At 44.7% G+C, this 144,179-nt stretch overlaps 1 protein-coding gene across 1 annotated transcript; it reads right to left on the bottom strand.

Annotated features, from left to right (window-relative positions):
* Nucleotides 1-27,053: 27,053 nt before the first annotated feature.
* On the bottom strand, nucleotides 27,054-141,261 carry LOC119169533 (uncharacterized). Its single transcript, XM_037420605.2, has 3 exons — nucleotides 140,476-141,261; nucleotides 37,028-37,339; nucleotides 27,054-34,681 (listed from the first exon to the last, which is right to left on the bottom strand). The coding sequence occupies exons 1-3, from the start codon at nucleotides 141,259-141,261 to the stop codon at nucleotides 34,079-34,081; spliced, it is 1,701 nt and encodes a 566-aa protein (XP_037276502.2). The 3' UTR covers nucleotides 27,054-34,078.
* Between the last annotated feature and the right edge of the window lie 2,918 nt (nucleotides 141,262-144,179).

Genomic DNA, 144,179 nt, shown 5'->3' with positions numbered 1-144,179 from the left:
GCCGTACGTTCATTACATTCATGAGCTACGAGTTTTGTGTCCTCTCAAGTGTGCGAATGACATGAGAAATGTTTTAAATGCGAAACGTCTTGCGGTCGAGATCAATCCGGTGTGAGGAGTGAAAACCTTTACAGCGCATGCGCGCCATTCCATCTCTCTGCTCTCCTACGCCCACCTCTCAGCTCTAGGCACCCCCATCAGCACCGTTAACACCCACATTGCGCACCCTCGTCCACCGTCTCTCTCTTCTGAGCTCCCCAGCCTTTTTCGCCTTGCAACACCCACACAGGCAGCGTAGCCTGCGCTCGCTTCCCCTCTTTCTCCTCTAGGCATTCCTCCCAGCTGCATTTAGACCCCCATTGCCCATGCGCACCCCCCCTTGCTTTCCTCTCCCACCCTCCCCACCCTCTCTCGCCTCGAAACGTCGACGCAGGGAGCATAAACTTGTCTCGACCCCCCCCCCCTCTCATGCACTGTGTGGTGCTCCCTACCGGGCTGCAGAAATTAGGTGCCTTCTTCCTCTTCTAACCACTACCACCGATTACCAACCCTCTCGCCTGTCTAAATATCCGTCCCAGCAGCGGTTACACCCCGTTGCGCAAGCACGTCCCCTCCGCTTCTTGTCCTCTCCTATTCTTCCTCGCCTCGCAACGCCGATGCAGGTAGCGTCTGCTAGCGAGTTTCTTGATTGAAAAATCCGACTGCTAGATCTACACAATCCTTCACTGGCCACCCCGTAACACAGGCACGGGATATTGACCTCAATTTTGTGCCGCTCAGAGATTGCTTCTGTGCGTTATTGAAAAATAAAATTCGCAGTGTGCGCGTTAACTAAAAGCAGGCTTCGGGACTCTGTGTCCAATCAAAGTCTTTTGTCTCTAACTGCTCATTAACAGCAATTGAAAAGTTCCACTAGGAAACGCTCGTCCATGACTGCGTGTTTTGCGCCTTTCCAGTTTTTTTTCTGCGCAACGCCACGATTGTCAACGCCAGCGCCAGTGTGAACGTTAGCGCCTGCTGCTTCGCATCTGCACACGATTCCCTTTAGCGGGAGAATTTTATTTCTTAGTGCAAAGCATTTCTTAGCGAGCATCGGTGACTTTGAACATATCTATCTATCTATCTATCTATCTATCTATCTATCTATCTATCTATCTATCTATCTATCTATCTATCTATCTATCTATCTATCTCTATCTATCTATCTATCTATACACCTACGACCTTTCGCTCTCCTGGTCGTTTCGACAATAGGATCTTTACCTAAATTGGCATGGCATAACATGACTGTATGGTGAGCATAAGTGACTGGTCATAACATGAAAATCATGACATGTACGGCATAAATGTCATAATTTACAAGTCATGGTCTTGCTGCCCATCCTGTGGTTTCGTTCACATGACATACTATAAAACTGGTATGACATGACTGCATGGTGAAAATAAGTAACATGCTCTCACGTAGAAATTATGGCATGCATGCCATGTAAGTAATGGCTACACGCCATGCTCATGGTGCTCTCGCGGTCTTTTCGTCAGCTTCACATATACCAAATTTGGTAATAGATAAGGCGTGAATGTACGACGAAGGTTTAAGACTGGTGCAAACATGATAATCATGATATGCGTGTATTATAAGAACATGACAACATGCCACGCTCATGGCGTGCTCGCAGCCGTTTCGCTAGCTTTATATATACAAAATTCGGTATGACATGACGTGAATAGACGACGAAGGTAAATGACACGTCCAAACATCATATCATTGATATGCGTGCCATGTAAAACATGACTACATGCTACGCTCATAGTGCACTCGCGGTGGTTTCGCTAGCTTCACATATACCAACTTGGGTGTTGCGTGGCGTGAATGGATGACAAAGGTATATAACCTGTGTGAACATGATATTCATAGTGTGCGTGTCTGTAAGAACATGATAACATGCCAAGCTATGATGCATTCGCAGCCATTTCACTAGCTTCACATAAACAAAGTTTGGCGTTATGTGACGTGAATGGACGAGCAAGCTAAATCACTCGTCCAAACGTGATAATATTGATATGCGTGTCATGTATGAGCGTACTGATATACGCTCATAGCGCGCTCACAGCCATTTCGCTAGCTCCACATATACGAAATTTGCTATTAGGTGACGTGAGTAGACGATTAAGATAAATGACACGTCCAATTACGATAATGATAACACGCGTGCCATGTCAAACGTATCTACATCCTACGCTGATAGCGCACATATATGGTATTACCTGACGTGAATAAACGAGCAACCCAAATGCCAGGCGCAAACATTATATTCATAACATGGAACTCATGTACAACAAACTTTACGTCTGGCTTGTAGCGTCACGTTAATTTTAAAGTGTCATATCAATCTTCCAAATTCGTGCTTCGTATATGATCGATTCCTGTTTGGTAAATCTGAAGTAGCTCAAGCAGGCTCTGCAGTTCCGTTTCTATTGCACGCAATGCTGAAGCAGTTGGCCCCTTGATTTGCATTTTGCTTGTAAATCACACAAATCTCCGGCTTAATACATTGCTTAGCATTTTATAAGCCACAGAAGGCGCTGCCTCAAAAACAACAATACATACCCGGAGGGCTTTGATGCCAATATGTCGTGTTTTCTGATAACTCTGGACGTAAATGCCACTACGTCATTTTGACTAATCCAGTCTTGTAGTTTAAGAGCTGCGCTGAAGAGCTGTGCGCATCCTGTATTGAACAATATTAGCATGAAGGCGCACATGTCACGTGATGGACGTGGTCACTTACGTGGTTTTCTGGTTATTACACGTGGCATTATAGGAAGATGAACTCAAAAATACGTGGCGACTCGTGATGTTAGCCTTCAAGGGTAGAACGGAAGAGTAATTGAGCGCCTTTTGCAGCACTTTCTTAAGAGCCAGCCTATAGCTTCTCTTCTCGGTAAGTACATTAGCTGCGCCGCAAGAAAAGGAGCGTTTGCGAGCGTGTAACTACGCCGTTTAAAGCTATCCTAGTACGTCTAGTGCAAGTATTGAAAGGCAGTGCCCACTGCGCCACCATTCTTCCTCTCGTGAATCATTTAAGCGCCCACTAAGCATCATTAGGGCAACACGCGCATCTGCGCATCTGCCCACTTTCTTGACGTTGTTGCTGACGATGACGATGAATTATGTCTGAGTGGTTTGGAACTATTAGCCCTTTATACCTACAACGCGTTGCACAACTCACATCGTTCAACACCTGGTGAAACTGTGTGCATCTGTAGCGTGATATTGCGTGTTTCAATGGCGCTCTTCGCACTGAACATTTATACAGCGTTTTCCCGTAGAATTTTGTAGCACACGCATTGCAACTTTGTGTACACTCAATCGCTTGCTACACAGAAGCCGCGGGCTCGACATCTTCTCAAACCAATAACTGTTTTATTATTAATTTAGGTGCATCTATTTCAATTTTTCTCTGAAGGACAACGCTGATTTCTTGCTCACTGTCAATGACGCCGATACCGATGCCAATGCAGACACTAGAATAACTACAACAGAAACGTTAACAAGGTCCCTAACGCTAAACATTTATCTTTTTGCATGCCCCTCAGACGGACAAGCTTCGTAGGACTTCATATACACGTATTTGTTTATCTGCGAAACTTTCAACGGCATTAATATTATATTGACATTCTTGTTTTCTCGCATTCACGTTGACGGACACTTGCGATCTCTACAGGAGGTAAAACATATAAGCTAATTGAATGTTCCTAAAAGATCGCTAGCGTTATTTTCTTAGGCGACGACCATTCTGAGTGCACACAAATTGGTTACTAAAACCGTATAAATTTCTCAATTTACCACAACAAAACGGAGAAATACAGGAGGTTGAAAAGCCAAAAGTAACTGAATTACATGAAACAAGGCGTAACACCGCATGGAGTGCGAAATGAACAGGTGGATATATTGAAAAGGTGGCAAGGTAAAGCAAAAAAAAAATCACACACCTCCACGAAGTTAGTCATGATAAGTGGGCGAAGCTCTGGGTGTCGTATGGGTGAGAAAGCGTACGTTGTCCGAACGTTGTCCCATAAAGTGTGTAATTTTATCACACAAAGTAGCATAAAAAGCTAAGTCGTAAGGTCCGTAAGGCATACGCGGAAGTCGCCGACTAGTGTAAATGTTTTAGGCTTACAAGTGTTTTCTAATGTTTTGTCACAATTAAGAATGATGTTAGCATTTTGTTAAATCTATTTTGCATCTCCGATATCGAACGTTGCTCGAGCATTGCCTCATATAATATAAATTGTGTGACACAATGCTACACAAAGAGCTAGGTGGTAAGGTCCATAATGTATCGAAGGACAGAGGCAGTTACGGCAATGGTCCATTCTTCTGGTCTTCGTTTGTTAGAAATACACAGGGTGAAAAATCATCTGAAACTATTATTTCAAATTCTAAATGGCCAACTAAATATTATCAAAAAGGTTCACCTACTGCCACCAGGAGAAGAGAGCTCAAGAAGCAACCACAACCGGGCCATTCAAGCGTACAGGACTCATACCGATAAATTCGAATACTCAATTTTCCCTAACACAATCATAAAGTGGAAGGACTTGCCAATGTGTGTTGTTGAACACAACTATTTGTCAAACTCTGAACAGACCTTGGATGACTAGCTGGCAAGTGTAGCATTTGATCTCGATGTAACATGTATTTGCGTATGTGCTAATGATGTTCTTTGTTCACTTTATTATTTCTATGTTACCCTCTCTGTATATACTCTCACAAGAAAGTTGACAATGTTGCCAAATAATTAATTGTCCACGTTGAAGTCGCCAACTAGATCAAAGTATTTCTGCTTCAAGGTGCTTTATATTGTTCCATCACCACTACGAATGATATTAGTCTATTGTTAAACTTTTTTACGTCTAGCGTATTATTCTTTACCCAAACTTTGCCCCATATAGAATTTAGTCGTGACAACAGGTGCCGGACGAGCTAAGCCAATAGGGTGCTTCACCCCTAAAAGTCGGACTTGTCCAGAAAATATGCTGTAAGTTCTGCATGACTCAATGAAGATGAAGAGTTCCATATTATAATGAGAAAAATGAAGAGTTCCATATTATAAGGTACTTTGACCCTCCAAATTTAGCCCTGCGTAATGGGAAACAGTGAAGTGAAATACACAACTACGTGAACCACCATCGAGTACATAAACCAGACCAGCATCACACAAGTTCAGTTCATGAAAAGTGCATGCTCACGATCGCGGAAAACGACTTCTGGGCTCTATATCATGCTAGAGCGTCAATTTCCTGTTTCTATATTTTTTTAACACCTAGGTGCACACTTGCGCCTAGGTGTTAACACATACACCGGAGAATAGAAAGAAACGCAAGGCTGGATAGGAATTCCTAACACAATTGTATTGCCGTAACTTCCAAAGAAGTTAGATCGAAGCCATTGCGTAACAGCTCCGTAAATTTTCCGTATCGGGAAACACGTAGCTTGTGCAACGGTACTTCTTCGAACGTACTACGCCTGTCCTTATCGGAACCATAAATAGTGAACAAAAAAAAAACCGAGCTATCATATGCGCTTCCTGAAGAACGAAGAAGCTGTAAAAGGTCTTAAAGTCTCCTCGTCCTCCCAAAGCCGCGCAATGCGGCAGCTTCGCCCACTCAGATTTAATTTAGGCTGTTTGGCTTTTACGGGGATCTAGGCTTTGCGCTAATCCAACGGTCGTTCCATATTTCAAAAGAATCGGGCGATTTTACATTCCTGGTGTACACAAGAAAGTATTTCAGGACAGCGAACGCGAACAAGCTTTTTTAGAAGGTCTCTACGAATTAGTTGAGTAATGAACCGCTGATCGGAATGCCAAGGGATTGACCAAAGAGCGCTGCGCGGTAAAAAAAAAAGAAAAACTTAAAATTTTCATTTTTCCCAAATCTCAATGGCGTTTTGAGCACCAGGAAGACGGTGAGGCACTCTAAGGACCGCGTATTAAGTACATGCGTCATCCCAAGCATCGCCTCATCGCCTCTTTCAAAGGTTACTGCTACGCACACCCGCTATTTAAAGAATGAATTATACAAATATGTTCTGTTTTTTCTTTTCAAACCAATACATTTTCGCTCACTTTTTGCTCACTCTATACCTGTACCGCCTCGCTCAATCTGCCTCGGCAGCATTATACTCGAACGTTTTCTTTTTTTTGTGTACTATTTTCGAGCAGGTTTTTACGGTTGGGCGTGAAAAGGACGATCTCTTAGGTTGAGCATTGATACTACTGCTACGTCTAAGCCTCTCTGTTCATTTAATTTTTAGGTGGCATCTCCTCGTAGCGCGCTGTTCATTTCTTGTTGGCTACATTGAGTTCACTGGTAATAATCTATTAACTACATTTGCTCATCATACAGAAAATATGGTATATCGTTTTTGGCAATTCTCCTCAAGAGAAACGACACCTATCGAAATGCGTTTAAATAATCATATCGCGTTCTCGTAACGCATCATATGTAAATGCATTATAAGTTGTGTGCATGTGTGTTTGCTAAAACGTGTGAAGTCAAGAACAACGTATACCGTGGCTGTGAGTAAGAGTTACCAAACGAATTATTCTGTCACGCGCTCTCTTTTTCCTGTCCATCTTATTCATCTTCTACTATCATTATTCTGTCACTGCTCCTGAAGGAGGGGCCAAGAGTGCTGTGCCGGATAGCCCGAGCTTAGCCAAACTCAATATCTTTCCGAGCTTTGGCGACACGCCTTCTTAAATGAGCCAACAGTGGGAAAAAAAGTGATATCCATACCTCAGCGCGCTGCGTTTAGTTGGTTACGATGAAACCCTGCATCGCGTTAAGGACGGTCGATAAAGATGGCAGGTATTTTCAAACTCGAGGGATCTTCTTTCATATGTGTGCTGTTCCACTGAGTGCAGAAGTGCACCCATGCACTAAAGGTGTCATAAGCTTTTTAATATGATGTCCTTTAAAATCGTGAGCTGTTTAAAATTATTTTGAAGCTATCGATGCCTGCACTAAGCCTGCTCTAAAATAATGAGCGCGGTGGTCTCTGAGATTCGATCTGGCCGAGCGCCTCAGACCATCGAAACAACAGTTAAACCTGAGGCCGCGTGTTAATCCTAATGGTCAGCCTGTACATGCTAGCGCGCTGCTCAACCTGTCCGTGCCTTTTTTGTCGCCTTCATCATCCGCTACCACCCGATTTCGTGCGGGCGGCTAATTAGCTATTCGGCTGTGTGGTATATTCAGTCAGTGACGCCGGGACATACTATGACCAAGGTAATTAACTCAAGTCTGGTAAGACCGAGGTAAATACGCCGCATCTTAAGCCTGTGCTAATGAAGCCTCGTAAAGCTAGGACCAGGCTAACTAAAGCATGCTAATTTATGCGGTAACTGAGCTACGCTAATTACCGCGACCCTAATTGTGCGCACGCGAAGTAAAATCATGCTAACTAAACCTTACTACTATGATGACAATTAGTGTCGTCCTGATGAGAATTCCGTTAAATAGCTCTCTACTAATGATGGCTTTGTGAATTGCATTGAAAATAATGATTACCACTTTAATTTAAACCTCACGAATTAAGAGAAGACTGCTAGGTGTTATGTTCCTTAAGCCCTAGGCAATGAGTATATTCAAAATTAAGACAGAGCTGATGCAACCTTCACTTCGAAGTATTGACTAAGCCGACGTGTACACGTCCGAATTGTAAAGCTGGAGGAGGCTAGGTTATCACAAGCTCCTCTTAGCAGTGCAAGGTGCACGAAGTATTTTATATGCAAAGAAGTATCTGCTTAACGTATGTCGCATCAAACGCTTGATAGTTACACCAGTAGCATGACAGTCACCAGTTGAACCAGTGTTTTTTCAGAATCAAAGGGTTTGTATCCAAGTAATGCGTCAATCATACTGATTGACACACGCCCGCATCGAAAATTGGGTCTGCCCACCATTTTCATTTCGGCCTAGAAACAGTGCTTACGCCGCAACGCCAGTGAATGGAAGGATTCATCTATCAGCTTTATCGCGCAGACTATGTACAAGCTGTTTCACACTCGAAGCATAGAGAAAGATACTATATAAGGAGTGGCCACTCGAGCTTTTTCCCGGCCCAGCAGGAAACAGTCTGACAAACCGCTAGATGGCGTACCCATGCTCGCTTCTACTCCATTTTCAAGGCAGGTATTAACCACCTTGGAAGGACATCAAAAACCTAAGATTGGCATCGAATTCCTGCAAAGCGGAAATTTTATTGATTTGTGCAACTTTGCATATCCCCTCTACATTGTGTCCCACGGAGGACGTTTATTGCTTTGTCACAAAAGTCGGTGAACTCTGACAAAAAAGTGTTGTCTTTCTGCACTTTTTTGCACAAATGGTGCTAATTTATGTGGTTTAGATGCACTGTACAGTTAGTTATTCACTTTGCGGAGGCAAGGGAGTGTAGCCTAGCCGTAAAGACGCTCGCTTCTGGCGCATGAGGGTACGGATTTGAAACCCGGCATCAGGAAGAAATATTTTTTGTTTTTTTATTTATGTTGACATTATCGGGTCTAACCAGCCACTCGTGGCACTTAAAGCAGCGAAGTAGCTCGGCCTCAGGGCCCCAACGGGAGTGTTCACTCTTTACGTAAGTATGTTTCTCTATGGTCGAAGCGCATGGCGTTATGATGGGGCCAGCGCTTCAAACACGCGCCGTTAACCACTCGCGCGTGCGCAAATGATTCAAAAGTGTAGCTCTGAACCACGTCGTCTGCTATGGCAGCTCTTGCTTGACGTATTGCTAGCCGGCGCGCGGATAGTGTTGTTAGTGCAGAAACTGCGATCTGCACCAAACTTTGTGCCACGCCAATCTTTCAGCCCTTATTTGTGATAATATAGGGTCCTACAAGCAGAATTTGAGAGTACAGCTTGTTCGCTCTCTCGAAATGTCACAGTGCTGTGTTGATTGATATGTGGGGTTTAACGTCCCAAAACCACTTTATGATTATGAGAGACGCCGTAGTGAAGGGCTCCGGAAATTTCGACCACCTGGTGTTCTTAAACGTGCACCCAAATCTGAGCACACGGGCCTACAACATTTCCGCCTCCATCGGAAATGCAGCCGCCGCAGCCGGGATTTGAACCCGCGCCCTGCGGGTCAGCAGCCGAGTTCCTTAGCCACTCGACCACCGCGGCGGGGCTCACAGTGCTGTGTGCGTTCATAAATATTCCTTCAATGTGTATACTCAGCTGTGCGCTGGGACAAGAAAGACACGACAATTTGCGCGCAATGTGCCCTCTTGGTTTGACATTGAATAAAAAAGTGCACTAAACAGTAATTATCGTGGTGCTTCACTGGCTTAGCACGATCTAGCCGTCTGTTTTCAAAAATCACTTGAAGGTCAGAAACTGCCGCCTGAGTGGAAGCTACCAAATGTGTTGCCAATGTAAACAAAAATAATGTTGCCAACTACCGGCCAGTTTCTTTGACCAGCGTATGTCGTAAAACTCTTAAACACGTTATATATAGTGGTATTATAAAGCTCTTGAAAAAATCATTTTTTTTCTGTGAATTTCAGTATGGTTTATGGTCTGGTTCATCATTTGTTACACAACTGTGCGAATTTTCTTTTGATGTTTTAATTTTATGTGATAAGGAATATAAGTAGATTCGGTATTTCTAGACTTTCAGAAAGCGTTTGACACCATTCCACGTGCTCTTTTATTACATAAATTATCTTTTTTAGGTCTGTATGCATCTGTTCTTGGTTGGTTGTGGGATTATTTATCTCCTAGAAAACAGTCCGTCCGAGTAAATGGTTCGTCTTGTTCATACGTCAGCGTATTTTCCAGGGTGCCACAGGGTTCGATATTGGGTTCTTTACCCTTTTTGGTCTATATTAATGCCTAGTCAGAGACGCTGACATGAAACGTGCGGTTGTACGCGAATGACTGTTATTCATAGATCAATAGGACGATATTCGGGCTTTACCAAGTAATCTTGGCACTGTGGTAAGGTGGTATAATAAATGAAAGTTGTGTTTGAATGTAAAAAAATGTTGCTTCAATGGCTTTACCAGAAACCGTAAACCTTTTCACTCGTCCTACAGCTTGCCGGGAGCACAACTTGACCGTGTTGAACATTTTAAATACTTTGGTGTTTACTTGTCTGCTGAGTTATCTTGGAATAAGCATATAGGTTCGGTAACGGGCTAGGCCAACTGTGTGTTAAACTTTATTAAACGCAGTATCAAGTCTGCCCCAAAAAAGTCCGAAGGAGGATTTGTATGTTACAAATGTCTGACCTATCTATCCTTGAATATGGCTGTACAGCGTGGGATCCTCATAGTCAAACATTAGCCTGTAAATCTGAACGCATACAAAACCGCGTGGTGCGCTTTGTCAGTAATATTTACAATTTTAACTTCAGTGTTACATGCAGTAGAAATAACTTAGGATGGATGCCTCTTGAGCAGCGTAGAAAATTCTTGCGATTAAAGTTTTTCTATTCTATATTTCGTGATGAAATCTGCCATATTAGGAGTTTATACAGGATTAGCCCACACTACGTGTCGCATAATGACTAAAAGAAAATGCGAGAGGTCAGCTGTAGTACTGGTGCCTTTGTAAATTATTTTTTATTTTACCATTCGCGAATGAAATAATTTGGATGCGTGCACTGTTCGCCTTCCGTTCGATGGTTTTTGTTCGTCACTACACGATTTGTGCTTTTCTGTGAATGCGCAAGAGAGGCTGAGCAAATGTATGCCCACTTGAGCGATGGAGGCTGCACTAATACATTTATAAAAAATCAAACAAAACAAATGGGTACAACTTCAGGAAAGTTTGGGTGTCGACAGAGCACGTTCTCTTACAGACAGAGAAGGTGCTCTGTTAACGACGACATTCAATTACCGCAAGACTCGCTTGCTGGCTTCGAGATGTAGTATAGTTTCCACAACAAAGTTCATTATTCTTTAATCGCTCTTTTATGGTATACGAGACATGGTAAACCAGGCAAACAACACAATACTGCTGTTTTTGGACAAGAAAAAAAATGAAAAGGAAAACGTACGGCAAGTGAGCCCCTGTTTTATTCAGCTCAATCTAGGTCATGTGATGTCATGCCCCCAGCGTGAAAGACTGGGACGTGGTGCGGCAGAACACATCGCTGACCCTATGCATTCACTGCCGTCTGGAATGAGCGTGATCATCGCTGTTGAGGCCGCTCACAATCTGTCCTACATGACCAAATAAATAAAAAGAAAAACTTCACGCTACGATGACGTAAGTGCGCGCTGGCTAACAACCTGTTACTCAGCGGAGCGCCTTCTTCGGTAGCCCTTACAGTGCTCCGCCAGCTGTTCGCCTGCCTGGACGCTGTATGCAATTGCTCGGTCGCACTAGACGTAACGTCGCAATGAACTGTGAATGCACTCTTTTATTCGGCATAAGGCCAGTGCATGAATGCGGCGGGCAGCGTCAGACGCAAGCACCGGAGGCCGGAGAAGGTTCGCACAACTGACAAGGAAGCCGCATACCGGGAATCATGGCACACTGCCAAGCGAGACTGCTGTACTCTACTTGTTTAATTAGTTCGCGACGTAGCACGACTGAAACGGCGACAGGTAACATTGCGGTACGCGACGGGAACTTGGCTTCACTTGGCATCGCACCGTGTGGCCATGGCCAGCTAGGAACCGGCCAGCTCCGATGTGCCTTAAACCTTGCAGCACTAGTACCAGTTACACCCAGTGTTTTTCATCTATGATGTCGCTAATTTTTATAAAACCTTACTTTATTTCCCAGCAAAAGCTGTTTTAGGATCACAAAAAAGGGTCATTTCTGGCGCAGTAGTTGCCCGCCGCCACCACCGGCGTACGTAACCTCCATCGCGCAAAATAAGGGGAAAAAATGCTACACAAAAAAATGTTAAACACAGACTGGGATTCAAACAAGGACTCCTGCGTGCTAGCCCAGTGCTCCACCACTGAGCTACACCGGTGCTGAAAACACAACTGATCCTAGGCAGGCTTCACGTCGGCTAAGGAATCGCGTTATTATGTGTAATAAATCGTTTTAAAACAGAAAAGAAACCAACACGCGTCCCGAAAAGCTCATAGCCTAACGAGTGAGCCATCGAATGCATCAAATCATTACAAAAAGCTTGGGCGTAATTCTTCGCTAATTGTCGTTAGCCACAGCACCATCAAAATGCAGATAAATCCTTGCAAGTGCGTAGCAGGCATTAACGCTTCTCCTAATAATGAACAATAATTGCACAGGTGACGCTTGTTCACTACACAAAACTATTATTTGTGACAGAGTGATTAACATGCAAACGTGCTTGTAGCGGTTACCATATGAGTGTTTGAGAAAAGGTTCTCGAACGCCGCTCTTCCAACTTTCGCTGTGACTGTGCTGCGCTTTCCGTGCAGGCTTGACATTTTTTTACATGTTCTGCAACCTTAAGTGATGCTTCCTGACTTATATTTAATCTGATAATATTAGGGTGTTTTATGCCTCATTTCTTTATTGCACCTGCAGTGTCACTGTTTCTCTTGGCAAGGAATAATAGGGCATCGTATTCCTTTTAAGCAGGGCCAGCCACCTCGGTTCCCAATGTGGCGTCAGATACTCCCCTCCTTCCCCTACGTTCTCCATGTCGTTCCATATTTGAGGGTCGACAGGATGTCTTGAACCTCAATTGCGGTTAGACGTAGCTTCCAAAAAGCATCACTTCTATTTAGCGCCAAGCCCCGTCTTCCGACTTAGCCAAAATATAGCCAAAAGCAGTATTGTGCATTATTGTCACCTTAGTGAGTAATTTTTTTTTCATAGCTAGCAAAGCCCCCCCCCCCCCTCCTCTCTATCTAACCGCGATTTTCCCTGGGTCTCCCGGCATTCTTGATTTCTTGCAAGTTGGCTCTCCGAATAAATGAATTGCCAACACCTGCCTTAGAGAGCGGCTGAAAAAATCGCAAGCAAACGGCTGTATTAGTAAAAACATCAGCCCAGCAACAAAAAACAACCGATGTATCGCAGAGCGAAATAATCATTCATTTATTAGGAACTTGATAGTTCATATAAATGAATAAATAAATAAATAAATTATGAAGTTTTGATTTCGAAGACCTTTCTTAGGCCCGAGGAATCAGCAGCCAACAGCTACGATGAACAAAGAATTATGACGCTTATACGCGACAACGATGAGGATGCATGACCAACACATGATAATGATGATAATGTACAGATGAAGAGGATAGGTATACTAAATGCTCACAGAATAAATACATTGATTATTCTATCTCGTTTTTTAGTATACAATATAGAGAAACGCCATCGTAAGAAAAACGCACAACAGGTGTGGCTGCCAAGCGTGTCTGCGTCACTCGAACATCTCCACGACTCCACATGAGGGACGTTCCACCTAGTTGTATTTGAAGTATGCCAGCATCGGGAGAAGACTATTTTGGAAAATTGAAATTGAGCGAATCCTGGCTGAGCGAGCTGAGTGACGGCAGCTGGCCAATGGCACGTTCCGTGAAGCGTTTGCTCGACAGAAGCTTCGCCACAGAGTTCCTGCGACCACCTTTTTGCGTCGAGCACAACACTATAATTATAGCTACTGCCATGTTTTACCACTTATGTGCTTCGAATCTCACGAGAATAACTGGACAGCTTCATTAGGTACAATCCGACGGTGTTCCGCAGTTAACATGTTATGTCAAGTTGTATTCTTAGCTGTGTTCTTTGATGATATGACAAACTGCGCACTTGCCTCAGAATGATGAAAACAACGACGAAACAAATGACAAATCTAACTACTCCCCTGGCTCACGAAGACCACCACGTGGGCATGCCTCTACCTGTCGGCTGCTTCAGCGAGCCACTGCTTTGTTTACCCCTGGCGCTGAAATCGGCCCGTCGAGAATAGCACCAGAGGGGCGTGAGCCACCCGCCACGTTGCGCAATAACTCTAGCACCCTCAGCTCAACACCGCCTGGACGCCCGACGCAACCGCGAACAACGCTGGCGCTGGTTAAGGCTGGCACGTTTGGATAGCGCAGTAGAGAAGGGGGTATACTTTATTGTGTCGGCGCAACCACGCTTGGCTGCACGGTTTATTTGCGCGCGTAGTGTACGTGTGGTCGTCATCGGGTTTTGTTACAAACACAGAAACACGAACCAGATCCATCCCATCAACGAGAGAAAAAAAAACGAAATAAAGCAAAAGGCTTCACATTAGCGGACAGCGGCGGGAGCAACATCGAAATGGGAAACATAGAAACGTTGTGTCTGTGGGGTAAGCGAAACCGACGTGGATGGCGACGAAACGGCTAACTGGTTCTTCGAGTGTACTACTTGTTTTCCGCAAGCGTGAATGAACAGTGGCAAAGGAAAAGAGAACGTAAATGGAGAGTCAACAGCGGATTAATATTGTACAAAACATGAAAAGCAACTCCTAATATGAAAGGAGGCTTCGTAAGTCGCGAAATAAACGAGCGACATGAGGGCACTCAGCGTGGACGTTTCTGAGCCGGCGTCACACGACGTGGTTGATTTTGGCGGTGTCTTCGTGGGCCAAGTTTCTTTTTGTCATTTAGGAAGCAGTACACTGTGGCTGAAGAAAAAAAAAGGTTAATCAGACTTCTCAAGAGGTGCAGCAATGAACAAAATGAAATTGCTGATTCGCTCGCTTCGGCATCTTTATATTTCCTGGTGGTGCTAGTAGCTCCACAGTTTCCTTTTATTACTGCTGAACGATTCAAACGCCTGTTAATCTTAAAAATCAACGAAACGCTTCTACAATCTGAAGAATTTCGGCACTTGCAATTCACATGGAACACCGCAAAATGCCTTTCCCGTCAATGTGAGGTGACCCTCACAAGCTTTCGCTGTAGAGTTCCTCTGTTAAATTTTTATCTCAACAAATCAGGAGTTTCGTTGACTAACCTATGTGTAGTTTGCAATGAACCGGAAACAATAGACCACTTTCTCCTCACATGCCACCGCTTCGCCTCACTGCGCCGAAGAATTCTTGAAATACCGATTGGTATGCTGGGATTGCCAGTCAATACATCCACCCTACTATCGTTTGGAGCCAGTCAGTTGGGTGTGGGCCGCAGTGCTATTCTGTCAGCGCTACATAAATTCATTCAGGCAACCGGAAGGATACGCTGCTAGTGGTACTGCCAGATATATCCAATTCTTTCTCCCCCTTCCTCATTCTTGTTAACTTGTTTTTTATATTCTGGTTTATCGCATTCTGCAATTTTTTCACGTTTCTTCAAAGGAACATTATTATTGTTTCTATCTAACTTCTCTTTATTTTGTTAGCAAGCGTTGTAAAAAATGATCTATCAAGAGGTACAGCGTGGCCAATCCCCCATGTGGGTATGAGCCAAGATCTCCTAGGAGACAAGACAAGACAAGGTGTAGGTTTGTTTTGTATTTCGTCAGCCTACACTTAATTAGTTGCTCAATACAGCACACCTAAAAAAGAAAAGGCACACAACAGCTAGAAATTCCATGTCGTTTCAAGCAAAACTGTAAACATGCACGTTGGCGAATGGAGTATTGATTCCAGCCATAGAAGCACCTAGTATCATAACCACGAATTCGTCAGGGCGATGTACGGAATTCGTCAGTTACGGTCGAACAAAATATTAAAAATGCATGCTATTTTTTTGGTGACGAAGCACATCCACGAGTAAATAAATAAATGAAAGGTACATGAAGTGAAATAGTTGCTTCTTAGGTATATTCTCTGCACCACACAGATGATAAGTAGTCTTTTGTATGCCTCCGCGATGTAGGTAAGCAAAGACTGGCATTACCGAAGAATGTGTCCCAAGCGTAGCGCAGACGCAAGGCCACGAATACAATCGAATGTGTCGCATTGAGTCGGATGTTAATAGAACGACCGTAGCAGGAGGAGCTGTACTTTAGCATGTATAGCTTGGTTAGCACAATAGCGAATTGATTCCGCCGTTCTTCGAAGCCATCAATGTATTATGAAGCAAGTGGCAGCTTGTGTCATCCATCTACCACGTTCCTACACAACTTCGTGGCCAGCAGACCCACTGGAGGATGTCTGAACTGACGAACTCGAAAATTGCATGACGTCAGGCATGCGTTTACCAATCGGGTCAACTTTTTGAAGCACTAGCAGCGAAGAAGCAGTAAGCGATGGTTGCCGTCGACACAACTTGGCTAAAGAAGTGGTTAGGTTTTAGCCATCTTCTCGCCCTTTTGCAACGTTTACGCCTTGACTACACTGTAGCACTCCTCCTTATTTCACTGTATTGTGACGACTCCATCGAGCTTATTCGACTTTGATGGCACCAAACTGGAGAAATTAGAGCCACATCAATCGTTACATCTGGTCATCATGCTTCGTTATCCAACTTCAACGGTTCACCATCTCCTTGCTCAACAGCGCTGTCCCTACATTCCTCTACTGGTGGCCTCTCTTGTACAACGGCGACAGCGCGGCGCATTGTGCGTGATGTTCGAGATAGAAGGGAAAGACGCGCTCGCCAAGAGCATCGGAAACGAATCTGCTAGCACCGAGCTATATATTTTTACACCGGGAACCTGGGCGCCCCGGCGCTCTTTGTTTGCGTTCTTGCTCAATGCCTCTCCGGCTATGAGGAGGACTGCATGGCGCACCAGGTTCAAAAAACTACGCTCTGTCTGGCGGGTGAAGTTCACTTTTGCCAGGAAGGCCGAGAGTTTGCAACGTGATCCTCTTGCGAACAGAGCTCGGAAGGTTGCGCACGGTTCATGCAGCGAGCACGCCAGTTGTTGCGCATCATTCGACTGTTTCTTTTATGTACAGAATATCCGCAGAAAATTCGTCTATTCTCTCAATCCGTGATCCTTTAACTGCACTAATGCAAAACTACAGAGATGGCAATTGCCTCCGCGTGCGGAATGTGGACTGTGTGCACGTCTTTTATTGTTTTTTACTCAATCTTTTGTTCTTCTATTAGCGCACTGCCACCTTTAGGAATGATGATCAACCAACTAATCAAACTTAATTGTTGCTCTTCTGAAATCTGAGCAAGTATAAATATTCATTCTTATCTACACCATTTTTTTGCATTCTCTCAGTTGATATCCTCACCACTTTTCTTTTGCATCTCTTATCACTCTTGCCGCAGTTAAGCTTTGCAGAATGGACGTGCGTCTTGTTGGCCATGATGCTTTGTTCTTCCTTCTAATAATCCGACGTCCATGCAGGTTGAAATTCTATGCTTTCATGTTTCAGTTGCTCACCGCAGTTCGTCTTTCTCTTAAGCGCGATGGGTGAGGCCCATACGCTCGTGTCTTTGTCTTTCCTTCATACGCGTTTTTTTTCTAATAATAAGCTTCAGTTGTTAGTCTACGCTTCTCCATGCTCTCTTCCTCCATGTTCGTTTTCTTTTTGCGCAAAATGCTATCCGCGATACGCCTCATGCTTTATTACCCACACTGAGGAACCGTTTTCTCAGCAAGTAAAGGTGATTGATTGATTGATCGATAAGTGGGGTTACACGTCCCAAAACTACCACGTATAATTTTGAGGGGCGCCGTAGAGAACTAGGAAATTTCGACCATCTGGGATACTTTAACGTGCACCCAAATCAGAGCGCACGGGCCTACAGCATTTTCGCTTTCATCAAAAATGCAGCCGCCACAGCCGGAATCCGATCCCGCGACTTGCGGGTCAGCAGCCAAGTACCTTAGCCAGCAGACCACTTTGGCGGGGTGAAAGCTAAAGGTGCTATCCACATAATACATATATCATTTCTTTTCAAACTTTGCGTTTGTATAACTCTAATTGCTTCTATAAAGTCTACCTTTTATTACAAGTTTGTTGGTGAAGTTTTTTTCTAGCAGGACCTAAAATTAGAGCTGAATTGCTTCTTCAGAAAAATGCAGTGCAAAACCTGTTTGATGCATAATTCTAATTCTGGTACAGTAGTTTCCAACATTCATGCAGAATAGGGTGAATAAATACCAGGTTATCTTTGAATACATAAAGAATATTGACACCTAGGTTATAAAAAACACCGTTTTGATTAATGGAGCTTCAAGTAGGACAACAGCTTATGAATGAACATTCCTGCCCCGCTGCGGTGGTATAGTGGCTGAGGTACTTGGCTGCTGACCCGCAAGTCGCTGGATCAAATCCCGGCTTCGGTGGCTGTATCCTTAATGGAGGCGTAAAGTCTGTAGAACCGTTTGCACAAGTTTAGGTGCACGTTAAAGATCGCCAAGTGGTCGAAATTTCTACAGGCCTTCACTACGGCATCTCTCATAATTATAGAGTGGTTTTGCGACGTTAAACCCTACAAATCAAGAATGAACATTTTTCTACACAAACAGCATTTAACTATTTTAATAAGCAGTAACAATCTTAATAGCAACGATCAAACATTCACATTTTTTCTGCATTGGAGCCTGTCGTCTTCTATGCATTGCTTTTTGTTTTGTGAGCTTTCATGTAGCTCAGTATTCGCAAAGTATAATCTATTGTGATAAAAATCTTTCAGCAAAGTCAATGTATATTCTCGAGGCTTCTTTACTAAGGATTTAAGAATTTAGGCAGGGACGTGTGATTGTGCCAGCATTAACGACCACAATTTTTAATGCTCCGAAGCCGAAAAAAAGACAAGAAATACTCGGTGACACAATTTCGGTACACTCACCACTTTCATGCCACAGTTTGTACGCTCAATTTTGTCTAATTGTGCAAGAAATAGTATTGCAATTATTAGAGCATACCCACTGTCACCGTGCTCGCGATTCGGCTCCAAGTACGCTGAAAAGGCTGAGCGGTACGGCGCTTTCTGGCCCTGTATATAGCAATTCAATATGTGACCGGCGATTATTAGCGCTCACAAGAGAAGTGTATTAGATGCCTGAATTCTTGAGTTTCCTAAAATCTTCTGTACTCTTAGCAGTATACGTTCGACAGACGCATATAAGCGAAGAGCTGGAAGTCCTCGTCTGTTTTGTTTAACTCATGCTGTGGAGAGCTTGATGTTTGTATTTCATTGGCTAATACGTTTGCAAAGGATCTGTAGAAAAATAGAAAAAAACACATAAAGTTACCCCAAATCACCGCTGAGCAGTTACGAAAAAAATACACTGAAACAAGTTAAAATAAAATGCTAATGTACAGTTTGCTTGCACAGCTAAACAGACATGCTCCTGTGAAGAAGTGTGAATGTAAAAAGGCGCACAGTGTCTTCAGACTGCCTTGAGAGTTACCAGACAATTTCGTATACAGAACTTACTCCAGATAAGCATTCTTATTTTCGTGCAGGAAGGTGTTTTTTTTTTCTTTTTAAGAGAAATGAACTGGTAGCCATGGAGCACATCGGGAAGGTTTGTCTTGGGATGCGTGTCGACTCGTTACTTCTTTTCGAAAAAAAAAACTGCTTTTGTGTCACAGAGATACAAAAGGCTTAAGGCTGAATTCACGTGTTGACGAGATATTTTTCAAAATTTTCGGTAACGTTTTGGAAAACTTGCTTGCAAAGAAACGACTTTTGTCAACATGGTACTATCTACATATACGATAATGAGTACGCGAAACAGCAGAAACCCGCGTATCGTGCGGTATGGGTGCACGCTGAAGAACACCAGACTCTCGAAATTTCCGGAGCCGTCCACTTCGGCATCCTTCATAATCCTATCATGTTTTTGGGGAGTAAAACGTCAAATATTATCAATTTATTATTAAGTAATCGATAATGATTGTCCAATGCTTACGTACCACAGTTTACCGGGCCAGGCGTACTGAAAGTCCTGTGAACGATGTGCCCATCGTATACTGATTCATAAGGCAGCATTCCGAAATTTTTGCCAAGATAGAACCTTCAAGCGTCAAATGCTAAACCTTCTAATCAGCTCCAAGGGTTGTCGCTTCTGTGCACCCTTTCTGCAAGTGATTTAACGCTGCAAACGTTGAGGTTAAGCTCATGGATTTCAACACTGACAAGAGTGATCGTCGCATAAATGCTACTCTGCCATCTTCTTCATGGAGGATTGATTTGCACGGTGCACACGCCACGAACGCCTTGCTGTATACTGACGCGATAGCTGTGCATCTACCACGAGAAACTTGATGCAAGGACGACCAAACGTTGACGCGGTGAGCCCTATCCTTACCCCAGCTGCTGCGTAACGCCGAAGCAACCTTAGAGCGTATACCTTGCCCAACGCGGCGAGGAGCGGCGGTCTATTTTCTGCTCAGTTTTCTCGGCGCCACTAAAATACCTTCCACCTGCGCGACTATCTCGCTTCGTATCACTGCCTGATATAAGCAAAACGTGTCGTCTTACGCCATGCTATTCTTCTATTCTTCTTACTTAAAGAAATCAAGATGGCATTCCGAACGTCATGCTATTATTTCCGAAAACGATCGAAATGGCACTCTCGTAACAAAGGGCATCTGATCGAGACTAAGAAGAGCAATTGCCGGTCTTTGCCCACGCTTTCGTCCCGGATTGTGTAACTACGACGCTCGGAGGTGAGATGGAACCCCCCATGTAATAGGTTTCCATTACAGCGTGCGTGGCGCCTCCCTACCCCCCTCTTAGCATTCTTCAAATGGGATTCCCAACTAAAGATATAAAACGCGTGGTACGACTCGAACTGCGCAGCTTTATGGCGTACAGGTTGCCTACAATTCATGTGACCGACATGCTGACAAAAAAAAAGGAGGAGAAAGAGATGTTTAAAATGCATCAAGGTGAACCGGGACAGATGCTGACTGGCTTGTACACAAGATGAAGGCGGATATACCAAAGTTCAGTCTCTTGGGAGAGTTGCTCCATGCTTAACATCGTTAAATACAGCACGACAGGAGTGAAAGAAAGAGAGGAAAAAATTGGCAGATGCCGCGTACAATAAAAATCTATGATATGCGAACAACGTATCAGGAAGGTTTATATGCCACATTAAAATCACCAAAGCGTTACGAGACGTATAGATGTAGTACACAGTAAACACAAGTAGAAATGTTATGCGCACAAAGGTATCTGGATAGGATCGAAGTATGTTTATAGTCGCGTAACGACGGGACCACTAACGTTTGCAATAAGAGCCCCAGCAGTGGTAGGTATGTATATTATGTCGCAAATGAATCGCACGCCATGATTATCATGTTTGCACCTGGCATTTGCGTTCACCGTCTATGCACGTCACGTAATACCAAATTTTGTATTTGTGAAGCTAGCAAACTGGCCGTGAGCACGCTATGAGTGTAGCGTATAGTCATGTCTTACAAGACACGCACGTCATGATTATCATGCCTTCGTCATCCGTTCCCGTCGTGAATGGCATATTGTGGTATATGTGAAGCTAGCGAAACGGCCACTAGCGAATCATGAGCGTGGCATGTATTCATGTTCTTACATAACACGCATGTCATGATTATCGTGTTTGCACCAGTCATATACCTTCGTCATCCAATCACATACCATTGATTGATTGATATGTGGGGTTTAACGTCCCAAAACCACTATATGATTATGAGAGACGCCGTAGTGGAGGGCTCCGGAAATTTAGACCACTTGGGGTTCTTTAACGTGCACCCAAATCTGAGCACACGGGCCTACAACATTTCCGCCTCCATCGGAAATGCAGCCGCCGCAGCCGGGATTCGAACCCGCGCCCTGCGGGTCAGCAGCCGAGTACCTTAGCCACTAGACCACCGCGGCGGGGCCAAATCACATACCATAATACGAAATTTGGTATATGTGAAGCTAACGAAACAACAGCGAGCGCACCATGAGCGTAGCACGTAGTGATGTTTAACACGACACGCACGTCATGATTATTATGTTTTAAAATGTCATCTACCTTCGTCATGTGTTAAATAACTTGGCAGATGTGAAACTAGCGAAACAGCCATGAGCGCATCATGAGCGTGGCATGTAGTCATGTTCTTCTTACATAACAGGCATGCCATCATCATGATGTTTAGCAATCAGATACCTTCGTCATCCATTCACGTCCCGTAATACGAAATTTGGTATATGTGATGCAAGCGAAACAACCACGAGCACACCATGAGCGTATGGCATGTAGTCATGACTTAAATGATATGGCTGTCATGATTACCATGTTATGACCTGCTGTTTATGTTCGCCATGCCGTCATGTCTTACCATACCAGTTTTGAACATGTCATGTGAACGAAACAAACGCGAGAGCAGTAAGACCATGACATGTAAATTATGACATTCATAACATACATATCACGATTTTCATGTTATGACTAGTCACTTATGCTCCTCATACAGTAATGGTATGCCATAAAAACTTTAGTATAGATCCCATCATCAAAACGGCCCAGAGAGCTAAAGGTGTTGGGCGGATGTATAGATAGATAGATAGATGGATAGATGGATAGATAGATAGATAGATAGATAGATAGATAGATAGATAGATAGATATATAGATAGATAGATAGATAGATAGATAGATAGATAGATAGATTATGCAGTCTGATTATGCAGAACATTGTTCACGTACAAATCAACACTCTCTGTTAGATCGGTGAATTGATGGTGTGCCCATGCGCCGATCCATGACGTAAAGAACGCTCCTATAATCTCTGTTTTATTCCTAGTTTTCGCGTTCTTCGAAAGTTTAGTGTCATTGAATGCAGGATTGCATTTGCAGTACTCATTGTTCACAACCATGTGGCTTCCGTGTTCGATTTTTACGTTGTATGCGTGCTGTACCTCTCGACCAACAGAACGTTTTCCTGCTTGTCTGGTACTGTGTAGATATCTTTCTACAGGTCAACGGTATCTCGTAGACAAAATTTGATTAAAATTTTTCGAACCTTTGCTCGTGACGAATGTTCTGTGGTCGGGTTATCTCGTTTCCATTTAGGTCACGCACTTTGAAAGCGTTTAAGCAGCGGAAAAGAATAAATTTATTGGTAACAACTTCATGAGTGCCAGTTGGTCCATATTTAAGCCTAAGAAAGTAACAGCCTGAAAGGAAAAAGGACAACGAAGAAATATTAAAACCACCACTGTCTTCGCAGTTTTATCCCCAGTAGTCCAATTAGTTCATATTCCAATCAGTTCCAATTATTACTGTCCCCAATTACTACGTAGGACCGGCAGGCGACAGCCAAGTTGTGTTATAACAGGAGAAAAAACGCGAAACCCGATGAGATCTAGTGCTATTCGCAGTCACAAAGGAATAAATGTTATTCATAAAGGAATGCGTAATGAAGTAGATATTGGTGACTGTGGTTGAAATAACTATATCAGCGGTGTAGAGCTTTTTGCCAGAACATAGTCGTCGGTGTAATGTGTGTCCAGTATCGTATTTGTGACACAAAAAGAGCCATGTTTGTGAATAAGAAAGCATGAACATATAATTACTATTGATTCTGATCGTCAGGTTGATATTAAGCTCAGCGGTGCACCACAGACGCAGAATTTATGCCATTATTTCATTTCTTTTCATTTTCTCACACACCATAGCTATCTATCTACCTATTCACATTGTTTTTCTCGTCCCCTGTGTAAGTTTTTTGCCAAGCTGCAACACCAATAAGAGCTGCCTTCCCTAAGCTCAAGATCATGCCATATTGTCAGGAAGTTATGGTAGCACAGCACCGACAAAAAAGTCGGGAGGGGGTTGCACAAAGGGGGGGGGGGATTTGTTTAGAGGGCGAATTGGTACTCCAATAAAACTTACCATCGCCTGTTTTATGACTTGTTTTATGGTGTGCTAAAGCAGCCGGAAATACTCTCGATATTAGGAAATGCCGGACGTTTTTTTTTGGGGGGGGTGCACTATTGCTTGCTGGTATTTTTTTCTGTTTTGGAGGAGTCGGTGCTCTACCACGGATATTATTTGTTCTTTTGAATTTGAACTGTTCCATTTGTGTTATTCATTTAGACCTTTGCAGAGTGTGTTTTCAGAGTCAGGTGCTAGAGAAAAAGATGGATGCTAGGACAAATACGGAGGCCCACCAGATTTAGGTTTCGCAAAACCCAGAAAACTATCGGTAGAGATAAAGTGGTAAGATGGAGAGAGAGAAAGAATAAGGCGAAAGGCGGAAAGGTAAAATAGGGTTGAGCCCCCGTAGATACCCTACACATGGAAAGGGCAAGAAAAGTTATAGAGGAGGGGAAAAAGCCACCGACAAGACCAACGCGTAACAGTTCCACGTTTTATATCACTAACCACGAAACGGACCGGTGTCTTTGAGGAAGCGCAACAGCGCTTTCGTCGCCTTTCGGAACTGGAATGGGCAGCGCATTGGCCCAAATACCTTCTCGACAATGAAATCACTTACGTCCAGTTGATTTTGAACACTGCAGAGTTAAAGCATTGCATTTGTGATTGCCGGGCAGTAATATAAAAGGTGTTCAATAGTCTCTTCGACGGCGCAGTCGTTCCACTCCACGCTGTCGGCCACACCCATCTTAAATGAGTAGGCATTGGTGAAGTCTACACCCAGGCGCAGACGGCACAACACTGTATCTTCCTTCCTGAAAAGACTAGAGGGTGGCCGCAGTCGCAGAGATGGGTCTAGAGAACACAGTCGATGATGTGCGAGCTGCGATGACAGCCCCTTCTAGAATGTCACGTTCTGCGCCAGCTTACTAAAGCATCCAGCCACTTCAATACTAGATAAAGGTATGGAAACGGGGTTTGAGATAGAGAGTAGCTTTTTTTTTCATGCCTTGAGGGTCTGCCACAGCTGCTACGATGTGTTTTCATGCCCTCTCAAGCAATTTTAACTGGCGCAGTAAACTGACAAATTAAATTTACAGTGACATTAAGCGCATATCATCACTGGCACTGTTACCTTTATTTATAACACTCCATCTTAACTACAGCGTAAGTGCCGGGCTGAGCACCACCCGTACTCTTAGCAGTTTCTCAACTCGAAGGTAGACAACTGATATTAGAGTGTAAAAGCAAGCACGTGAACAAGGCGACGGAAGTTTTTTTGTATGTGTGTATGTATGTCCGTGCATTTTCTGCGCATTATAAACCCTTTGAACTTGTCTAAACTAGAGTGCAAATTTGCATCTTGTTGCATTAACGTCGCTCATTTGCAGCTTTCTGTTCGCAAGAAAGCTTGACGAAACCGGGAATAAACGAGATTACTGCGAGGAAACCAATGCGAAACCGAAGTTAAAAAGTCACAGTTTTGCCGGAAAAGCAAAGCAATGAACATGATAGCAACGAATTGAAAGGTCACGCGCAGAATTGAAAGCAGATCGAAACGTGCCCCGCGTTCATCAGGCACAAATGACGCACAAAACGTACTAACAGGTACCAATGCACACGAATAAGCGTCTGATTTGTTACTTCGCTGAGTCTGAAAAGCGCATGCTTTTCTCGAACGTAGACTGCAATGATTGCAGTGGCCTTTGTGCGCCCGATAACTACAGCAGAATTGTTCCAAGTAAAGCCCGAGGCCAGCCAAGGCGTACGACTTTCCCCTCCTCGCCGGACAATATACGCGTAGGAGGTTAGAGCAGGCGCGGCTGCGCGATGTGGCGACGCGTGCTCTTTGCGCCATCCTGCTGGTAATGCTAAGAACACAATCCCCCCCCCCCCCCCCAGATACTCGTGAGCAGCGGTAAGTGGCAGATATAAGTAGCTTGCCGTTTGAGCAGTGAAGGATGCGCTCCGGGGTGGCTCAGTGGTTAACGCCTCGCTTTCACGACGCAGAAGTCCCACGGCCGATTCCGCGCGCCAGGGTGTTTTTTTTTTCAGGATTTTTTTCTTGCATTTTCATATATATTGATACGTATACATATAAGGTGCATGACATAGACGCCGACTCCCACGCCGGCGGCAAAATCCAGCCGAGTGTGCCCATATATATGCTATCGCAGTAACAAAAGAAGAAGAAAGAGCAAACAGCTCGGGGATGTTTCCGAGCCACATTCTCAATCCCCAGATCGACGCCGTAACCTGTTTTGCTACTCCAACGCCGCCTCCTCCCGCTCCCGCTGTCCATCTGTCAGAACTCGCACTCCAGCCACGAGCGCTCTCACACCAGTGGCGCTTCTTTCCCTCATTCCGATCTCATCACGCGCTGTCGGCAAGACGATGCACTGCCCGATAGGCGCAATAGAATCCTTCTCACCGCTGTCACCTATCAGTACGTAAGGCCGGCGGGCGACAGCCCAGAATAGTCCTACACCCGCAAAAAAGCAGCAACAAAATGATTTGTGTTCATCGCTGATGTAGTATACTTCGGAATTCTTTTCCCATTCTCCGGAATGATCGTCCATCGGCTTCATTTCCAGATAATAACGCACCCGTGCTGCGGTGTGTGTTTTCTGCCTATACAGGTAATGACAACGTGACGAAGCAAAAGAAAAACAATACGCTGAAACCTCAATGATCATTTCGCTCTATCGCTTCGCGGACATTTGCTCAATCTCTCGCTGTTGGCTCTTCCCACCGGCCTGCAGTAATCCTGTTAGTAATGGCGCAGCCCCTGCTTGCACCTTTACTCGAGTTCGATTGTTCGAGTTCTTACCGGCTGCGCTCAATGGATACCGCGTCTTCACACGTTTTTGTTCTGTTTCTCTAGGAAACCAGCAGGGACAGTGTTATGAACAGTTGGGGCTTCTGCGTTAAGTGTGGTGTCTTGCTGATATCACTATGCTCGATTTAGCGCTATATAGAACACTTCGTACAATCACGTGACAGGATAAAGGAAAGACGTACGAAGGTCTTTTTTGCCATCATTCGTCCGTTCGTCTCTCATGTACTCGGTTCTGCGGTCGCAGTAAAATTAAACTACTTCTTGCGCAAATTGTCTTTGAGAACAGACGAATGAGACATGGACGCTCTCTCAGAAATTTGTCGCAAGAAGTAGTTGATCAAGGATTACCAACTAGTTCGAACCCGCACCTTGTTACGCACTAACATGCAAGGGCTAAGGTGAGTAAAAGAACTAATCGACTAGCACTTTCAATCCACACTACATCAATAACATCAATGCACAGTGAGTAGTTGTTTAGTCATTCTCAGTGAATGAACACTTGGTTAAGAAACAAAGCATCACTGAACATCTTTATTGCAGCATCTATGTGCAATACCCCCGGAACAACACAAAGGACATCTTTTGTACTCAGGTTGGTGATGGCAACATCCATTCGCAAACAAGAGATGTGATGCCATGATTAAGCTGAATAACAAAAACAGTAAATTTGATTAAATGCTTACGTCATATTCCTCCTCAAGATTAGGAAAAATGCAAACATATGTTCTTCGTAAAAATATTAGATATATGCCACCATATTGACAATAAACACGAATACAACAAGTAGGCATGAGTACAACTTACTTAAAAAAATCTTGGGCTGGTTGCTTCACGCTTCATCAAAATGGTTAAGGCGCAACCTAAGGCGAATGAAGTTCGTGACTGCAGAGAGTCTCACGATCAACTAGACTTCTCCGAATAGGAGATACTCACTTTCCTGAGACGAGATGCACAGCTGCGCAGATACAATTGCGCAGAAATTTGAGAAAAAAATAGCAAACCGCTTGCGCAATCACACAAAAAATAATTTAACCATGTAGTTGCTGTAGGTGAACCTCAACGAACGGCTCATGATCTCAACGGCTCATGATCGAGCGCGAGAACTGACCCACCACGACAATCAATCAGGTATGAAAGATCTGGGTGCAGACGTACAGTTTAATGATCCTTTACTCACCTTCAGCGAAAGCACCTCTGACTACCGAAAGTGCAGACGTCACAACCCTTTACCCCAAACAAAGCTTGAACGCGTGCAAGAGGTAGCCTTTCTCGTGCTACAAAAGAGACGATACCAATCACAGACGCGACTCAACCGTTAGAACTCGAACATTAATCTCCAAACCCAGACCGCACAGAAGAGTATTGTTGACACGCACATAAGCTCTGGCAATGTACCGCGTTACATCAGAAACTTCTCACCAGTGAGTCCGACTGGTAAGAGGTACTCAGGAGCCGCAAGCTCCAACACCAACTAAAGGCAATCAAGAGGGCCCAAGAATTGACCTTTTTCGCAAGAGGTACAGTGCCCTTAGCCGCGAGAGCCAAAAGCAAATTTTGTGGCTTTCTGGTCAACGCTACAGCGTGGTAGTTTGGGCGTTCCTTTGCGCCCATTGATCTGAGATGGTGCACCGACAGGTTCCGGAGGCCTCGAGCCACCAAAAATGTTTTGGAGTGGCGCCAGTCAAGCGTTTGCGGTGCGCATGCGCAAATGGCACCCGTGGAAAAGGTTCCCACGCAGACTCGGTCGTCGCCTACAGTAGCGGCTGCCAGGATGTCCCTCGAGGACACCCTGCTGCATTAAGCTCTTCAGGTCATTTTATAAGGTTTTTGACCTACTGATTTTAAGCATAGTACAGTCGAGTGCGATTTGAAGACTGTTACACGAACATCGACTAGAACAGCTGCGCTACATCCCAGAATACTCTTTCTAGGGCAGGGTGGCATCACGCAAGCTTCACTCACTTTTATGCTGATCCGTTAGCTCTGATCACTTCCACCTGAGGCAGCTGTTTATTCGAAGGAGTGCCAAACACTGGACTTAACACATTTCTAAGCAAACTTTGTATTCGCTAGCGGAGATAAGAGCCACAAATAATGTACTTTATCACAATCAATATCAGATTCAAAATAATGCAAAATGGGTACAGAGTTCGTAGTAGAGGCAATCGTTGTAGCATGTAATAGCCAACGACAAAGAGAAAAATGTGCAACCTTCATTTTCAATGTTCAGAAACGTGTGGCTAGGCTTCTGGGACGTTAGACAGGTCCAAGCTCGCGCGATAAAATTCATATCGCGCGTGACTGTACACTGCAGGGTCTCTAACCTACGATATAGAGAAATGTCACACTTCCCAACGATGACATGAATATTTAGTGATTATTGTGCCTCGAATGTTGTCTTGATTTTCGCAAGAGTGCAGATATTTGAAAAAAATCGAACCAATAACACCTGCCCATATTTTTAACTGGATTAGGCCAGAGTTGTGTTTTCACCCTTTTGATTTGCATAGGGCAGTGTGGTTGGGCGCAATTTGATTTTTATAAAATATAAGACCATAGGTACAAACAAACAAGTATTTCAAAATGGTAGAAATGGAAGCCATTTGTGTTTCTACACAAGAAAATGACAATAAAATCTAAACAATAGTCTATGTAAGCCAGTGAAAGGAATACAAATTCAAAAAGTCCAACAGAACAATAACAACACAGTATGAAACGAAATAATGCCGATGACATAATTCGTACAAAATAGACAATGCTAACAAAAAAGTGCAGTTCAATAAAAACAGATATAAATAGGCCGCTGCAACAGAGTACACACTTTTATACTGTAAGAAATAAAAAGGCGTAGACACACAGTGTTTATTGCACATGCCCGTATTCCCATCAGGCGTTTCGTTCAGTCATAAAACCATTCATGCTCGATGGAAAGTTCCTCCAAAGATAAGGATCTTACGAACAAACTACGGAGGTGCACAAGCTAGTTTTCGTGTTTCTGATTGAATATTTTGAATGTTTATCTGTTAGATGATACCGGAACATGGAGATCTATTCATGCTTTTTATCTCAGATCTCAGAGGAGGATTAGAGGAGTGCGGGTTCCCGATGGCCTCTAGATCTCAATCTCTGTTGTCTCGTGAAACGCTGCGTAACAGAACTCTCTCGTGCGTGACTGTGATCTGCAATACGATAAAGTGAGCGCAATCAAAACAAACACAGCCTACGCGGCATATTCTGCTCTTTCTTTCAACATCTAGTCTGCCAAAGTAAGCGTTTCGAGTGCGCTGTTTCAGTTCTAAAGACTACCTGGTGTGTGCTGTTGCTTTTTTAGGTGCAGTAAGGCTAGTACAGGTAAAACCTTCACAAAGAAGCGCGTGCAAAGAGGGGGTGCATAAACTGGGACAATATTGGTGAAACGTTACGTCTTAGTGATAAAATTGACCTGTCTTCCACGTCTCTTTTGTGACGCCAATTACGGAGGTTTTCATGATGTGCACGACAGAAGAGCGTTAATAGAGATTCCGCTCAAGGACTTTGTCTGTACCTCGACTTTGTCTGTTTCTTCTAGCACATTCGTGCTCGCGCTGCAGCCCTTATTACTATGAATTCAAGCCAACTAGCCCAAATCACCATTCTTCTCCGCTCAAGGAGTTCTGTCATCTTACCCTGTATTGCTGTTTTCAAGCAAATGTTTAAGGATAAACCTATCTGACAATGATTTGCCTGGCTGAATAAAAATCATGCGATTGAAAAAAATTCTAGTCACACTTAATCTATAGTTTTTAACCCAATACTGCCCGCTGTTGCATACATGCAATATTAAAATCTTAAAATTAAAACTGGGCTGTTTTAAGTTTTAGTATTAAAAATATAGACGAAAAATGGCTATACAGCTCATGTTAATCGTATCAAAGAATCATGGTTCGTATTATTCTTTATGCTTCTGGGTCACGTGCGGGGCGTCTCCGGTGCTACACAATTTTCAACGTGAACGCATACCATGTAAGAAGTCAGAGTGCCCTTAGAGAACCGGTCGTGAAAAGGAAGGAAAGAGCAGCAGGGAAAGAAAATGCAGGGATGTTAACGGTACGCCCGCTCAACACTGGCGAAAGGAACGGGGGGAGTTTGAAAGATGCAGAGAGAGAAGAGAGAGCACACGCACACAAATTCGCTTCATTGACTACTGGGTGAGTGATGTTATCTTCACAGCGCAGCCTTTATCAGAAAAGTAGAAAACTCGGTGATCAGCCAATGAATACAGAAAGCAGCAGCTGCTGCAAAAAAAAAACATAAGGTTTGGGCTAAAATAGTTGACCTGCTGTGGAAGCAGGTCACCTGTCACACGCTCCCCAGAGTAACAATGTGAGTACGCAATAGCATGAATTCTAGAAAGAAACAAAAAATGGGGGTCCCAAAAGAACTTTGATGGAGCCAGAAAGCGAAAGCTTCGATCATTGTGACCGATTTTGCGCAACAAGTGAAAGAATCAGAGGTTTTTTATCACTTCATAGCCTTGCACCACAGAGCGCCTCGTGAAAGATGCGTTGCCTTGCGACACTGACGGCTGACACTAGGACGTAAGCCGTTATTGACTGTAATAAATGTTTATTCTCTCACTGACACTCACAGTTATTGACAGTCACGTGACAGCGCACTTCGTCGTAGTCTACTGCCCACTGTTCCATACATCCAATAATAAAATCTTAAGATTAAAAACCTGGCGGTTTTAAATTTCAGTCTTAAAAATATCGGCGAAAAATAACTGGACAGCGAATCTTATTCGTATCACAGAAAGATGGTTCATATGATTCCACAACTAAAACTACGTTCATCATGATCCGAATGTAATGACTGTAGGTTGACGTACAAGAATGAGAAAATGCAAATAAATCCTGACTGGCTCAACGCTTGTTGCTGGCAATTCATTGTAGTTTTCACGTGTTGTGGCAGAGGAGCCAATGAATTGCACAACTAAAACTACATCCTTCGGGACCTGAATGTAATGACTGTTCCGTAGAGAAATAATCGAGTAAATATACTCCAGTAAAACGAGTTCTTGGCGTAGTGGGGTTCGACATGCTTGAAATTAAAAGTCTGGGCGAAAAAAAAAAAGACCTGATTACATGGACAAGCCTGCGCGCTTGTGCTTGTATCCCCGCTTGTGATCAAGTTTTGATTTTTGTGCAATGGTGTAAATGTTCGCGATATATAGTAAAGATTCCAAAATTTTCGGAATATCGCATATTTCAGAAGCGCACTAGAAAAATTGTTGTAATTTTTTTAAAAGAAGCGTGAATAACAGCTTTCGTAACACTGCAGCCCAGGCTGAACAAGGTTGGAACACCCATAAAAAAAGACTGCTACACAAAGAAGGTTCACAGGCCCGTAGCAACTTAAGGGTGTTATAAAACATGGTCACGGAAGTGGGTTGGAATTATAATTCCTTTAAGGGAGACACCACAGCCTTCCGGCGAGCACGTGATCTATATCATCGGCATATTCATTTGCTCTGATGTACGGGTGGAGTGCGTTGAAAAGTACGTGTCGTACGAGATTCTATCCCTCATTTGCTGTAGTTTAGTTTTATAACTACAGTGAGATCATATACGTCGAGTACATGTTTTTCGAGCACACTTGCAAGCAGCCTAGGGGTATACAGTTTGAGTATCACACGGAAGCTCAAGTGACGTCTTTTAGATGGTACTAGCGCAAAATTTCATCTCAAAATACTTTTCATAGGCCCCTGATCGCTAAGGACTCTCGTTAAAGCGATCGCCTTCGAGCCCTCAGCGAATGCGCTTCAAGTCAACGCCACCTAAACTAACAACGCCTCATGACTCGATGGTAATGTTTATGTGTATAACCTTTCAGTTTGCCTCGATTTAAAAGGAAACTTATTTTTTGAACTTTTATATGTCATTCGTGGCATCTTCCGCAGATGCATGAAAGCAACCAACAGCATACCTGCCATATCTGAAGCGTTGCTTATTCTCTTCGCACATGCAGAGGTTCTTAAGCACTAACAGCGCTTATGTTCTTTATTTCTAAACGTAAGAAATGGCTCCTAGCCACGCCAAAAATGTTACATTTATGTTACACTGCAAACATTGGCAGTGGGTAAAAAACGTCTGCAGACACTACATGTATTATGTTCTGAATGTCGCTACGATAAATGACCGTTGCGTATGGGAATGCAGGCATGTGAATAGCGCAATAGATAACTTTACGATCTGCACACCGATACTAGGAAGAATAGCAGGCACTACGCGTTCAAGACAGAAAGCGGACCGCGGGAATACCGACGCATCAAAGTCCAGCGAGCACAATATTCTGACGAGTTTTGCCCCTGTTTCTGATATAGAAGACATGGTTTGCCGGGCACGTGTTAGTTGCTGTGCATTCTTGCACAACATATCGTTTCCGCGTGTACCGACGCAAGCACTCGGCGTTATATGTATATAATCCGAATCGATCCGCTGTCCGTTGTGCGCTGCGCTCAATACGTTGATTGATTGATATGTGGGATTTAACGTCCCAAAACCACCCTATATGGCGGGAACGCGTTCGGCGGAGCTCACGCCCGCTTTGGCGAAAGTTTCTCGAGCGACGCTTTGGCTTCGGCTGCGACGTTTGCTACCGTCTGGGGCTGCAAGTTCTAGCATGGCTAGTTAACCGGCTGTATGGATTGCATGGGCGGTGTTTTTTTTTCCTCTATTCATATTTTAATGGGATGAGGTTGTCGAAAATGAGCTGCACGCCAACCTGTTATGTTAATTAATGGAACATTTTCTGTGAAAAGTTTCAGTTTACAGATATCAAAGCTTTGCCCGAAAGTTAATTGGACGCTATAAAACGCGTAAAAATATATATGAATGGCAACATTGTTTGGACGACTTGCGCAGATGTAAAGAGATGGCGAAGCGCCAGCAGTACGATGTCCCCTCTGATAGGTGGTGCACGCAACCCACTGGCAGAAAGGTATCTTGGCATGGGCGATTCAGAGGATACCAATGCCAGTAGTAAGCCATGCAAGGAAAGTAGGAATGGGAAGACAGCGGGCGTGCTGCGAGCACAGATAGCTGAAGTATATACGCCACTATTGTAGTGTTTACCCGTATGATATTCAGTACATGGACTGCCGACTTCTGCTGACTGCGACGATCCAGCAACATGCAGTTATCGCATAGAATGCAGAGTGAATTTCATGTGCTGACCCTACAATTGAATTATTATTAAGAATGAAAAATTACCAGGTGTTAACAACTGAGGACAGAAATTACAGACACAAGCAATAAATTAGTTATGACGGTAACAATCATTCACTATAATTATTCACTCGTGATTTTTATACATACCAGAGAACATCATGGCCACAGTAAGAAAGGTATGCTTGCTGGGTATGCTAGTCCAAGCTCAATTATCTTCTTTTATGTGTTATAATTGTGTATTTAAATGCACAATATATGTGGTATTTACAATTGAAAACTTTACAAAACACATGACGGCCTAGGAGCTGATCATGTCAGGATCAAACCACGCTGACCTCGTGTACAGTTTTCAAAGTGTTGAATGCAAAAATAGGCAAGCGGGCGCTCCAGTTCCTTCCGACGCGTCTCACTCCGTGCATGAGGCGCACGGTCCTCGCCATCGCCCACACTGACCTCGTGTCTGTAGAGTCGGGCGTCGTCCTGGATGGCGGCGACCTGGACCGCGACATGTCGTCGTCTTCGTCGTCGGTCCGCAGGCACCCACCGGGCGGTCCGCGTTCGTCCTCTTCGCTCAGGCCGTGCTCCAGTATCAGAGGAAACACGGATGCTCGGCTGCTCGGCTTGGTCGCGGGTTCGAGCATCAGCAGGGAGCGTCGGGACGACGGTGCCGACGAAGGCATCGCCGTGCAGAGCATGGCGGCGCCCGCGCCACCACCGCTGCCCGCTACTGTCAGGCTGCTGCTGCCCGTCCGCAGGAGCATGCACTTCTCGGAGGCCCTCCGCGGGAGCGCCCGACGCGCATTGGACATCACCACCGAGGTTGATCCCAGGCCATCGGGCGCCGAGAAGCGACGGATGAGCTTCGGTCGACCGGGCGTGCCGCCATTGGCCGCTGACGCACGCCGGGCAGCCTCGCGGCACACCTGCATCAAGGCGGTGTAATGCAGCTGATCATACCATGATAGAAGATATCAACGTATATATTCATGTGGGGGACACACTTTCAAAAATTACCCCTAAATAGAGGTTATTCTAAGTTCCCCTTCTCATGTTGACATCGCATACTGTCAGCGCGTGAGCGAGGCTCCCAACGCGAGAAATCTCTCGAAACATTTCCTTCCCAGATCTGGCCGCGAGATCGCGCAGAGTCACCCCCTGGCGGCAACAGGCCGAAGGGGCGAAGTGCAGATTGCTCCCTGCGTCGTCTGTCAGCCACGTCGTGTTTGCACGGAAGAGTAGTTTATTGTGCACATTCGCAAACGGCGGTTTGTTCGAATATGCTAGCGCGAGCTTAACTCATTGTGCGTATGACTGAAACGAAGTATGAAAATATTTCATCTTGCTCGGATGGTAATGCGCTGCAATGCGATCAGCGATTGCAACTTTCCAAATGGATGTGCATTGTCGTTGTATATCCTTCATTCAGCACAATTATTTCAGTGTGGGTGTCGCTTTCTGCTTCAAGCACGTCGTAAAAATGCACTTGGCATCGTTCCAAACATGAGGACTGTTAAATGGTGAGTGAATGCAGCGTTTGGGTACTTTGTTGTAAATAAAGACGACGCTCCAGGCCACGCACTTGCAGCTTACTATTAAGTGTATAACTACGGCACTGCATATAGTCCATCAACTATGCGATGAGCTTTAGTGATGTTAATCTGGCCATGTTACTACTGAAGAGAGGCGATTCCATCAAGTGAAGAGTGACACTTCGCTACTTAAACTCTTCTTGAAAAAGAGTTGGCGAGTGCCATTTTTTAACGTGAAAAAAAATTTACACAGGAACACCTATGTGCTTAGATTTAAATTAAAAAAAACCCAGACATTAAAAATGGACTCAGACAACGTGCTTCACATTACTGTCGCATAATTTCACGGAAAATGACATTTTTTTTTACGTCGTCTTGAGCGTTTCTGCTGCATTTTTATTGAACGACGGAAGGCAGCGGTCATTTTTTTGTTAGAAAAAAGGAAAAAGGAAACATGTCCTTTCTATGAATTGAGCAGACCTTTGTTTTATCTTTGTCATGTGCACGTGATCCTTCGATGAAAGCTTTCGGCGGACTCTCACGAACTTTTGATAGTTGCGCTGGCACACGAACATGTGCGTACGTGCTAAACGTCAATGAAACGCAACGTGCTGTCAGCCACGAAGCTTTCCTGGCAAGTATCATCGACTGTTCCACATTTGTTCCACATTTAATGGTGTACGGAATGAGACAGAATATGCGCATGCGTATACGGTGCGAACAGTGGTACCGAACTCGTCACAGCGATATTAGGGCCTTCTACGATATTTTCTCCTCTTTCTTTTACAGAATTCAGAGGAGCAAGATGTGAACAAGTAGTTCAGTCGTGTAAGAGGAGCGAATAGTAGGCGAAACATAAGAAAAACTCGCGCAAACACAGCACAAGCTTGATTTAGTGCGAAAGCGCGCAGTCAGCCAGCTAGAATGAGCTTGACTCGCAAGTAATATTAACGTTGCAAAGGCTTCATGCGTCAGTTCGGGAGGGGTGAGCATAAATATTACCAGTAAACTGCAATAAACGCCTTTCATTAGCCGACAATCGACTCAAAACACAAGCAGCAAAGCGCCGCTGCGTGTATTTGTATAAGCGTCACCCACCGCTTATCCAGACTTACACGGGGATGGTGCTGCCACCTATACCCCGATCTCATCGCAAAACTATAGGGTGAGCCGTGGTAAATATTTGCAGGACCAGGCATGCACTCAAATAACTGTTCTTATAAGTGATATTTCATCCAACATCTATTACTGTATAGGTATCACCGTTCACATCTTTGTGGCTACCCTCTGATTTCCCACCCGCCACGATGGTCCAGTGGCTAAGGCACTCGGCAACTGGCAGACAGGTCGCGGAATCAGATTCAGACCACAGCGGTCGCATTTTCAATGCAGGCGAGAATGCTTCAACACCGAATGCTTAGATTTAGGTGCACGTTAAATACCCGCAGGTGGTCAAAATTTCGACAGCCTTCCATGACGCCGTCTGTCTTAACACATGGTTGTTTTGGGAAGTTAAAACGAAAAAACTATTATAACATTTTCCTTTCATTATTTAACATCAGCCGGCAGAACGCACAAGCTCAGTGGTTTCCTTTATGACGTTTCGCAAAATTTTATATCTTTCTCCTGCGTCTCCCTTTCAAAGCATGCGAGTTTGGGGATGCCTCGTACCTGTATTCCCCAGTGGCGCAATAGGTTAGCGCACCGTACTTATACGACAGTTATCATGATGCCTCGTACCTGCTGCCTGTAGACATGCCGCCGCAGCAGGTCCTTGAAGGTCTGCCGCAGTGCTCGGCTGCGCACTCCGTAAACGTAGGCATGAGCACACGGGCTCCAGCACAGCAGAGCCGTAGTGGCCGATCCCAGCAGTGGTGGAGAGTGGCGTCCTGTCGAGGCCTCCCACAGAAGGAGCGCGAAATGCGGCGCCGTCAACAGCGCCAGCGAGGCGACCAGCTGCGCCGTCGACAGCAACGCGCTGCGGCCACGGAACCGGGCCAGGTACCATGGATTGCGCTGGTGCGTCACCGTCGCCTGGGCCCGGAGTGTCACCTGCGCAGCATTCCACAATTTCAACCATTATAGCATGACGCCTCGATGAACTCGTGAGATCACTTTAGCTTACCTATAGGTAGGAAATTGAGAAATAATTTATTGTACAAGCATTACAGAGCCGATTTATTGCTGCAAATGCTGTGGCGAATCACTTGACGCCCAACAAGACGCTGAACAGAGAGATTTGCAGTCTAACCAGCGCATCGCGAGATAAAATACACCCACGGCGGCCACAATTTCGATGGAGGCAAAAATTCTTGAGGCTGTTGAGAAACCAGGTAGTGGAACTTTTCGGAACTTTTCTCTACAGCGCTTCCCAACATAGTATTGTGCCTTCAGGGCACTCAATCGCAAAAACTATTATTAGCTTATTATAAATTTACTGTAGGATTAGGGGTGATTTCGAATAGTTATAACAAACAGCACATCGAGGTTTCTCCTGTAGTAATAAATGCCATCTGCCTAGCGATTTCAAGAGCCAGTATCAAGGTGAAATTTCTTGAGCGTGACTGATGTATGTGACAAACTCTCAGATCCTATCTTCAGCGGTGAGGTCGAAACCAATAAGCGTCTAATATGGGCACTCGAATGATAACGGAAAATGACGATATCTAACTGCCGTATTCTAGAGCGTCCCTTCACTCAACGCTTCTCCTTGACTTGAAAAAGTCGACGCGACTGCCGTCTCTTGGCAGACCTAGTCACTGCATATCGGCAATAATCTGCAGTGATTCTCGAAAAGCGCAGTGCCAGTTTAAGTCGAGCAGTGGCGCAGCGCTCAACTCAGTCAAGTGAAGGACGAAAATTGAGTCGAAGAGCGTTTGTGAATACGGGAGTAAATCTCCAGTTAAAGAAAAGATCGTTAGGAATGCGTGGAAGTCACAGCACACTTACAGCGAAAGCATGAAGAGCGTCCTTTAAAAGTATTTTGTAAGCATTCTTTGAGTAAATGCTAGGAGCACACTTTCTGGGTACCCACTACGCCATACATATTAATAAGTTCAATATAGTAGGCTGGCATTCACTGTGCTACCCTTCATCATTCTGGGAAGCCTGATACTCGCTAAACACTTGCAACGAATTTTGTGCCAATGTTGAGTTGCATTCATTGGATGACGACAATGAAGAATGACGCTTGAAGTGGGTATGTGCCACAGTTAATTGGTGATGAGGAACAAGCTTTTGTAATGTGTTGAAGCATTGGATGACTCACTGGTTACGCGATTGGCATTGTGCGACGCCTGGTTGTTCCTTTGCTGTTCTAAAACGCTTTATTACTCATACTAACGCAATTCCTTCTCCAAAATCAAGTTTGCGAACGAGTCCCATATTGACAGAACACAGCTAACCACCGCACTTGTGGACAACCTTTTCCCTTAACCCGTTTATCGAATGCCATATTCTCGTTTGTCTGCTCACGATGTATTATTTCGTGTACGTAGAATGTGGATATCACCTTCAGTGGAAATGTTTTTCTTTAAACTGCACACTTCCATTCTTCCAATGAAAACGTGGGGCTGAATGAAAAATCAATATATGTGCCTTGGACAGTGAATCGTAGACTCTGCAACCAACGCGAGAGGATATAGCATTGTTTTATTTATTGTTCCGACGCATTTTATTTTTTGAGACATTCTAAAAAGAACAATCAGAAAAGAACTTTCAATCACAGCTGAAGGTATTAGGTTCATCCCTTTCAAAAAGAGCCCGACTGATAATACTCCATAAGATCTGTTTATGTTTTTGGGACTGCACTTACTACGGGAAAGTCGCATGATTGTTAGACGCACCGAGCCACCACGGTCGACAAGATCCTTCTTCCGAGAAGCAGCTGCTCAAGTGCGCAGTACTGTTGAGACTTCTGACTCCGTTCCGGAATGGCTTGCCCCTCTGGACGCTTGTGTGTGTTTGGCTGACTTCTTATGGAGTATGTTGTGCGTGGTTCAGAATTACTGGTGGTGATTTAATGCATTAAATGATGAGAAGCGCCGACGTGGGTCAGTGGCAGAATTCAAAGCTCGCACGCAGTGGACTAGGGTTCAAATCTCACTATGTACCCACATCTTTTTAGTGTTCTTCATTTGAGTTTTTTTTTCTTATTTAGGAAGGAAGGGAGGGAGAAAAGAAGGCAGGAAGTAAAGAAGGAAGAAAGGAAGGAAGTTGCATTTTAGTAGGGGCCAAACTAATTAAAAAGGTACCTGGTTGGCTACCCCACAGAAGTCTGGGTAGGTGGCCGGAGTGCTGTGCTTGACAACATGTGTCGAGCATGCTAGTCTCCACGCCCTAGCATATTTTTTTTCTTTTAATGCACTGTACCCTGTTCAAAGAATTCAACGGTTTCACAAATACGCCTGTTATATCTCATCTTTCATTCTCACAGCGCTCTTGGTCAGCGCGGTGGTGTCGATCTTTTGAAGTCGTAAAGTGAAGTAAACCACCGCTACTGCTGCGTCCATCATTAACCCCCGCAACGAGTGTCACCACATATGCGCCCGATTCGATGGGTTCTCAATAGAATAGCGACTTTGTCAACGCCTTAAACAGCGTGACGTGGCGCAAGCATCGGCCTAGCTCATAGCATCCATCCATTCAAGCCAACCATATATATCTTCCACGGGCACCTGCCTCACCTAGCTGTTCGTCGCTCACACTCACCTCCAACAAAACGGCGGCCTGCCTACAAGGGCGACTTGACACACTTCGCGTTTCCTTCATATATAGCCCGACCATGGTGTTGAAAAATACTTTCACATTCAGCTAGATGGTAACCTTAGCCCGAGCTCTGCGTCCAATATGTGACGCTCCTCTGGTTATCACGCCTATTTTTCTGATAAAGCTCGTGCTTGTATCCATGTTGAACGGTGCTATAACTGCCCAACACCATGTATCTAACTATAGCGATCTATAACACACTTTCCCGTGCCAATTAAAAGCAAACGTTCTATTACCTCAGTAAGTGCGGCATAGAGATACAGAAGTATGTGTAGATGCGCACATTGAATGCTTATTAGCACCAGACAACAGAAACAATATTCGCACCGGATGTGTATTTGTCCAGTTGGCAAATAGTTATTTCGCTCTACCACATATTGTGATTTCGCATGCCGTACCACCACCTAATTTTTCTTCGGTCATTGCGTTTAGCCCCTTTCTACTTCTATGTGCATATGGCAAGTTCAAAACCTTGTCGGCATTTAAAATGACAGAGAGAGGAAGACAAGTTGTTATTACGCGTTTTTAAAGAAATTCGCGAAGGCGTAGGTCGCAAAGAAAGAGCGAGCTTCCTAATTCTGTTCTTCGAAGGTTGTTCTAATAGTGCGCAAAATAATAATGGGCTTTTAGGAAGCTCGATTACTCGAATATTTTCTTGAAAAACAGCGGAAAGGTAAAAGAAAGTATACAAGAATATATTGTCAGAAAAGTCTTTTTGACGCCAATAAAACATTCAGTGGTGGCTAGACTTACAAACACTGGATGAATCTTCAGCAACGACCGCTTTGATTTATTGATATGTGGGATTTAACGTGCCGAAACCACCATAAGATCATAAGAGACACCGTAGTGGAGGGCTCTGAAAATTTCGACCACCTGGGTTTCTTTAACGTGCACTCAAATTTGAGCACACGGGCCTACAATAATTCCGCCTCCATCGGAAATGCAGCCGCCACAGGCGGGATTTGATCCCGCTGCCTGCTTCAGCAATTACCGAAACATTAGGGAACTTACGCTGCACTTAAACAACGAGCAAATGATAAATCTAAGCATGTGTCCAGAAATTCACCCTTCTGAGTTGGTGGGAATAGTTTTGTAACATTGCGTGGGGGTATAGTGCTAATATTATGAATTACCGGGGAATTCGAAGCTGGCTGAAAAACTTTACTATACGGCAATATAAAAAACACATTTTTTTATACGAGCCATTGAGTAACGTGCGAGATACTCGCGTGTGAAGAGAAGAACGTAAAGTTTAATACCCGACTATTTTGTATGTATATTTATGCGTTTTTCCTAGGTTGTCCTCCATCAGGTTTTTAATCGACGCATGCAATTCGCAGGCACGTGCAGAGGACACTCCTACGCCCATTTGTTGCTAATGCACGGACGTGAAACAGAAGTGACGTTCAAGCGCAGTGAAATCGAAAGAAAGTGCAAGTATTGGGGAAATTATGAAGGAAATCAAATAAGAGCACAGGAAGTTCAGCGTGAGCTTGAGTCACGCCCTGTCTTTATGAATCGCTACAAGTGGTAGACAGGTCCGCCACAGCAGGCGAAATTATAGGAAAACGGCGTCGAACAAGTTATTCCAAACTTATAATAAACAGAAGCTGAATTGCACTCGTGTAAAAAGAAGATTTTGCAAACGAAGTGCGTATCTAGGAAAAAAATGCACACTGCTTGTTGAGACAGTAATACTTTTCCCAGGCAGTAGCGATATAACATTCGAAGAAACGAACGTAGGAATTCATCATTGCGCTGAAACTTTAGGAAATAAAACAACACAGTCGCACTGATTGTGTTAAGTTTTTTCGGACGCAAAATTCTAATTGCATTACGAACCGACCGAATGGGCAAAAGTGGACTAGCTTTTTGAATATTAAACAAAATTCCAACGATCCGAACGTTTTGGTAATGTAAAAAATATGTTAATACACTAAAAGAAGAGGCGCATGAAAAATAAGTCGTACAACCAATGCAATGAACATAGGTGAAACAAAAAAGAGTTTGGGATAAACTAATTTTCACAGCGACAATTCTCAGTCATGTGTTTTTTATTGAGCTAGCCGTAACGCAATTATTTATTGCTCCAGGCAAGCGAGCCTTCGTTTTATAGGTCGCAGTGACGAAAATTCTCATCGCATTAGTTAGCAAAAACTTTCGCTATAGCTGCATACACTGTGAAAGTAAGACAGAGTTGATACCTGTCGTTTCTTGCAGTGACAGGGCATAACCGAGAGCAGCAAATAAAAGGAGGTTTGCTTTGGAGCCCAATTGTATACTGCAAACAGCGCAACGTGGAATTTATAGCACCCGTTCCATGCAATGAACTGCGGCGACCTCCGTGTAAACGCCAGGAGTGACGTAAAATCACAGCCGCAACTTATTGAAACTGAAATGTGCATGAGTTTTGCCATGATTTCGACGTTGCCAGTTGGCATGTGTCACTAAAGGGCCAAAACCTATGCCACGTGACATGGTGATTACAACATAATTCACAGCTCCACTACTACAAGAAAAAGAGTCGACGCGTACTATGCAGTACATTCCATCAATGTTAGCTGATTAATTTCCAGCGCGTACAATAAAATATGCGTCGTGGTGGTACGAGCGACACCAAATATCGAGGTCTACTACCCCACTTGATGAAGGCGGGAAGAAGTCTTAAAAAGTGCTATAGGTATAAATTATGAGAGCGAGTAACGCAATCACACATTTCGCACAGGATATTACAATACATGGATGACCGCAAAAGTAAGCGCTAAAGAGCTTGTTCTAGCCATTATAAATACAAGATGACGTGTTATATTACTATTTTTTTCGAAACAGCAGAAAGAACAGGGACAATGCGTTTTCTGTTGAAGTGAACTCCTAATCTAAAAACACACGCGAGCATGCAAAAAAAAATAAAGAAAAGCTCATGCCCTAGTTTCGCCTTGTCTCAGCTCATTCGCTATTTTTTTTTTCGCGTCATCGCTTTCCGCGCTTACGTTTTCAAAATGCAATGAAGGCGACTGCTGGGAAGACAGTGCCCCGGCACTAATCCAATCTGCAGATGTTTTTCCCTCTCCACCCCTAGCCTGAAGATGAGAAAACAGAGGCTGCTAACGCGCCGCACTGCTTCATCGGGGGCGCCAGATCATCAAAGTTTCAAAGCAGTCGCATTGCGAGTGCCGCTAGCGTCGCGTAGCAGTAGCGACGTCTCTGTCGTAGATGAGTGTCTCGTGCTGACGATACTGAGACAACGTCATGCTGTGCATCTTGCTATTGAAGATTCGCTTACTCTGGTTTAAGGCTGCTGTGCAATGTGGCACGTGTGGATTTCCGCCCCCCCCCCTCTCCCCGTTTCCCTTTGTTTCCTGAGCCATTTGCATGAAATCCGAGAACGCTCGGCCAAACTAAGTGGCTCGCTCACATTGATTTATATATTTTTTTGTTTTTGAGACTTCTAGCTGATGCCAGGGACGGAGACAAGAGGCGACCTTGAGGTACAATGATGGCCCCGCGACGACGCCAAACGCAAGGGGACTAAATGATGATGGAGGTTGCAGGGTGCGCACATTTCACGTTGTACCGCGCACTGTAGAAAATGTACGGTACATAATAAGTAGAAAGTATGCAAGGAAACAAAATCATCTTATTCAAAAGCACACCACTTATTCAAAAGCACGCACTTATTCATGAGCACAGCTTCTCCTGTGTTCTCATCCTCGTGATCAAGAGATCGTTCTTACTATCGCACGAACAGCACAACATGAAGCAGCGCGCACTTGCTAATGTTGCTCTCATCCTTTTCTTGTGCGAAGTTTCGATGTAAGGCATGCTTATTTACGGGCAATTATTAGGCCTACAAAATATATAACTTTTTTGGGTTTTCGTTCAAGTAACACGATTTTACGAGGTTAACCCTCAGTGGGCGATTTCATTGCTTTTGAGCAGCTGTGATTCTCTACCAAGCGCTTTATGTGAGCACGTGGGCGTGTTTGCATTTCCAGGTCCCTAAACGCGGTTACCGTGGGCGGCAAAAGAACGGACCCCCCAGAGCTTAGCATTGACACACCGTCATTTACAACGGTGGGTAACAAGGCCATAGTACATAGAGGCTGTTTTATATGCAACAGCAGTCAACTCAAAGGCGTCTAGGATGAACTAATTTGCAGAACAGGAATACGTGTGTGTTTAAATAAACAAATGGTCGCCGCACGAGACTGCAGAAGAGATGTGCTCCGTCACAACCTATTCATTTTATCATGTCTCCAACCCGCGAATAAGGGGACATAATTCATAGAAGGCATAATTAGCCAGAAGCAAAAAAAATGAAATAAAAGCGTCAAAAGGCGCGAGGTGAGCGCACTCCTTATTGAACCCAATTCTTCACCCTACTCAAACAAAATATTTCCTATCTATCTATCTATCTATCTATCTATCTATCTATCTATCTATCTATCTATCTATCTATCTATCTATCTATCTATCTATCTATCTATCTATCTAAAACGTCAAGTTCTTGCGACTGTTTTATTAATCCGATATATACCAAAACTGCTTTGGCATGAGATGCGTATACCTACTCATATTCAGCATTACTACGAGCCTTACCTGTATTCAAGCTTTACCCTCCTCTACCCACACGTGTTCTTCAGCAGTATTGTGCATAACTCATTTCAATATTTATTGATCAGAGACGTAACCTTTACAAAAATGGCTTTGGCCTATCACCTACGAGTCACCAATCAGTCACCTTTCTGTACACTTGGTATGCAGAATGTCTAGAGACGCCGAAAGTTAGCAAGCAGACTTTTCTGATAACGTACATACAGAGTATATATATATATATATATATATATATATATATATATATATATATATATATATTAAGAATAAAGGATCACACTTATGAAAATTTGATAGTTGTTTACTTTTCGGCCGTGGCACGGCCTTCGTCAGGATTCATTCATTCAATCCTGCGAAGGCCGTGCCACGGCCGAAACGTAGAGTACACAACTATCTAATTTTCGTAAGTGTGCTCCTTTATTTCTAATTATATTTTCACCGGACCCACAGAACTTTTTAATCATATATATATATATATATATATACAATACCTTCATTACCAAAGCGATCACCCACGCCACTGTAAAAACAGTATTCCATACAGCCAGGCTCACCGGTTTAAGCGAATCTGCTCTAGAGACGCTGACTTTGACACGAGCTCACAGAGGCTAAAACTTATGCTCGAGCAACAAAAATACCCCCCACATGTAATTAATGACGCTGTTCAAAAAGCGAGAAAACTAAAGCGTGAAGACTTACTTATGAAGCGACCACCACGAGAAGACCCACAACGAACAAACCTCTGCTTGACTTACAGCACAAACTTCCCCAATGTAAACAAAATCCTTAAACGACATTACAACATTCTGGAACAAAGTGAACGTCTGAAACGCGCATTCCCATCCGCTCCAGGCGCCGTTTACCGACGACCACGTAACCTCAAAGACACCCTTGTCCACTCCCAAACTAACACATCACCCCCCAATAATTCCTGCCGCCCTTGCTTAAAGCCACGATGTCTTGTATGTAAGGCGATGCGAGAAACAGACAAAGCAACCAGCACGCAATCCAAGTTTTCGATTAACATACGAGGAAACCTAACATGCGATTCCTCTAATGTGGTGTACCTACTCGAATGCAACGTGTGTGGTATGCAGTACATTGGACAAACAGAAACACCATTTAGGATTCGCTTCAATAATCACAGAGCCCATGCGAAATCAGCCCCAAGTCTACCTCTATCAAAACATCTCAATCTTCCCGACCATGCATTCGACAAACTATCAGTAACGCTCTTAGAGACGGGATTTAAATCAAATCGAGAACGTGAACAACGAGAGTCATACCTTATCCACCGATTTAACACCCTCGATAGAGGAATAAATGAGAATCCCGGTACACTTGCAGCAATTAAAGCATTAGAAAACAATAACGGCAACAATGAAAATAGTAACTGAGTTCACGGCACTGCAGCTGCGAAGGGCACTGGACAACCTAAAACAATTCCAAGTGTAACGACTCTTCCTAAGTGCAGCTGTCGTCTGTTTTCTGTTTTATTTTACTACCCAATCAATTGTGCCATGCACGACATGCCCAACAGCAACCATGTGCACAGCCGGGAGGCCCCCCACGACACGCGTAATTTAGAAGCGGGCCAGGAATTCGCATTGCACGCGCTTGCACAGCCTACCGCAATACGGGGCACCCCTATTTTTACGACGAAATGTTGACAGGGCGCGGAGTAGTTAAAGGCTTAGAACTTCCTAAAATGCCCACTGACCAGCCTCTGCCACAATACGTGGCCCCCGTCCTTCTACGACGAATTATTTACGGGACCCCGAGTAGTTAAAGGCTTAGGACTTCCTGAAAAAGCTCTTTTTTGCCCCACACCGAACCGCCAGTGCCAGGAGGGGCCGTCTGATCGGGAGGAATGCGCTAGTGAACGGAAACATACACAGACCCCTGACATAAGATAGGTGAAGGAGAGAGGGGGGAGAGAGATGGGGGAAGTGGAGGGAAAAGTGGAAGGGGGGCACCCGAGGGGCGTCCACCGTGTAATATTTTTCTTTTTTTTCTTTCCTTTTCTTTTCTTTTTTTCTTTCCTTTTTTCCCTCTTCCTTGCCCTCTGATTTGAGATTGTATAAAGCTGAGCACAGACAAACTGTATCTTTATTCCTGATGAAGGCCAGACTCTAGGCCGAAACGTCGAAATAAACCACGTTGTGACCGCTCACGGAGGATCTACTAGACTATATATATATATATATATATACTCAGTAGAAAAGTTTAGTGGGTCTGGTACGTATAAGAAAAGAAGCTGCAACACGTACGAGAAACCAAGCAGTTCCTTTATCCATTCACGTTTTGGCCGTGGCCTTCGTCAGAGAATTGTATATATATATATATATATATATATATATATATATATATATTCTGGACAATGATACATTTCATAACAATTAATAAATGCATTTCACCTTTCAGTTACTCATCAGACACTCACTAGTAACTTACGTACAGACATACACTCTTAGTCCAACCCTGGCTAGAATACACACTAGTAGGCATTAAATCAAGTCAAAATATGGCCACTTATCGTCAGTTAGTTATGCGGCTTCTTAACCGTGTCCCAGAGCAGCTGGCCAGATTCGAAGTAGCCTTCAGAATAGGAGGGACGAGGATGAACCGGGATTTTAAGTAAATTTTTTTTCTGGCTAGGTACGGCCTGCGGTTAAGCGTCACATTTCAGTAGGCGGCCTGGCTCTGACGTGTTGCGTAAAAAAAGAAATATTTTTACACATTCGAGAGCGGTTTCTCGCCGATAATGTGATGGACATTATGACTATAGGGTATTAGAAAGCCATTAGAGTCACAGTCGTCTACATCCGCGAGATTATCATGCAAACCACACTGAGCACGTGAAGCAGTTGTCTTACCCATTGCACCACAGCGCCACCGCACGAAAAGAATTTTTTTTGCAGGGGTATATATTTACCAAGTGGCTTTTTGCAAACCGTAGGCGGAACCTTGAACCTTTTGTGCCATATGCATTCGTTTGAGCATGCATTTGATCAGCCAATGGTTCGTAGGGCTTCATCAACTCGAGACAACCACGGTGAGCGCTTTCGGCTCGGGCTTTGAATCGTGGTTCGCCGTTTCACAAGAACGTTTAACGTGTGTTCGTGCGTCATTTTAGTGCTTCCCTGTAAACCGCGGGTGTTTCGCACGCCGAAATTCGTGGATACCAGGGCGACGAGGCTGTCGAAACCTACTTATGTTTCTCGCACGTCGGTGTGCTGTAAGCAGTTTCGCTTACTTGTGTCGCGAGGTACATGCGTGTCAGTGACAGCAGCCTATTCTCACCTGTTTGAAGACAATGCGCTTTTGCACGTAAACGTTGCATGGGTATATTAGCGTGCCTGCTCTAAAATTTGATTTTTTTACGTGCGAACTGCCGCGAGCTGCACGCTGGGACAGCAGCACCTTTTTAGCATTTTGACGACTACTTATTTTCGCAATTAGAATTTACGCGCATTATTTTACGATATATGGAATGGTTTTTTCTCGTTTTTAGTCTTTAACTGATCCTATTTATGGGGAGTGGCTACCCTTACATTTATTTAGCATCACACTGGTGTTCAAGTGAATACCGAAAGGCGCACCAAGGTCAAGTATAACGTACACAAATTAGTGACGGACATTTTGGTCTACCTCGAAATAAATCATGCTTCTGCACATCTCTTTCGCGAACGTCCGCGTGCAGTTGGGGTCAAGAAATGGTGCCGAACGAACCTCAGAATGTTTATCTTTACTGCATGCAGTCGCTCTTAAGAAAATGGGACTTTTTATAGCTGGTACATTATCTCCACTATAGTACACTTGTATTCTTGGTCGTGGTTCACTGTTACAAATCCATGCTGGAATATGAGAGCTGTACCTAATATTACAAAGAGTGAGCAAATATCACTGGCATACGCTCTCCTACTGCCCGCTGCGGTGGTGTAGTGGCTAAGGTACGCGGATGCTGACTCGCTTGTCGTGGGATTTAATTCCGGCTGCGGTGGCTGCATTTCTAATGGAGGCGGAAATGCAGGTCCGTGTGCTCATAATTGGATGCACGGTAAAGAACCGCAGGTAGTCGAAAATTTCTGAGCCCTCTATTCATATTCATATGGTAGTTTTGCGACGTTAAACCTCGCATATCAATCAGCCAGTCAATAAATTACGCTCTCCTGCTAACTTCTGCACCTGACTTCTGTACTTGAAGGTCAAGTTCATCCTCAAGTTACGCGAGCAGTAATCAAACATGAACTAACCGATTTTCAATTTTGATCTTTCTCTGTCTCGCTGCCTTCTGTTTGTTGCTTTTTTTCCATGCTTTCCTAAAATCATCAGTTCAACTGGTCTTATAGAACACAAGCATCAGCCTACATAGGCCAGTGTTTCAGTAAGCTGTCGCACATGCACTATAGCGCGGCCGCACCGCGAACACAAAACTTCTCAGTTTCCGCTGTTCTCGGCTTCGTTTTCTTGTTTTCTTTTTGAAGACGATAGTCTTTCTTGCGAACCTTCGACAGAAAAATTTTGGTCTGTCTGTCCTTCTGTCTGTTTGTCCACCCTTAACGATACCCTAAAGTACGGCACCTAAAACGGCCCCTAACGAACACCCAAACCACCGTCCCCATCCGCAGCGCCCACCAATATTGCCCAAAGTTTAGCGTTAATACTTGTGTGATTGTCAATTAAAAAGCAATTACTACACATATCTGAGGCACTCTACCAACACGTCAATAGTCTGTATGGGTGCCCTTTTACTAGTAAAAGCATACATAAGTAATTATAAGGACCGTAGCGCTTACCACGCTGCGCTGACGATGCAACGCTTGTACGAAAAGGCGAGTGTTTCCAACGCTTTGCTAAGACGGCACGGTGGTGGCACCTACTCGTCGCCTTGCGTTCCACATCTTATCTCTTCCGAGACGAGCGCGCACGCTGCGTGCGCTTTCTTTTCCAAGATAACTGCCAGATAGCGCTCGTCTCTCACGTGTGACGTGACTTGGTGCGCTCGTTCGCCTCCGCGCACGCTCGAGGCACTCAAACGCAGTGCCTCCAGAATGCCATTCACAAATTTTCTTGCGCAGAACATAAAATAAACGTTTTTTTCACGCTCTCCAGACGCAAGACTATCATCTTTCGACGACATTTGCAGTATAACATGCAGATACGGGGCCTATTTCTCCCCTCCTTCACCCGAGTGCGCCGGAGAACATGAGAGGGCGCACGTCTCAATTTTGTGGCGTTAGCTACACTGGCTTCGCTGAGCCAATTTTGTGTGGCACCGGTCTGCGCATGCGCCATGATACTCCACCAACGCCTTGCGCGGCTCGCCGCCGGTGTGCGCGCATTTCGATGCGCTGCGCAGACGATCAGTGGTGTCACGCACCGGGGCCGGCACCTTCAACGCACTCGGCCGCGGCTGCGCGCGACTCGCCGCCGCCGATGTGCGCTTTCCAGAGGAGTGTCGTCATAGCCTTGGTAGACATATGGACACCAAAGCGCGCGCCTTCCCTGTGCAGTCGCCATCTGACACTGCGCGTGAGCTGCTTGATAGCGCCTCTGACTGGCGTTTGCCACTGTGGTATAGCCATCGAGAAGGAGAGTGCAAATGCTGCTCAACGGTGCAGTAGAGCGGAGAAGCTTAACTTATTAGATCCCGAAGTAGTTGCCCGGCAAAATAATTATACATGAGCAACATAATACGTATATCGTGTGTGTGTGTCATTGGAAGAGCTGTAAGCATGATATCTGGAAAGCTAAGAATAATCAGCTGAACCTTTGCTAACGCTACGTATATGCTCGCATAGCTGAGCTAAGCCACTGCCATTTTTTTCTTCCCTCCCCCGCCTCCCTTCACCGTTTATGTTGAAGACCTTGCCGACGCTTCGGCGCCGCTTCGGCGCACCCTTTCGCTCCTCTCTTATGCACATCCTTGTGCGGAGGCCGCATATGCACTTCAGCCGCTTATCAGCGATTGCTATAAGCAGCATTTCTAAAGTTGATTTGATTGATTGATATCTGGGGTTTAACGTCCCAAAACCACTATATGATTATGAGAGACGCCGTAGTGGAGGGCTCCGGAAATTTAGACCACCTGGGGTTCTTTAACGTGCACCCGAATCTGAGCACACGGGCCTACAACATTTCCGCCTCCATCGGAAATGCAGCCGCCGCAGCCGGGATTCGAACCCGCGCCCTGCGGGTCAGCAGCCGAGTACCTTAGCCACTAGACCACCGCGGCGGGGCCAGCATTTCTAAAGTTCGAGGACGCCTTAAGAAAGTCACGTATATCTCTCTTCGCCGGGATGTCCACGGCCGTGATAATAGGCAGTACGTAGGAGCACGCCGACTATATACCACCCGTTATCCGGCAACTGAATAACTGTGTAGTCCATAGATTTTCTGCAGACTGCGAACAGCCGGCAAGCAGACTTTTCTGCTAATCTGGACCCGGCGTGAGTCTGTGTTGATGTATATATTATATACGTGTATATGTACACATTCTGGGTCGTGACACATTTCATAACATTAACTAAATGGGCTTCACTTTTCAATCACCCACCAGTCCACCATATACCGACCTAATCTGCGGAATTTCTGCACACGCCGGGCAGACGGCAAGCAGATTTATCTTTACCGTGTGCCCCGTGTGCCTGTTTTGATGTGTATATTATTAACGTATACACAAATATACATTCCGTGTCATGACACATTTGATAACAATAACTAAATGAGCTTCATTTTTCAGTCACCCACCAGTCACCCTAGTCTGCAGACTGTTGGAGCTGGCAGAAGTGCTGCAGATTTTCTGCTGTTCCATGCGACAGACGGTCAGCTCGTAATTTAATGTCCCTAATTGAAAAAGAGCTGCAACTTTAAGAAGTACAGTAAAAAAAATCTCTGCATTCTAAGGCTACCTCCTGGCCACCAGAACTTTGCGCATATTTTGTGCACGAGTAAATGTAAAATTTTGAACCACAAGGTTTTTTTACTGGCACTCGATGGCCGGCAAGATAGCGTGGCTGTATATAACGGGTGGTCAGTGTTACATTGTGAAGTGTGAGTGGTATATGTGTTTCATATTTACTTTGCTGTTGTTGTACGTGGGTGTTCGGCAAGTCTATGGATGTATGAGTGTGGGCGGTATTCTACCCTTTGATGCTGAGTTTTCCTTGAATAGTTGCGCTAACTCAAATGGTAGCTCTTTTTGTTCATCCACGACAAAACGCTGGGGATATTCTGCAGAATCGCCCCAGACATTCTCCAGAACAGATGTGCGGATTGCCTACTCGAAGGTGACCTGGGACGACTCAAAATCTGTCAGTTGTCTTCATACATTCCACCTCCCAGGCGACTAATGGTCTGCAGAAAATCCGGAGTTACGTTGCAAGTTTTCTTCTCAGAGGAATCACTTAAGGAAGTGTTTCGAACTCCCTTCCCTCACCTCTTGATAATTATACTTTTGTTGTCATCTCGTTTGTCGTTACACGTTTGCAACCACTCGTAACTCGTATTCGAAGCTATTACATCTGAAGGTGCCAAGGGAAGCAACGATTGCGTGATATATTGGAGTAAAGGAGCATTGGCACAATAGTCGAAAAATATAATTATAAACTTATGAACTTATAAGTGGACTCACTCGGACTCAGGCTCAAATCGAGCCGTGAGTCTTGATTTAGCCGACTGTCTGAGTGATTCCGCGTTGGTAATATTTTGGTGAGTTTGAGTGTGAGTCTGGATCAACAAATTTTTCGTGTGTGAGTAAAAGCGAAACCAGCTCAGGAAAAGTTTGGTGAGTCTGAGCCCTAGTGATTCGAACGCGCAAAGATATATTTGATGAATTAGCCAGAGTAAGCTCCATAATGTTTGCTGACCTATGTGTGTGGCGAACATAAATATCAGTTTGTAACATGAGAACTAAGACATGCATGCGATGCACGCCATTATTTACATTAAACAGCCTTGTTTTTGCTCGTCCATTTCATTCACTATAGACCTGGGCCGAAATTGGGAGGTCACGACGTGTGTATATGAGGAATACAAATGCAGGACATAGGATCGCTCTCGTGCCAAGCCTGTAGGCAAATCACGGCTGATATGACAAGATTTAGGTTCTGTGGTGGCAAATTTATTACCTTGTTTATACCGAAGTTTACCTGACCTAATTATGGCGAACATAAGCGAGATAAGGTGCCCAGTATACACTATACAATGAAGTGTGGAAAGTGAAAAGAAACGACAAGGAGTTAAAGTTGGCACCAGTAACCTGTTTGCTCCCCTGTGCATGGGTGCAGAAATAGATATTTGGCTTCTAGTATAGCAAACGCAACTGAACCGAGCATCTAGGGGCTCAGACGTGCTGCACGCTATTACTGTGGACGAGCACCATGAACCGCACCCCAGGTTAGGTAAATAATTATTCTCGCCCCGTCCGGACGCGCTTTGCACTTTTGCACAGCGCGCACGTAGTACAAAGGAACAACGTTGATGACGCACTGCTCGCCCGGTCGACCATGATGAGAGCATCGGCAGTAGTGGGTGCAAACGAGTGCGCGACAGTGCACTCTATTTGACTGGGAAAACATGTTTACGTGGCGCATAGGCGGATTCTGTTGCAAATTATTACTTGTTATCCAGAAATCACGGAGCACTCGCGCAGGTATATTCATAACGATTGAAAACCGCAATGCGCTATAGCATGAAAGAGACGACAGAAGCATTATACAATCAGATGGGAACATGGCTCAGAACGTTTGCACTTACGACGTCCTAAACAATGCATGAGTTCCAATAACTTTGTCACTGTTGTACTAGCTGTCGCTTAGATGAAATGTAACAAATACATTACTGCACGAGAAAGATATATGTTGACGTACGAACAAAAAGATGCTTTCATTATAGAACACCTAACAAATATAAATAATTTTTCATGCTCCACTGTTTCGTGGTATAAGGGAACCCTACGTAATTGCCACTATCTTTCATAAGGCTCCACTTTGGACAAGCATAGTACGTTGAACCAACATACCTTCTTCTCGACATTCTACCAGTCCTACTGTGACCAATTTACATAAAACAAATAAATAGGTTTAAACAAACAGAGAAATAGTCCCAGTGAATTTTCAATGAAATCGTTTATTCGATATGAGCATGTCATCATAGCAATGCCATAATTTCTAAAGCATCGCACGCGGTACTTACCCGAATCAACTATAATTGTGTGTGAAAAGTGGCGAGGTTAACACTGCATTGCGCGAGGATTGAAACAGCGAAGTTTGACCATTCAGAAGTATAATGTGCAGCTTCCTAATCATTAGAAGGGTTTATCCTCCGCAGGGGACCACGGGTCGCTTTTAGCTTTTCTTGTGAGCACTGAAAGGTTCGAGTTATAACACACGCAAAGTGGCAGGCACGAAACTGCTCTCCTAACGCTCGAAACAGAATATCGCACTGAATCCGAGCGTTCACACCTACCATTGATACACTGGAACGCTGTGGTTGGCGGGTGCCTTCTAACGCTTCAACGTCCTCTCGCAGCCGCCGTTGCCTTTCCCGTTCCCTATAGTATACTCTCGACGTACGTACCACTCAGGTACACCGTACAGATGCATACTTCAGCGAAGTCGAATCATGCGGCCTCGGATTTCATCACTGAAATATTCTTGATTGCTTAGTTATTCCTTTCCTAGTTGCTGGTAACGTCAATCCAGAAATCTTTGCGTAAAACCCTACTCTGTGATGAACACACCCACGCTGGGGGATCGGCCAAACACAGAGCAGTTAAAAAAAAATTCTAATCATTCCAATAAACGTCATTCATATAAAGAATAAATAAGTAATATTGTAGTCAATTCGCGAACCACAATAAAAGACAAGGCTGGGCAGTGATACCCGAAAAGCTATTCTGGAATAAAGATATCGAAATACGTGGTTTGGACGCCTAAAACACAGATACTTAGATACATTTCTTATTGACGTAACTGGATATTTCAGAGATACTTTATCAAAAATACGCAAAGAGTATTTTGGAATACAATAACTGAAACAATTTTTACTACGTCGGGGACAGTCACACACCATACAGACATTTGTTATGTGCAGCATGACATATAAAAAGCGCAGAGCATTCAAACTCATAAATAAATTTATTCATTATTTTATCACCATACTATTAGTGCCTTTAGGGCATTAGAAAGGAGGCTTACCCTGCACATAATATTATTACCGACAAATATGCGGGTACTTGTTGCAACAAAAAGCTTCTGTATGAGAGCTAACGTCACACGTATTGTAGACCAAAACCAGGATACTTGGCGGCAACAGTATTAGCTATATACTAGGAGCAGCGTAGTTCAAGCGAAGCGCTAGAACCATAAACAAACGAACTGAGAAAACGTATGCTCTTATTCACAGCGGTCAGCACGTGTCTTTGAAGAAAAAAAAGAAAGAAAGGCTCCTGAACTTCTCGCTGCCGCTCTAATGGTAGCGCTTACTTGACCGACCTTCTACCTAGAAGACTAGTGGTTCCGGTTAGTTCGTTTCCAGTTTTGCTAAAGTGCCCTAGCGCGAAGCAGGAAGGGAAAACATAAATAATGAAGACAAGCGCTTACTTCAGTTGCTTCCTAGAAACATGAGAAAAGCAGAAAGAAGAACGAACACAACAAGAAAGGCGAAAGGAAACGCAAAAGGACATCCTTTTAATCGCCGTGTGGTCCACGCAGGCGTCTTTCAGAAATGTTTTGGAAAAATAAGTACCATTGATGATACAAAGCACTACGCAACAAATTATTTGGGTGGTTTGTGGCTTCTAAGGTAAGCTCAGGTGTTTTAAGTGGGCGCCGCAAAGGAAAAAAAAACAGCACTGCTCGTTCATTCGGCATGAAGGCACACATTTCAAGAAGGACGCTGTTGGTTGGCGCCCATTTTGCAGTGTACAATGCCCCTCAAAACGAAAATATCACTGCTGCAATTCAAAATGGCAGTAAAACATTGTTGGCAAGCTCAAGAACGCGATCAGTCAAACACTGTTCTCTTCTGCCTGAAGCTGCACAATTGGATGCGGGTTGCAAAGCGACTAGCACGCTTTCAAAAAGTTAGGACCCAGTTTCGCCCTCAGCAGATATGTAGAAATAATGGGTGCATATCACACCGTGGACTGACAAGGGCAGCCGCGAAAAAATTGTTTTTTTCCCAATATAAACATCTCTAAGCTCACTTTCACAAAAAAGTGACGAAATACACGTGTCTTCGATAGTATCGCGATGCGTGTGATGTACCGTACAAGTATTTCACTACTGAGATACAAATACAATTCTAATAATTATCTCAATAAACCAATACAGATACTCATAAATATATCTCAAATACTATCGCGATACTCTCGTATCACCACACTGCCTAGATGATAATAGATGAGTATATAGTGACGCTGTGGTTGGTAGTTTTTTTAGAAATCAAATAAAACAATTTATGAAATAGGAGTACCACACGAATATATATATTTACACAGTATAGATCGCCTTGAACCCTTATTAAACTTCTCCATTAAGGCATTGGGAGCGTTTCCGTCATTGTGGCTAAGGGAGAAAGCTTCAAACGAAACATCATTCGGTACATTTAGCACGGTGTACGCAAAGCTACCATGTCGCTAAACGGAATGCTTCTCTGCTTGGTGCAGGTTTTTTTTTTTTTTGGCTTCAGTGCTTTTGAATGCGCGCAGCCACTTTATGCATCTTGTGATTACGCAAGCCAGCTCTTCAGCAAAGGCACCCAGTTTTCAACGCTGTCGTCACCCGATGACGCCGTTCTACTGGCCTTTCCTTTCAAGCATCACAGCGTGACGTCATCATTTGGCGCCGCTATAAAAGAGCACCGGCACGGTTTCGTCTTCTGTGGGCACGGTGGACCCAAAGCTGCCATGTCGCTAAACGGAACGCTTCTCTGCTTGGTGCAGGTTAGTTCCCGTTCTAGTTCAATACGTAGTAATTGCCGAGGCTTCGTGGTTTTGCCGTACCCACGGCGTTGTTTTGTAATGGCGTTTGACTGTTTTGTCGTTTGCAAACTACTAATTTGCGGTGATGTCGAGGAAAACCCTGGGCCTACCCAGAAGGAACTGTACGAGCAACTACTTGACGCTCAGACAGAATTGCGAAAGGAACTATTTGAAATTAAAACACTATTTTCTGAGCTGAGAGAACAGATGCTTGACTTTAGGCGTTCTGTCAAAAATATATTGACTGAGCACTCAGCACAGCTTGAGAATGCATGTCGCATTGAAATTATTTGAACACGCAATCTCTTTTCAAACTAAAAAGCTAACAGACCTTGAAGACCACAGCAGACGTTCAAATGTATATATTCAAGGCATACCTGAGACCTCAGCAGAATCAGAAGAGGGGTCGAAATTTCCGAAGCCCTCCACTACGGTGTCTCTCATAATCATATGGTGGTTTTGGGACGTTAAACCCCACATATATATCTAGAATGAGAAGAGGAACTAAAGGAGAAGGTCGTCAAGAGTCTTTTTCAAGAAAAACTTCAGGTTAAATAAGAATCTGTCGGGCGCATCCATCAACTAAGTAAGCACGTAGGAAAGCGGCCAGTAATAGTGTATCTGCAAAACTTTACAGAAAAGAAAGAGATAATGAAAAACGCAAGCGAGCTGAAGGGCTCAGATATCTTTGTTAAGAATGATTACTCAAAATCAACGCTAAAAAAACGCAGTCTGCTCTGGCACAGCGCAAAGGCCGAGATAGAACAAGGGAAAAGAATAAACTTGATACACAATTAACTAAAGATCGATAAGGATATGTATTTTTTGGGATGAGGTGCGAAATAGGCGGGTAAAAATGACCGGCTACAAGAACACCCCACCCCAACAGTCTAAAACTTGACGTAATGTGCATGCGCACAAGCAACTTCGTCTACTTAGTTCGAATGCTCAGTTCATTTGGTTCAAGGCAACTATGCCTGTATGATGTATACATTACTTATTATCATGATCGCGCGTTTCTTATGTACTCTTCTTGTATTGCCACTATATTGCCTTGCTTGTATAATGTTTGTATCCTTTCCACTCCTGTAATAACCCTCAAGGAGGGTTGACAGTATTTTGTAAATAAATAAATAAATAAAATAAATAAATGCCCACAGCGTTATGAATAAAACCGAGCCCCTCAAAATCCTATTACTGCAGTACAATCCTCACACTACTGTTATAACTGAGACGTGGTTACATGAACAGGTGAATGATGGCGACATTTTTCCACCTTCCTATACGGCTTTTCGTAAGGATAGGCAATCGAGGGGAGGTGGTGTGGCCGTCCTGATCAAACAAAAATTTGATGCTGTCTCGTTGGATGATGTACCGGAGCTTGAATGCATCTGTATTAAAGGAACTTTTTGGAGCCATTCATTCATCGTATGTGCATTATATAGACCGCCGGACTCAACTCTTGAATACCTATTAAAACTAAAGGAACACATGTCTAAATATCATGGCAACAAAGTTCTTTTGATTGGCGATTTCGATCTCCCCGGAGTAGATTAGGAGCGTTTTGAAACCTTCACAGCCAATATCAGCAATGCAAATGCAGTGTTTGAAATCATACTCGCACATAATTTGGTACAATTGGTTCATGAACCAACGCATTATCAGGGTACTGCTGGGTCTATCTTAGATTTGGTCTATCTTTATTCCCCGTGATTTCAGTACACATACCGTAGTAATTGATCAAGGGCTGTCTGATCATTACCTTGTGCCAGTTTCTATCCCTCTGGTACCACTTTCGGAAACTGCCAACTCGTCCTTTCCTTGTGTGAAAGACTATACACATGCCAATGATGCTTGCATTATCGAGCACCTAGAAACATGTCTGATAGATTTCGTAGCTACCGACGTTTGTAGATTGTGGGACCAATTATAACGCATATGCTTCTACTGTATCGAAAAATTTATACCATCCAAACGTAAAAAAGTGCTAAAACATATGCCCTATTTGAAGAGAAGCATCATTCATCTCAGGCGTAAAGTTAAAAGATTAAAGAAAAAGCATGCTGACCCCAAAGTTATAGCTGACGCTCAAGATAACCTTGCACATGCCGTACACACCTCGAAGGAATACTACTTCAATACGTCACTCGCAAACTTCATAAAGAATGATCCAAAGAAGTTCTGGAATTATATTAGCGAAAAAAAGAAACCCATATCACAGGTTTTTGTCAATGGTTCAATGGTATCTGATCAGGCTGCCATTGCTCAACAGCTCAATGAGTATTTTCATATTGTATTTTCTACTCCTAGTGCTTTCCCATCTGTCATAAATGCGGACAATGCTGCAAATTTAAACTTTATTTCTTATTCTGGTATCGTTGCTATGTTGTCAAACTCAAAAACTAAGACTTCTTGCAGTCCCGACAATATCTTCAACATATTTCTGCGTCGCTTTGTAGAGTCTGTTGCAAAATACTTACTCGTCATTTTTCGAGTCTCTCAGTTGTCAGCGGAATTGCCAGATGACTGGAAGTCGGCACGAATAGTTCCTATATTCAAGAAAGGTGACCATCTAGTACTGCAAAATTATCGACCGATCTCCTTAACATCATCATGCTTGCTGTAAGCTTATCGTACACATAATAGCTCATAAATTAAATGAATTCTTAGAAGAACGCTCAGTTCTAACAAATCAAATACACGGGTTTCGAAAAGGATTTTATACTACAACACAATTGGTTACTATCGTTCATACCTTTGCAGCTTGTCTTGATGCTAACTGCCAAATTGATGTAATATTCTTAGACTACAGTAAAGCATTCGACACAGTTCCACACGATAAACTAATTATAAAGCTTCGGTTAGTTGGCATACCAGAATTATTTATATCCTGGATCTCAGCTTAGCTTCTCAATCGCAACTCCGCCGTGGTGGTCTAGTGGCTAAGGTACTCGGCTGCTGACCCGCAGGGCGCGGGTTCGAATCCCGGCTGTGGCGGCTGCATTTCCGATAAAGGCGAAAATGTTGTAGGCCCGTGTGCTCATATTTGGGTGCACGTTAAAGAACCCCAGGTGGTCTAAATTTCCGGAGCCCTCCACTACGGCGTCTCTCATAATCATATAGTGGTTTTGGGACGTTAAACCCCACATATCAATCAGCTACTCAATCGCAACCAATATGTTCAAGTAGGAGAAAAACAATCGGGCTGCCATCCGGTGACTTCTGGCGTTCCGCAGGGGAGCGTACTAGGCTCCCTTCTGTTTCTGGTCTACATTAACGACATTGTCAATGTAATTAGCACCCCGGTACAAATTCGTCTATTTGCTGACGATTGTGTTTTGTTTAGAGATGTAACCTGATTAGTGACCAATGTGACCTTAATACTAACTTAGGCAATGTATGAAAATGGTGTGAACAATGGGGAATGCTTCCTAATGCAAACAAATGTGTGTATCTCTTCATAACGCGCAAAAAAGTCCCATTAGACTATAGATACAATTTAGCTGAAGCACCTTTACTTAAAGTAGCCTCCTATAAATACTTAGGCTTAACGTTAACAAGTACCTTATCCTGGAATTTGCACATAAATAACGCCTGCTCTGTCGCTTTCCGTAAATTATGCCTTCTCCGCCACAAGCTCGAGACTGCTCCGCCTAGTGTTAAACTCCTCTCGTACTTTTTCTTAATTAGACCTAAACTTCAGTACGCCTCTATAGCTTGGGATCCCCACACAAAAATTAACGTTCAAAACTTAGAAAGAATTCAATGAAAAGCAGTATGATTCATATATAGTAAATTTATGTCAACCAACTCCTCCACTGCATTACTAACGGCAAATGGTATAGAACTATTACAAATTCGAAGAAAAAAAAGTCGCCTACAGTTTCTTTCAGACATAGTAAATCACAGGCTATCCTTAGACATATGTTGCATACGTATCCCCCTTGTTAAGCAGACCCACTCGACACCACTATCCTCATTCCCTAACACCCATCTTCGCAAGGACTGATACTTTTTGGTACTCCTTTTTCCCACAAACAATAGATGATTGGAATAAACTAACCGAAGCATTTCCTCAACGCCCTTGACCATTTGTGTAAATACTATTCTTCCATGACTTCCTTAGAATTGTATTATCACCTTGTTGTTCAATTGTTACTTTTTTTTAAAAGTCATAACCCCTCTGTCTTATATGCAAAGAAATTGCGTAAAAAACGCTTTGCAACCTTGTTTCATTCTGTTATTTAGTGTGTTTCATGTATGCTCACCCTGCTAGGACTTTTTGTCCGCAGTATTCTATAAATAAAATAAATAAATAACATAGCCTGAAGAGTTGGCAGACGGCACCTTAAGTGCTTTTCCGCTGAGTAGAGTGTCTGTTGCAAGAAATAGGACTGTAGTCTGTTGTCTCATGTACCCTGCTAAAAGAACAGTTAGGCAAAGCTGCCAGATCCACTCTGACTAAATTAAAATTTAGGTATGGAGTCTGACAACGTAGTTTAGCCATTACAATTTCAAGTTCTCCTGTGTGGCGTACTTTGCTGTTCCAACAATCTTTAAGTTGCTGAAATTACAACTTGGCCATCAACAACGAAGCATAAAATTCTTCTAAGATCATTTGTCTTCTTATTATAGCACCTAATGTAGATTAGGATGCCGCCAATACATAAGTAACCAAGCCATTCAAAGATCCTTTTACTAGCGCATCCGCCAGTGTTTGCTGGAAGTCTGTTTTTTTCTTCATTTTTAGTGGACCAGTGGTGACTAGAAGGATTAGGCCAACTTCTTTGGCAGATGATGTGACACTCCTAATGATAAAAGCTTTTTGTACACATTTCGGCTGACCAAAATATTTGGACCACGCTAGCGTAGCTTCACTGGTGAAAAAAAAAAAGTATGACCTTGTAAGGTACGATTATAGCCCACGCCTTATTGATAGAAATAATTTATGTTTGATCACATAGGGGTCCTCAGCGCACATTCTGACGTTGTCCCTAGGAAACAAATCAGCGTGTTTACTTAAAGCATGCGCAGCACCGGTCGGCTGGTAATCTAAAACCGTGCACTGCACGCATAGCACGAGAAACATGAGGCCTAATTTTTTTTCACCTTCTAGTTTATTCTTCTAAACAGAACGCAAGAAATTTTTTTCTGTTTACTGAACGTATACAAACGTATTTCTATTTTTGCATTTGAGAATATCACATATTGCAAAAGACAAAACACGTTCCTCGAATATTTTCCAGGTCACCCTTCATAAGATGCAATATTTTTGTTGTACCGCTTTTAAGGTTGCCGGAAACTAATAACTTTTACATTATACCGACGATCAAGAAAATAAGCTTCGATAAAACAAAAGTTTAAGAGCTCGCGCTCCCATTATATCAAGACATTTCAGGCTACCAAATGGCGACTACCGAAAGAGGCAGATCTCTATGCCAAGAATAATGTTTACGTCAGTTTCTAGCTGCTTGACACGATTATGCACATGTATCTTACGAAGAGTTTGCGAAAACGGCACAAATTGAATGGAGATAATGTTGACGACAATAAACAACCTGATTCCTCATTTTAAACAGCTGTTTCCTGCTTCCGCTCGTTTTCAATGTTTATGGCGAGCCGAGCAGCCCTGGAAATTGTTCGCTTAGCAACTGAGGATGTGAACACCGTTTTGTTTGTTTGGCACGCATAAATTCGGTGCTAAATGTGACATCTTATCAAGGTACAATGCGCTCAAGAGAAAAGAAATGAACGCACAGTTAGGTGAGCAATGAAAACTTTAGCGCATTCTATTTCTTACTTCATGTCATGGTGCCAGAATACTTTGGGTGAGCGAACTCCAGGACAATACGCTGTCCGATAAGGTTCTGATTCAATGAAATCAATCATCGATGAAATGGCTGTTGTTTTAAGGGCGAAGCTTTTTAAGTCGTGCATCGTGCGTCCTCAATGTATTTAGTAGGTAGGTACCTAGTGTTTAGTGTTTCGAATGTCTGCTAGATGACGGTACTTGCAGAGGATGAGTATATGATTTATAAATGATGTGAGATGGTGGTAATTGGAGGATTCATTAAACAGACAGACAGACAGACAGACAGACAGACAGACAGACAGACAGACAGACAGACAGACAGACAGACAGACAGACAGACAGACAGACAGACAGACAGACAGACAGACAGACAGACAGAGGGACGGATGGACGGACGGACGGACTGACGAACGAACGTACGATTCATGGTTTACCGATAACTCCCCCACCCCCGTAACTTCGCTCCACTCACCATCATTCACTCCGTGGATATGCTGTGTTTTTTCTGATTTTATTTTCAACGCCCCATAAAACGACAACTAAAACAAAATAATGAGCGACAACAAGGATTTCCAAAGCGTATTCTTTAGGACACTTTTGCTTTTGTTTTTTTAGCTCACATCTGTGATAAGGAAGTGACGTTACGTCTGCTCTACGCTCCCTGTTTTGCAAGGCCTGCACTAAACTACCCAACACCCGTCCACTCTCGTAACTTTTCGAATAATCCTACCTCAACTCTAATCCTTGGCCATTTTCTCAGTTACGGCCACACCAGTGCTGCCAGATTGTTTTCCTTGTACGACAGCTCAGCAGTTTTCACATAGTGGATAACCACACGATATGGCATATAGTAAGGGGCGGTATAAGGCGGAGTAGCTTAACTGTCCAAACAAGCTATGAATACATCTATGTACTAGTATTAGCATACAGTTTTTTTTTTACATAGATCGCATGCGTTTGATTCCATTGTCACTGCTTTATATATTTCTGCAACGTCGCACGATAGGAATGATTTCCTACAGAGCTGCTTGGCAAGCGGAGACTTCGATGCGAATGAACTGTCCTTCGTAATTGGAAAGCACGTGTCATTCTTAAAGGTTTCGGGGAGGCCTTGAAACGACGCAGGGGCGAGGTCAGGGTGCAAAGCTCGACGTTTTATTTTTCGATCCACGCGTCTGTCTTTGTAACTCTTAGGTCTGCGAATACATTTGAAGCTCTCGCAGGGTTTCCGCTGGGTTCAAAAAATTTCACGGTTTTCTCAACTTTTAAGTGTTACTAAGAAACACGCTAACGAGCTTGATCGAGATTCGTTCCAATAATTTCTGTGGAGTTGACCCCACTCAACCCTCTTTTAGTCATGCGCACGTGACGGACGAGCCATTCTGCGCGACACTAATTCCCCTGACGATATATAGGCCCCTCTTCAGTGTGGGCTAACAGTGACTGAGCTATGTAAAGAGCGTTTTTTTATAGGTTTCACAGCTCATTATTGACGTTGTGGTCAAAGAAACAAGCAGGAAAAGGCATAGCAGTCCAGGCACACGCTTTTTGTTTCTGAGGTCCTTTTCAAGTTTGCTACATTTCTGTAGCTTGCTTTTAGTATCGGCATTTCTTGATTCACATTTTGTCACGTCAGCTACGCCGGTGGCATGAAAAAACAAACAGTCAGAAAAATAAAATAAAAAGCGAACTAGAAAAAAAAATAGGGAATAGCCTTTCCGACCATTTGCGAGGACTGCCTCCAACCGGTAATTATGAGGTCTTCACATACAGCCTAAGCCTCCCATTACGCGAGCAAGCCGAAATCATGCTCTCATTGAGCGCACAATCGAAAGAAAGAATTGGAAAGCACATTTCAGTGAAACTTATCTTGCTTACATTTCATTTACCAGCGAAAGTAAGCGGTTCGCTCGTGAGCGTAATTCAGAGGCGTCGGTTCGTTTCCACGCACATATATCACTTGTTTATGTACTACTGATATTTGGTGATTCTGGGATGAAGCCGAGCGCAATATTATAGCGGAGGAATGAAGTAGATACTGACAAACATAATTATTTAGGCCGGCGATTGCAGCTGGTCAACCGCGTTTTGCTGATTTCATTTTCGATGGGTGATGAAAACGCGTGCCTCCGCGAACACTTCAAGCCAAGGATCTTTGCGTCTGAAAAAAAAAAAACAACAAATATGTAATGTGGTATGATAAGTCCTTAAAACGTGCGAAGAAATTCTCGATCCTTCTTTAGACATTACAGTTACATACAACGAAGCCCATAGCGGTGGATAGTGGCCACGGTTCTCAGCTGCTGACTCGAAGGTCGTGGGTTCGATTCCAACCACGGCAGTTGTACTTCGGTGGAAGCGAAATGGTCAAGCCTGTGTACTGTGCATGTTGTCAGTGCACGTTGTAGAACAACAGATTATCGGAATTTCCGGACACCTTCACTAAGGCGTCTCTCATCATAATATGGTGGTTTTAGAATTTGAAGCCACACACGCTATGAATAATACTATCTATTGCATGGCCCTGTATACACATATTACAGAACTGTGAACTGCTCCACCATCAAAAAACGAAACATGTAGGATGTAATTTTTGTTCGAAACAGAAAAAAACACAATTTGCAGCTTTTCACACCCTGAATACCGGCGTAGCTGCTGTATTTTTCGTGTTTTGTTAAGTGGATGGGAGCCGTTAGTATTAAAGCAACAAACAAAACCAAGAGTACAGAGGTCACGATCTGCGCGGCACTTCTAAGGGACGGACGTGGTAATTATCTCTGGGCAATTAGATGCGAAATTTTTTTTTCCTTTTTCAAACGTTGTTGAAGAAAATGAAAGCTCCTTTATGCTTCAAGGGCCCGAAACTCTTGCAGAGAAATGTTTAACCTAATATGCCACAAGGCCTGCCGGACTTTGAGCCAGTAACAGCGAAAAGGTTGACGTTTCTTAACAGGTACAACATTATAAAATTCATTACTTTGCTGTCTCGGCAAAGGTATCATGTGTACGGGTCAACTCAAACAAACTGGACTTTAATTTCGATAGCAATTATCCTTCATATCGACACTGCCGTTGGCGTCGATGTCATGCACTGTATATGTATACCCATCTATACATATGAAAATATAACAAAGAAAAAAATCTAGAAAAAAAAGACTCTGGCGCGCCGAATCGAACGTGGGACCTCCGCGTCGTGAATTGGAGGCGTCAACCACTGAGCTGCCCAGAGGTACCTTCTTCACAGTTTAAAAGGCAAACTGCTTATATCTACGACTTACCGCTGTTGGCGGGCATCTCGTGGGGGGGGGGAGCTATTGTGTTTTCATCTTTATCAGCAAGATGGTACAATTAGCGCGCGGCGGCTCTCATCTCTCACTACCCCTTTGGCCCCGGCTTCACGTAGACGGCACCCCTGTGCTGACCCGTCCAGGGGAAATCGGCAGTCACATTTGTCAATCTCTCTCTCCCCTCGTCTTCGTCTTTACCTCTCACTTTCTATCTGCCCTGTCACCTTCTATCTTCCGTATACTTTCAATCTTTCTTGGCGGCGAGGGTTAACCCTGTGTATGCCCAACCCTGGATAACTATACTTGGTTATAGCGGCGATGTATGGCTAACACCTTCAAGTGTTCTATCTTGTAGCGTCCTCTTGTTAGGCTCTTTGGGGGGTACCACCATCGCCGCTGAACTTCAAATGCTCCACATGGCGAAATCCTCCTCCCTTTGAATGATCGGTCCCTGAAAAGGAACCGCACCGATGAATGCTCCAAACGTACCCGAACTGATACTGAACACTTTCCAGGCTTTCTGGTTTTTAGTGTAGGCTTCCTACGTTCCATAACATATTCTCACTAATCTCAGCTTCCTCTCCTGAGGAAAGCACTGAGACTTTTTTTATCAAATGTCATGCAGTACGCACTCCTTGTCTTGACAAGGAGTGTTGCTGACACTGCATGACTTTGCGAAACCCATAAGCTTAGCCCATTTTAAACGCATTATACATAGTCACTACACCTAATTTTAAGCCCTGTGCACTACTCTTTTATTCTTGCCGCCCTGAGTAGGCTTTTTATATTCAAATCGACCAAAAAACGTGTGTTTGGTGCTCTTTGGCCTGAGTTGTCCTTGCGCCACTAAGATATACCATCACCGTCATCATCCCATCTCTCACCCGTACTTTGGCCCGCGGAGAGAAGGGTATAGTGGACGATCTCTCGCGAGCCCTTATCTCCCGCTGGGGAGGATCACGCGTCTTGGCTGGTGTTTGGATTTATCAGGAATGATTCCGTTGTAGTTACGGGGTGCACAAAGCTTACTGTAATCATTGCACAGCCTCTGTTTGCGAAAAGGGCGCGCTTTTCAGACACAGCAAAGTAACAAATGAGACGCTTATTTGCGTTGGTCTGTACATGTTAGTACGTTTCGTGCGTCATTTGTGCGTGTGAAACGCGGGGCACGTTTCGATCTGCTTGCCATTTTTGCGCGTGACTTTCCAATTTGTTGTTTTCATTGCTTCACCTTTGCGGCAAAGCTGTGACTTTTTTCGAAAACTGAACTTTTACACACTGAATATGCAGTATAAAACATCTCTCCCTGTCGCTACGTAGGACGCTATTTTACTACAAAGCCTCCACTTGTGTAATCTATAAATACTTGTCTTTCCTGCCACCACGATATACTGCGACGTCGTGATGACAAAACACGCGCCCGTAAAATCCAAAATGACCATCTCTAAACTTCAAAAGAAATGCGGCACACGGTATCAAGATATTTATTCTAGAGTATATAGCAGACTAGGCATGTTACAATATATACGACGCAGTGCTGTACTCGGATTCGGAACTTGCGGTACACGGAAATGAGTGTTATCTTGAACGACATCGCACATGGGTCCACATGACACGACTGTACCCCACCCACTACTCTGATATCTAACTTTATATTCCCAGTGCATTTCACGTCAACTCCGCTGCAACGGCGTATACAACGCAGCACGGGAGGGACAGACGTGCGCGCATATGACATCGGCTCGCGTTCTTCGCCCAGGCGTTTCGCAATTTCTGTACTAGGATTGTTTCGAAACACCCACGTCGTGAGGTGGGTTCCCAATGGCCGCTATCAGCGACTGTCGCGTCGCACAGACAAATACTTCACCGACTCAAGAAGACGCATTCCAAGCACGTTTCCTCTCTAACGCGAGTGGTGGGTGGAGGGAAACACGAGGGCTGATATGTGAACGCTCAGTTTGCCACTACCGTGTTGCCACAAGGACGAACGACACCGTCACAATTATTGATGGATCATCTACGCCGGCTCACACTAACGGCGTCAAGGATGGCATCGTCATTTCCACTCGCATGCTTCTCATCAAGTATGAACGTTGGCGGAGACCAGGCGCTAGAAAACCGCGTTTAATCGGGTGGTATCAAGCGAATGACGACGTTGTACAGGTGAGAGTATAGGACAGGCGGGAAGCTACATTGGTGTTGTAACGCTTATTACCGTGTATTGATAGATGAATGGATGAATGGATAAACTTGATTAGCTCCTTCGGAACGCAATTTAGCGGGTTGCGGGTCACTTCGACGTCCTATTAAAAATATCAAGTCTCTCTGCTGCGCCGTGCGCCCGTTGAACTTACATCAGATTAAATTATACGTTCTTGCAAGCAGCACCGGTACCTTCAGCGCAATGCGTACATATGAGAAGCTTGTTAGGCTGGTAGAATCGGTATGACTGTATTATTAGGCCACCGTGAAAATATATGAAACATATAAGACGAAAAGAATTACACTTCGCAGGGATCCACTTCCGCGCTGGCACTAATCCTTTCGGGATTCGTATTTCTGCGTTATGTTTTCATCTTTGTTAACTAACAATTTTTTTAGAGTAAAATCCCACATAGAAAAATCATTAGTTAGAACTAACATCAGCGAAACCAAAGGCGATGCGATTTGCAGCAATTCTAACGTTAATGTGAAAAGGAAAAGTGGACTAAAAGACAGCTTGCCGCTGCCAGGTGATGTGATCTGTAGCAGTAAATATGAAGATAAAAAAGTCGTTCAGCGGATAATTTTTTTGTTAGAAAGGGGTTAACCCTCAACATTCGAATAACGCGTATTCGATTCGTTTTTCTTTAACCAGTATAGATGTATGTCAAATAAAAATCCTACGACAGTAAGGCCGGCGTTTCTGCACACAAGAACCACGACGAGGGTAGGTAAACTAGCATGACACTATAGAGACAATTGAAAAATCCTTGAATTTGTTAGTTATTCACTTCAGAAGGTAGTTTTTTTTTCTGCACAGTGCTTGCCAATTTATGGCATACTATTTTTATGTCAGTAAACTTGCACGTACTGAAAGATATTCCCAATTGAACATAATGGGCGAGATGAAAACAAATCACGTAAGGCGCTCAAGAAGCGCGACCGTTCTACCACGTCAAACCAAAATACCCGTCGCATGAAAACACATGGTGCCGCGGCCGATTGTTTTAGTGAAAAGGTGCAAGTTATCTCACTTAATTTATGCTAGCGAAAGTGTTCCGATTCTCACTGTATATCTTGATGTCTAACTAAAATTACACAGACATATTTCTTTAGTTAAGAAAAAAACTTCTTTCGGCTTAAGAGCACTAATAAAAACTAGACATTGCCTATGTACTCGTGCTCTTGTTTCACTTCAACTTGCGTTCCTTCATAGCCATATTAATTATGGCCTTGGTGCCTACGGCAACACGTATACCAGTGTCATGTCTGGTCTCTTCAACACATACAAAACCAAGGTGTGCGCATAATCTCAAAGTTTAGTCGCAATAACATCAATATTTCATGCCCGAAAAATAATGTGCTCACTACTTACGATTTGTTTGTACTCAGCCTAACCACCATGTCCTTCAGATTAATCAATCAGGATCACACCCACGAGTTTATTTCATCACATTACTTGAAGGATCCTAACTTCACTCATTTTGGTCAAAAAATAACTTCTTGCTGCCGAAAGCATTTACAAATTACGGCAAGATGACAGCACCAATCTCTGCTATCAAACTGTGAGATTCTCTCCTTCAACCCTTTAATAGGTCATCTTCTCCTACTGCGTTGAAAAACAAAAGACACTTACAGCTCATTTTTATCCACGAAATAATGGAAACGTGTACTGTGTTTCTTAAGCACTTTTTTGATTGCTCTTTAATAACACAAGAACATTACCTTAATATGTATTGTTACAATTCATAGCGGCGTCCGCTCCCTGTAATCAAAATGAACTTGTATTTTCTTATTTAAGTAATTTACGAGTAAAAAAGCAGTTCTATGTAGTAAAGTACATCAATATTGTTATATATTATCGCAGTATTCGTTTAGTGTACTCTTGCAACCGTGAGCGCGTGTGTGTGTGTGTTTTTTGTTGTTGCCTTTGACATTTTTACATTTTTGTGCATATTCCATAGTTTGTACCTTATTATCCTGTAGAGGGGTCCCGGTACGGTATCCAGCACCTGGGACGCTCTTCTGTATATCCTTCACGCTGTAAGAACGCTATGAAAGAATAAAACTACGAATCTATTTGATTCGGGCCGGTGCATCTTTGCGCATATTGTCTCGCCTTCTTGTAAACGTGTGCGCACATTGTCTGGAAAGCAAAACACCGTGGAGCGGCCCCTGTAGCGCTTCTTTATAAAAGCCGAAATACTTTTTGCCACCTCTTTTTAGTGTATGAAAGAAAGAAACATGCACGACCCATCGCACGCAAACAATAAATAGTCTGCAACAGAATTTCAGAATGCTTGTCCATTTAGCTGACCATATTTCGCTTTGGCATGCCTTCGGTCAGACTTCATATCTTTTCTGTCGAAGTATCATGCCTGCGTTCCACTGCTTTTGCACGCTCCGGGCCCGGTCAGTTTGAATTTTACAAATCCACTTAAAGGATAAGTATGCCGAACAACGTGCGAAGAAATAGGTATGCCACAAAATTGCACTAACTACAGCTATGTGTTAGAAACACTTGCCTTCTCATCAATATTTAAAAAGACAATTAACGAGATTTCGTTATTTAGGAACGACAGGATCATGCCACAAGTAGTAAAGTATTTCCGCATTGACGTTGAGTTCGGGCGCGATAACAACAGGAACCTTACTGTCATAACATTTTGATGAAAGATCTGCATGGGTAAAAAACAGTCTGTCTGCGTGCATGCGAGTGCGTGTGTGTGCGTGTGTGTGTGAGTGTGTGCGGACGCTTCAGTTGCATTAACCACGACGCACGTATAAGGCACCACACCACGTTATGACATTATTTGAAGCTGTGTGTAACGAAAACAACTTACATTATGGTTTTAAAAAAATTATTTCTTTGCGTGTACAAAGAAAGAGAAGGCACCTGCATGGTCCTCCTCATTTTTGCTGATGCCCTCCCATCATCTCTTTTTGTACGTTTCGCTCTGTACAGTTGAAGATTACAAACACACAGAAGAAACGGTACGTTCAATCCTGGCTGCCTGTAATATGTTCGACGCCGTGTATTTGCAGAGAGATAGCTGCATTTTTTGCTATCGCAAATTCTACGAACAGCACAATATATAATGCAAATAAACAAGGCCAACAATCATGCGTGTCAGCGCAACAACTCCTTGTTCGAATGCCTCCCCATCCACAATACAAAATGCTGCGATTCAAAAGACATTCAAGGCGAGATTGTGTTTTGTAACGCAGCTTTGCATCTGTAGTTTGCCCTGGAGTAGGACATGCAGAATAAATATAGCATTATATGTCGAGTTTCAGAGGCATGGCGCACGAATTATTCTGGCATGTCGCGAACGTCACGCTCCGTGTTTACTGCCGGCCACGTACGACGATTTCGTAATAATCATGCGTGGGACACTGAATGAAAATTCACGCGAATAAAAATAAGATCAATAAGATGGCAAAGGAGTTTTGCGAGCTGTAAGAGTGGGCACTTGAAAGCCACAATTTTGACTATTTGCCTCACGCACAAAGAGATTGGTGCAATCTCCTTGCGTGTAGAGCAGTTTTCAAAGAGAGAAAGAAAACCTGCGCTATGAGGGAATACACGCGACTCAGATTGTGAAAGAATGGATGTCTTTGCAACAAAACAAAAAATGACGCTCGCAGAAAAGGAGGGAAAAAATACTGGAAGGCATAATACTACAAACGTGACGCTATACACCATAAAATCGGAGGCCATGCAGTACGTTTATTGCACTCAGGCTTGTACAGCATCGTTCTACACGTTTCTTGTATGTACAACTTATTCGATACAACGTTGTTACAATTCAAGCGAACCAGATGTATGCGAAAGGCGACACGCTATTCGAGGCATTACAAAACCCGAATAGCGGTTGCATGTCGCTCCGAGAATGGAAGGGACATACACATACGCGTAAAAAGGCGAGCGACTCGGTGGGAGGGCCACGTAGGCTAAAACAAGAAATGGATGGCCTGCCGGGCGGAGTTGATCGGTGGTCGGCTTCGGACAAGGTCAAGGGGAAAGCGTTGGATCGATAGTGGGCGCAGGGTTTCCCGCGAAGGGAAGCGAAAAACGTACAGCGTGTCACACGCTTCGCTAGAAAAAAATAAAAGGAACCTTGAGGAAGTGGCGAGTGAGGCCGAGGTGAAGACGAAACTCTGGCAGTCGTATGAAGGGGGACTGCGTTCAATTTACGAATGATGGCGGAAGGGCGCCACCCCAATGATGAGCACTACAGCCTCGGCCTCCTGTCATTCCGGGAACCATCAACGCGCAGAGTCACCACTTCATTGCTTCCGGGTGCACACGGGGCGGCAAGCATTGCTCCGTCAAACGTGTTGCCACAAGCGACAGCGTATACTCTCGCCTCCCGTTTCCGTCGCAACAGTTACCCTAGTGGACAATAGTTTAAGAGTGCTTTCATATAGCTCTGCTCTGCGTTTACAGCAGACGATAAGGTTCCTTGTGAGCAGACATTGTTATGAAAGGCCTACGCATTTCTATGCCGACTCAACGAGAAATTTGTCTGCTTGTCCCTCCCTCTGTCCCGAAAAGACGATTGTCGTCATAAAAGAAGGAGTACGAAACAAAAATAAAATTTCATGGTGGTGCCAGTTTCGCAACGACGCCCCACCACGCTCTGTCTTAACAAATGCGCTGAACAATCATGCTTCCGGAACTGATTATACTTCAACCCTATGAATGTGGTGTGTGGCGTGAACGATTTGAAAGCGAAGACAGACAGCGCACCAAAACCTTCTCGCATAGAGCGCATAAAGAAGGTGACGTCACAGTGAAACCATTCATTTGAAAATGCTGCTAGAACCTATATCACGGCCACCACCTATCCCCGGTAAGCTCCATCAGTTCTAAACTCCATTATATAAAATGACGGAGATGGAGTTACCTCAACGTGAAATGGCCACTTCACTAGATTTGGAGAAAAGCCGCAAAGAGTCCTATAAACTACGCTGCGCTATACAACTACATGCAAGATTTCGCGTTTAATTTCGTTTAAAATGTTCTGAATGATCGTATACGTATAATTATACAAAATAACTTTTAATCACATCAACACAAAAAAGTGATTTGTCTTTCATCACAAAACGGGTGCCTGCAAGAATGCTGGCAGTATTGTTAACAGGAGTGTTAGCAACATAGTCCGTTTGTTTCGTTACGCGTTCTATGCGCCGAGTTCCAAACCCCTTGTGATTCGTAGTTGAGCTCTTTGTAACTACGCTACCAGCTAGATCATCTTGTTCTTCCCCATAAGAGATGGGCACAAGTCTCACGTTCAGTCCACGGACGCTTTGTTGCGTATGGCTCCCACAACACCTCTATGTAGTGCCGGCACTTCTTCCGGCGGCGACGTAGAGGGAAAAAAATCCTCTCGTCATTCAGTGCTACGATTTCGGGTAGTTTTAAGGTAGAATAAAGAGCAACAAAATAAATACGGAACAAGGTGCCCGGACGTAAACGAAACGGCGGAGACAGACTCAGAGAAACTTAATCAAAATGATGGCTTTTTGCGATGCATGGATGCTGCGAAGAGTATGTACATTTACACGCGCACTTTTTTCAGTTAAACACGTGATATTATTTATTGATGCACTGAAAATACTGTCACTGTTGATAAATTTCATAACTTGGTTGACGGCGGCTAATTTTTATTCGTGGGCTTTCTCATAGCCATAGATTACTGCAGGTGAGAGTGTTCTGTTGCGGTGCTATAGGAGATAGTTCAACTCCCTTCACGAAACACTCTCGTTTATTTTCCTTCAAGACCATGCTAATCGCACGGCACCTTCGTTGACATAATGACGAGATAATTAAATGGAGTTCGCGGGAACCCATGTCACAAAGGGTATTATCTGATAGTATACTACCAGGGCGTGACGAATCTTATTTTAATAGCCTGTCGAAAGTCCAAAATGGAAGAGTACTGCAGTGAGTTATTCTCACTGAAACCTAGATTCTGCACTACAGGTGTCAGGTGAGGCGACGCTCGTTCTCCCTTCTTCAAAATACAGGTGCACCTATTACTTGTCGGTTTATGCTATGAGAACGGCACATCGGGTACACAATAGAGGCACCGACTGAGGAATCAGCGGAGCTGGTAGAGTTATCACTTCTTTCCCTCCTCCTCCCCCTCACTGCACTTTCTCACTGATCACTTCAACTAACTGTGTTATGCTTCATCTTTTCTGTCAGTCTCTTCCACTTCCTCACCATTGTGTTTACCCATACATTAACACTATACGATACATGCCTACCTGCCTCCTGCTATGTAATACTATACAGAACTGTGCTAAACTTGACCATTCCCCTCCTCGTCACACTATAATATTGATATGCTGTACAAAGCATGCTAAAACAAAACTTTTCTTTCATACTTGTTTGTTCCGCACGATGGTGTATACAAATATTATACAGGTCTCCGGCTGTGTCTGGAGCTTAGGAAATACATGACACAAGGCAGCAATGGAGGGTAAGTCTTCAAACCAGCCCGCGCGTCGCCTGCCACGAAAAACAATATTCAGCACTACACCAAATATATAGTGAGGCAAACCAGCTGTCGATGCACATCTGAGTGAACTTCAACGCTCTACCGTATAGACTGTCTCTACATCATGCTGTTGGGCGTGCCTGTAGCAGTCTGCCCTTCCTGTGACGCTGCTCACACAGCCTGTAACAAAAAAGGAAAAGCTGAAGGGAATATAGTATTCATCTGCAGATGCTCGGTCATGCCTTGCTTTTACTCTATTCTTCCGGCACCTGCTTTGCTTCAGAAGTATAAAACATCGCGAAGAACGTCATTTTCACGGACGCTGTCGCCCCAGAGCGCGTCGTCTTGTGGCTGCGAGTGACGAAGATGACATGAGGAGCCTGCAAACCTTCTCAGTATGCTTCTTAAAAGACGGGAAAGGCCTGTAGCGGGAGGCACTGTGGACACAAAAACCCGCAAAGACAATAAAAATGAGCAAATTGCGTACGTACTGCCATAGCTGAAGTTTAGCCTAGTGCATTTTTTGGCAATCACAATCCTGACCCACGGGAAAACCTATGCGGCTGTCATCTAATTGCTCAACGTGTCATCACGTCAGCAAGAGCTTAGTGCCTCAAGCGACAAAATCTTGCTGTAAAAGGGCAAATACACTAACAACATGTCGCTTCTGTGGCCTTTCCGCCTATTCTTTCAGCAATCATTGTAGTAAGCAATCATGTATACAAGTTCACTCGCAATGCCTGAGGCTGATGCTGTCCTCCTAAATAAAATACTTGTGACGAGAGATCACAGCGCGCTACTCTAACACAAAGGTACAAAGGTATGAACAACGCGCCACTCTATAGACAAGTGCTTTTCTATGCAGTGCCGTTTATTGCTTGGTGCCTTTTGTACAATATAGCGAGCTGCAGATAGTAGCTGTGTACATAAGCAACTATCTCAAACCTTAACTCTTACATATGAAATGTTTATGGTATTCCTCTATGTGGCACAAGGCATAGCTTGTTTTTTGTAGTCGTCAGAGCTTTACGCATGGCAAATGGCATCATATATTACACAAAATTTGCCACCTCTACCAGATGAACAAAGTTAAAGCAATCGATTGGCGCTAAGAAGAAAACCAAATGTTGAGGCGTACTGCTTAACTTATTCATGTGGTTTTTGTAAAAAATTAAGAAAATATTGCGAAAAAATCAAATGAACGCAATAATTTAACCGCTTGACTGACGAATGCAAACGTATAGCCATTTAGGAAGATGCAGCAGAGCGTTAGTGACTTACTAACAGGAAAGTGCTTAAAACAGATTAAGACACACCCAAGACTTCGACAATGATGCTGCTTTCTGGATCGTCGAGTTGCTAAACTGCGCTTAAGACAGAGCAGTGCTTGTTACATGGTCTTCTACATGCCACTTTGCCGCAGGCAACTGACGCGTATTACGGGGGTCATCAAGCGGTTTCTCATTGTCTAAGTGACTTTCCAGTTGGCTGGTAATAATACGGCCTTAACGCTGCTGTAGAACAACGTAGAATATACGCCACAAGTGTGAGGTAAATACTTATTTCGCTATCTCTCAGACAGTGCTTATACTTGCCGTAGAATGCAATGTAGGCCTCAAAGAAAATATTTCATTCCAAAAATACAAATAACCTCTCAAAGAACATTTGGTCTACAAAGGGCCGATGGAGGCAGACTGATCAAAACAGGTACAATAAGCAAAAAATAGATGAGTGATGCATATGATGCATATATCTTATAATACACCTTCTGAGCCGGGGTAGCACATGCAGTGAAGTGGAGAATGGGCGTTGCTCAATCGTAAAGCCTGTGCATATAGGCTTGTATTACATCAGTTCCTCCACCCCTCACCCCACCCTGTTCAACTCGAGCATGGAACAACATAGCGCAGGTAAAATTTTCAGACGGGTTTTCAGCTTGTTATGCGACGAGGAACCATACCGCTGTAGCTGGCGAACGCGGGACAAGGAACGAAGACGCACACAATGTCAACCCTTGATTGTACTGCCAATAACCAAAACAAGGCTGCGTGAAGCGGCAGTTATAAAACGTAGCACTAGTAGATCGCACCCTTGCAACGCGCACACCACTATACACCATGTACTGCTTCAAGATGTCTCGAGTCGGAATACTCTTTTTACTTTGTACGGAACGCCCTTCGAACACAGACGACATAAAATTTCTTGGTTCAACTGCCTGGTATACGAGCTCTATTAAATGTGAACGTCAGTGACATCTTGGACAGGGACATTGCACACCGAACGAAGGAGTGAACGAACTTACTTTTCTACGTAAGTAAACTTAAGTAAACTAGTGGGAAGGATGGCAGAATGAAACCACCTTAACGGTAGCTCCACTAGTGAATATCGCAATAAAAAACACAACTGCGCCTCTTTCTGATGGAATGAAGGAAGCAGAAAGGTAGCAGGCACGAAGGTTACCCAGGAAAAAATGTTCCGGTCGAATACCCTACATCGAGAGATTGCGAAAAGGCGATAGAGCGCTGAGAAAGAGAGGGGGAAGAGAAAAAAAGGGAAGAGAGACGCAGTGAATACATTGCAGCGTGCGGGACTGCAACCCAACTTCGAGCCATTCACAGAGGTTTTTAAGGACAGACGCTCCCAGACAGGTTCGAAAAGTGTCCCAATGTCGCACACTGACTCATAAAAAACACGCGAAACATGTAAGGCCAGTCTGAAAGGAAAGGAGCCGGAAGGATTACCTGCTCGTTCGGAAACCACGACTGTCATGTCCGACTCGAGATGAGAATGGCACGCGCATTTGGCACGACGATTATACTTACGAAACGTGAGCTTTTTTTTTTTGCTTCTAATACAACGTATCGTGGTATATGTCATGAATAATACATTAGATACGGCACCTGTTCGGTAGTAATTCAGTTCACGCCGTAGTAGCACGTGTAATCCTTTTCTTAAACCCCTATGAAAATGTAAATCCGACAGCGAAGTAGCACAGATTCTCTATGGCACAGATAATAGTCCGTCGGAAATGTTGGAGCGAACTTTTTCATCGTAGCGCTTGTAAAACGCATGCTCAAAATGGATGAAATCATGTTCCCGAATTTATTGTTTTCATATCTTGTATTGTACAGAGCCAGACAATAACGTTATTAGCGAATTCGCAGACTGAGACTACAGTGACAACAAAAGGTCGCCTTGGTATAAAGCCGTTAGTTCATCCTGCCGCTATGATGTGATTACGGTGTTGCAATCCTACTTCAAACTATGATGTCACTGTAATCATCAGTAACAACAGTTCAAAAAGTTTATTACCTAATCGGCCTTTCGAAAAACTCAAACCGCACCACAATCGTTTCCGAAGGCCGGCAGGCCGAGATTGCAACGTAGCACCGCGAATGCTCTCGAACGACGCGGGATCGATTCGCAGCTTCAACATAAGACTTGTGCGGTACTGATGCAGTCTGAGAGATTAGAGGCTATCGGAGTGTGATGGTAGCGGTAATCGCTGAGGCTGTACATGCACGTCGGCGCAGAACGCTGCTTGTAGAGGTTGCATTTAGACAGGGTAGGCTAGTTGCGTGCGGTTACAATCGGAGCCTATTTTAAATATAATAGTATGAAGTGCCAGTGTAAGATGGGTTATGGTAAAATCTTTTGAGCCTCATGGTAGCTTAGCGGCCAAAGGTCTTACATTAAATTATATGCTTGAATAAGTTGCATTGACTCGCGGAAGCGGCTGCGGCATTTCCATTGAGTCGACGCGCAAAAACACCCGTGCATTCACCCGGTATTGAAAAACCAACCTTATGCTTGTCTCATGTTATACGTTTTGTGACTTTAAAGCATTTCATAAACGAAGTATAGGTGGCTTTGCACAAATACAACTTATGTTTGTATTTAATGGGGTACCATATTTTGTCGATTACGCGCGTACCGCGAAGTAATTTAGCGCACATTTTTTTTTTCCGAAACGGACATTTTGTTAAAAACTAGCGCATTTGCGTGTGTCCTCATCGTCTTGCCCCATCCCGAAAAAATTCCGACTAAATAACTTTCCATATGTTGTATCAAAAGGGCCGGAAATCAGTCCTTTCTTAGCACACAGTGAATAGAAACCTAAGTGAAACATGAAATAGGAATAAGTTTCATCGAACATAGCCTTCGACTTCTGTGCAATGTGGAAAATACTTTAGAGACGCCTGTTGTCTTTGACTTTGGTGTATGGAAGCGGCTCTCGAACGATGGCGTTCCGGTGCCCTGTTGCATCGACTCCTCGGGTTAACTTTAAGTATCATCGCACCGCCGGAACAGATCTCAAAGGCCACATTGGAAGAAGAGCGTGGTTGAGATCTGCTTCACCAGATGCCGCGGCGATCCAATGTTGTCACAGAAAACTGCGTGCTATTCGGGTGAACTCATTCAAGTTTCAGTAATTATCTCATCAGTTTTTTTCTTCCAGTAACACGATCTCGCTCTCTTTTGCAACGAGGGATCGAACCTACGCGACAACGCGAAATACGAGTATTTACTGCCGTATGCGTGCGCATGAGATGATGATGATGATGATGATGGTGGTGGTGGTGGTGATGATGATATGTGAAGTTTAGTGCACCAAAATTGTTGTTAAATGATTATGCGAGACACCGTAGTACAGCGCTCTGGAAATTTCGACCACCTTGGTTTCTTTATTGTGCCACCAAATTTGAGAACACGGGATAACATCATTTTTGTCTTCGTCGAAAATGCAGCCGCCGCAGCCAGGATTCGATCCCGTGACCTGCGGGTCTGCAGCCGAGTACCTTAGCCACTATACCACCGCGGCGGGGCCGTGCGCATGAGAGGCGCAGGCGGTGAACATGAAGGGGGGGGGGTATGATGAAGTTGGCAGGCAGTGCAGGCAGCAGCCGAACCTGCAACCTTTGACCCAAAAGCAAGGTTTGTTTCTGCCCAAAGCATGGTCTCTCCTAATCGACCTTAATCTTTCCGCATCTATATTGCAATATACGACAATGCCTTTAAAACCGTCCTTATATCTGCGTCGGCTTCTTCTATCGGCCGGTTTTCATTGCGATTGCGTTTTCTTTGCGGGAAATTCAGTATTTCTTACACGCTAGTTTAATTGTTCTCTGGAAAGCTAAATACAACAGGAGTCAAGTTAACTTCTGGAGGGTAAGATTAGCCATATATTATTTGGGAATAGCGCCTGCTTGATATCCTTGTCTGCACATAGTGAGGAGGGCAAGAAAAAAGTACATGCGCAAAAACAATATATAAGAGAGAAAACGGCCACGCCGTGAGCAGTGTGTTGGCGGGCCACTGCCATTAGATGTGAAATGGAGTATCTATAAGCTTTCAGTTTCTGGCCCAGCGGTGTGTATTCTTTGGCTTTTTGTTTCCCTGTAACGAAAGTTCACAGAAATTACTTCTCACTGTGATGTACCAATATTTTATCGCCCAATGAACGCGCGAAAGACGGGAGAACCACTGATTGCCATTTTTTCTATTTCGTTAGGTGGTGTACAGGTTCTGTCCGCAGCGGATTTGGCGTCTTTGATCGATGAACAAGAAGATATGACATGGTTTCAAGAAGGGATGATTCGATGGAGAAATACCGCGTCGGGGAGACTAAGGTAGAAAAAAAAAGGCGAAAATTGATCCTGATGGATGAAGTACATTCCGAGCATGTGTTCTAAGGGGAAGCGACGAAGGTTCGTTCATTGGAGATGTATAGAAGGGGGCAGAGATGCTATCCATAAACGCATGTACATCGGAAGCGGCTTAGAAAGATTAGAGAAGAGAGGTCCAGGGATGAAGCTGAACTGAATGCGCGTACGAGTGCCGCCTGCAATAGGGCGTTTACACGGGTCAGATGGTTTCACGAAACTCGAAAGAGCTTCTGATGCCTTGGGGGCCAACGATCACTCAGGGTAGCACCTGCACTGACAGCAACGAAGCCTCCCATATTTGCGATGCATTCGTGAGGGATCGTTATCGAAATGTTCATACAAGGAGACCTGGCGCGTAGAGATGAAAAGAGGTGACAATTTACAGCGGTTGTTTGCGACTGAAGCTTTTTTTAAGGCTAAAGCTACGCAGCAGCCGTCAAGAGTAATGGTGACAGCGGACGGATGGCAATATCACGTAGAATGAAAGTTGTGTGTACAGGATTGTAACAGGCGGGCTACTTGTAGCTTCGATAGATGGACCGCATGTTTAAGCTTACATAGCCAAAAATACGTCAGCACTACACACACCAATAGGGCGCAATGGCTCTCCACTCACTTCACAGAACGTCAACCATGGAAAACTAACAAACCAAGCTTGTGAACTAATAGTTTTTAAAAACTAACACACCAAGATGACATGAACAGCATTAAGAAAGATAGGTTCATTTATCGAAGCGTCGGCCAAACTGACTGAGGCACTTGATGAGCATGTGTGCAATGCTTATTATGCCGCTTAAATCACGAACGTACTTCTTTCATAGCAAACGCTGAGCAAAAAATATGCATTACGAACTGTTCAACAACGATCTCCCAGAGAGATTGATGTAGAGAGCTATTCGCCAACCCGGTTGCTCTAGTTGATGTATGCAAACGCATACTATCAAAGTATAATGCGTGAATTGATGAAATAACGAAAAAAATTGCCGTTCAAGCAATAAAAAAAAAGCACTGGGATGAATATATCAGTGATATACGGGTAAACAGAAAGGCAAAGCAGGTACAACAAGCAATCAATCATTTCCAGCTCCTAAATGGCAAATAAAGCGATATCAAAGCTAGTGCACTTTCATTTCAAGAGCGTAGTTTGGTGAGAATTAATCGCTGTTAAGTGCATACGCATGCAAGCACCTTTCATTAATCGCGTTGTCCTTTCGCTTGCAGGATGGTTAACGGCAGCCCGTCTAATTTAGGCTGCACATTTATCGCACTCTTTTATGCTTATTTTTCATTATATCTTCTTTACCACAGTCATCAGTAATGTGCGGTCGGTGGTAGTGTAGACGGCATGGTTCCTCAGCAGCAACATGAACTACTGAGTGCTTTACATCTTTGAGTGAAAGTCCAGGTCGACATCTGTCAATGTCAGCCTGGCATAGCTTTACCACGCAATAAACGAGCGCACGAAGTCAGACAAGCACTGATATAACGCATCATTTCGTACCAATACTTCAACGAAAATCGGAAGCAACGTGACGTTTACTGAAGTGTCGGTCCACGAAGAAAAAAACAAACAAACTTGATTCCCGCCCAAGGTGCGCCAATATTACAGGCAAAAATAGCACGTCGAGGCGGCACACCCGTGCGTTGTTGACGTCTTTCTCTTTTTTGTGCTTCTTTTAGAACCTTTTAAGTGATAACTAATTAATCCATAGAAAACCCTAAATGGCCTCGGCGGAACAGTACCTACAGTGCTTGGCTGAAGGGCATGAATTCAATAGCGGTCGTGGTGTTCGCATTGTCATGGAGGCAAAATGCTAGATGCCTGTGTGATGTGCGATGTCAGCATGCAGTGTCAGACACTCGAAATTTCTGGACCTCTTCGCTATGGCGCTCCTCATAACCATATCGCGCGTAAAATCATAGATACAATCTCTGAGATGAACGTACCAAAATCACACTCTGATTAGCCGGGACATCGTGATTGGAAAGCTCCTATGACAGAATAATTGCCACTAGTCCTGTTATTAGGGAGACAATCGCCAGGCTGATTCCAAGGGCTGACGAATCCCCCCACCCCCCGAACTGCACCACGAAAGTGCGGACAATTTACCTTCAGTCCTTTGGCTATCAGGGTCTTCACGTAAGAACGCATATACGGAAACACATTTCCGCGCCTCCAGACACTCCGCAAACCCCATCCTTCTTCCACAAGCGCATATCTTCACATGGTTCGAGACGCGAGTAGCTCTCGCGTTGGTAGTATGGACGCGTAACCTGTCACCTAACCTTCTAATTAGCACTCTTCAGTGTGAATGCTACGGAACACAACCACCACCACCACCACCCACCAAGTCTAGCAATGTGGTTTCTTCAAAGGAGATCCCTATAATTCGCTAAAGAGCGCTTCTAGATAGAAAGAAGCGAGCCACAGGGCCTGTGAACTTCCAGAATGAAGGACTGACCTACCACAGAAAAAAAAACTCTAAAGATACATAATTTTATATTACTAATTAAGCACTGATAGGAGACAAGCATGGCGGGGCAGCAAATCCGCGACATCGGGCTCATGTATGCTATGCCATAGGCATTTGGTTGTGAAATTGGGGCCCTTGACGCCGTTTTCGGGGCACGCGATACGTGACAGCGGCTCTTTCTAATATTTATCGTGTTTATCTGCAATGCAAATTGGCACAACGGCGAAGCCGACTTATGCTCCCTTTCGCATTGTAATGACTTTAGATCATTCATTGCAGTTCTCAACGGACATAGCCACGCCAGCATACATTTTTAGGGCTATCTTACTTGAAAAGCAAACGTAAGTAAAAGCAAATTGAACGCAGCTGAAGGGTGCACCACTTATCGAAACAATGTCGAGATCGATAAGATATTGCACTTTTGCTTGACCATTCTTTGCCAAGAAGAAACGGAAGGCGCCTGCATCACACTGAATGTTGCGATAATGATTGGTTCGCGCATGGTCGGAGGGTTGGCACGAAGGCGGTCCCCCTTAGTCACCGAAGAATGAGGAGGCGCAAAGCCTGCCCCATACATTGACTTAATATGGCGAGGGGGAGGGTGGTGATTCGCGATGAGCTTTCACCACCCTGCGCACGCATACGATGATAAATTTATGACCGACACATATATATTCCCCTCGCTCCAAGGTGACACTTCGACCAGTTTACAAAGGGTCTCTGAAAAATCTATGGCTGAACATCCCTGCAATAGGCACTAAGTGACGGGTGTCCCACAGTGCTGCAATGTGTGACATATCTATTCTAATTCCATTGACAACAGTTTAGCCACAGTTAGCGTATGAAACCCACATCGCTTCCTGTTTAAACGTGTGGCGGCGACCGTACACGCGACTCGCTGTTTACGTCACACCGTTTTCAACATCCAGCGTCACGTTGCTAAACTGCATCCACCATGACCGTTTGCAGCAGCATGCGCAAGAACGCAAGCCGATCGAGTAGCAAGCGTAGTTTCAATTTGCTTCGTGACACTTCGTTTTATTGCAGAGGTCACGACACCGCACCGTCAAAAGAAAACAACGAAGAAGAGGAAGTAAAAAATCAGCAATTGATGCTATCGTTGTCTACAAGTTATTATTATCGTGCGGGAAGTACTATATGGGGCAGATCAAACGGCGTCTAAATGACAGACTACGGGAACAGGACTACAACGCAAGGAATAAACTTTCAGTGGGAGGGTTCCTAGCAGCGCACTGCAAAGGTTGTGCGTGCTCCCTTGATGTGTACGTAAACTTAAAGAAGCTGAAGCTATAGAACATTTGCGAAGCTTGTGTGTGAGTTCGCCATCAATTGCCCTGACGGATAAAGATATGACGTGTCTTGAAATGAGACCACCTCAAAGATTAGTTGTGTTTTTACGCACGTATAAGAGAGATGTCAAGGGTATAAAATAAACCGCTGGTAGTTTAGCGCCTACCTTTATTGACGGCTGTGTCGTCTTTATCGTTATCTTTTTTATATTTACCACGCTAATATAGCCTAATGTTCAATATTTATTATTCCTTGTTCAAGCTTTTTTGACTGCGGCACAAGCTAAGCGTGTACCTTACGAATAAAGAATCAAGCGATAGCAACCGACAACACTGGGCCTTCACGTAACGCGAGCGTTGAACGCAAGACAGCCTACCAAGAATTCGGAAGCTGACGGGCGCTTGTAATGTGATATGCCGCTGTTTTAGTTTTTCTCTGCGGTGTTGGAATGAATCACGAGGCACGTGCGAGGCGAACATAATCTGCAACGCAAGGCCGAGTGAGCTTCTACCAGCTAGCATTTGATTTGAAAAAGCTAGCGAATTGAGCAACAGAAAACTCTCACTTTTCAGGATGCATGTAAAGCTTAAATTTTGCCATTAGCTGTATCTGCGACAACACGAAGCAAGGGGTACCATTGTTTCCATACGGCAGACTGCGAAACGCTTAGGCATTATGCATTAAAACAAATCTTCAGCAAGGTTTGTGCACTCCAGCCCAAGTTTCAACATGTGAGCTTGTCTTCATCAAGACTGGAACAAATTTTCTCCGCGCAAATAAAATATGTTCCAGCCTTGATGAAGATAAGCTTACATGTTGAAACGTCTGCTGGAGCTCTAAGCGCCGGCATAAGGTTTTTTTCATCGCAAGGTTTCATCTTCCCCTAATTCTCGTTCTTTGCGTCATGGGCTATTTCGAGACTGGGGAAGGTGAGAAAAAAAGCGATCTTCTATAGCGCGTGGCGCACATAGGGTGAATGCTTTGTAAGATATTTACGATGACCATTCGCTAAGGCAGCTCGTTTACGAAGCAGCTGCCATGCGTATATACGCTTCAAGGGGGCTTTTGGTCGATGAACAGCGTAATGGTGACGCCGTTAGATTGTGGTACATTGTAGACACGGACAGCCCCTCTAAATGTGAGCCAGAAGCCTATACAAACGACTTTCGGTCTTTTACCGCATTATTCTGCGTGGTGCAGTGAAAACTCGCTCACGAAGCTTGGGTAGCAATTTACTGCTGCCCAAACACAACACGATCATTTCCCAAGTTGGCTGATTGGTTAGCCACGAAACATGCAGGCAGTAAGTTCACTGAACTCCGCTAGTGAATAGTGAGCTACCAAATTGGCTGCTAGATGGCGTGCTTCTATCCCCGACAGTCTTTTACCTAGACGTACATTTATGTGCGCGTTTAAATTGTTTTCATCTGTGTAAGAAGTGAATGATGAGCGACATCATTTTAAAAAAATTCATACGTCATAAATTGGCACAAACCACAGTTTTAAAATACAAAAAATTTCCTTGAACTTAATAACGAAAGAGTTAAATAACGAGTTTTTTAATTGTTAACACAAATGCCATTACAAATGCGGCGATGCGTTTCCACCTCAACATTAAGTTTTTCAATAAGGCTGTGTACGTAGCTTTGCTTGAGAAAGTTTACAAAAGCTACGTCATCTACAACGAAGTCAACATGAAATGATATGAGGTTTACAATATGAAGTTTACGATGTTCACATACGGTCAATGTGAATATAAGCTTTTCTACTCATAAGGCGTCTGCGAAGCTTACGTATTTTGCAATATGAAGTTGACGTAATTTATCATGTAGTTTACATACGAAGTTTCCATACGATGAGCATGAATATGTAAATTACAAATATTACGTAGTTTACAACCAAGTTTAGAAAGTGCAGTTCGTGCACAAGTTCTATAGGAACCTGAAAATCATACAACTTTCATTAAAGAAAGATGTATTGTTCAAAGCAAAGCACCCTGTGCTTTTTTTTTCGGTGGCTGCTGGTGATGTTTTCGCTGCCACTAAAAACGGGCTCTGCGTGAAGCAGCGTCTGATTTCTCGACCATATTGCGAACAGTGCCCCTCAATGGATGCCACCTATCAGAAGTAATCGTATACAAGTCACCCTCGTGCATTATTATCCTCAAAAGTATCACGCTTAGCAACTCTGTTCTCCGCAGAAGTTCCGAATGAAAGGAAATACACTATGCAGCTGATAGTCACTTCAGCAAAAATGTTCTTCTAACATGCTGCTCAGTTATTACACAGCATATATTTCGTGAGGTGTTCGGCCATTCGCTTACATTGACAACAATTATCGGGGGCGTCTAAAGAAAGTGTTTTCCATGCTTTCTATTTACTTATTTCGTTATGCGACCAACTACGAGTAATTTTGTTGCAACTTTTATTACTGGCGGTACTATCGCTTTTGATACTACTACTGCTATCACTGCTACTATACTGATATTACTAATACCACTACTGCTACAACTATTATTCTGCTCAACATATAACTATTTCAATTGAGGCAATTTTTAACGGTGTCAGTTATAAGACAAGCCGAATCGCGTGGCGATACAATCATCCCATTTTGTCTTTGCTCTCTGACTATTATAATTCCCAATGCCTTGTTTCAAGACTCCAAAATACCTGTCTTATCGTGTCGTATTGAAAATATTGCTTCTAAAATTCATACGCCGGTGTAATCTTTCTGGGCCTCTACGCGCAGCACTGTGATTATCCTATCAGAATTCAACAAGGACACTTGAATCTTAAAAACATGAAGTACGTGACTAGGGTTTCATTGAGCCTTCTTTCGCCAAGGCGCAGCGATCGACATAGACCTTATCACGAACATTGGCGATGTCAAGGGTGCTTTATAATAGCCTTCCCTCGCACCCTTTTTTTGTTTCCAGCGTGCATGAAAGCTTGGTACAACTAAATTTCTTCTTGTGGCGAAAGCTCTATTGCGATTTCCTTGTGCCTTCAAAGCGAGAAGATGAACAAAGGTTTGCGCTGTCGTTCTTAACGTGTAAGTTTCCTTCTTTTTTATTATTTTTACAAATACCCCACAAGGAAGTGAAGTAAGAGCTTTATCATAAGTGCTTTTTTTTGCTTTGGAATGCAAGTTTTCAGAGTAGTTCAAAATGTGGGGTTTAACGTCCCAAAACCGCCATATAATTATGAGAGACGCCGTAGTGGAGGGCTCAGGAAGTTTCGACTACTTGGGGGTTCTTTAACGTGCACCCAAATCTGAGCACACGGGCCTTCAACATTTCCACCTCCATCAAGAATGCAGCCGTCGCAGGCGGCGGGATACGGTCCTGCGACCTGCGGGTCAGCAACCGAGTACCTTAGCCACTAGACCACCGTGCTGGGTCGTTTTCAAAGTTGCCGTTGACGGCTGCTTTGCACCAAATTCACTACTTTACGACTTCGTGTGGCGACATGAATGTCAGCTTGGCGCAAAGGCTATTGCTAGCTACTCTTGACTGCAGTTTTGGCGCATTAGGTGGTCTTTTTTGCATTATTTGCAAATCAAGTATACGCTATTTCCACAGCTTTCTGTCATAACAGCCATTCCCGCACGGGTCTTCCTCCACTAGCAAGCTGGTGCACATCGAGGCACTCCAAGTGCCCACAAAACGCACCATGCGCCTGCATATACAAAGTGGTGAAGCGACGTGCATGATCTTAGTTGTGTCACGATACCCTGCAACAACTCATCTTAGCATTGTAGGCAATGCAGGCGTAGTTTTTGCCCAGTGCTTTTGGTGCGAAAGTAGACTGGCAGCCTACGGCTGCTTGAGGTATCGCTCGCTTGCACTGTTTAAGTATTGAGAAAATCACATATAAAAACTGTAAATGGGAAAAACATTTTGATGGCTCACTGTACAGTTTAGCTCACTATTACGCATACATTTTTCTTTGAGAACTAAACAACGCGTTTTTGGTCGTACACTTAGCCACTAAACGTCGTGGACGCTACGTTTACAGTGCTAAAACCGGGCGTATACAGAAAAGGTGGTACTGCCTTATGAAATGTAGGGAAAAAGAAGGTATTCTTGTAAAGCGAACAGTTACTGTATTTTACCCACATCTTACTGCAACTGTTCGACTCTCATAATGAATACAGCATCATATTTCAGGAACGCAAACTTACAAAAAATTATGCGTAAACCAAAGCGCTCTTTTTCCGCGCCGTAGCAGGCGTACGATTTGGTTCCGTAGCTTCCCCAATGCTGCAAAAAAAAGGAAAACGTTGTTGCCGAGTATAGCACGCTGCTAATGCTATCGGCCACCTATACTGATGCTACGTGCAAGCTTCTAATTCTGATCTGCAGCGCGTGTACTCGAGTCAACTTGGCCAAATTAGATGCAGACATAATGAAGCAAAGCGGTTCATGTTCAAGGGTAATGGCAATCTCAAGGTGTAATGACGTTATGCAACTCTACTAATCGAGTTTGATCTGTGGCTTCAGAGAAAAAGCTGCGCCTGCGTTTATTCTTTGCGCTCAATTAATTGATGGCCTGTCGATAAATCACTCTGGATCTGACAAGAATCAATTTATTCTACATAAACTCTTCTCGTAGAGCACTCAAACTAACATGAATTATTGTTTTATTCGCAAATTATATGTTGCTCTAAAACCAGCCTGGCGGGGAAATCGCGTTCCTATTTCTGTGGCCCCATCATTCAAAACAATAATATTTATTCTTGATTGATTGATAAGTGGGGTTTAATGTACAAGGATCATCATATGATTATGAGAGATGCAGTCGTGGAGGGCACCGGTAATTTCGACCACCTGGGGTTCTTTAACATGCACCCAAATCTGAGCACACAGGCCTAAAACATTTCCGCCTCCATCGGGAATGCAGCCGATTATTTTTTCTTCAATATTAAAAATTATTCTGATAAAAACACGTATTTGCAGCGCGTGTACTCGAGTGAACTTAGACCCAGACATAATGAAGCCAAGCGGTTCATGTTCAAGGGTAATGGCAACATCAAGGTGTAATGACGTTATGCAAGCTCTACTAATCCAGTTTGATCTGCGGCTTCAGGGGAAAAGCTGCGCCTGCGTTTATTCTCTGCGCTCAATTACTTGATGGCCAGTCGATAAATCCCTCTGAATCCGACAAGAATCAATCTATTCTACATAAAGTCTACTCGTGGAGCACTCAATTTTGCGACAACATCGGCGGCAGTATGAAATGGCGTGGTTATTTTAGCTGCATTTAGCTTCACCTCTGGCTACTTTTCAAATCCGCCCAACGGCAAACGCAGCAATTTTCGGACAAGGTAAGAACGAAAACAGACAGTAAGAGTGCCACAGGAATACTTCGAGCACCTTCGATGATGCATGGGGAAGCCGATATTGACGAAGACGAACTTAATTTGAGTGATCAAAATGGACATTTGTTATAGAGCCAGCTGCATGTTTTAGGGGGACGTTCTGGTTGAAAAAAAAAGACCTTGAGCTGAATTCGCTGAAAAAGTTTGGAGTCCATCAACTTGAAAATTTTGTGAGTGAACCAAAATTTTATAGCTTGCAGATGAGCCAGCTTAAACGTTTGCGAATGTACTACCTTCTGAATACGGAGGTTGCTCATATCAGAGTCCTTCAATGCTTTTCTCCTGAAGCTCCTCCTGAAGCTCCTCCTGAACTCCTCCTGAAGCTCCAAGACCTATTCCAGAAGGAAAAACCTGCTGCCTGTCACGTGAGCAAGAATATATTAACAGGGGTTGAAAGGGTAGAAATCTGAGCCAGATGGTAAGAATTCGTCAGGGAAAACAAAAGGAAAAAAATTCCGCCATATCCACGAAGTGAATTCTGATGAGTGGGCGAAGCTCCGGAGGTAAACCTGGTAAACCATGAATCCTCTGTACATTTTGCCCACTCGATTTTATTACATCGCTCCCCCTAGCGTACGTCGCCGCACTAAATCGAACGATTGCCTTCAACCAATGACACGCGCCATATGTGACATCATTCCTATTTTATAAGATCTCGCGTCTTTCATCAACTACAAGTACCGCTTTCTAGTTTATAACATCTTGCATCTTTTCATCATCAGCTACAAGTACCACCATCTAGTAAACACTACAAGAACTAAACGAGAGGTGGCTACATACAGGAGACGGTACCGCCATCTAGTGAACACTGCAAGAACTAAACTAGAGATGGTTACATACAGGGGACGGTACCGCCATCTAGTGAACACTGCAAGAACTAAACTAGAGGTGGCTACATACAGGGGACGGTACCGCCATCTAGTGAACACTGCAAGAACTAAACTAGAGGTGGCTACATACAGGCTACAGGGGACGCACAGCCCACGCCCTAAGGAGCTTCGCCCCTAAAAAAAAGTGCAGGCAAGGAAGAACACAGTACAAACGCTTTGCGGAGCGATATCTCCTGAATAGGATGAAACTGATCAAAGCGTATTAGTTCTTTAACTAAGTTTTCAGGATAGTTTTTAGGCTGCATGTATTTAGGTGTCAATTTTCTCATTTCTAGCCACACTAAGCTGTATGAGCATTACATATGTGCCAGGGGACTGTGCAGTGCAGGCAGTATCAAAGATTTTGCAGCCATTAATTTGGAGAAGCCGAGCTGATTTCTGATAAAGCCTGGATTTCGTCATACAAAAGGTGTAAAGCAATACTAGGCATTCAGTACATCTTTTTCGTTCGGTGTACTTTCTATGTTCAGCACACCAGCAATACAGTGTTTGCATTTCAGGCGGACTGTTTGGCTATTCTCTTTGATGAAGTACTTTTGGAGCCAGGAGAAACTGTGGAGCAGGCTTCACTATTGCAACATCAGCAGTCTCCTAAGGAGAAGATCTTGGACTACCTCGCTGGATACGTTGCAAAGAAGTTTTCCTCGCTGAGATGCTCAAGCTACGTAGAAAGTCTGAGGAGTTCAGAACGACCGGCAACTGGCCTGATTCTTGTTAAGTCTAAAGGTTTTCTCCTTGTGCCCTCCAGCCAGCTCGTCACACTCCTTCAAATTGTGGAGGATCACATGGAAGCGCACACAGTTGAAAAAACTGCTTGTTCTGGTGTGTACATGAATATTGTGGAGGATGTTTTGATGGACCCTCGGACTGCTTCAGCTGCTGTCTGTTGCAAGTCACATTTTCTGAGCACGACTGCAGAAGTTGTTCAGTTTTTTCTCAAGGTGCGTTTGCATTTTTTTACGAGAGAAAAAAACAAACAGATGCAAGCGAAAGGGTGCGCTTCATGTCTAGCAGGGGGTGGTAAAAAACCAAACACTCAAAGGTAACTCTGCACCCAATCCATATCTCACATATGTTGCTGTCCATTCTTCACGTTTTTGAATTAGCTTTTCATGAACTGGTGCACTGGTGTTCTGTGTATGTGGTTTGTTTTAAATAAAAATAATAAATGGTTGTGCTTGCATATTGCTTTCGCACAGGCACCTTGTATGTATTTTTTTGTTGAAATATTTTTTTCCTTCTGACACTGACAACAATATTAGCATCGATGATTGGAATATCTTAACCCCTCGTATATAGTCGGCCATTAGAAGAATCAAAATAGCTTCTTGTGTGTTTTTGTTGAAATCACGAGCGACTTAAGTTACTGGTTTACTGTCTCTTCTATATGAGACTGCTTATAAAACAATGGCCTAATTACAATACACTGTCAACTGTGTTCGTCATGATCATAAACTAAACGTCGCACCGGTTGACTGATGGGGTTTTACGTCCCAAAACCAGCTGTGATTATGACAGACGCCCCGTGGTGGAGGGCTCCGGAACGAATTTGACCACTTTAACGTGTACCAAACTCCAAGTACGCGGGCCTCAACATTTCGCCTCAACCAAAATGCAGCCGCCGCGGCCGGGATTAGATCTCGCAACCTTCGGATCTGTAGCCGGGTGCCATAACCACTAGAACACCGTGGCGGGGCAACACGCCGCACCGAAGACTGCTATGAGGTTAGTATTGCTGGCATTTAAGGACTCTGATATTACATATATTGTACCTAAGGCTCGTAGAGGGATTTAATCGTTCGGTCCAGAAATTTGAAGCGCATAGAACAGGTGTTTTTTTTTCCTTGTCATGAAAAGAAGGCATTCTACGGAAGAATTTCTTGCAGTAATGGTTTCATTGTTTGGGTTTTCTGTTGCGAATAAAATGACACCAGGAGTCTGATAATGTTCACAGTTTAATAGAAATTGAGCGGCCGTGCCGTGCGAACCATCTGGCCTTATGCGCAACTTTGCGCAGTCGGAGATTTTGCTCACTTCCGGGCGAATGGACGTGTAACAACTCGTATGTTCGCCTCTGTTTACATGTGGCACAGCAAGTGCGTTATTGCGAATGTACAGTGTCTGATTTCAGGCAAATTTTGAAAAGCTGGACCAGTTGCATTATTGCGACGAACGAGCAGCGCTCCCCCGACCCTGACGGCTGCATTTCGACGAGGCGAAACGCAAGAGCAGAAAAAAAGGCGTGCACTTTGATTTACATGCATAAAAAAACAACCCCAGCTGTTAAACATTAATCAAGGATCCCCCACTACGACGTGTATCAAAATCATATCATCGTTATGGTGCGGCGAACCCCGAATTTTTGTCATTTTCGACTGCGACTGCCGCGAGCTGCTTGTCCAGAGCTGTTAGTTTCTTTTCTCCCGGGTGCTCATTTCAAGGCAGACGGCGCGTTCACGCAGTCACCGACGCACGCTGAATGTTCCAAGTAAATGAGGGAAAGTGAAACGACTTTTGCAGAAGTTTATAAAGCTTGGAAATCAAAGCAGACCAACACACTACCACAGCGGTAGCGGACGGCAGCATGCCCTCACGAGCACAGCTGCGCCCCTAGCGGCCAGTGCTGGCTCCATATGAAGCTGAGGCGGCACTTTCGGGACCAGAAAAGCATTGAAGGACTCTGCTCATATTAAAGATCCGGGAATGCTTAAACATAAAAATTTTGGATTGGGCTAATATTGAAATGTTGGAGGCGCAAGGACAGCCTATTTATGAATACGAAACCTTGAAAATTTCAGTGTGAGCTAAAGCTAGTCATTAAATATTATAAAAATAATAGTCGATAAAAACAATACCTGCGGTGCACTAGAATAAAAAAATATGCCCTGAACTCTTAGCGGCTCCGTTGATTGGTTTGAAGATGTTTGTATGCAATCGAAAAGTGACTAGGTACACTGAAAAAAAGTACAGCCAAGTAAAGGGTGAAGAATTAGCACTAACAAGGCTATTCACAATTGTTTTTTTTTTCGACAGAAAGGGATAAATTGAAGTTTGCGTTAGAAAGCACATTCTATTACGTGAATGTTCACGGTGATGTGTATACACGACCACAAAATAACGAGATGCGGGAGTCATGTGCTTGTGTCATTGTTATTTGCTGCATCCTTTCAGGAGTTACTTTATGCCATGGCTGCGGATCCGAGCACTTGTCGTTTGAAACCGCAACCACGACCCTCATTCTCACTGCAAGGAGAAGTGCGCACACACACGTATCACTGCCTTTCACTTAACTTTTCTGTTCGATGCATAGCACTCGTTAAGGCTCTTATCTGCTGAGCCGAAGATCGTGATTGATCCCGGCCTCCGTGGTGGCACACAGAGACCATTGGGCGTTACGATGTGAGTGCACGTTAAAGAACACTAGATAAAAGGTCGAAGTTCCCGGAGCCCATATCTACGGCGTCTCTTATATAGTGGTTTTTGGACGTGAAACATTATTATTATTATTATTATTATTATTATTATTATTATTATTATTATTATTATTATTATTATTATTATTATTATTATTATTATTATTATTATTATTATTATTATTATTATTATTATTATTAGTATTATTATTATACTATCAATAATAATACTATTAGTAGTAGTAGTAGTCGTAGTAATAGTAGTAGTAGTAGTAGTAGTAGTGGTAGTAGTAGTAGTTCACCATCCCTTTGGGAAGCAGCGAATTCTTGTGAAAACAGCAGTCACTGGGCCAATCGTTCATAGGTATTTTATTCTATTACCGAAATCACATGCTTTCTTTACACGCGGCCAATTCTAACGCGAGGTGTGTAGTAGTCTGTTCTCGAAGTATCCGAGCCTGCTATATAGAAATTCACGTTTACTAACCGACTCCTCGCCCACTACCACTGGTCGACGTGTATATATAGCTAATGACATCTATGCCATAAGCGGTAAGAGAGACTTTTCATTAGCGTTTTGTTTTTAGCAATATCGATTGATCCCTCGTCAGAACAAAGCGTGCGCTGGACGAAACGACAACTTCAGAGTCCTCGGAAACTGCACCCACTGCCCCATTACTGCGGCAAATATCGTAGGTGCTTGACCTAAACATTCATCAAGCGCTCTATAGGACTTCTCTGAAATCAAAGAACCTAAAACAACACTGTAGAAATCATTGGTGCCCTCATCCTGCTTGCAACTTTTTTATTTTTGTTTATTGAATGACTATTCTACATACCACTTGCTACATAAGCAATGGGACAGCGACCTGTTTCTCTTCCTTGGATTTGTTTATACAATGTATAGATGTATCGTGGGTATATATAATGCGTATATCTATTCTATATATCTAGTATATTTGTGTCTATTCTACTTGCCCCCCTCCCACTACATTGGTCTGCTATCATCGGAATTGTTGAAAGCTTTCACATGTGTGTGTATTTCCTTCTACTGCAGCAAAAAGTTATCGTACCGTCTGGCTGCTGCATAACATATGACAGTGCACACCAGGTTACAGAAAGAACACATCTACAGAGAGCAGCACTGTCGCTAAGCTTTAACTCCGAGTCAAAGTTCAGCGCTTTTGTCGTTCTTTTCTGTGCGGTTTTTTTGTTTAACCTGGTGCCATATGCTGCAATGTCTCTACAACTATCCCGCCAATATGTTTTGAGTATGTTTATTATTTCCTGCACGCTAAAACATGAATTTTTTGCAGCGAGGATCAGTTTATAAGCGACAATCGCTACAGCACACACCGTCTTTCTTCGCTCACTCGCTCACTCACTCACTCACTCACTCACTCAATTTTTATTATGCATCCGCCTTTCGGATCTACCATAACACTTTCACGCGCTATACAAAGCAGGCCCAGTACGACGACACTTTCTACGCTACAAACGATTTCGCGTAAAATGGAAAAGCCACTAACCACGAGAGAGCATGTCCTATCCAGTAGTAACACAGAGCTATTCACCATATACATTATTTACCGTTGGTGGTATGCCGATCTCGGGAGGAATATCAGCGTGTTCTCAGTTTTTACAGCGAGAAGGCGCGAAGGGAGCACTCGGCGGCCCGCTCGTGTACTTTGCCTTACGGTGCCCGGTCTTCCTGTGCGGGCGCGCGCACACCTATCCCGCGGTAGCGGAGAAACTAAACATCGTGGGCTTTCACGGGAACGACTGTGTTGTAGTTACAGAGCGAACGACGACCACTTCGCTCGCTGCAGTCTCTCCGTTTGCGGGTAGCGCGCGCTTTTCAAACAGAGCGAAGTAATAACTGTGTAACTATATATTTAGTTTGCGCTCATCCTGTATATATCTGTCCGTATACGTTTAATGCGTCCTTTGAGTTTGAGCAGCAGGTTGACTGTTGAGCTTTGAACGTTGTTAGCTCGCACTCATCTTTAGTTTGTTCTTTTCACGCGTTCTTTTTTCTTGAACAGCCGCCACACTTTTTGATATGGTCGCTGCCCTCAGCGTGATATTCCAATTTCTTGCTATCGCATTCATTGCTTAGTCCTTGCGGCGAAGGTACGACTTTTTGCGTAAGCCTAATAAGCGAATAAACAATTCTGATTGAAATTAAGATCCCTGCATTTATAATCTTTTTTAATGCGCTGATATCTTTCTATATTCGTTGCAAAAGCGCGATCCCTATTTTCATAATCGATCGCCACTCAAAAATACGTCGCGAGGGGCAATTGTTTACAGCAATTATTTTTTAACATTATTAATTCTGAATATAGAGCCGTTACCGACCCGCCCAGCATGCTTGGTTGGGGTTTTTGTTGTTCTGGTTATAGAATAGTTCTTGCGGAAACAACACGCCAATAAAGGCAAGCCCTGAGTTTTGGATCCAGTAAAGGTTATATGAACCCAATAAAGAGCAGCTGACAGTCGGAACTGAATCTGCACTGTAAAAAGTTGCCCGCAGAGCTGGCCAAGATAGCCTGAACATCACTCCTTTGGCCTATCTAATTAGTGCTGTTCAAAATATTATCCCGGCACAGTCCACTATAATTGATACCATATAGGGAAAATCTATAACTTAATTTCAGTCCCTAGAGACTTCTGAGACGCGGATCATAGCCGAATGCGATGTGCTTTTGTGTGTAATAGATAAATATCCGTAGCACGGTCATCAAGCCCTAAGACTTGAACCCACAACTGTTATGTCTGGGCCACGGGGCAGTACCCAGCGTTGTACTTCAACCTGTAGCTGTAACACAAGATGTTACCGATGGGAAGACGTGTGCGGACAGATCGCGCAATTATTATTACTAATATTATTAACGCAATAGCATTAAAGTGCTTCTTTAGTGGAAATTTTTTTGTGTGGGGCTGTTGGCTTTAAGCGAAAAATCACCATCTTTGCGTAACCAAAATATTGAGAAAGATGCAAATAAATTAAATATTTAGAAATTCTGGGTGTGAGTGGGGAGCGAACGCGGGTCATTTGCGTGGCAAGCAGGAGTTCTACCAGATAGCCACTTCTCTGTTTGTGAGTACAGTAAAATAACTGCCTGTGCATGGAAATGCAGCGAAAATTACTCTTGCTTCAAAAACATACGCGTCCTCTATAATTGTTTCACAATACAACATGAAACATTGCCGTAATATTTTGTGGTACGAGCGAACATTGCTATCGAGGCATCAGAACTGGTAATTATCATAATGACTTCATAGTTTCAAGCCAGTCACACACTACAAAAGGTACATACGTTATTGCACCTTTACGGCCACGCAGTGAGGAATTAGCAAGTTTGCGAAGAATTCATGCACTATGTGTTTGAAGCACACCCTGGGAACAGATTATCGCTATAGCGTTCATCTCTTAAAGGCGAAGCTTCATAAAGGGTCCCCCAAGTTTTATTGTTAATACTCACATCCTCAGTATAAAAAGGGCCAAACGATATTTATTATAATGTACTATAGCCTTAACGTTTCGGAGCCCTCGGCTATATACTGCGTGTCTAGTAAGCTTATTTTGGTTTGGGACGCTAAAATCCAAATATTAATAGTAATAATATTATGAATGTTAATCTCCAAGAAATATTATTCTTATTATGAATGTTGTCACAATAGCTAGAACTCGCCCACTTTACTACTTGCCTCAATTTAACCTCTGAAACATAACAGTCTCACAATTAGTGAACAGCGAGACACCCGACGTTGACGTCTTGCTTATCGCATAGACGAAAACGAAATTGTGTTCATCGACTGAACGGGATTGAGGAGACACTTAGCTTAATAGTACAATTAGATTACGGAAGTGGCGCTGGCTTTAGGATGGCCGCAATTGTATACGCCATTGGGAGTCTAATTAAGTACAATGAATCCGAATATTATTAAGACTCATAACTTATTTCTGCAGAAATTTCTACCAGACTAAAAAACGTGAGTCAATTTTTGCGAGATTTTTAAGATATAGATTGTCCTTTTTTTATTATTTTTGACATACAGCTCACCCGGGGCTGTCGTTCTGTCGCCATTGGGTGGATACGATTGGTTTATTGGGAAAGTTTAAAGAATGATTGTTCTGACAGTGTTTCTTAGCTGTGCAGAAATAAGCGTTCTGTTCGTACATTTTAAACAGCTAAAAGTACATATGTGGCCAATGTCTCTTCTCTGCAAGCCTCTGCAAGTCGATTCCGATTGGCTTGAAGGACAGGAATCTGTACTACAGAGCTTTTTACTCTTCATATAAACCAGAGTATTCCAACTCAGTGGTCAAACTTAGGCCTTGAGTGGAGTGATCGTTGCACCGACCACCAGTTCCAAACTGAGAAGTCCCATATGAAGATGGCAGACAAAGACAAATTTTGGAACGGTCACTGCCGTAGCTGAGAAGGCAGCGTCTGTAGTGTAGCATAGGATCAGCTCTCACAGAAGGCAATTTGTTGTTTTATATTACTTATATTTAGTCATTGGCATACGCGAGGAACAAACAATTTTTAGTGTGCAATCTTTGCCTTATTATCTGTTGTCCTTTTTGGTTGTCTTGAACAAAATATTTCTTTTCTATCTACCTGTGTAGAGATATTTCTGCTATGTTCATTATCATTCGCTTACTTGGTAAGGTGCATAGGTCACTCTTACAAAGAATCTCTTTTCAGGGATTTAGGGATATCACCTTGCTTTAGGGCGATTAGATTACAGCAGTGCGTGAATTGTCGCACAGCTGTGTGCAGACTATAAGTACGTTAACCTCATAGTATCATTAGCATTTATAGGCTTGTTATTATTACTATACACCAGATTTTAAGCAAATTTTTATTTTTTGAGCATCCGCGTAGGATTCCCCATCAGAAGGAGGGGGCGGGCGAGTTTCAGTTAATCGCCGCACACTCCAGTCTAGTAAATCACTGTATCGCTACAACATTGCACCATCAACTCCTTTCTATGTCGCCGTAACATTACCTCCTCGGGCACACACATATGTATATTTTGTTACTTGGGTTTCTATCGCGCGACTTTAATGTATGAGCATGAATTAGAGGTAAAGAAAGGCGGTTGTAGCGTTTTCAAACTGCTTATAAACGCACTTCTGTCGTTTGTGCCTGATTGTCCATCAGTGTCTGTAAACGCTTATTTCCGAAATTGGCGCTGTATGGATCTAAAGTTTCGTTTTTGAGAAGATCTTTGAGACTGTTATTTAGGTGACCGGGTGAAATCGACTGTCCGCACTCTCTGCTGTTCAGCTTAGTCCTCTTGCTCGACCTACTTCCGGCAAAAAAGTGACAGCATATCACCGAAGTGCATGATAATGAGTGGGGCGAAACGTCCTTCCATCTGTCCGTCCATTCACGCGTTCGTCTGTACGTTCATCCCTGCGTCCGTCCCTGCGTTCGTCCGTGCGTCCGTTCCTGCTTGCATTCATCCATTCATGCCTTCATCCGTCCGTCCATTCATCCATGCGTCCCTGAGTCCGTCCATTTATAGTGAACACTCCAAGTACCGCCATTTCGCATCTTTTCATCACATATTCAGCATATAGAAGTATCGCCATCCAGCGGACGTTCCAAGGACAAAACGAGAGGTGGCACTCGCGCACTTTCCTATGGCCAGCGCTCCGTGTCCATTTCCCACTTTTCGCCACCTCCGGTTTATGGCTATGAACTGGAGGTGGCGTTGACTATATTCACAGCACTGCTGCCCAACCCTCGTAAAACCTTGCTAAAACCAAGGAGGTTACGCCCAGCGAGTTTAATGTGCACCCTTTTTCGGTCAGATAGCGCTCAAAGTGCGTCCTTCTCCTACTAGTCTTTTTTCGGTAAGCATCAAATTCAAGGCAAATTTTATTAGACATTCAGTCACCAATACTCGTCTTTGTAAAGTGTTTTATTATAACAATATATACTTTTATTCATGATTAACGTGCGCGGGTTTCCTGCTCAATGCAAAACGGTGCGCGCGTGCTGCTCTTGTAGTCCCGCCGTGGAGGTGGCTACCTACTACGACTACATACATCGCGGACGCACGAGCCACGGCATAGGGAGCTTCGCTCCAAAACTCCAGCAACAGTGACCTGTAACGCATGTGCCAGCATACGCCTCAGTGGTCATTTGGTGCGAGCGATAGGTGAAGAAAAAAAAACATTATGGGTGCCAAATAATTTTCTTCGTTTGTAATTTACCTTTAAGGTGCTAGCCGGCTGAGGGGCAATTTAATCTACGCCACTATACGAACCATTAAAACGCAGGGCGTTTAGCGGTTTGGCTATCAGTTCCCGTTTCGCGTTTGTTAAACATGTCGAAAAGAAAGACACCCATGGGTGTCTTTCTTTTCGACATGGTTTACAAGAGTTGCTGCGGGATAATTGCAGAAACCTTTGTAAAAAAATATCAACCACAACACGCAGTGATGTGTGATATTGCATCACTAACAGATTGAATATGCGTCCTGTTATGTCATCACTAGGTTACTATAAAATATGAGTGCGTAGGAAATAAAGGGTAGCGTTTTTCTACGGTATCAAGCGTTCTGTTTTGTTCCAGCTGCGCTCATTAGTTGGCTCTTACAACCTTGTTCTGCGACTTGTACAGGAAAAGATGACTGAACATCTATGTTTATCTGTTGGCGCGTTTGTGCATTCATAAACAATAACATTTTTTGATTTGCTTTCGCAGATACAGGTCGCTAGCGTCTTGTTTTTAAAGAGTTTTATTTATGTAAAACGATTATGCCTACATTTAAAAACGATAGAGGCCTAAAACGTTGTTTTGCCCGCCTACTTTGTAGTGCCTATATCACGTTTTAATGCCTAAAAATCTGCCCCTCCATTGTTGCCATTCTGAACACAAAAAATTTTGTCACAAGCGTATGGGTGTACAGGCACCAATGTTCCGAAAAGCAGATTCGAAAGCGTCAGTACGATATAAACATTGTTTTTCTTTCCTCCGTTATTTCTCAATGTCCGCTTTGTGCTGAACAAAATCAATACTTGTCGTGCGTCGTTATGAAAACAAACAGAAGCGAATGCATTTCACCAGAATACGCATAGAAAACTTTGCACTCCAAACGTCGGGCATGTATCGGTTTGGAAGCGTTGTTTCTTTGAAATAGCAACAGATCTGCGCCCAATTCTAGGAAGAATTTTCATAGCACGGAACATATGCGCTAGACCGGCCATGTATAGATATCGCACGCTCAATACCAGAGCCATTTTCGTTCCAAACTTGGTAACCCGTACACACGACGCTTTACGAAAGCTCGGTAGTGCAAATATACCCCTTAGTATAGAAGAGAGAGAAACCGGTTTCGTCAACCCGTTATTCAATATATCCATACGGCAGTTCATACTACGTGCAATCTTTTGGGCGCGTTTTAGAAGACAAGCTCCATATACGGAGTGTCCTCTGGCTGTGGGCGGATAAGTTTCCATAAAAAGAAAAACACACAAACTTGCAGACGCGCCAGCACATGTCTGTTCATACAAAATAAAACCAAAGAGAAAAGAAGCCCTTCGCTTTTCGTAAAATTCTATGCCATTGCTAACCATGAATAGTTGTGATCATGCTTTTTCGCAGTGGTTAAGAAGCACTGAACACCACGACCAAGCTGGTGCGTTTCTTCCTTTTACTCAGCAGCTCTTTCAATGCCCTTTGGAACAAGTATGAATGCTGCGTACGACGCACATACGGTAGAAATCTTCAAGGCTCTCAACACCTAAAGTCAAATGAACGCTACACATTATGTGAGAATATTGTCACAACACATAGTATTTGCGCAAGTTTACCATTTCTATGGTCAGACAATTGCTACGGCATAAATGAATCCAAGTACATTGAATTTTCCCATGATCAACAATACCTAATAAACACGGCCTCATATTACCGTAATACTTCTATCTGCATGTGTGCACGCGACGCGTTTCAGAACAGGTTGTTTTCTCTAGCGATAGCTTAATTTAATTAAATAGATAATACTATATTCCTAACATCCAATGAGTACCTGAATTACTTTAGAAATAATGTGAAACAATGTGCACGCAAGAGCAGCTATGCATGCAGGAGCACCGTCACACATTTCCCTCTTTCTTAAATTCAGCGATTATGATATTAATTAAAATCTTGTTTAGTACAACAGCTTAGTGCTCCTTTGTGCTGTTTGAATTCTCGCGATTTCATTTCCACCTTCTTTAATTCTTGTACCTACCAAACTCCAAGCAAAGCGACGTGAAATTCACATGACATGTGGCATGGCAGTCAAACAGTACGGCCAACATGAATCAAGTCTAATTACCCTTACAAAAATGGACTTTGAGTTTCAATTGACCATGAACCAAGACCTTTTTGACTCATTAGCTGGTCAATTAAACGACATCTTCTGATGAGTGCACTTAACGAAAATTTGATTGAGATGAGGTACGAAAAAGTCAATTCCCTCTCACTGTTTACATTTTCAATTGACATACGTGAAGAAATGTTCATTTGAACCGCAGTCACTACAGTTTTAATTGACATGCATTAAGAATTGACCTAGTACAGATCACTCTCAATGAGGGATAACTGATGATGGATTTCGACACCTATAGCTACATTAATATTGGGGGCCCAACCCACAAACCGTGTGTGTGTGTGTGTGTGTGTGTGTGTGTGTGTGCGTGTGCGTGTGTGTGCGTGTGTGTGTGTGTGTGTGTGTGTGTGTGTGTGTGTGTTCTGCAATTTAATTGCGGGTAGTATTTCTGCGAGATGCATTCGTCATTATGGGCCCTGCATCATGCATACAGTTGCAGCACTCCGGGAAGCAGCAATGTATTACATAAAACTGTACGCAAGGAAATGTTTTCAGGTATTAGCTGTCCGACGCACGTGTTTCTGAATCGCGTGGACGGATATTTATCTCATACACACCAGCGTGTAGCAGTCAGCAGTGGTAGATGCATTTTCTTTATTGACGCGAAAATAATTTGCCTTCTGGGATTAGCAAAAGTATTGTTCATTCGTTGTTTATAGCGGTGCAGCTTCTATGAATCGAGAGACAGGGCCTTTCCTATTATTAAAATCATATTAGTTTATTATTATTATGATTATTTATTCAATAAAAGTATGGTAAACACACGGAGAAGACGTATCGTGGTAGCAGTTCTCCGCGAAAAGATTGCATATTCGCCGCGTCTTTCAAATGTCGGGCCCTTTTTTATCTGCTGTCGACTTGTGTGGGGGAGATTACTGGGCTACGGAATGCGCACTCCATTGTTCGAAATCTCACCGGTCTGACCGTTTTTTTTTCTTTGTTTAGCAAGTCTAGAGCGGTGGTGGTGGCACGTGCAGGGAGGAACCACGTGGAGTTGGCGATCACTGAAGGGGTGAAAAGGCACCTGAGCCTTTTTGCTGTTGCGATCAAGAAAGTAGAACGAGAAAAAAATTATTTGTAGAGTGTTTAACATTGCTTAATGAAAATTTGAAGTTTAGTACTCAAACAAGCTTCGCAGTATTAGCTGCCAGTTACACCCGTGTGAAGTGAAAGTTTGAGATGGCCACTTTGCGCTTGTTGTCTATCCCTCCATACGGCACTTCTTTCTTCACAATCGCTCACCGGAGAACACCTCCTAAAGTTCTTCAGGCCTGCGCCTCACGTGACATGACGTGAGCTACTTCATCACTCACCATCCGACCGGTCCTGCGGGAGCGCGCCGTTTCTGGCACTCCTCTCGCAGTGAACCAGTTGTATCTCAGCAATATTGTTTTCTCTCGCGTCTGAATGTCTTCAAAGGGTACTGTTATATATAACAAACTTGTCAAACGTGAAAACTTCCTGTAGTAAGAGTTAGTTTATTCAACATGTACACACGAAACAGGGGCACGAAGCAATGATCAAAAACACAAATAAATGAACATACTAATGAAAATTACAAATGATACATGAGCACTTTATTTTGGAGCAACAGTTTTCAATTTCCGTGCTTTTGCGACAGCTTTGGCATCGGCGTTAGCAACAGCGGCTGCGTCATTCCTCTTTTTGCAATAATTATTTAGCAGAACATTTGTCGCACAATTTATCAACATAATTATCACCAAATCCGGTTCGTGCCCATTCGCACAAGTCACCAGTTCCTCAAATGCTCGCAAGCTCTCCTTCACAAGCTGTTGAACAATGCATCTGTGATTTCGTGCCTGCAGAAAGCACGTGGCATTTTTTTCATTCTGCAGCAACTTTGCAACAACTTCAGTGTGCATCACTACTGTCCCAACACACGCGTTCGGAAATTTCAAGCCACCTCGATTGAGGCTTGCTATTAAAGAATTACCATCACCATCGCACTCAGCATTGCAACTGTCAGCAACAAGGTTCTCTTGACAGTAGTTGCACTTCAACGTTTTTACCACAGAGTTAGTGCAAAAGCCTCCAACATAAGCAAAAACAGCGACGCGTGTGCTTAAGCTGTCAAGGTCTTCAGGTTTGACAGTAACTCTGAAGTCCTGTTGATTTGTGGTTGTTGCCGATGGAACAGCCTCATCAATGAAATCGTCACTGCTCATTATAGGAAGAGTATTTTGTAGGCGAATCCTGCCTTCACTCTCGTACAGCTGCCTAATGCTGATGTGGTAATGACCACCAACCATTTGCCTGTTCTGGCCGAACTGGTTTTCGAGGCCGTCTGTCTGCAGCTTGCCGAGCAGGACATATTTATAACGAAGCTCGACAAGGCAGTACTTGGTGAATTCAAGTATTGCATAGGCGGAATGCCTTAGAGCAGATTGAGTTTCTTGCGCGAGAATGCCGTGTTGTAGAATGCCGTGAGAATGTCGTGTGAGAATGTTGTCGTGTTTGTAGGATTCCCACACATCCAACCAAGTGACAAATGCATCGAGAAATTTTAGCTTAGGGTCCCCATTCAGGCACAAAACTGGCTCTCCATAAACATCTCTGTGGTGATAGCCTTTGTGAGGTGTTTAAAGTTTACAATCTTCCACCAGCGGAGAACTATCCTGATAAAATTGGCAGTTTCTTTGGCATGCCATAAAGCATGAAAGTTCCGGTGGTGATCCAGTGCCTCAGCTACAAAAGCATTGAATATTTGTAGTACTAGCTTAATATTCTGCCTTTCGAAGTTGCTAGGATTTAGTGCCTTTGACGAAAGGCGATAGCTGTATTTCAAAAGCTGAGAAGCCTCTAGCTTGTGCAGCTCCCGAAGATCTTTGAATGATGCCCACTGTATGCAGTCGGGATGGACACTGTTGTTTGAGAGATCAAAGATTGAAAAATATTTTTATTTATTTATTGTACCTCAAAAACCCCAGGGAGGGGTGTTACATGAGGGGTGGGCAATACAGGGTTTCTTCCATGTGCGCTTTGAAAAGAATGGGGCTGGAGTGGCGCACGACGTGGGACGGAAGGTCATTCCAATCCTTCGCTGTCTGAACGAAGAATGACCGAAGGTGAGCAGTTGTACGGGCATGCGCAGGGTAAACTGAGTTGTTGTGGTTAGTGCGGGAAGATATGCGATGCGCGGGCATGATAACAGATGCGTCGGACAGTGAGTGAAAAAATTTATGAAAAAGAGCTAATCTAGCGACTTTGCGTCGCAGTTCAAGGCTGGGAAGATGGGCTTTAATCTTTAAGTTAGTAACGCTTGTGTGGCGCGAGTAATCGGAATATATAAACCTAGATGCTCTATTTTGGACAGATTCTAATGTTTTGGATAGATTAGGTTGGTGGGGATCCCAGACGGCGCAAGCGTATTCAAGCTTCGGACGGACTAGTGTTTGATATGCTAAAAGTTTAACAGAAGGGGGAGCAAGTAGTAAATTTCTTCTTAGGTAACCAAGGACTTTGTTTGCTTCGTTAGAAATGTTTGTTATGTGGGAGGACCAAGTAAGATCTGGCGTAATGTTTATACCTAAATATTTGTAGGAATTCACCAGGGATATTTCGCAACCAGAAAAAAAGTATGAAGTAGCCGGGTGAGATTTCCTGCGATGAAAAGAGATGACGGAGGTTTTCCTAGTGTTCAAAGTCATGAGCCATTTTTTGCACCAGGTTTCTATAGTTATTAGATCATTTTGAAGGATCTGGGAGTCATTAGGGCAGTTAATAGGACGATAAATCACGCAATCGTCAGCGAATAGACGGATTTGGGACGATATATTGCTAGGTAGGTCGTTAACATAAATTAAAAATAGAAGGGGACCGAGCACCGTACCCTGAGGTACACCTGAAAGGACAGGACGCGTGGTAGATGATGTCTAGTTGGAGTAAACGGATTGTTCCCGGTTTGACAAAAAATTTCGTATCCATTCTAAAACTGCTGGGTCAATGTTTAAGCGGGAAAGTTTTAAAAACAAGGCGTTTATGGGGTACTTTATCGAAAGCTTTTTCAAAATCTAGGAAAAGGGCATCTACAGGAACATTCTGATCTATACTTGAGCTGATGTCGTTAATAAAGAGCGCTAGTTGTGTGTCACAGGAGAGGCCTTTCTGAAATCCGTGCTGACTGGGATGGAAAAAGTTTACAGAGATCAGGAATTTGACTGTTTGAGAATAAATTATATGTTCCATTATTTTACAGCACACGCATGTTAGTGATATGGGGCGGTAGTTTGAAGGTGAGGATGACGGACCTTTTTTGGGTATCGGAATGACCTTGCCAACCTTCCAGTCCCGTGGCACCACTCCAGATGACAGTGATTGCTGAAAGATGTGCGACAATATGACAGCACAGAGATGTTTGGTATTTTTTAGAACTTTAGAATTTATACAATCAATACCAGCTGATGACGTCACTTTTAAGGAATCAATGACTTGTATGATGCCATTTGGTTCGAAAATGACACTGGGCATAGCAGGACAATCATGGGACGGCACACATGGAGATACATCGGGAACACATGAAGATGCATCATCAGGTTCATCAGTAAGCACTGAGCAAAACGTGGAGTTTAGTGTTTCGGCGACCTTGAACTCCGGGATGGGAATATTATCTTCATCTAGTAAAGAAATGGGTTTAGCATGGGTTGGGTTGATAGTGTTCCAGAACTTTTTGGGGTTTGTTCGTAGCATGTCTGGTAGGGTTGACGAGAAGAACGTCCGCTTAGCGTCCGAGATCATGGATGCGTAAAGTTTTTCAGTTTCACGATATTTTTCCCAAGCGTTACTGGATTTTGATTTTTTGGCTGACCGGTTTGTCTCAAGATTCTTTTGATTTATCCAGTTGTTTCGGATGCATTTCAACAAGTGCACAGAATCCACAACATAAACCATAGGTCTTGTTGCGTTTTTTGCATTTGGGTAAACGATTCTCAGCTTACACAGATCTGAAAACATACTGAGTGCCTTGCGATTGATTGCGTTGTTGTCTGAAACTACTGCAAGAACTTTAAAACCTATCTCTTCAAGGCCCATGATTACATTTTTCAGGACAGCATAAAGAGAGTAAGCATTCATTGTTCGTGCAGGCAGAATGTGCACCACCTCGCGAAAAGAACTCAGCATGCTTTGCACCATAAACGCATGAGCAGAAGTAGCGGCCTCTTCACTGTTTCCTGCTGCCCCTGAAATTTTTCCACCTTTAAAATCGAAGAAAGGCTGGATGTGAATTTCGTCAAGCATGAGAACCACGGCACTTTCATGCGGCTGCAATTGCTTAAATCTGTGCTTTATGTACTTGAGAAAATTTTCACTGGCTGACTCAGTGTCAGGTGACAAGTGAAATGAAGAGCAGACATTTCGAGAAGTACTGGGATGTGGCATGGCAAAAAAACCTGAACCCCTCAGAAACTTGTAGGCATGTGGAGATATGGTATGCAATATGCAAGCAACCACCATACTTTCGGAGGAATACTGCAATCGTTGTTTTCCAAGCAACGCCACTTGTTCTCGCAAGAACCGATGGATACGTTTCTTGCTGTCAATGGCATCTCGTTCAAGTTGCTCGAGAAGGCTATCGACTACGTCACAAAGACCTTTTGAGGAGCATTTTTCATCGAAGATGCTTTGAAGCTTATTCAGGATGGCAGACAGGACATTCGCATTCCCAATGCTTTCTGGCACGACATAATCACGTATATGGCTTAATTTGGTACCATGAAAACATACACTCATACTCAGGTGGCTGAAAACAGTAACAGACGACCGCAACCGCGGCATGCTCTCATCAACAATATTTAAAAACAGGGCATAGTTTGTGCGGTGAATTACGATCCACTCATTTGGCACAGGTGCACATTTCGAACATTCCATAAGCTCAAGAAGCGAGGAAAAAAACAGCATTTCGTTTCTTCATCACGATAAGAAGCCTCCGATTCTGCGATGGCACGAGCGAGGTCAGCCACTTCTCGGCGCATTTTTTTTCGTTTCCGCGCATTCTCTCGGAGAAGGGTCATCCTTCGACAAGTACGTAGGACATCCTGGGAACAGTGTGGGCACTGATCCTGAACGCAGGCGTGGTACTTTCAGTGAGACCTCTAGCACTCTTCCTGTCATAGGATTCGTGTAGGACGACTTGTTCTGAATTCATGACTCGGTGAAATGCAATGCGCATACCTGCATACCAACAGCAGTCGCAGAGTGTCAGCGAACCTCGGAATGCGTCTAAACATTGCACAAGCGCTTCGCGAACTGTTACAATGAGTATAATTTCACCATCAGTGTGATGCAATGGTAACATCCAGTTTGCTCTTACCTTGTTGTTTTCCGTAGGGAAGAAATCCTTTCTTGAAATAGCACTGAGCCACTTCTTCCTTAGCACTTCATCCTTGGGGTATGAAAATACTTGAACTTTCTTCCCGGTCTTGTAGTTACTTAAACATGCCGGCACACAGCACTTATTGGGCATGTCAGAAGCTTCGTGCAATAAAATTCCGGCAGCAAAGTTCACAGCACACAACGCGAAGAAAATGGCTCGGCAGACTTGCGAAAAAAACACGTGCAGCACGGCCGCCACCACTGCAGCGAGTGGAAATTCGGAAATGCGCGACCGAACCGGTCGGGAAGTATTGGACTGGTAGGACGGCTGGTGGTGACGTCACGGCGGAGGGCGCAGGCCTGAAGAATTTTTAGGAGGTGTTGACCGGAGTCACACGTGTGGCTCGTGCTTGTCACTTGATTGTTCTTGCCCTGATTTCGGGGAAAGTCAGTGTCGTGATTTACGCAGACAATCTGCTCAAAAGTGAAGAAGCTATTCCCCTGCATGTGATGCAATTTTTGCGGTACATGGACATTTGTGCTGGCGGCACGGTTGTTCATCAGACCCAACATCGCAACCTTCGAGCGGAAAAACGGACACCTTGCTTACATGCGAGAATCCAGCGCAGCTTTCTTTCTGCCAACTACAGAAATGGATGCCGCCACCTTGATTTGTGATCAACATCCACTGCAATTGCTGGATCTGCAAACCCCGTGCCTCACTTCATAATTTTGAAGGTAAGCTTGTCATTTTTCATTGGCTTCATACGTTCTATTCGCAAGTTAGGAAAGCCGAAAAACGAATTGGGCGTAGGATTTTAGAATATTCAGCTGCGTAATTATTCGGGTTCACAATATTGGGCCCTTCTCTCCTAGATACTTTATGTTTATAACAAGGCCTTCTCTCTTTTTTGCATTTCTAACACCCCAGTGATTCGGAAACAGGCGCTCCACCAACTAAATGATCCTAGTCGTCTCTATTGTCGTTTTGGTAAAAATAAACAATGATGCCAACAGATCTGTGTTTTGCTTCTTGGATTGAACCTTTTATAGAACAACGTGCATCACTGTGTACGTGCATGTGTGGTATTCATGTGACTTGTGTACGCGTGTCCTAACTCGTGATTATCACCCAGTTTATACCTTAGTTGAGGGACCGAACGTGTTTCCAATTGAAATAACACACGCGACCGGAAATTGTCGCTCCGGCGAGTTTTAAATGATCACCCCTATTTTATTTCTAGCAACTGCTTAAAGAATGAACTGATAGCAGTTAATTCGGTACCGGTTCTGAAACATAATAGTCAAGTGGCGAATTTTCAAGAAATGTTAGCATGAATATTTGAAAATTGCATAACACGCTTGCTTAATGATGAAACAAAATAAAGGTTGAATATGCACTCCCCTAAATTGTTTCAATTGACACTCGGTACAGAAAGTCACTAGCTGGTCAATAATTCTTTTTGACTCGCTCAAAAGACGCTCAATTCATCCGCAAAAAATGATGTTCAATAAAAACACGGTGGCCAATATCCTTGTGTAACTCAATAGGAAAACTCAATAGACGCTTAATTTAAACACAGTACATTCTATGGAGAAAAGTCAATTTAGCCTAAAATAAATCTTTATAAGCATTTTTGTAAGGGTACTGAGGGCCTCGGCATTCTGGCAGTTTTTCTTGTGCTTTTTTTCCTGCATAATTCAGGTTCCTAATTTTGCATTTATTGTGCAGCTGCCCAAGCATGTAAGGGTGACTGCTTCATCACTCGATCTCTTGCGTGTTTCTTTCATTAACTAGTGTACGCTGCAAATTTTTTTGTGCCCACAGCAGACCAATTACGCTTGCAGTAAGGGTCACCGCGCCTACCAAGAATAGGCTCCATCTGACAATTTTTCTGAAATGAACATCCTGGCATCTGCAGCTAACGAGCTGCTGAGTGGTTTCCTTAATCTGACGCCACACGCGTGCAACTCACTTTGTTTGGAACACAAGCTGTGGTAAATTGCATTCAGACAACCCACTTGCGCTATGAGTACACCAAAAGGATTCTCACTATGTCGTCATGCAGATTATTGCTGATATTTTATTTTCCATAACTACACTCAGCGACTGCATTTCTTGGCATTGAAGCGAAGCCTACAAAGCCAAATCACGGGCATCCTACCACCAGTGAAGTAGTTCCACAACAGCGCCTGTTTTTTCACCAAGAAATATAGAAATTTTCGCTTTATTTTCTATGTAGAGCTATTTAAGACAGGACCAAGCTCTGATCATTGAAATAGTCGTATTTAATTTAATTTGTTAGTTGTGAATTCCAATTTTAGAACTTGCGAGGAAGTCCCGCCTTTTTACGTGCACCTCAAACGCTAAGAGGTAGGTAGGTAGTAAACTTTATTCAGTTGACAGGAGAGAGTTGGGGACGGCTTTAAGGGCCGGCCCCTTACAAAATCTAGGAGGAGTCCCTAGTCCGGGACCCCTGTGGCTTCTGCTGCAGCACGCGCTCGGGCCACTAGGGCACGCTGGTCCTCTAGGGTCGAGCAACCGAGCAGGGCAGCCTCCCAGCTCTCTCGGGTAGGGAGGGAAGGGGAAGGAAGTGGCGGGACCGCCGGATTTGAGGGGCATGCCCACACCATATGGAAAGGATCCGCGAACGGATGGTCACAGTGCGGGCATTCCCCAGAGAATGCCGGATTGAAATGTTTGAGTATCGCCGGGCACAATACTGTATTGGTATAGAGACGGAGGAGCCAGCGCTCGTCCTTCTTGGGCAGGCCCGATGCTGGGGGTGGGAAGCGGAGCCTGTTCGATTTGTACATAGCGGTGATTTCTCTGAAAGAGGTAGCCGGAGTGGGTTCTGGAACATCAGGCGATGGAGGGCGAGGCGGGTCCCGGTAATTAAGCGCGCGGGCCGAGGCATCTGCAGCCTCGTTTCCAACTAGCCCCGTATGAGCAGGAGTCCAGATGACGGTGCGTGGATTTGGGCGATCTAGATAATAGCATCGCTTAAGGATTTCGGCGGCGCGATCATTGATGCAACCCCGTGTGAGATTTTGGCACGCCCTCCGCGAATCGGTAATAATTATCCGAGATGCGGGGTCCGCTGCGGCGAGGGCTATGGCGACCTCCTCCGCGTGTGTGATGTCCGGTGCTCGAAAGGTGAGCCCTTGAATAGGTACGTTTTGGTGAACCACAGCGGCCGTGTACCACCCGCCGTGGTGGGGGCCGGATGCGTCCGTGTAGAAGACTCCCGGGCGTGAGCCGTACCGTTGCTGTAGGGCTGTAGCCCGCGCTGTACGCCGCCCATCGTGAGTCCCATTTGTCATGTTTTGGGGCAGAGGCGGAATGATCAGTGCACCCCGCCAATCCTCGGGGATCGCGGTACGCTCTTCCACCTTGTGGGTGTTGGAAATGTGGAGGCGGTGTAGGAGGTTGTTCCCATCCTGAGACCTACTAAGGCGCAGGTACTGGTTTTTGAGATGAGCCTCTTTAAGTTCCCCGTACGTGTTTGTCATGCCCAGGTCTGCGAGACGTTGGTTCGACGTTGAGATGGGGAGGTCTAGGGCACGTTTGTAAATTTTGCGGAGTATACAGTCTAGTGTATTCTCGTCGCATTTACGCAGACGCAGGTAAGGTGTCGAATAAAGGATCCGGCTGGTCACGAAAGCGTTGGCGAGGCGCAGAGCAGCACGGCTCTTGAGGCCTCCTCGCTTGTTCGAAACCCGGCGGATCATGCGGCCCACCTGATCCCCCACAATGCGTAGTTTGCGCAGAGTGGTGTCAATTTTGCGGTGTTTGTGTATGAAGAGTCCCAGGACTCTGATTTCGTCGCGTTCCGGAATGGCCCTGTTACACAAGGTGAGTTCAATTTGTGTCGTGTCGTTCGGTTTGGGGCGAAGATGCACGTATTCCGATTTGGTGGGTGAGCATTCGAGACCGCAGCCGCGGGCGTAGCTGTCAACTATTGACGCGGCATGTTGCAGGCATGTCTCGATGCTACCAAGGGAACCCTGAGTTGCCCATAGCGTGATGTCGTCGGCGTACAGAGCGTGCTGCACGCCTGGGACATCGTTTAGCAATGAGGGAAGGTGAGCCATGGCAAGATTGAACAGAAGAGGAGAGAGGACTGCTCCCTGTGGTGTTCCGCGCGTACCGAGGGGGTACGGTCCATGCTCCTTGTCTTGAATACGCAGGTATGTCTGCCGTTCTATGAGGAATTGGCGGACGTACCTAAAAGCATTATGCCCACAGTTTGTTTGTGATAGGTTGGTAAGGATGATGTCATGGGTAACGTTATCGAAAGCTCCCTTGAGATCTAAGGCGAGGACTACCTTGTCGTCACTGGGATGTTCGACCGGTTCGATAATGTCACGATGGAGTTGCAGGAGGATGTCCTGAGCAGAGCGATGTGGGCGGAAGCCGTACATAGTGTCTGCAAAAGTGTGTCGGGCCTCTAAGTATTCAGAGAGCCTGTCCCGGACCATGGCTTCCATAAGTTTCCCTACGCATGAGGCTAGGGAAATTGGTCTGAGATTGTCGATGTTTACAGATTCGCCTGATTTAGGGATGAAAGTTACTAAGGCCTTTTTCCAATCGAGCGGTAGGGGTTCATGCCCCTCCCAGATTTGATTGAAGTAGTCGAGGAGGTGAATGTACGCCGAGTCAGGGAGGTTGTCTAGAAGCCGAACCGTCACTCGATCCCGACATGGCGCTGTGCCTCGTTTCATTTTGGACAGGGCCGCCTTCAGATGGTGGAGCTGAAAGCAACGATCCAACTCGGCGTTTTCCGTGCCTGCATATGAATACGCCGGTCCGATGGGGTCCTGTTGGCTACAGAGATATTTGTCTCTGAGAGCCTGTGCCAATTTTTCCGCGTCACCCGCATAGGCGTGAAGCGCGCGCTGAAGGTGTTTCTGTGTTTCTGTGCGTGTTTGGCTAGGGTCGATGAGAGCCCTAAAGAGACGCCAGGTGTTGCGGCTTGACATCAGTGTGGCGGCAGTGTTGCAGCGCTCTACCCAGTTTGAGTCGGCGAGCTGGGCCGCGTACTCGTCGGCCTCTAGGGTGAGAGCCGCTATGCGGATTTTGAGCTGTCGGTTGTGTTTCTGTCGGCGCCATCGGCGCACTAGGCTGTGCCGAGCCTCCCAGAGATGCAGGAGGTGGTTGTCCACCGCCGGCGTGGCCTCTGAAAGTTGAACCGTCTGCTCGATTTTGTGGAGTGAGTTTACGAGATGTTGGGACCAAGTGTAGTATCCTTGGTGAGCTATGGGGGTCGGATTGAAGTATACCAAGCGGAATTTGGTCCAGTCTGGAAGTTTCGCTTGGTGGTGGGGACGAGTAAGGGGGTGTGTCCGGATTGTGGTAATGACAATGCAGTGGTCACTACCGAGGGTTTCCTCGGTATTGAGCCAATCTGCGTGTTTGATGTTTTTGGTGAGTGTGAGATCGGGACATGTGTCTCGGGTAACAGAGTTTCCAATGCGGGTTGGGTGTGTGGGGTCCGTCAGGATGGTTAGGCCCATGGTGGAAATGAGTTCCGACAATTTCCGACCATGTCGTTCCTCCCGACGATAACCCCAGAGAGGGCTGGGGGCATTGAAATCGCCTACTATGACTAGTGGTTCTTTGCCTGCCACCGTGTGAGCTTTGCTAAAGATGTCGGCATATGTTATGTTGGGCAGTTTGGGTGAACTGTAGATGTTAAGAATGTGTATGGATGGGTCCTGCTTCCTAAGAGGGAGGAGAGTCACCATAGCATACGAGTAAGCTGGGTTGCATTCGAGATCCACCAAACTGGCGGTGTAATCTCGATGCACGCAAAGTGCCGTTTGCGCGTCCTTTTGATACACGGTATAGTTTGTAAGGGCGGCGTGTTCACCCGGTTCCTGTAGGGCCACTACCGCGGGTAATTGGGGATAGGTTTCTAAGTGGAGCCGGAGAGCAGCCCGCTTAGTGCGAGCCCGAAATCCCCGGCAGTTCCATTGGAGGATTGTGAAAGGGTCCGAATTAACGCGGGCGCGGCGCGATCTAGAGGCGTTGCCCGCCATCATGGGTATTAGAATTTTGGGTAGCCTCCAGGAGAGCAGAGAGATCCAGAGGTGCTCCACCGCTCGATCCGGGGCTTGCTGCTGATGTTGCAGTCAATATGGTAGGCTGCCTGTCAGCCTCAGCCCTTTGGGAAAGTGGCCGGGGCGTGTGAGGTTTATTGACCCGCTTAAGTTTTGGGGTGGGACGACGGGTGCTGGAAGCGAGTTGGGGCAGCTGGGCCACTATCATGTCCGGGATTCTGGCGAATACGGTTTGGAGGGCGGCAGCCAAGCGATCCTCGATAGTAGTTACTATGGAGGCCACCTGGCCCTCGAGGCTATTTAGACGCGCCTCAATCGGAGCGAGGAGTGCCGTGGTGTCCCTTTGTTCCGAGGGGACACTATCCATCGCTTCCGGCGCCTGCCCGGAAGGTGTCGAGTTAGATGGAGGCGGGCGGTTTGCGAGTGCCTCCATTGCACGGGTCAACGAGGCCACTTGGGCCCGGAGCTGTTTAATTTCGAGTTGTTCCCGTGTGGGGGCGGAAGAGGTTTGAGGTTTGGGTGGGTTCGAGGGGGTTCCGGATGGGGAGGCTGCCCCGCCCGAGCCGCTCACCTCGGATCCTTGTCGGGCGCGAGCGGCCCATGTGGCATCCCCTTGGGCAGCAGGCTGGATTCCGGGTGACGGCGGGTGCGGTGTAGGGGAGGCAGGTGGGCCCTGGCTCGAGGTGGACCTCGCGGCGGGAGGTCTGGCCGGGGTGGGGCCTCGCTTGGAGGGCCCGGGAGCCCCCGCGCCAGGATGCGGGGGTGGAGGAGAAGGTTTGGTGGCAGGAGGCTGGGCCCCCTGCGGTGAAGTCCCGGTGGTCGGCCTGCTTGGCTTCCGTGTTCGCCGGCGTTTGCGTTTCTTGGAGCCGGTTTGGTTCGTCACTAGAAGAGTGGATGGTTTTGGTGGTGGTGCCCTGTAACGTTCCTTACAGCACCGGTCCCCGGTGACGTGGGGTCCGGCGCATAGAGCACACTTCGGCGTGCATTCGTGAGGTGCGCGAGCACCATCTATGAGTGGCACTGTGTTGCCACAGGTACCACAGAGATCCGGTTTAGGGCCAGGGCAAGCGTCGGGTCGATGCCCAACTGAGCCGCACTGGTTGCAGGCTGGTACAGTTTTTCTGTATGGCTGCACCGGGATCAGCAGGGCGTCATAGGTGACGTACCTGGGCTTCACCTTTCCTGCAAAAGTGAGCCGCACCTTGTTGGAGGAGCCCAAACGCCGGATGTGCAGTATTTCGCCTTCCGGCCAGTAGAAGCGTTGGCGAAGTTCGGCTTCAGAGTCAGAGCTGCGCACTGTCACCACTCCATAGCAGGAGTCCTGGGTGTCCGCGCGGAGATACCCGAACAGGGGCACCGGTCCGACGGATGAAGGAACTGTCAGTTCACCAATTAGTTTGTCCGCAAAAAGCGGATGTGGGGTGTAGGCCAGAATGAGGTTTTGGTCCTGCACCATCACGACTGTGACCAGCCGGTTCGCGTTCGCTCCGAGGTGGGCGATGAGCGCGCTGCCGGCGCCGTTCTCGGGGAAAACGGCGCTGAGGGATAGTTGTGTCCGTGCTTTCAGCACAACAACAAAGTCAGTTTCCTTCGGCTTCGGCAGAGGCCGAGGCTGCCACGAGGGCCGCCTCCTCCCCTGTTGCGGGCCCGTGGAGCGCGGCGCAGGCGGCGGAAGTGTGGAGGAGGAGCGGGCTGCTTCGTCGACAGCCGTGGTCGGGGAGGCCGCGATGGCGGACGCCACCACTGCCGCGTCGCTCGCTCGCTCGCGTCTTGCCACCGCGGCCGCAAGCGCGGTGCTCTTAAATGTTTGGGGCAGCTCCGGCCTACTGTCCGAGGTAGAGATGGTAGTCCACATCATGCTGTGGGGGTCGTATCCGGTGTAGGAGTCCGCCACGGTGACGGTCGTGGTGTGGGACCGATCGCCCATTTTGCCGGGGGGCGCCATAGCCAGTAGGCCGAGCGGGGCCGCCTCCGGCGTCCAGATGTAAGTCGCCCGTGAAAGTTGTGAGGTGGGTCCACTTGCCGAAATGGGGTGTCCAGATGAGCCGGATCACATTCCGGTGACGGTGGAGAGGTTTTCCTGAGGGTCCGAAGAGGTGGTCAGGGGTTCCGATCGAAAAACGATGGAGCCGAAACGCTGCACGTCCTAATCGGTTGCGCGCTCGCAGCGCCCTCTCAAACGCTAAGAGGCGTTTTCGCCTACATGAAACGCTGATGGTGCACCCCCGTCACTTTCCATATCGCTACAAGACGCGCACCAAAACAGACTAGTCCGCGTAGTGCAACATGCGCAGAAGCTCCGCCTGCGTAGCTTCTCTTTCAGAGGCAAGAAAAGTTGTCGCCGAGTGCAGTATATCTTAACGGTATTTTATTCGCAGCCTCATTCGCAAGTGGTTTTCTGCTTCTCTGACTTTTTTTGTCAATGTTTCTCGTTGTCTATTTATACCTCCCTTTTATATTGTCTGCTTGCATGCCGATTTACTTATTTGTTTTCAATCGGCTACTGACTCTGTGTGGACACATGGTGAGCAGGTTTTATGTTCTTGCCTTCCGGGACTCATGAGGCAGAATTATCGACCACTGGACCGTTACGGTTTGACCACGATTTTGGAAGTTGTCGAGCAAAAGGTAAAACACGTCGAGGTTAGACTAGAGCAGTGAATACGTAAATATTGCCACGGGCATCGAATAAAATAAGGCCATGCCACTGTGTGTCTGTGTCATTTGAAACAGCGATTACGGCTTGACTTTCAGCGCTCCTGTAGACAGAGGTTGTGTGTTATTGATAATCACGTGACAATATGGACAGACCTGCGCTTCGCTGTTGTGTTTTTTTTTTCATTGCGAGCACCTAATTGATGCTCTCTGCTTTACCCTCAATTTCCGCGTCAATTGGTAGCTTGATTGAAGGCTTCCCTGCATTTTATCGTTGAGCCGACAGCTGTCCTTGCTGTAGTGGTCCCTCGCGCGCAGTGGCTCAGCGTCACCTCCAGACCTACGAACAGTGTAGTCGAATATTCTATACTGAAGAATTTCCATCACATAACCTGGAATCAAACAATGATTATCGATAATAGATGACGCCCGAGTTCCGAGTTCTAATTGCCACTCTAAACTTGCCACTGCCGCGACTACCTGGAGCATGATTCGCTCTTCTCGCCATACGCTAACTCGCAATGCAAGAGAGCACGAAGCCGCCAATGTTCGGTGACATAAGGAGCGACCCCAGTTTCTCACTAGACAGATGTTCGTGTCGGCATGCGCAGAGCTTCGAAAAATGTCAAGCGACACGCGAAAAACCTAATTAGCCGAAGGAACACTTCATTGGCTTATCTTTATAGCGTTATATTCTACATCTATATTATTTTATTGTCGAAAAGTCATTTGTAGCGCAGCTGCCTATCGTAACTTTTCGATGGTTTGATCGCATTTGTTCCGCCTAAGCGATGCCCTCTTGAATGCCATGCAGGGCGGATAGCTTTAACGTGCTTCACACACGCTCAATGCACGTGAGCGGTCTAGCAGAGCACGCAAAGTCTGCAAACGTCAGCTGCACGAGGACGACGAAACACCTGCTTTTCCGTCACTGACATGGAAGGTCAAAGTCCGAGAAGGCCGCAGCACTGCTGCGACGTGTCGCGACACATTGAGAAGCGGGTCACGGAAGAAGATATGAAACAAATTTTGTGACAACTTCCAGAGTATCCATATCCACAGCATTGTGGAGTCAACCTTGTACATGTGACAAATTTCTTTCAGTGCATAAAGCGATTTCTTGAAGTTCTTCACACCGGTGACTATAAGCTGCGCCGTCCGAACAAGTTAGCCGCAATGCGACTGGTTGCAAATGGCCGCTTTCGTAGAAAAGCTACAGCTCTGGCTCTGTCGCGCGATTCCAGTCATCATCATCATCTGCATCAGCCTGACTACGTTCACTGCAGGACAAAGGCCTCTCCCATGTTCCGCCAGTTAACCCGGTCCTGTGCTTGCTGCTGCCAATTTATACCCGCAAACTTCTTAATCTCATCTGCCCACCTAACCTTCTGTCTCCTCCTAACCCGCTTCCCTTCTCTGGGAATCCAGTTAGTTACCCTTAATGACCAGCGGTTATCCTGTCTACGCGCTACATGCCCGGCCCATGTCCATTTCTTCTTCTTTATTTCAACTATGATATCCTTAACCCCCGTTAGTCCCCTAATTTACCCTGCTCCCTTCGTGTCTCTTAAGGTTACACCTACCATTCTTCTTTCCATTGCTCGCTGCGTCGTCCTCAATTTAAGCTGAACCCTCTTTGTAAGTCTTCAGGTTTCTGCTCCGTAGCTAAGTACCGGCAAGATACAGCTGTTGTATACCTTCCTCTTGAGGGATAGTGGCAATATACCTGTCATAATTTCAGAGTGCTTGCCAAATGTACTGCACCCCATTCGTATTCTTCTGGTTACTTCAATCTGGTGGTTCGGCTCCACGGTTATTACCTGCCCTAAGTAGACATAGTCTTTTACAACTTCAAGTGCACTATTACCTATCTCGAAGCGCTGCTCCTTTCCGAGGTTGTTGTACATTACTTTCGTTTTCTGCAGATTAATTTTAAGACCCACCTTTCTGCACTCCTTGTCTAACTCCGTAATCATGAGTTGCAATTCGTCCCCTGAGTTACTCAGCAATGCAATGTCATCGGCGAAGCGCAGGTCACTAAGGTATTTTCCATTAACTCTTATCCCTAACTGTTCCCATTCTAGGCTTCTGAAAACCTCCTGTAAGCACGCAGTAAATAGCATTGGGGAGATTGGGTCCCCCTGCCTTACACCCTTCTTGATTGGTATTCTGTTGCTTTTTTTATGAAGCACTGTGGTAGCAGTTGATCCCCTGTAGATTTCTTCCAGAATGTTTATACATACTTCAGTCATGAACTGCTGAACGAATAAGAAGCGCCAGCTAGATTTTCGAGGCAACGACAGGAACGGAAGTAGAATAAGAAAATGCGATTGTGTAGCTTTTACGTTTCACAACCACCATGTATGTATGTATGTATGTATGTATGTATGTACGTATGTATGTATGTATGTATGTATGTATGTATGTATGTATGTATGTATGTATGTATGTATGTATGTATGTATTTATGTATGTATGTATTTATGTATGTATGTATGTATGTATGTATGTATGTATGTATGTATGTATGTATGTATGTATGTATGTATGTACGTACGTACGTACGTACGTATTTATGTATGTATGTATGTATGTATGTACGTCTTTATGTACGTATGTATGTATGTATTTATGTATGTATGTATGTAGTATGCATGTATGAGAAAGGCTCCGGAGAAGGTGTGTCGTCTGGCGTCCACCTATGATGTAGGCGGGCGTCTAGCATTTCACTTCCATCAAAGTGTGGCCACCCCAGCACTGATTTGGTGCGGCGACTTTTGGCTCAGCAGTAGAGCGACTGCGAGCACCCTAACGGCAATGAAGGTGCGAGCAGACGTGAGTTCTCTGTGACCACGGGGATAGGTCGAACGCAGCTGTGAACGTCGGTCGCCTTGAATGACGACCAAAAAGTCACAGGAGGGTTCTCCTATGGCCTTTTGACAGATAGTAGTGTGCTCTGTTCTACCCGTGTTCTTTCTTAATCATTCTCTGCGCACTGAGAAAGTATATCTTTTGCGAAAATCCAGTACCAACTAGTCCAAGTAGCCCCTCCGTTAAAGTAGCCGTTCTGTTCTAGGCAACCGCAATGATTTTTTAAGAAAATTCTATGAAAACGAAAGTTAAATGTGACCTTCAGCCCGGGAATCGGCCATTGTGAAGCATGGTTTTTCACACGGCTGACACTATTTCTGTTCTTAGCGCCACGGCCGCTGGATAGCTTCTTGTTTTATCCAATGGCTGTGGTATCGCACTGATGAAACCAATGCATAATTAGTTGGCCCCGTTGTTGTTCGCATAATCGCGGAAGCAACCATGTATTGTTTTAACATTATTTTCTGGACCTCATACCTTCCCGCAAGATATCCGCGCCACTCTGCCCAACAATTGCTGGTGCCACAAACATAGCGTGTATAGCGTCTTTACGGCTAGTAAGATAACGTGTAGTGTTAGCCGCCAGAAAAGTAGCCTTAACATTCCCGATCAGCGGCCGAAGACACAATGATGCAGAGTGGGAATGCTCATTCTCATAGAAGTCAGATGAAGTCTCGCGAGATGCGTAGCGCCAGGTTGGTGAAAGAAAGAATTTGGGAAGTGCGACTTTGTTGTGGAACCAGATGCAGCTAGTGAGCTATTTCACTTAATATCACGAGTTTTTAGTGCGTTTGAAACTCCGGAATACAACTATGAATTTGTCTCCTCCAGTCGGGAACGCCACCGAAACGCCTACAGGAGTTTGTCGAATCACTCGACAGAACAATGGCGAAAACGAAAGCAAGTGCAGCCGTGGCGCGGCAGCTCCGCCTACGATGAAACACCACATTCGACGCTATTGTTGCACGGTGAATTGCACGGACGCAAATGGGTGAGTAACTAAGATGAACTTTGTCGATTCTCACCACTGTCGTATGAAGCAGGAAGGCCAGATCACTGAATACGGTTTATGGCGTCAGGCAGCGAATCCCTCCCATTCTTTACAGCCTGTCACGAGAGAGAGAGGTGATGTAGATGTGCTCTCATTTTTTTGCGTAGCCCTGACAGAGAACTGTGGCAACACTGAATATGAAGCTTATTAGAATCTCAGGCCTCGGCTTTTCCTCTTGGTCAGTCTCTGATGGCCAACGTTTTTTTTATTGTTGCGGGATGCAGGGGGAGGACCACACGATAAGCGAGTCCCATCAGGGTGGTCAGGGAGGCAGAAAAGCTATGCACTGTGTATTTTGCCTACATCCCGCCTCGTCCTCGGTGTCGCAGGTGGGGACAAAAGTGTGAAGGACAGGCCATCATCATGGGTGGCACGGGATGCTGGTCCCCCTTGGCCCCCACTGGTGCCACTCCTGTTCTTGGGATGCGAAGAATGAGCAGTGGCGGTAACAATAAACAGGAGATAGGAGAGTCCCCACACCCATCACCTGGTATTGCCTATTACATGTGCGAAATTCGTCCTGATAGCAAGGCGACATTCTTCGATGATTGCATGTCAGACGTCATGCTAGCCCCTCAGACAACGTTCTCACGTATAGCACTTCAGCAATCGCATTAGCTGACCTGTCTTTTGATTCGCACAATCTACTGGTGTTCTCATTTCATCGGGGACATCCACAGTCTCTACAATGACAGCCTAAGCGTGCTGCATGCTAACACTTGTTATTTGTACTTAGTCTATTTCAAGCTGTCATTTAAGCATTAAAGCATTGGGCTCTTGTAATGCACAATGCTAATCAAAGTAACTGCGCAAACCAAGCTTGCAGCGTATTGCACAAACTTGTCGCGATGCTTATTTACGTTACTATTGTTTGTTATTTCCTTCTTGATTAACCACCCTGCACGTTTTGCAAGCTTGTCAGCTGCGTAGCTCCCAGATACCCCCCCCCCCCTGTTAAGCATGCGGTTCTGTCTGATGTGGCTGAAAAGAAGCTTCAACTACACAAGCAACCCAACCTTGCAACTACAACCTTGCAGAAAAACGAGAATGTACCAAAATGTGCCATTTACATTACGCTGCGCAAACTGGATCACTGCGGCGGAAAAGTCGGGAGTGAGGGTTTTCTTTTTTTTTTGCACGTGGCAAGCTTGCAAAAATGCGCAGGGCGGTTACTGATGAGAGAAATGTTACACACCTGTGCACTAACAGGCAAGCCGAAAATTTCGCGCACATCACTGGGGACACGCTCCGCGAAGTTACTTCATCTTGCAGCTCTTCCTGTAAACGTCAAACAGGAAGACACCTCAATGTCAGATTAAAATATCATAAGTAAATCATGACAAAAATATTTGAGGAGCATTTAGTTATGCATTTTATGAACAGCGGATGTGATTTGATTGATTTATATGTGGGTTTGACGTCTTAGAACCCCCGTATGAATATGAGAGACACCGTAGTGATGAGCTCCAGAAATTTCGACCACCGGTGGTTTTTTACGTGCACCCGAATCTAAGCACGCGGGCCTACAACGTTTTGGCCTCCAGCGATAATGGAGCCGCCGCAGCCGGGATTTGACCACGTGACCTGCGGGTCAGCAGCCCTTATCAGAGTACCTTAGCCAATAGATTACCACGGCGGGCCACTTCGGATCTGTGACCTTGATTCGAAAACATCAGCATATGTCCAAATGAACAGGGCTCCAGAAAGAAATCGCGATAGTCATCTCTATTGAAAATCTGCATATCTATGATTGTCCCAATCAACCACTGTGATGAAATGTTTTCTACCCTAATGGTTGATGTTATAGTGAACGTGTTCGCGACCTCGTGGATGTTGTGTTTCTCACTGTATGTACAATTGCGTCTATGTCTCTTTTCCATCTGTCTGCGTGTAATTAAATACTCTGAACGGGCAATGCTAGATAGTTGTATTTCGCTGAAATAGGTTCACACGAGAAATTTTTTCTGTGGTGCTGAGAAGACTTTCACTGTCTGCATGAGCTGATTTGGTCAACTCTCTGAGCCCTTTTCAAGCTAGAAAACTGGAAGCAGGTGGAAAAAAAGATTCTCATCTCGAAGGGCGACACAGCGTCTCCTACCATGCTTTACCATGCCTTTAACAAGATGCATTATTATAACGGAGGACTTTCTATGACTGTGGTAGGTTATAAGATTGGGCGATAAAAAACTTTCGATTAGACTAGAGATGAAAACTTTTGGTGAATCAATCGTCTGTATGACGTCGGTTACACTGCAAAAAAAAGGAGGCGAGGTTTTCATCACGGCATGTTTGCGCACTGTATGCCTGACCATGTGACGCTCATTTATATGTCGTGCATTTTTCATTGTTCTGCTAATCATTCTATAGTCAGTACTCATTCCGCACAGTTGTGAGTGCGCCGACTACATAGGTCGTTCTCACTATGCAAGAAGAATGTTTTCACTGGCGATGCTTTATTCCTTTTATGAACCAACCAGGTATGTAAATCGCTAAGCAGAGACACTGCGAGAAGGTCTGACTTCGAAGAGTGAACCTGCATATAGGCAAACTTCCCACATGTAGGGTCTGATTGTTGTTCGTATCCCAAATATTTTGAGCGCAGTTGCTGACTCTTCTTTGTTGTCTAGACATCATCATTTGTACGACTTCCTCATCTGTATATATCACCGTCAACGTGTGTGAGCCAGAGCTCGACTCGAATAAAGCCACGCCTCACCATATTATGAATACCAGAAATTTTACGTGCCAGAACAGCCATGTGATTACGAGACACGCCATAGCGGATGGTTCCGGAAATTTCAACCATCTAGTGTTCTTGAACGTTCACTTTCATCGTACCGTACAAATGCATCCAGTATTTAGCTTTCATCGAGATGCGACCACGCCCCCGGAATAGCACTCGCGACCTTCTTTTCAGCAGACGAACACCGTACCAGCTACTCCACGGCGGCGGACTAATTCTAGAAACCAAAGAAAACCTGTAAGCCATGTGTTAGATGTCGTTATGCAATGCAATGTCGCGTATATCTCGGCTTCAAAATGGTTCAGTATTGCACTGTCCTTGTTAGTACTGCAAAAGATTTTATTTCAGCGTCATATTTACAGTGTTTTTTTTTTCGCAACTGAAAAATTTTGCCTGCACCTGAAGCCTTAAGCGAGCTAAAAAACGTCACGTCTTACAAAAACTGCAGAAAACTCTAGAAAATTATAAATAGGTTGATTGTGGACGCTCTGTGCAGGGGGTAGAGCGTAAAAGCGAGATGTATTCTGATCTTTTTAGTTACGTAATCAGCTTTAGTAATGTATGCTGAGTTTCTCTCCAAGCGTTTGTGGGCATATATTGCTCGAAGGTAACTTGAGAAAAAGTTACCACACTTGATGAACAGGTTTACCTCCTGTCACTCCTTTTTACGCGCATGCTCTCTGAACCCCTGCCCCTTCGACACAAGCTGCACTCAAAATAAGGCTTCGATTCGTGCGCTTGTTTTTCACGAAGTTCAGTCATCAGCGGTACTTGTTTTCTTTCTGCTCCTATTTTGCTGTACCGAATTGGAGACAACAAGCTGCAGGCAAAATGCCAGAAAAAACCTTGGCCCGAAGGGTACTTTGACGACACCTTCATCAGCCGAAGCGTGCCGATTCCTCGAGAAAACAACAGTGACAATACAAGCCGTGCGGGAAAGAGGTGCATTCGCAGTCTAATCACGTCACGTAGGCGAAAACGTGAATACGCAGCCACTAAAAAAATCGTAAATACAACGTTTTCATGACGGTATAGCCAGTGCATTATGCAAGAATTCGGTATCAACCACCCTGGCCATACTCCAATTCTCACCTACGTTTCCTGCCGATAATCCTGCATTCTTTGCTCGACGCACTCTTGTAACTATGACTAGATATGCAGATTGAGGTGCGTATATAATGGAATTTCCCATGCACAGAACACTAGGAGGAGGTCGGCCTTTCACGAGTCCTAAATGTGTGAACAATTGTTATAGAAAGCGACCTCAGAATGACAAAACGCCGTAGGAGTGCCATTGATTAGCTTTGAATAATTCTTCTTTATATGACATGAATCGATCAATTCGCACGTGCAATAACACTACTGAAAAGCGGCTCACGCCCGCAGTCTCTTGTAATGTTCGAAATTTCAGTCGCATTGTCCGGGAAAGCCTCAGTTTTGTATTAATACAAGCCATTTAGTCGAGAACTGTGGATTAGGCTTTACTATCTGTTCTTTGAATATAGTCCAGATCTCAGAGAAAGTTTGTTCTTCCATTTGGCGCCGTTGTAAATACGTCTGCTATGAGAGCATCTTGGTGATAAACTGCACAGCAAGATAGCCGCAAAGGTATACCACAAAGTGTCTCGCGCAAGTGCATGCAGCTGCTCCATGTCAGTTCTCTTTGAAGTACAAAGCCTTTCTCATCTCTATATGAATCAAATATGCAGCCCACGTGTGCTAATTAGACATTTCCACACGTTTCTGTTGTCCGGTTTGCCCTAACATAACGCGTACAGCCGGTCGCGCTTCGTAGCCCAGCCTCGCATGTGTGTGCTCTGCCTTGTGTAGTCATTCTCCCTTACATATGAATCTTTTACCCTAAAGCACCGCCTGTTCCCTCGGAAAGGGTAAAGATGGTTAACTTCCCTGCCTTTCATTCTCTACTATTTATTCTGTCTCGAGGTTCCCGCAAAAAGACGCGCCACCTTCGCCCGGGCCCAGAAGGCAGCAGTAACAAGCATGCCACGTGCATTTTGCAGGTTTTAAGTCACCTTGTGTGCACAAAACAGCAGGCCGGAATTCACAGCAATACTGGTGCACCTAGGCGTTCATGTACGTTTTTTTTTCCGCAACCAAAATACGCACCCCTGTCATCACTTGTAAGTCGGGACACCCTGCCGTGGGGACGTCCTTGCTGTATTATTGAAGCAGCGCCCCGTTTGAAGGCGGATGCTAGGCAAGGCGTTGCAGTGGCACGCGTGGGAAAAGTGATATCTTAACGAACGCCTCTGCGAGCGAGGACAGTTGCAAGGGGACATGTCGCTCGATGAAGAAGGTAATTGAGTGTGGAAAACACAGGACGTTCTTTAGTAGAAGGTAATTAAAACCACGGTGTCAAAACATGTTTACAATGCAACCCTCGTATATTAAACACGATTCTTCGCACGTGTGAGGGCTTTTAAATTAACGAAATAAAAAGAAGAAACGAAAAAGCACTGTTGGCCTTTAAATTGACCATTAAAACATGTCACCTGCCACGTGACTGCAGCCGTGCGTGTGTTCCTTTATACTATAGCAACGTGACGGCGTCTGGTGCAGACGTGCCGTCGTCACTGGTTTAATGAAAGGACAGCTCAGGGAGAAAGCGAGCTGCCGAAGTAGAGCAGCGGCAGGGCATCCAGCCAGCTAAAAGCACCAACGTTCAACTAGAAGCACCAACGTTCAAGGCACCTCGCGCCACCAGCGCTCGTCGTCTTTTTCTCCAGCCGGCGGGCCGCCACAGCACTACGCTATAACGCGTATGAACTATGTATCCCTAACCAGGGTTATGCCAAGCGTCGTTTCCTTTTGGTCCTATCGTTTTAAGTACTCTTTGCGCAATGCTTCAAAGGTGTGCCAGCATTTCATCAAACGCGCGGTAATCAGTCTATAAAAACATGCTTAGAACTTTATTAATGTATTAGATCATATACTAGTGTATTTTGTCTATCACTGTTGTGCTCTGTTTTGTTATTGCTATTGTGTTTTATTTTAAGTGCGAAGCACTTCGTAGCGAACTTAGGTGCCTTTGAGCGCATCTATTTATCTATGGTTATCTAGTCGCTTACGTTTGGGTGCTTTCGTGGTCACCCCCTTAACTTAGCATGAATCAAAATTAGCATGAGAGGGTAGGATGGTTTGACGATTATGACGCGCTGGTCAGGACATGAATAATGTCACAGTCCCATCGCAAACTCCTTCAAAAACTTTCCGCCAGACAGTGACACATACCCACGGGCGGGTATGTGCCACTGGTATGCGGGTATGAGCCACAGGTGATTGACACTTAGTGTCTTCCCAGAAACGACGAGAAGACCCATGAGCAATTTCAACGTTTAAGCAATACCCGACATCGGTAGCGTAACTCCACGAAAGCATGGCATCGAATAAATGTCAGTGTTAAGTAAGAACCTGAAATAGAGAAGCGTTGTCTTGTCCTTTTCTGCGTCTTTCGCGCTACGTTTATTAACCTCATGTTTCTTTAAGCTTTTACCACGCAATATTACATGCATTAAAAACACTCTTGGCACAACATGACATTCCCATATAGACGCCTTTTGGCCACGCAAGAGTTCGGGTTTCGATTGCTACAAAAAAGCGAATATTTGTTGATTTAGTTATTCGCTTCTATCTCTAAGAATCACTCAGAGACAGTAGTCATTTCTCGCTTACAACGAAGGACACCGGCCTCGGAATGTCCGCAGAAAAGCTCTTTAGCGCTGCCACGTTAGCGCTTTCGACCCTGGCGGTGTCAAATGACCCCATTACATAATATTTTTTTGTAGCAACACTGCTTATTCATGGAAGAACAATTATTCGACGATAAACACTGTAATTGACGTCATCATTGTGGCACTTTTGTGGAGGGTGAAGCCGAAAAGAAGATGACGCCTGGTGGTTGACGGCGGTGCGATAAGCGCCCTGTTTGGGACGAGGTCTCGGCTTCCACACTGCGAATAAGACGCGTGTTCAGATTTTGTGTACTCTAGTGAGCAGCAGGAATAAAGAAACAATTTTTCGCATTTCACGACCACTCAGCCCTGACGAACTAATTTCATGCCACCTATGTAAATTAGGAAACGTTTCTAGCACTGGCTCATATTTTTTGTTTGTGGTAATCTTATGTCCTTTACGTTGAAAAAACACGAACAAAAATATCTGAACTTTTTAGGCAACATTACTGTGGCAAGTTCAGAGCAGTGGGAGGCACAACTTGCCAGCTTGGACCCACAGGTGCAGTTAGCGCTTCTGAATCAAGTTAGCCGAGCGGCGCAAGCCAGTGAGGCTTTTAACTTGGGGCCTCGACCAACATGCTTCTAAGTAAACCTTTTTCTATCCCTTCTCTCAAAGCAAAATTTTGTTTTTCTTCTTCCAGCCAAATTAAAAGAATTGGCTGTAAGAATTGAAGACATGGAAACGTATAAGGGAGAGAATAGAGTTTTGAATTGGCTGACGTTTAATTTTATGAGGGCTTCAGCCCATAAGTTGATCGCCAACGCTCTAGATAAGTGCAAGCATAAGGATTTGTATATATAATATATTTTTCTCATAGTCTAAGGATCTCTTCTCAATATGGCTCTAGCTTGCTCGTACGTCTATGCTCACCGTAAAGCTACGAGAAGTATGCCATAAATGTGTGGTTGATATGCTGCTCCTCAGAAGCATTCAAATAACAACGGCAATAATGATTGATTGATATGTGGGGTTTAACGTCCCAAAACCACCACATGATTATGAGAGACGCCGTAGTGGAGGGCTCCTGAAATTTCGACCACCTGGGGTTCTTTAACGTGCACCCAAATCTGAGCACACGTGTCTACAACATTTCCTCCTCCATCGGAAATGCAGCCGCCGCAGCCGGGATTCGAACCCACGCCCTGCGGGTCAGCAGCCGAGTACCTTAGCCACTAGACCACCACGGCGGGGCAACAACGGCAATAATCACAGAAGGCTGGAATTCACGACGGTGGTGCTACGCAAGGTAGATCGCGGTATATGAAAGACGCTGCAAGCACGTGCGCTCGAGAAGTGGGGAGATTTATCTCCGATCGGGAGAGCCTCTCACAGGCTATCGCACTCGTAGAGCAAGTTAAGCGTCACCGCACCACTCGCAAAAATAAGCTTCCATGATTGATTCATTCGTCTCATTTGCAATGCTTTCAGTCACCGTTTAGTCAGAAAAAACGCTGCCTGCTTCAGCAGTCTCAGATACTCGCAGGCCGTGATCTGCACAAGGCCCCACCACCGACCGAGTTTTTTGAGCCTGCGTGCCATATCAGTATCGACATGTTTTGTTTGCATCCGTGCTAGCACTGTTTTGTCACTGCGACGCTCTCATGAGCGCAGATGTGTGCTTGCCACTGATAGAAATCATATCGAATACTTTATGATAACGAGGGTGCGAGCTGGTGCGCCGCCAAAACGTAGCCATAAATATTAGGCCGTGTAGGTCATGGCCAACCTGTCGCTGTAAGACTTAAGTGATCTCGGATGACGGGATGCGATTTCTCAGTGTTTATATTTAAGACCTTATAGTGTCTATATATCGGCCGCATATTGATGTAAGTGAAACGAGGAGCTGGCAACAAAATATAAACGTCAGGTGCAGTTTCTGCAGAATCATTGTACGTGCATTTGTGATGCAAGACGGCTTTTTAGAGTCAGAGAAGTATGCTTTGTGAGCTGTGCGTAAAAATTACGAAGCACACTTCGCGATAATGAAATGCACTGACTTTCCGACACAAGAATGTGGGAAAGGAGTTGCGATAGAAATAAAACGTGGCTTGCACGTGCTCTCGCGAAGGTGTCACTGAAAAGTAAGCGACTTCCGTTAATGTCAAAGCGTCCATTCACGCGTGCAGAAGCCGCCTTAGCTCGCTGGATCTAATCATGCATTGTTGATTAGGATGTCACGTGATCATGGAGTTCGCTAAAAATGATGGCATAATGGAAAACGCTTCTGTTGGAAACAATAGGCAGTCACGCAAGTTGAAAATATGAAAATATTAGGCAGTCTAAATGACTACGCAACCTCAAAGGGGCAGCGACAACATTTTTATGCATGCCACGTTTTTTGCATCAATGTATAGTTATTGATGCCCTTGTAATAATTCGGTACTACTAACACAACAGAGAGATGAATTATTATATGAATTATCAATTAGTAGGACCAATATCGAACCCAATTCAAAACTGGTGTAAAGCCCGCTAATTTGCTGCGCTTTATGAAAAGTGGTCACCTCCCGCACTCCAACACAAAATGGTCTCGCCAGTTTCAAGTTTCATTTCGTCTGTTCGGCGCACACATCTATAGGCATGTGTTCGACACCCCCATTGTCGTCGCCACATTATCAGCGTCCACTTGACGAAAAAAACACTGAGGAGTATGAAATCGCGGTGATTCACTGCGTGAACAATAATTTCCAGTTTGATCTTCTTTTGAGCAGTGATTCTGAAATCTACGCTGGACCGATGATGACAGTGACGAGGCAGCTAGGGACGCGCGCTTGGGCCACGCTGGCTGGAAAGACATACGGAAGTTGCCCGCATGTTACTAGATTACAATGATCGTAGCTTCAAATAATCCTATTCGCGCTCTCGACTTTACGACAGATCACCCCAAGCAGCACAACGAAAACGCAGGATTCACACAAACGCGCTGCTCAAGCCAAGCAAAACAAAGAAAGCTGAGGTGTTGTCAGGCAGCCAGGATTGAAGTCATCGCTGCTCTTTCATTGTCACTCAATGCGCGAGGCGTGACCTAGAAAAGCTCGCTGAACGCGTCAAAACATTGTTGATGTCGCATGGCTGTGAACGCACCATTGAGCCTTTGGACGCTGTTTGCGCTCGAAATAGAGTAACTTCTACGCGATTGACGGCATTCATACTTTGCTAAAAAAGCTCAAGCCAACTCCTCCTAGAAAAACTATGCCTGGAACGTCGCTCTGTTTTCAATTGAAAGCCTCCTGCCAGCACGCAATCTCGGAGGCCACGCCTACTACCTTGTGTTGCGACCGGCCGCCGCGTGAGACCGCTCACCTCCGTATCGCTCAGTCACGTGACATTAGCGTACCGTTCTGTCACGTGACATCACGGCTACTCTGAGGCAACTGTGAGAGCATTGCTGTGTTCGCAGGGGGCGGCCGTCGGAGGCGCTCGCCTTCGTACCGAAGGAGGAGGGTCAAATCAGAAGGTAGGGCAGCGTGTTCGCGGCTCACGTTTCAGGCACAATTTTTTTAGGAAGCGTTGCTCTTGTATACAAAACAATCGAATAAACGCCACTTCTCGTGTTTCAAAATTGGTGTCACTGCTCCTTCAACCTCCGCGTAATGTCATACTCAGATGATATATTACGAATGTGAATTCACACGAGCTTGACAACAAGCGCATAACTTTGCAAGCCGACCGGGAAAGCGAAAAAACAAACAAACACCTGAGCACTTGTAACTTGTCATAACTGCAAACCCACACACTGGCATGGCGGCTGTCGCCATCAGAAAGTATGAACCGTATTGACATTGCTCTAACTGGAACCCCTTGTATAACTAAAGAGATGGAATCTTCAAGTGAAAGGCAACTTCTCTCCGCGTTTTACTCGAACTAGATGGAAAAAGCTTTAGTTGACTCAAACTGTACGAATTCAACTTGATCTACACAATCAAATCGGCACATAATTTGTGTAACCTAGTTCCAACCTTCACCCTATAGCGCCGACATTTATGGCCAAAAAGTAACGCTACTTTACCTGTGAACGAAAGAAACAAACACGACGAATATAAGAAGAAAGGGAACGCTGAGGGCTATTTTTTCTTTGTTTTATGCGACCTTTCTAAAAAGCGACCAGATAATGAAGCCTTGAAAGCCACAGTGGACTTTCGTTGTACACTTCTGGGTGTACTGCAGTAGTTGCGATATAGATGCGAAGAAAAGAAAGCAGATCACGTGGCATGCGAACCCCGCAGTTGCTTCTAAGGCTGGATGGTCTAAGAGCGGCGAACGGTGCGAAGCAGATGCATACTACCACAACTTCGAACAGCCGTTGAGCAACGCTGAGGAGCTGCATCGTGAAGGGTAGGCATAGCCAGCGGGGCGGTGTCCATCAGGCAGGGCCATTCCACTCCCGCGGAAGCGTGCGGGCCGCCGAAGGGCAATCCTCGCCGACCAATGAGTGGAGGAGGAGGCCACCAGGCAGCCTTCGCGCGAGGGACCCCACTCTTTTGTTTCGCGGCTGCTGCTGCCGGCTTAACGTACTTCCTCCTCCTGGACGGGATCAGAAAAACTTTGGTGGCTCGACGCAACAATGGAGCGAGCCGTGCTGACCCCGTAAACACGGAATGCCGTCGCCGCCGCAGCGGCAAAGAGTTTATTGTACCGAGAAATGCCGTATTCGAACAGCGCCGAGGAGGCCACGCGAAGCGGTTGTTCGGGCGAGCTCGCGAGAGTAAGTGGGTGTTCGCGTCATGGGCGCTACTGACCGCTAACCAGATCAAAAGAGGAGTTCATCAGTTTTTTGTTTGTCGACAAATAACGTGTGTTGTCGTAAACCACAAGTGAAACCGAAGCAAACATATATCCTAAAGCTTTACATGCATGAAAACATCCTCATAATGACATGATAACGTATGAATATACTTCTTTGAGAAGAAATGTTCGCATATATCCTAAAACTTTACATGCATGAGAAAATCTTCATGATGACTGATGACAACGTATAATTATGTCTCTGAGAAGAAATGTTCGCAGATTCCGGTGTATATTTTATTTTGAGGATGTCTTTGGGCACGCGCAAACTACTGATATACAGCGAATGCACTTCGTTTTGCAAGTTTATTGTGCTTCTAAGAATTGTGAATTGCCACCTTAAAACATTGTATCCCACTGTGTATCGACGAAGTTAACTGCAGCCAGCTGCGCCTTCTCGCATTTATGACTTATTTTTCTCCATTTTGTGTCGAGCGTAACTGGAAGTGGGCCTTTTTGAGCCCTAGAACTATAATACTCGTATAAAAATCCGCGCCAACCGTATATGTTTGCATTAGCGTCTCACCGGTTGCAGTTCACAAATGAGAACGCGTATCGTGAGTAAAACACAGATACATAATGAACTCTAGCTTGTTTACTATTATTATGGAATAATTATTGTGATTATAACATTTATCAACGGCTACAGTGCCTGAAACTCGGAGACTTTACCGTCTTCCTCTCAGAAGCACTGTGTCTGAGGGATTTGAAATCGAGGAAATAAATTCAAGATTTCGAAATAATTTATACACTTGAGATGCCATAAAAATAACAAAAAAAGAAAAAAATGTCACCAAACTGCTGATGCCGTCACAGATGGGGCTAAAATATACAGAAACAGCAAGTATAAAGTGTCATAGGAAAGAGCAGCACCAAGGGAAAAAAAAAGACAGCGTGCTCTGTGGATTCTATGCGATTCTAGTACTGATGTCATCCAAAGCATACCACGATGGCTGGTAATAAGAAACCGCCGGTCGTTCTGCAAACCCTAACCATATGGGCAAGCATGTTTGCGCTGCAGTTATGCTCGTCAGTCGAGTGCTCGCTTGAGTAGAGCAGCAAGAGGGTATGACGGAGATGATGTCGCTGTCTCATTTTTTTTTTCTGCATTACCAAAGGAACGTATAAGATGTTGACATTGCATGATTCTCGCTAAGCTGTTTCTAAGGCTGTACTGTCTCATAGCACCTAAGCATACCATTGTCACGGGGAGGCGACGGTAAAACTTTTGCCAATCTGATAGCGGTGAAATAAAAAAAAGAGCCATAATTACGGCAGAACCTACAAATTGTAGGAATCAGGGGCGTGGAAAGCAAACAGCGAGTACTCGAGCTTTGATGAAAGTCTGGAGAGGTTAACTGACCCACTTGATTAATTTGAGTAGTTGTTTGCACATAGCGGGTTTGCCAGAAGCGTTGACTACACAGGCGCCTGACGCCAGCATATGACTGTCCGGCATAACACCGCCACAGACGTTAGAGATAGATCCATCACACTTATGAAAACGAAGCGTAAGCAGCATTTGTTGGCCTGTACCTGCGGGCACAAACGGCACTAGACTATAGCTTATTGAGTCATAGGAGTGCGTATGGTCGCATTTCTGTGCTGCAGTAAATTGGCCAACAAACAGCATGGCCTTATCTTGTTCATTCAACTCTAAATTTCTTATAAAGTCATGGACCACGGTATGTGGGCATGAGCATTTCGTTGTTATGGGTGTAAGTTACATAGGCGGGAAGTACGAGGGGCAGGAGGAGGATGGCCATCCCTTGTACCTCATGAGGATGCGCTGCGGTGAACCTTCGCTCCTCTCTCACCTATTGAAGAAGAACGGTGCGCAAGCCTATGATTAACCCTTTGTTAACTAGCTTAGACATTATTATTATTATTATTATTATTATTATTGAAAGCGAACAATAAAAACCACGTTAAAAGTCACACGACACAGCATATGTTCATGTTTCTCTAAGCACCATCCAATGAATGTACTAGCATACATTACAAAAATCAAATGCCTCTGGAAATCGCTCGCTTAGAAGCCGAAAAACGTAGAGCGCGATGCCAGTTGAGTAATTGCGACAGTGAAGCAGCCAAGGACTTAAACACACACACAAAAAATCTTGCGTGCTCCACGCACAGGACGTCATAGGCGCCAGTTTTTTATCAGTATTTAATAAACTATTTTCAAACATTTTCTATACTTCCGCTACAGCGGTCCCTTGCGTATACAGTGATAACAGGTATAGATGCCACGGCCCGTCAATCGCTCAACTGAGGCTTCATGCATGCCTCGTTTGTTTATTGAAACAGACCAATGTAGACTGTATGCCATATTGTTCTCCATCACAAATTGCCAGCATACATGAAACAAGCGTGTGTGGGGACACCAAATCGAGGCAACCACGCGCGATGCGCGCTCCCTGCACCTCATCTGTGAACCGACAGCGTCGATAAAGACTGGTGTGTTTTATAATTTTTTCCGTTGTTATCATTTTTCATGCAAAAGCTATAGTTTGGAAAGCACTTGCAGAAAAGCTCCGGAGGGTTTGCGCGCGGTGTTTTTGTACTGCACCGACAGACAAACATATGGAGTGCAGGCTAGCATTATTTTATAAGCTTAAAACATAGGACATGGGAGTCCACCAAGGGGTGGCTCCATGCCTCCTCGCCCCAATTTGCTTCATCTTCACTCAGAGCGCAAACACAACAGCAAGGACACCAGAAGAAAAAACCACTCGGCAGGAGCTTTGACTCACGACTGATTGCTTTATTCACGCAAGAACCATTCATACCAAAAAAAAAGCCGCACACGCGAACGTCAGCACTCTGGCCTTTTTTTATCAACCATGGTGCGGAAAACGAAAAAAAATAATTAACTAAAGACGATTAGCGATGAGACTCGTTAGGAAGCACTCGTTCTTTGCTGTGTGACGCTTGCGGTTGAACGCCCTCTCGAGTACTTACGCACTCTACGGAGGAAGAAAGACGAAGAAACACGTCACATTTCAGACGCCTATGTGTAAAGCCTCTAAATGCGCTGACAGGTGCGTCAGTGTGACGTCATTTGCAATATGAAGCAAAAAACGCAAGAGTAAGAAAGAAAACTGAAAAGGAACTATTTCATGACGTATCAAGTTGATCTTTATTCAAGCATAGAAAATTATACTTACAAAAGAAGTTATACAAAAGGCATTAACGCCTGGCAAGGTCCTCCCACTAGAAACAACGGTGGTTTGCACGCAAGCGCCATTTGATGACACGTGAGGTTCGAAGTCACAATACCACCATATGAATATGAGAACCGCCGTAGTGAAGGGCTCCAAAAATTGCCACAGCCTAGGGTTTTTTAACGGGCACCCAAATCTGAGCAGACGGGCCTACAGCGCCGCAACCTGTGGGTCAGCAGTCGAGTACTTTAGCCACTGACCACCAGGGCGGGGTACGCAAGCACAGTAGTTTTGTTGTCGTTGATCGCCTCAAAGCATCAAGTTTATCTGTGTTTCGTTTCTCATAGTATGGTTGATGAAAAGGGCAGAAGTACTTATGTGCGTCAAGGGCTTCAATGTAAGCAATTCTTGCGTGAATGAAACCGGCTGTCACGACTGAAAGCTCAGAGATAATCGCATTCAGGAAAGAACAGTATCAAAAGAAAAACTGAATTATGATTTTGTAACAACTCAACAACAATTGCGCCGGAGAGGAATCAGCGAAGAACATTGTACTCAAACTAGCGAAATTGCTAACTTACACGGTAAAGTTACGTGAAGTAGATGTTTGAGAAAAGCCCGTGTGATCGGTAACTAATAGGATAAAATTTAAACAAGAACATTGATCACAAAAATGACACGAAAACGAACATTGTGGCTGCCTTGGTGGCAGCTTTTTTATTTCGGCTTTCGTCAAAGGAGTCAAAACGAGTTTTTCGTATATTTTTTTTCCTATGGTCAATGACCATGTTAATTTTACCTGGTTTAGTTACATATATTGTAAACAGTGCATCTTGAAACCCTGCGAGGCAAGAACTATGGGTTGGCATACTGCAGAAAGGCAGGTATGCGATGCGAAATGCTGCACGTGATTAATGAGTACACGCCGCCATATAGGAACAAAGAAAAGCACTAAGGGCACCACATGTGACCTTATTTACCCAAAAGTTAATGTAAAGTGGTTTACTGCATTATAAAAAGAAACGTCAGCTATACGATATTATCTTTGACATTTCAGGAAGGAAAATCCTTTACTGTAAAGATATTTGTCTAATGAATCAACATCGAATATGCTATTGAACTACTCCGGGCTTGAGCGTGAGGTATGCGCGCAGTTTTCACTTTTGAAATGAGACAATAAATAAAAAAACAAATAAAAAATATCTGAGATTTTACGTTCCAAAACTACGATAGATTTATGAGAGACGCCATAGTGGAAGGCTACGGACATTTTGATCACCTGGTGTTCTTAAAGGTGCACTGACATGACACAGTACATGGGCCTCTAATATTTCGCCTCCACCAAAATGCAACCGCGCCGCCGTGGGCGCTATCGCACCTGTGACCTTCGGGTCAGCAGCCGATCACCGAAGCTACTCATTCGGAAAAGAACAAATCATAGCACTGTTTTTAAACATCGGTGTTGTCCTGTGAAAAATGTGATGACAACCGGGCGACTGCATTACTATTCTGATTTCTAAGGCGCTAAAAAAATTGGGGGACCCTTAAGCTTCGCATTTAAGAACAGAACGCAATAGCGAAATCCAGCCCCTAGTGCGCACTTCAACCGCTAAGTGCATACCTAATAATATGCTTTGTTACACACACACACACACACACACACACACACACACACACACACACACACACACACACACACACACACACACACACACACACACACACACACACACACACACACACACACACACACACACACACACACACACACACACACACACACACACACACACACACACACACACACACACACACACACACACACACACACACACACACACACACACACACACACACACACACACACACACACACACACACACACACACACACACACACACACACACACACACACACACACACACACACACACACACACACACACACACACACACACACACACACACACACACACACACACACACACACACACACACACACACACACAAACGCGCGCGTGCGCTAGCGCGACGTATCTGTAGTAATGCAGCGACTGCGCAGTGTGGCCACTTCCCTCTGCTAGAACGGCGCTCTGCTATGGTCGAAACACGTTTTTCACAATGTATCACAGATGGCACACAGACACACACACACATACGCGCCCACGCGGATGTAGGTCTTTGATCTAAAGCAGGAGTCGCATGGCCTGCAAGATACACGCCACGTGCTTGCCATATCGGAGACCATAAAGAGTCTCACAATACCTCACAGATGGCAGCACATTATCTAGCGTTTCCTGTTTGCTCGATCGACGCCTCTGGAAAGGCATAATATGTTTTTCGTTAGTTGGACATAGCTGTCTATTTTAGAGCTGTTTGAAAGTTCCCGTGTGTCTTTAGCGGCGATGGCTGCACTCTCCCGGCCTTTTTTGACGTAATTTCGCCGAATAGGCTCGTTGTATTAGTGACATGCGTCGAACAAAATGCGTTAAGGAGACTACTTCCACAACATGGCATTTATGTAGTGTTTTTTTTCTCGAAGAAGATGCAAATAACATTGTGGTTTTGTGGTTGTACGCCTACTTACCACGCTAACGGCCCGGGTTCAATACTCAAGAGACGGAAAGATTGATTGGCTTCTTTCTCAATTTTTTTGCTCACAACGAATGGTTCCAGCGCCGACGGCAGAATTTCTCCGACACGAGCTCTCTAACGCTATTGCGTTAAAACGCTGGGCCTCTGCCCAAGAAACCGCACAGTCACAGCGAAAGCTAGAAGAGCGGACTTTCAGAGCCTTTTCTAAACACTCATTGGGTAACTGCTGCAAGCACACTTGCTTGATACCCACTACGGCATTATTAATAAAGAATTGTGTAGTAGGCCGGAATTCGCTCTGCTATTTTTTGTCATTCTTCTGAAAAGCGTGGTATCCCCTAAACACTTGCAAATAATTTTGTGCCAATTTTTCATGCTGTGGCTGACGACGATGAGGAATTATGCCAGAAGTGGGTATGCGCCACAGTTAATAGGTTAATAGTTAATAGGTAATAGGTTTATAGGTTGGGGCTACAAGCCCCAACCTATAAACCTATATTGGGGCTACAAGCTCCAACCTATAAACCTATATTGGGGCTACAAGCACAAGTCTGTTTGCAGGGTACCCAATAAAAATCATAATTTTTCTCAAGCAATGAAAGCACCCCCGCCATTATTCGTCATTGTGATTAAAATCGAGGTGCCCGCTACGCAAGCGCAAGGAATTATGAAAACTTTGTAGATGCACTGGCTGATGACTATGTAGAATATTCGCTAAGCATTATGGGTTGCAAAAATTCAACCATCCACTTGTTGCGCATTTCGTGTCATCCGGGGACCGGTTACAGAACTTGCGTTGAGTGACGTCTTGTTGGTATTTCACTCTTCCATCACGCTATATTACATGTTAACGAAGTTCGTTCTCGACAACACCTGTATAGAATGCTTTTTCAAAGGAGTTTCGGGCATAGGCATGGCTCTGCGGTAAAATCATGGACTGCTACGGTGAGAAACCAGGTTGTCGTTCCATCTTGTGTATTTGTTTCTTTTATTATTTCGTTTTCTTTTACTATATCAAGCGATAGTGATTACTGGCACCAACGGTGGACAACTACGGCGCTAAAAATTGCCCTTGATGCGATCTTGTAAGAGCTTTCGCAGTGAAACGAACAAGTTATTTGCCGTGTGTTTTTCTAGGCGTAATTGTCTGGTTTTATTTGGTTATGCCTAATGAGGACACAAATCTCCCGAGAAGTATTTTATTTTTTTATATACTTCACTAATCTTCATCGCACGTCAACACGCCGTTACAGAGCATGCGCGTCAGAGCAACCTTGAATATACGAGCCCGTTGTCCTGCGCCGAAAATAGTCAACCGCAGTCAGCGCAAGAACATGTGTGAATCTACGAACTTAATAGGTCGGCAGCTGGCTAGCGTGCTACGCGGGTACAAAGCAGCAACGTGTCATCCTTCTACAATAAGTGGCATGTTTGACAATTGCTTTATATAGAAGCAATGCTCTATTAAAAGCAAGTTTATCTGATTTTTCCTCGCATGTATCGGCAGGTCTCACATGGAGCGCTCGCGAGGGAGCGGCAGTATGGTGTGCGCATGTTGCGGACACTAGACAAACTTTTATTCATATATTCGTAATTATCAGATAATCTAACCACCAACTACAGGTATATTGCAAAATAATGCGAAGTTTTATATTGATTGTGTTCAAAAATTCAAATAAAAAAAGATGTGATTTTTGCTCGGCGACACAGACAGCACAGATAAACAAAAAACGTTCGTATGTAATAGCGTACTCAAGTAGTCTCGTGTTACCCGCTAATGTCCAGTTGAAATCCTTAGTCACTTAGGACAACACGAGTAGGTGAGCTATATCAAAAGGCTATACTTGTTCCTTCACGTCTCCCATAGCCATTATATGATCCCATGCATTGTCACGTCATTTAAAAAAACAGCTCTTCTGAAGTTACCATATCATTGTTCTAAATCATTCACCCTCACCAAACCAAATTGCGCCCTGTCTGCCTTATGGTTGCTTACTGAAGGTTAGCTATACTTCTTCGAGATTTTAAAATGATTGAAAACAAATCGGAAGTAACAGTCATTGACGGTGATCGCCGCTGGAGTCATTGGCTTCCAGTGCGTCATCATTAGCGGTATTTTATTAATCTCTGAACTGTTACATAATAACCACCTTATGCAACAAGTTGTAAAGTGCAAAATGTAACCAACGTTTTCATTTCGTGATTATGACGACCTTTCTCCTTTTACGTTTTTAGGTTTTATTCAAACCAATGTCGGTCCCCTGTGTGCGAGACATATTGCTAAGAATCTAGAAAAAGTCCCTAACTGAGAGGTCACGGTCTGCCATAATGAGACATTTATTTTGGACATCAGGTTTTAAAAGTGCATAGCTCTTCTCTGCGGGCACGCAGACAGAAGATTGACTGCTGTGAAGTTCGCGCAGCCTGAAAAGCAACAGGTGCCAGGGCACCACTGACCTCGTAGATGGCAGCCACGATGCGATGCCTGTGCGTGCGTGCGATGAGGAGCACCTGAAGATTGCTTGCAGCGATCAGTGACGCCGGAAAGACGAGGGACAGCCACACGTAGCTTAGCGCGTATCCCAGTCCCACGGGCGATGACGCCGGGGCTTGCGAGTCTACACCGCTGCCGGCGCACGCGGCGACGCACACACATCGCGACGGACCGTAGGAGTACGGACACACTCCTACGAGCGGGGGCACGGCCGCACCCGCCGCGACAATCCAGGACACGCCGAGGAAGGCGCACGTCCGCCGCGTGTTCACTAGGCGCGAGTAATGGAGCGGACTGGCGATGGCAGCGTACCGGTCGCAGCTGAGGCCGCAGAGCGTCCACACCGCCACGGCGGGCACGACTGCCCACAAAACGCCCTGGACGTAACATGCACCGGAGGCGTCGATCACCTCGGCAGATGCCGATAGTCCACCGAACACGGCGTTCGAAACAAGCACGAGTAAGCAGAACACGCTGTCGACGAAGGCGAGGTGCAGAAGGAGCAGGCTGTTGGCCGTGCGGAACTGGCGCTGCCAGAAAAGGACCACGAGGATGTACGCGTTCAGCACGAGTCCGACGGTCGCCGCGAGACTGGTACACAGAAGATGCACGGGTGTCGGTCCCTCGACAACCGCCGCGGCGGTCGCTGAAATGGTCGCCGATTCAGCATCAAACCACACGTCGTAATCTCGAGTGGCGAGCCCAGCGCTGGCGTTGGAGCTACCGCCAGTGCCGGATGCGCTCCGCATGCCGGCCGCTGTCCGCGACGGCGACTGAGGTCGGGCGGCGGACGGCGTGAGCCGCCGGCACCACACCGCCTCGCGCGCCGCCGGCGATCGTAAGAGGGAGCGGGGCGCGCTTGAGCGGCCCTCGCTCGCGCTTCGAGAAGGAGCCGCTGCTCACTGCCCCCGTTCTTGAACGGCAGCCGCGACTGCTCTGACAAACCGCTCGCTGCCGGCATCGGCAGCAGCCCTGCGCCGCACACGCCGCGGAGCTGCGCGGGAGCACCGCACGCGCGAGCTTTGACTGGGAGCAAACTACCTGCTCGGCTGCCCCCGTTCGCTTTCCTTTGGCGCGGCCGGTGTTACGGTTCGACGCGGTCGGAAGAGACCCGCCATGGAGGGTAGCTATGGCTGACCGAATTCCTGCGCAATATATCTCTGTGTTCGTCACTCGCACAGCACGTGGCATATATCCCACTTGACAAGGTGATGTTGGATGACGAAAGGGTGCGTCCGCTTCTGAGGGTGGAGTTTCGAGAACAATAGAAACATCCACTACTCTAGTTGCGTCGTAGCTATGGAAGATGATAGCGAGAATGAATGCGCGTGTGTTATGTGCACGGATGCACTGATACGCGCCAATGATACAAATGGGCATTGTTGTGTGCGTGCATAATATTCAGCTGAATACGTGGCACGGCGTTTTGGCAACGTCGCTGTGCATTGACGCTCCGCAACCAAAATCGTCCTTTGTGGTCAACAATGCATGACGAAGGATTAAATGCATATGAATATATGAGTGTTGTTTTCATTACATTGAAATGAATTGATTTAATTTTGACGCTTTAGAGAGCATTATTCCTGATGCCTTACTTTGAGAAGGACACATGTGTGCAAGGCACTCTTGCATTCGATGTGGTTTAACTTAGTGGACGAGCCTAGTTATAGCTCTGGAACTAATGTTGTACGTATGAAGAGGTTATGTCTAATACTGGCATTGCGTTCGACTGAATGAGTGCACCAGGCAAACAGGAGCGGCACATATTCGAATCTATAATTACAGCCCATTACTCAAATTTAATTTTTTTCTTTCATGAGAAGCCAGTATCAATTACCGGCTGTATTGGTTTCCATGATGCACTTAACATCGAAAACTGATGTTCTAATTTACGGCTCATAGTGCTCTGTTGTGTCGTTAAACGAAAGTGCCCTGGCATAATGGAACCGAGGGATTTTCGCAAATGAATACAACTCTCCCGATAACCTGAATCTCATTTCCTTCCTCATTTTTCTTTTTTTTTGTTTCTGGGTAATGTGCAATAACTTCTTCGCCTGTCAATTCAAGAAACAGTACATGCCACCACTACTATGACCGATAAATTCATTTATTCACCACAGCGAAGATTGCAACTTTCAAAACGGTTAAGAGTAGCAATAACGTATGCATTAGCAAGGGCTAGCAGGATGGACTCTGAAACATTCTGGACAATAGTCACAATTCAAGTGCAATGGAGGCAAAATATCATCATAGCAAACACTCCCGACAACTATGTTGCCTTCTAAGTCCCACAAAGCATTAAAACCAAACAGTTGAACGGAACCGACTGGAGCTTGACACCATACATCCGAACCGTGGCAAAGGTTTCAATGGGTGTCATACATGGACTACAACAAGGAATGACAGTGGAACAACTAATGTAAAGGGAGAAGGCAGATGGCTATGAAATCCTCAGTGTTCGAATACTGGGAAAAACCACATCCACCATCATCTATTTCACGGACCACATGTACCATTCCACCAAGAAGTGGGGGATCCCAAATCAGATGCCTACCATACCGTAAAGTATTCTAGAAACTGTGGAGCCATGTGCCACTATCTGGACATCTATCCGTAACCAAAACCAAATTTCGGTTTCAAGTGTCGCCAGGCCAACCAATCAACTGAACATCAATGCAATATAATATGCAAGATTAGCAAACTTGCGATTTCTTTCACGAAACTCTTGGAAGAGACTACAAGCGAAAGCTCAAACCAGCTCGACTTCCTTTCCATGTGCGGAATCATAGTTTGAAACAACAGTAGCAACAGAAGCTGAGACTGATTCGGTCGGCCGACTTAGACACGAACTTCCAGAGATGCTTCCGGGAACTAATAGAGACAACGTCTCTTGCACACAAAGAAGAAGGTCGCCAGTCGAAAAGAAAGTCCCACTCCCGAATTAAGTGAAGTTCAAAGTCAAGGAAAGCCGTAAGTTATGCAGAAGTTGATAAACAGAGTTCCAATTTTTCCGAAAGACTGGTTACACAGGTTCCTCAGGAACACGAGGTTGAAAGGCTCCGTAAGAAAATCGAAAACTTGAGACAAGTGAACCATTATTGCTGGGAATAGGCAACAAGCAGCTGAATTTCACAAAGCAACTCTGAAAATATCGAAAAGCGTTTTGAGGAAAAACAGGAAGCCAAGTTTCAAGCAGCCATCAATCATATCCTGCAGCAGCAGCAGCATCAGCAGCATCAGCAGCAGCAGCTACAGCAAACCAATCAGACACTCACGACTACAGTGCAGTAACGTAAAGTAATCTTTGACGAGTTTATTTCCCATGTAAATAAAACGTTTGTTGAAATTGGAGCATGACCAGCTGCACTGGAGAAAGCGTCCACGCAAAGCTGAAAGAAGCCAAAGTACTCAGTCAGAAAAACACGCAAAAGCGAAACCAGGGATGGCCAAGATGGATAGCACATCCAAGGATAACACACGCGATAAGCATGCAACACGGAAGATACGGCAGTAGAATTGCAGATCCATCAAATCTGAAAGGCAGACCTTATTACGCCTAAGTATATTCAAGAGAGATCTTACGTCTTTTCTCTGCCAATATCAATATCAGAGGATATGAACCACATATAGCGGAGGGACGGACCCACACCGTGGTTCTAATACAGAA

This window comes from Rhipicephalus microplus, chromosome 3 (genome assembly GCF_043290135.1).
Source record: "Rhipicephalus microplus isolate Deutch F79 chromosome 3, USDA_Rmic, whole genome shotgun sequence".
Lineage (NCBI taxonomy): Eukaryota > Metazoa > Arthropoda > Arachnida > Ixodida > Ixodidae > Rhipicephalus > Rhipicephalus microplus.
The sequence above is the reverse complement of the archived record's forward strand: the minus strand, read 5'-3'. Positions and strand labels throughout refer to the sequence as shown.

Excerpts from the sequence above, each read along its gene's own strand:
- LOC119169533 (XM_037420605.2), bottom strand. The coding sequence starts at position 141,261 with ATGCGGAGCGCATCCGGCACTGGCGGTAGCTCCAACGCCAGCGCTGGG. Across the intron at positions 37,340-140,475 it reads TCGTGGCTGCCATCTACGAG|GTGACACTCCGGGCCCAGGC; the intron begins GTCAGTGGTGCC and ends AATGCTGCGCAG. Across the intron at positions 34,682-37,027 it reads GGCATGTCTACAGGCAGCAG|GTGTGCCGCGAGGCTGCCCG; the intron begins GTACGAGGCATC and ends GCCTTGATGCAG.